This window comes from Triturus cristatus, chromosome 3_1 (assembly GCF_964204655.1).
Source record: "Triturus cristatus chromosome 3_1, aTriCri1.1, whole genome shotgun sequence".
NCBI classification, from domain to species: Eukaryota; Metazoa; Chordata; class Amphibia; order Caudata; family Salamandridae; genus Triturus; species Triturus cristatus.
The window spans coordinates 1,084,705,950-1,084,850,128 of record NC_140583.1 but is presented as its reverse complement, the minus strand read 5'-3'; the positions used below and the strand labels follow the sequence as shown (position 1 = coordinate 1,084,850,128).

Below are 144,179 nucleotides of genomic sequence, written 5' to 3'. Positions count from 1 at the left end.
CACTATCAATGGACGACGGGCCGAGGCCCTCCGTGACACCGGAGCCAGTGTCACCGCTGTCCGCTGCCACCTGGTGACCCCCGAACAGATCCTGCCCAATGTACTATGCCCCGTCCGGACGGCCGACAACAGCGAAAGCATGTGCCAGATGGCCCAGGTCCCCTTCGAATGGGGAGGAGTGACGGGCATACTAAAGGTGACTGTCCGCGACGACGCCCCGGTGGACTGCCTCCTGGGGAACGACCTAGAGAGTTCTCCCTGGGCTCAGGTGGAGCAGCGAGAGCACCTCCAAATGTTGGGGCTACCCGAATGGGCCTGCGCCACTACCCAGTCCATGGCCACCCAGGCCCCACGCTCGCCCATAGCATCCGACCCCACCAGGCCCGAGGGGCCCGCGCAACCACCCGGCTCCAGCGAGGGAGAAGCGGACGCTGATACCGGACCCACCGAACCCTCCCCAGACGAAATCGCCTCTCTCGAAGCGCTCCCAGCGCTTGCCCAATGGCGCCACGACGGGGGTCCCACCCGAGAGCAGTTCCAGCAGGAACAGAAGACCTGCCCCTCCCTCGAAGGGGTCCGACAGCAGGCGTCCTCACAGGCCAACGGTGACCAGACCGGAACGCACTGGGTCTATTGGGCAGAGGGCCTGCTGTACAGCGAACAGAAGATTGCGGAACTGGGGGCCAGTCGCGTGCTGGTGGTCCCCCTCCGATTCCGGGAGTTCCTCCTTAACCTAGCGCATGATGTGCCCCTCGCTGGGCACCTGGGGCAGAACAAAACCTACAGCCGCCTGGTGACCCACTTCTACTGGCCCCGGATGCGGAGAGACATGGACAACCACTGCCGGTCCTGCCAGACCTGCCAAGCCAGCGGGAAGGCGGGGGGGCGGGTCAAACCCCCCTCCAGCCCTTTCCAACGGTCAACACCCCGTTCGAACGGGTCGGGATAGACATTGTAGGACCCCTGGACCCCCGGACCGCCCTGGATCACCGCTTCATCCTGGTCCTCGTGGACCACGCAACCAGGTACCCCGAGGCTATCCCGCTTCGGACTGTGACGGCCCCCGTGGTGGGCCGGGCCCTAATGGGGATCTTCTTGAGAGTGGGATTCCCCCGAGAAGTGGTGAGCGACCGGGGTACGAACTTCATCTCTAAATACATGCGGTCCCTGTGGCAGCAGTGCGGGGTCAAGTACAAATTCACCACCCCATACCACCCTAAGGGGAACGGACTGGTCGAGCGGTTCAACAGGACCTTAAAGGGAATGATCCAGGGCCTGGAAGAGCCCCTAAGGCGGAGATGGGATGTCCTGCTGCCGTGCCTCCTGTTTGCCTATCGGGAGGTCCCGCAGAAGTCCCTGGGGTTCAGCCCTTTCGAACTGTTGTATGGGCATCCGGTCCGCGGACCCCTCAGCCTGGTCAAGGAGGGCTGGGAGACGAAGCCCCAAGATGCCCCTCCCGACGTCTACCGATACCTCCTGACCCTACGAAACCAGACCCGCAGGTTACGAGCCCTGGCCGAAGCCAACCTCGAGGCCAGCCAGGAGGACATGAAGCGATGGTATGATCGGAACGCCTCTACCATTGAGTTTGAGCCTGGCCAGCAAGTCTGGGTCATGGCACCGGTTGACCCCTGCGCCCTCCAGGACAAATGGACTGGGCCCTTCAAGGTGGTGGAGAAGAAGAGCCCCGTCACCTACCTAATCGACCTAGAGTCCCCCCGGAACCCCCTCCGGGTCCTACATGCTAACCGGCTCAAACCCCACTTTGCCCGGACCGAACTGAGCCTGCTACTGGCAACCGACGATGGGGGCGAAGACGACTCCGAGCCCCTACCCGACCTCCTGCGGATCAGCGACCACGATGGGTCCATCGAAGGCGTCCAACTCGCCTCCTCCCTGACCCCGGAACAGCGCCACGACTGTCAGCAGCTGTTGCAGCCCTTTGCAGCCCTCTTCTCCCTCACTCCGGGGGTGACCCCATGGTGCGTCCACGACGTCGACACTGGGGACAGTCCCCTCGTGCGACACCGAGCCTACAGGGTACCCGACCGGGTGCGGGCCTGCATCCAGGGCGAGGTGGCAAAGATGCTGGCCCTCGGGGTCATCGAGCCCTCCGACAGCCCGTGGGCCAGTCCCGTTGTCCTGGTACCGAAGGCCGCCGCCCCAGGCAATCCCCCGGAGCTACGATTTTGTGTGGACTACCGGGGTCTGAATGCTGTTACCAAGACCGATGCCCATCCCCTTCCCCGGGCCGACGAGCTCATCGACCGTTTAGGAGCAGCCTGCTACCTGACTACTTTTGACCTCACCGCCGGGTACTGGCAGATCCAGCTCACCCCCGGCGCCCGAGAGAGATCCGCTTTCTCCACCCATGATGGACACTACCACTTTCGGGTGATGCCCTTCGGCATGAAGAACGCCCCGGCCACCTTCCAGAGACTGGTGAACAAGGTTCTGGCCGGGCTAGAGGCCTTCAGCGCGTCTTATTTGGATGACATTGCAGTGTACAGCAACCCCTGGGCTGAGTACCTGGGGCACCTCAAGGCAGTCCTGGCCGCCCTCCAAAGGGCCGGGCTCACGATCAAGGCCAGCAAGTGCCAGATAGGTCAAGGATCGGTGACCTATCTGGGCCATCAGGTGGGGAGCGGTCAGGTGGCTCCCCTCCAACCAAAAGTTGATGCCATCCAGGCCTGGGAACCCCCCACCACCCAGACAGCTGTCCGGGCCTTCCTGGGCCTCACCAGGTACTACCGGCGATTCATCAAAGACTATGGGAGCATTGTTGGCCCCCTCACAGAGCTCACGTCCAAGAAGCAGCCCAAGAAGGTGCACTGGACACCCCGCTGCCAGTCGGCCTTCGAGACTCTCAAGACGGCGATGTGCACTGCCCCCGTGCTACAGGCCCCTGACTACAGCAAGGAGTTCGTTGTGCAGACGGACGCCTCCGAATATGGAATTGGGGCCGTCCTGTCCCAGGCCGACGCGGAGGGACTCGACAGACCCGTGGCCTTCATCAGCCGATGGCTATTGCCCCGGGAACAGCGGTGGAGCACCATCGAGCGAGAGGCCTTCGCTGTCGTGTGGGCCCTCAAGAAGCTCCGGCCCTATCCCTTCGGCACCCACTTCCGGGTTCAAACCGACCACCGGCCCTTGCGGTGGTTAATGCAGATGAGAGGCGAGAACCCCAAGCTGCTGCGGTGGTCCATCTCGCTGCAAGGGATGGACTTTTCCGTCGAACACCGGCCCGGCAATGACCACGCCAACACCGACGGCCTATCCAGCTTCTTCCGCCTCGACGAGGAGAATCCCCAAGGAGATGGGTAACTCTCCCTGCCTTCAGCTGGGGGGGACGCTTGTTGGAGCTGGCCTCGTGGCGTGGTCCTGTTCCCCCTCGCCAAGCCGCACGAGGTCCCCTGCACCTCGGGGCTCCTCCATTTTGGATTGTACGTGACTCTGCGCGCCAGCCTACGTGACCCCGCTCAACCCGGCCTCGGCCCCGGTAAGCCCCGACATCCAGGCACCAACAACTGGCCAGGGGGTACCACGTGAACACTTCCCCACTCCCGGCGGAGGGCAGTATCGATGGGACCCCCAACCGTCCTCCCACACCTAGGTACGATCGCCCCACAGCTCTCCTGGGCCTGGCGCCTCTCCCGCTGGGCGTCTGGCCTCTCCCAGCCCGGCCTCTCCGCCCCCTCGGGCGCAAGGGTCCGGACATCAAAGGGCTCCAGACCTATATCTGGGGCGACCCCGCAACAGGACAGCAGTTGTATCCCGGAGTCGAGAGCCCTGCTGATTGAATCGCGGCCGACCCAACGGAGAAGAACTCTTGCTTGAGACTCTACCACGAGCCCTGCTGACTGCGTCGCGGCTCCACCTTATTGAGGTCACGAAGCCTCACTGAACATCGGAGCCCTGCTGACGCTGTCGCGGCCCAACCTCGCTGAAACCTCCCTCGGAGCCCTGCTGATGTCGTCGCGGCTCGAGCTGAACCAAGACACTGTAAGAGCCCTGCTGACCTGGTCGCGGCTCGAACTCAACGGACTGAACACCTGAGCCCTGCTGACGCCGTCGCGGCTCGACCCCTCCGAGATCCGGAGGCCCTCCAGCGTGGGGATAAGAACTGGGCCCCAGGTACCCTCGTACCAAGCTGCTGCTAAAGACTGTCCCGCTACCCCGTCCCTACCAAAGACTTTGAGACTCTGGTGGATCCCTCGATCCCCCCTTGTAAATATTGATAATCGTAACTTCATAAGGGCTGATAAAGAACTGCTCGTCTTGCTGAATCCCCTTGAGTCCTGTGTGGTGGTGTTACTGTGCTAGTACGTTATAGGAGAAGGACCTCCCCCCGGAGGCTTCTCAGCAGTGCTCGGCTACTTCGTGCCGTGTGGGGGCCCCTCTGGGTGGTCTCTCCGACCCCCCCGAGGCCCGCCTTCCAACAGTAGCCATTTGCGCTTTCTCGCGACAGTTCGCGCCTGCAGTAATGTCATTGGTCGCGCGATCACGTCTTTCTTCTCGCGATCATGTACCGCGAGAAGAGTGAAAAGAAGATGGGCGCGCCCGCGAGCAACCGCATGGGTAAGTTGGCGAGCCGCGACCACGCAGAAAATACCGCGAACGGGCGGGAAAAAAACTTCCGCATGTTCGCGATATTTCCACGTGTTTGCGGAGATTTTCAACATTTTCGCGATAATTTGCGAAAGTCACTTTCGCAAATTCCGCCCACCCCTATTGTTGACACGAAGTTGTAGCGTGAATGCAGACAGCTGACACGTGTTTCGTCATGTGGACGACTTTTTCAAGGCTCTAAATTGGACTGTACAGACACAGATATGGTCCATAGTGCGCTAGTTGTAATGCAAGGTTGAGATAACAAAGGAAAAGGTCCCAACATCAAACCTCAGCTCCTGAGTACAAGAGCGGCACTTATCAATACTTGAAATTGTTGCGCTTGTTGTAGTAGATGAGATTGCAAAATAATTTGCTCAATATAGCAATAAGCCTTTCAAGGTAATAGCGGGAAAGGTCTGGATAATTACAAGTAAAAGAAGCTTGTATATAAATAAAGCTGGCGTGCTCATTATGGTAAACGGAGCCTCATTCCAGAATGTATCTTTTCATCAGTATATCATACGTTATCCGGGCAAGGGTAACCCGTGCAGAAAACAGTATCCCGCTTCCAGGTGCAAAACACATGCAAAGCATTATACCATGAACACCTGCTGCCTCCATTCTATTATTCTTGTGCATTGTCTGTATACTTTTACAGTGAATAGCGTGTTTGATGTAAAGTTTAAATCGATTGGAACATGATTACGTGGAGTGGGATTATAGCGTCGCTTCAGGAATTCTGAGTAACAAGTTTGATGCAAAATTCCTGAAATTAAGTGAATTATGGGGCGTAGTTTCAATTTCACTCAGGCCTAGTCTTAATTTTGCCAAGTCATTTATAGTCACCCCATGTATCTTATGCTTTTATCGAATCAGCAGTCAGATTTCACCATCTTCGCTCAGCAACCGGTCCATGGGGCAGATTTATGAGCCCCTTGCGCCACTTTTGCGTCACTTTTCCCATGTTAAAAGTGACGCAAAAGTGGCGCAAGGGGCTCATAAATCTGCCCCCATGTGTTTAACCGTACCCCTCCACCAGTACAGACATGGTTTACCTTTACTACTAATGGTGTCTTATGGAGCGAGGAAAGGTAGTCTGTGCTCATCTCCTGCTCTGCTGCAAAAGTGTGCAAACAATGGGGCAGATTTATGAGCCCCTTGCGCCACTTTTGCGTCACTTTTAACATGGGAAAAGTGACGCAAAAGTGGCGCAAGGGGCTCATAAATCTGCCCCAATGTCTTTTTGTAGCTCTCTTCTTCCTTATAAGACTGCTCTCCAAAAGGTCATCTTCCTTACATCTGTGGTTACAACACCCACACCAGAGAAGTGGAAAGTTTTCTTTCTATATCCTATGAATTTGTACAGTGTCATAAAGATGGAAGTCTCTAGATAGAAAATATGCTGATTAGGCACACACTATTAGCATTAGCAATTAATCGATTAGTCTCAGTTTCTAGGCCATATGACTACTGCATACATCCAATATGAAATACAGTCCTGTGTTCATGCAATCAAGTCTTTCTTGTAAGCAACGTGTATTATTAACATGTCAAGTCCCTGTCACACATGACATACCCTCCTTGTGCGCCGATCATCATGAGTGACAATCAATTGCCCCAGTCTTGTATTGAGAATAGAAACTTTGACAATCATAATGTTGCTACTAATAGAGCAATATAACAGGGAAGTATGATGTTACTCTTATAGGATTGGCTGTACAGCAAAAAGGTGCCCATGGGCAAACAGCTCACACAGCTCGGTGCCTCAGAGTAATATTCTCAATATTGTCTTGGTACAGAGCTGCATCACTGGAGCCCTTTCTATGGAAAACAATTCTCAGTTCAGAAACGCTCAGACGCACAATAGTCTTTTATTTAATGCTTTGTGTTCATGGATTGTCTTTAACCCTTTCTTCATTGTGTCTGTCGATTTACACTCTCAGCATGCTCTTTGGTTTACCGAGCGCATTCATTTCTACAGCAGTAGCAGTAGCACTAGGACAAGTGTGATTCCACCCATTATAAGTGTTGGGGCCAACCTAGAAAAAAGACTTCATATTAGGTATCCTAGTGTTTGTAAAGCTGATCCTAAGCATTCCATATTTTAAATGTGTACTAAGCCTCTCCTGTTTGGAGCATGAAATATAGATGTAATGCGTTAAAAAAAAGCCACAGTGCTTGTTACAGCTTTGTTATCTGTTTTGACCGTAGTGCAACCCTCACTGAGTAATATTTGTTTGCTGATTCTAGTGTGATATCCCGTTTCAATAATAATGAAACTATGCTAGCTAATTTGTCAAATCTCACATACAAGTGTTTGATAATATCTGGCCAATGACGCGCAGCAATTGCTCCTTGCGATATTGGATATCATTTGTAACCTCAGCCTTCTAACATTTCACTTACAGTCACTGTATAACTATAGACTGTTTGGTAAGAACAGAGGGGCCAGTTTAATCATAGTGTTGCATCACCCTTGCGCCACGCAAGGGGGCGCAAAGTCGGCGCAAGATTGAAGTCAGAGTTAAAAAGCAGCAGAAGTCCACTTTGCGTGGCCCTGTATGCCTTGCATTACTGTGCCCCAGGGAGGCGTTCCATGGGTGGGGCGTGGGTGTTCCCATGCATTAACCTATGGATTTTGGTGCAGTCTCTGATTTACCATTAGTGGTAGACCTGGGAATATATCAAAATGCTATGCCTTCCCAAGGGAGGCGTAACAAGGAGAACTATCTTTATTTCTCCATGGTTTTTTTCCTCTTTCGTCATGTGCTGCATTCTGCAGCACATATAGAAAGAAAGAAATGCCTCTGTGGATTGTTTTTGTGTTGGACCCTTATACTCATTATGGGAATAGTGCTCAAACCCACAGCAAAGTCTTACTGGTCAACTTGTATGATATGGGCAACACCCAGCTTTGCATAAGTCATGACCAGAGATTGTTCTTGGATTCTGCAGCATACGATGCATTTCGATTATAGTTCTGCAGTCTTGCTCTAGGACTTTCCAGACCATGATAGGTTGCTCATAATTTGGCCTGTCTTGGAACATTTGCCTTTCAGTTTCCCAGAGATTTTAACTCCTGGGTAGAATATTGCGGTCCACAAGTTTTTGATGCCGAACAAAGGGTGGCCTCTGCTTAGCCAGTACATGCTAATAAAAGGAGCTTGTTACGACCTCAAGCTGTACATGTTGTGAGAGACCTCCACGGGTTATGTATACAGCTTCAGAGTATGTATTGGAAAGGACTGCAGTATAAAGCCTTCAGGTTGCCATTCCCTGTTAGGGAATAGTGAGAAGACAGCATGGGCGGTTGCACAATCACTCCTTCCTAAAGGTAATAACCTTCATGTTGACATCTTTTATACAAGCGTCCAGCTGTTCAGCAAGCTGTACAACGCGGGAACTGTGGCTTGCAGTACAATTGATTGTCACCACAAAGGATTCCCTCAGGAAGTTGTTTGTAAGAAACTCCTAAAAGGCCAGAGCAGTGGATTGTGCTGCAACAAGCAGCTCACTGTGAAATTCTCAGACTGCCAGCAAGTATATGTGATCGCCACAATTCACGATGAGAGCACTTCTCCGGTTACTGTTTGGGGTCAGTCATCAAACGTACACAAACCCAGCTGTATACTTATTTGCATCAAGTACATGGATGAAGTGGAGAAAATGACTAGCTTCTTCAACCGTATAATGTGAGTCGTAAAACTCTCACATTGTACAAAAAGTTGACTTTCGGCCTGATCTAGTTGGCAACATACAATGCATGTTTTCTGTTGTCAGACTAACATGGGAAGACTGGTTTCCTTCCTTGACTTTCAGTTGGCCATTATCAATAGTCTTTGTGCTGGAGAAGCTGAAGCATATACTATATCTGTTCTGGAGGACATTGCAAGGCCGCAGAATTAGCACTTTGCAGGCTGCATTACAGCAACAGAAACAAGCATTTTCAATGCAATAGGTCTCTCATTTATGAGAGTTTGATCTATTGGAACTGTAAATGACAATGCCTTTTATTTATGTTTTTTTTTACACAGATTAATAAAGGGCATTGTCATTTACAATGCCAATAGCTTGAACTCTCTCAGAGACCTATTGCATTGGAAATGCATTAGGAGAGAGCATGTCATGTCTTTTCCTGCTGGCAATAGCAGGCAGGACAAGGCTCTTTGAGAAAATAGTGCTCAGAGGCTGTAATTAAAGCCTACTGTGCAACAACACACATAACAGGCGATGTCTTCATGGGAGGTTACAAAATGGGAAAAGGTGGTACTAAGGAGGGAATACTAATCTTATTGACTAATGAAAAGCCAAACTTTACAATGGACAGTGACACAAGCCAATGAAACAAGAAATACCCCAACTGGGCAGTGATTGGCTGGCACATAGGCTATCGACTGTCTGTCAAACGCCTTAACTGGCCGATTAGATGATATGCTGATTGGCTAATTAGATGGCAGACAGACTAGCAGGTTGGCTGGCAGACTGAATGGCCACCTGCCTGCTTGAATGACTGCCTAGCTAATTGACTTGCTAACTGACAAACTGAATGCCTGGCAGGATACTGGGATGGCTGACTGACTGTCTTACTGATAGACCGACTGGCAGTCTGACTAGCTGTCAATCTGGCTGGTTATCTGGGAAGTTGGCTGACACCCAGAATTACTGCATCTCAATATATCAGACTGACAGGCTGACTGACAGATTGTCTAGATATCTCTCTAGCTGGAAAGTCTGGTGTAAATGCAAGAAGCTCAGTCACGTCAGAGTTGCTCTCACCTTGTCCAAGAGCACACCAGTCTCTGCCAAAGCAAAGCCAGGTAGAATAAACAGAGAGGAGGCGGTCTCAAAGTCGTAGACACCCACTTCCGGAACGAACCAGAGCTATCCTCGCGAGATCAGCTTAACCACCTAAAATTCAGGAAAGACCTCTATTTAGATGAGAGGATGTAGCCTAACGGCTAGAGCGGGCAACCTCGAAGCTGAGAAACCGAGTTCCAGTCACGGCAGGGACGCTCAACATCTTGTGATTTTGTACAAATCAGTTAATCACCCCGTGCCCAACAAAAATGAATGTGTCCATTTGTAACGTAACTGGTGCTCATGTAAATGGCCTGATACCTTGAATCGAGTTCGCGCTGTATAAAACTCGCAAAAAAAACAATGCCTTTAGCCCACCGGTGACTGATCAAGAATACGCTCCTTCCCGGTGCATAGCTCGCCCCCCTCACGAGGACATCTCCAAGTTTCCACAGCTCGGAAAAAATGTCAGCAGGGCCCCCGTCCAGTGCTTAATTTGTAAAATATTAAGTGCCAGGGCTCTGACCAGAAGGCCAATGCAGCTTGCACCACCCATCGCCCCTGTCATCACTGCCAAAACAACTACTAACCCTCTCTCTTGCATGTAAATGCGACAGTAAAGATTATTCCAGATCCCCAAAGGTAAAGGAATGGCTGGGGGAGGCAGGTATTAGTCATTTTTTAATGCATATTGTTTCTCTAAACAGCTGATATACTGCTCCTTTCTAAATTACATGAGCAGCGCCACCTTGTGGCAGACTGCCCTAAGTGTGGTGTTGACAATTAGGTACCGGTGCCGAGCACCGGAAACCAATTAAGTGTCGGTGCTCAGCACCCGAAAGCTCCAGCTCAAATTAAGCACTGCCCCTGTCACCAGAGCTTGGAATTAACCGAGTCGCACACGGAGTCCACCTCATAGCGCTCCGAATAAGCTGCAGCGCTATACGAAACTCCTAAAAATAATAATGACACCTAGAAATAGTGACTCTGGGGCAAAACACATCATGAGGGTGACGCTGTTTAACTTAAATGTGTCTGAAACCTCTCAATTTCTCCACATAGAACAAGACAAAAAACGTGCGTGAAAAGCACTTCCATATGAAGTGTTTGTTTACTTTTATGGGTGTTATTTCAGACGTTGCGCTTTGTTCCGCTCACCTGCTTGTAAACGGTGGGTCTCAGTCACAGGAACACAACCCTGTGGTCAGTGTGCCAACTGCAGAGAGGTGTTTTTGCCCTACAGTTGCAGAAAGCTGGATCACGAGCACAGTTTGGCTTCAGAGAACGCACTGCACATCCAAAGCTGCTTAGCACCACATTTTGCACTCAGGATCTCGGGGTGCGTCTTGTGTGAATAGCTTTTGTGTTTTTTTTTAATTGACAAACCCATGGGTCTCACTGTCGAGAAATCAGCGGTGTGCGCGCTTTCCACTCCAGCATCACAAGTCCCGATACAGTGTTCAATTCACAGCAGCGCCCACAGGGTTCCTTCATATTTATACATTTGAGTTTTGTGTAGCGCGAACACGACCGGAAGGTATCAGAGCGCTTTACATGAGCACCAGTTGCATTACAGACAAACACCTTCATTTCTAGACATGGGAAGAATAAGTGATTTGCCCAGAATAACAGGATGCGTGAGCCTCCCACCAGACTCGAACCTGGTTCCCCAGCTTCAAGGTCGGCGGCTCTGGTAGTTGAGCCACACGCCCCCCTTTCACCTCCATGAATTATATAATATAAAATGTTGTTATTGTTCGTTCTCTGCATAATGCGGTTTCTTCGGTGTGTGATTATCTCTGTGAACCTTACCTGTTGTACGTGAATCAGAGCAGTGAAGGATTTGAAGACTAACAACTGTCATTGACAACGCCTAGAAACGAAAAGGTGCCGCATGATGACGCTATATGCAAAGCTAGTGTGATGTGTCCCTGCACATGTCGAGTCTCGGGAACCAATATAGCGGCATATTATCAAGACAGGCGATAAAATTATCGCCGCTTTAGGGGCAGAAAACTGCCGCTAAAACGGCGATAATGGGCTTGATAATATGCTCTATGGAATTCCAATTGAAGCCCATGTTCACATTTAACAGGGGCTTCAATTGGAATTCCATAGAGCATATTATCAAGCCCATTATCGCCGTTTTAGCGGCAGTTTTCTGCCGCTAAAGCGGCGATAATTTTATCGCCTGGCTTGATAATATGCCCCATAGTGTGCGGTAGTGCACCTAAGAACTGGAAGACACCCCTCTCCCCAATCTCACCCAACCCGCAGTGTTATCTTGCCCGGGGGCTCGGGGGGGTGGTGTACAGTGGCGTAATGCAAAATGTTTATGCCACTATTGCAGAACGCGGTGAGGAGCCACGGGTCACCCATAGTTCACATATATGATCCCGTGAAATACTGGGATCTCCTGCAGGGCAGGGGCTGCAGAGGCCTGCGTTACACCGGTGTTCCTGTAGGGTGTGCCTGCCGCAGCATCGTTATTCGCACCCCTCCGCAACCCTCGCAGTGCAGAAAACTCAAGACTTTTTAAACATGAACTACTGTGTATCAAACAAAAGAAATTAACAACCAGTAGCGGTTCGTGGAGTGAGTTCGGTGGGGCAGTGAGGCGGGGCGGGGGAGGGGCAGGGTGGGGAAATGTAAACACCGGAATATGGATGAACGGAGGTAAGTACACATTTAAATAAATAAAACGAATTTCGTTGCGCGCGCTGCATTGCATTTTGCCATAATCCAGGACTGTGTTTCTTCCTAAATTAAATTTGAGTCACTGTATTTTTACTGACTCCAGTAAATAGGTACACTTTGGTCATACTTGTGGTCTGCTTGCCAACTTCATCATTCATCAAAATGTGGTATATCTTACATCTGCATATTAAAACTGCAGTTTAGTCAATGCACCGCACATAGCCATGGCTGCTACAGCTGCCACGTTTTATGGTGTGCTCTATCTGCCAAACCCTAAGGTCTTTAGTCTTTCTGGAGGTGCTGTTTAGGGAACTGCAGAGGGTCTGTCCAACATGTTCACCGTAGTTTAATGTAGATGTGCTCACACTGTCTGAGAGAAGGATTACTAGACATCCAAGTACACTGCCACCTCACTACAACACAGTAGAAGAAGTTATATTTAGAGCAATGTGTGGGCTAAAGGTGCATAAAAGACAATTATTCCTTAATATAAGAAGACTAACACTGGGAGGAGTTAGAAATGATTTACCTGGCTCCTGAACAGTATTAGTTAGGACTGCAACATGAAGAGAGAGTCAGTGCTCAGCTTACGCTCGTTGTCATAGAGATCTCATCTACGTAGAAGGCATAAGGTCAAGGTAGAATTGAAAACACCACAAAATTCCCGGTCCTGAGAAGCTAAAGCAAATTGTATGAAACATAAGATGTAAAGGAGAATTCCCTTATTAGGATGACAACCTGGCACGCCTTGAATAAAGGAAACTGCATCTATCAACAAGCTTTATTTGCCTTTAAATGAAGCCAAAACCTCAAAGATCAGCTAGTACATACGAGACCCCTCCCCTTTCCACCTTGACCTCTAGACAGGAGACACTGTGGAACCTACCTTTTGTCAGGGGCCTTTTCCCATGAGGGGTGTGTGAGGTCTGTACATATATGAAACATACCACACACTCTAGGACTTGGCAGCCCATGGGAACTTTGACAGCACATGAAATCCAACAGTGACAAACTGATTTGCTTTACCACCTGTCGATGAGGTCTTTGGTATGTGAGACTGTTGACCCTTAAGATCAGGGTACACATCTGTTAGACCTGGCATCTTTTTCTGTGATTTCCCTTGTATTTTTGCCTCTGAGCTCCTGTTTTTGATTACGTGTTACATTTTGATTTTGCTGGCTTTTGTACTCTGGGCACTTTACCTCTCCTGACCAGTGCTGGAGTGCAAGTGCTCCCTGCCTAAAATGTAATACTATTTGGTTTCTCCATGATTGCCAAATTTGATTTACTAGTATGTCCCTAGTACAGTGCACACTGTTGTGTCCAAGGCCTGTAAAATCAAAGGCCACTAGTGGGCCTGCAGCACTGATTGTGCCACCCACATGAGTAATCCTGCAAACATGTCTCAGACCTGCCACAGCAGTGTCTGTGTGCGCAGTTTTAAACTGCCATTCTGACTTAGCAAGTGCACCCACTTGCCAGGCCCAACCCTTCCTTTTTATTACTTGCAAGGCACCCCTATAATAGGCCCAAGGTAGCTCCATGGGCTGGGTGAAGGGTATGTAAAAGGCAGGACATGTACTATGTGTTTTACATGTCCTGGTAGGAAAATACTGCTCATTTTGTTTTTCGCTAAAGCAAGGCCTATCACTCCCACAGATTATAATTGGAGCTACCTTGTAACATCTTACAAGTGTTTCTGCCAATAGGGAGCGGATAGAAATTTGGAGTTTGGTGTCTCTGGACTAACAATTTAAAAACACATCTTTTAGTGAAGTTGGTTTTTAAATTGCCGGTCTGAAAATTCCACTTTTAGAAAGTTGGCATTTTCTTATTTTAACTAACCCTGGGCGTTACACTACGCTTCGCCCACGTAGTGTACGTAGCGCTGCCTGCTTCGCAGTTTTCGAAGTAGGCGACGCAGGCAAGCGCTATGCACACGCCAGGGCAAAGCGTAGCTGCCTGCCGCCCGCCACCCGCCTCCCGCCCGCCCTCCTTTTAAATCATATCTTGCATGTTAAATAATTAAAAGTAAAGAGACTTACCTGAAGCGCGGCGTCTCCGGGGCTCCCTCTTCCTCGTTTTCAACTTCTTGCGAGAAATGCGCATGCACGGGCGTCCGCGCATGCGCATTTGTCACAAGAAGTTGGAAACGAGGAAGAGGGAGCCCCGGAGACGCCGCGCTTCAGGTAAGTCTCTTTACTTTTAATTATTTAACATGCAGGGTATTATTTAAAAGGTGGGTGGGCGGGAGGCGGGTGGTGCGTAGTGGGGCTACGCGGTGCGCGAGTGTGCGTAGATTTGGGCACACTACGCGCTCCTTCACGTAGCCCCACTACGCCCACCCTTAATTTTAACTATTCGGTGCCTCTGAATACTCGTCTGGATCAGGATGACAGTTGGGATGTTTGTGCATTCACTCTAGACAGTCACACAAAAGAAGCTGAGGTGTGCTCTGCATATCCTGATGGCCCATCACTCAGCTGACACGGACACCTGAAAATGGATGTGTCTGTCCTCACACAAGCAGTCTCCACCCCCCTTTAGTGTATCTGGTGCCAGGGCACGGAAAGGCAGGGTCTTGTGCACTACAAAGACTTTCCTTTGAAGTTTGCCTACTTGAAAGGGTGAAAGGGGTATAAGTACTGGAACTCTGACACCATATACTCAGAATACTTCTGGGTTGAGGACATTCTGCCAGGAAGAAGAGCTGGAAAGATGTCAGGAAGGACTGCCACATTGCTGTATGATTTGCTGTCTTGGCCTGCTGCTTGCTGCTTTTGGCCTGGGAGTGAGAGAACTGGAATTTGCTTTCTACAGTCTGCTTTCCAAGCTTCTCCGAGGGCTTGAGTTGAGCTTGCAGTCGTAAGGCCATCAAAGACTTCACCTGCAGCTCCTGGGCTCTTCTGCTGGGAGTACTAACTTGCCAAGTGGTGCCAAATCCAGTTCCTGGGCCCTTAGGAGTAAGTTTGCTGTGATAACAAAGAAGAAACCAGTACATCAACTTCGAGTGTGACTTAGAAGCCAGTGCCGCTCTTTGACACCACGCCACTGCCTGCACTGGAGCCTTGGTCCGTGCTGAGTGCAACGACTGCCACGTAAAACGCCTGCACCGATGCCACAGCAGTGCCTCTGAAGTCCCACCACAGCTTGAGTCCTGAGTGCTGTGCCACCTACATCCATGACACCCAACTCCACCGCAGCACCTGTGGCCTCGTGATATGACACTGACACCAAGAAGTCAACCTCTCACAGCTTGACCTTCTGAATACATCGACTCCACCTCACCATAAGGAGCCACTGCCTCACCGCCAACGTCGCATCACCTCCCCTGCAACAGTAAGGAGCTGATGCATCACCTCCCCTGCCTCGCAGTAAGAACGGACACATCACCTCCCCTTTAGCAGTAAGGAACCGATGCTGCACCAGCTTTAGCAACGCCTCACCTCTCCAGCACTGTTTCTTTTTTGTAACTGAAGTCCATGTGATTCAACAGCTGGCCCACACTCCCTCGTGGTCAGTGCTGAACTGTTGATTTGACTCCTTCAAGTACCCCGTATGGCCAGAGCTTTTGTGTTTCTTAACGTTTTAGTTGCATTTAATGTTGAGGAATTCGTATAATTGATTCGTTAATGCTGTATTTTTGTAGTGTTGGTCTTGTTTTACTCAGATAAATATGAGATACTTTCTAAACTGGTGTGGAGTACGTTTGTGGTGTTTTCACTGTGTTACTATGTGTGGGTGTGCAAATAATTTACACATTGCCTCTGAGGTAAGCCTGGCTGCTCTTGCCAAGCTACCAAGCATGGCTTTTCTGAGTGTGTAACTTCTTTACCCTGACTAGAGTGAGGGTCCCTGCTTGGGGAGTATGCAAGCCACTACCAACCAAAGACCCTATTTTGTACAATAGTGATCAGTGGTGAGGATACGACTCACATTCGTACATTATATACATTAATTGGCGTACACTACTTCCATATCGCAGACCATTACACCCCAGCATACTGTTTTTTTTTCTCTTTCTGTGTTTGCAACTTTTGAGTTTTCACAATCACGTCCCAGTCTGGTGAGTCATCAGCTGTAGATGCATATTTGGTACTTGAGCAGGAGATGTTGGAGTCCTATACAGTGTCTCAGCTCAAAAGGTTATGCAAGGAGCTCAAATGCCTTTTTAAAGGCCTCACTAGAAAGGAGGAGCTACAAAAGGTCCTGAGGGCCTGTTTGGCAACCAGGGAGGCTGGTGAGCCCACAGAGGATGGGAATGATAATGTAGATGTGGAGGAACAGAGCCTGCATGGTGATTTTGTGAATCAGAATCTGCTGAGGGGAGAGCACCATCCAGGGCTAGCAGCAGTGTTTCCTCTAATGGTATGCCTCCAGAAGAGCTGGAGGACAGTGGCAAAGAATGGAAGTTCAGGTTGGAACTTTCCAAACTCAAAAGGGAGCAGAGAAGGATAAACTGGCAGCTGAAAAGCAAAAAATGATTGTAGCTCAAGAGCTCAGCTAGAAGGAGCTATATTTGAAGGCCAAGTCCAGCACAGATGCTGGCAGGAATTATTTGGTGCATTCAGAGAGAAAGGTACAAATACCAAAGAACTTTGTGAAGGACTATGTGGTGGGAGATGATATTGATCAGTGGTTTAAGGGCTATGAAGTAGCTTTAAGGATGCACAGGGTCCCTGAAAGGGAATGGAGAAAGCCAGATGAGGTACCCACAAAGGAAGCCCTGGTTAGTAGGTATGGTCTCACACAAGAGAATTAAAGGGTAAAGTTTAGGGACAGTACTAAACTTTGCTCTCAAACTTAGTTTGAGTATGTTGATTTCTATTGCAGAGCAATAGATGGTTGGGTGAAGGCCAGTGAGGTAACAGACTATCAGGGGCTGTACAATTTGATTGCATGCTAGAACTTATCTAGTCGTTGTTTTCTAGAGCTGCCCCAGGAATGTTGCTCAGGAGGCGGACCGCTGCCTCAGCACCATGGTCCAAAAGAAGCTGTATGTGGGATATAATGGGGGGACCCAAACTAGTCCACAGACCTGGGTAATGTTCGGCATAGGAAACAATGGTCCTAGACTATTTTCCTTAGGAAGGTATTCATTAAGTCACAATCCTGTGACTTGCGGAGTGTAGTGCTCATCACCGGGACTGCACCGTGAAGGCCTATTGAGATGCCTTGCTCTACCAGTGTGCTGATTTATTCAACACTACTGCCCTGAACTCTACAGATTGATTTCTCCACATCTATTCTATTCACCGCTGATATTATGCGGACTGCCACCTCAGGGGCTGTAATCCTGACTCCACCCTTGACACAGGTTGTTCCCCCTCCCCCTCTCGCCATCCTGAGGAAGACCCGCCTGCAGAGGATCAAAACCACCCTCTATGCGCCAGGGTCGAAACGTCGACACTTTCCCCTAGTGGGCCTGTACCCTACTTCACCCCATCCCTGCCTTTTTACAGATGATTATACTCTGTACAACAGCAAGAAAAAGAAAATTCTTCAAAATTCAATGAGAGACAGGCCCCATTGTAAGACTGGTGCTATTGTAAACCACGACCAGTCTACTAAGGACATTACTATATGTAATTGATTGTTTAAATTACTCTCTGATTTCCCTCCCTATATATCTATTCTACTCTCACGAACACACTTTCTTTTTTCACACTCCCCCTGGAGCAACCCTCTTTTCTGTTATGAAGCATTCTCTACAGTGATCTGTTATAATAACTGTGAAATTAAACAATCACTATTGGAGATATTTATGGTGCTTGTGTGTCTTTTTGAGGATATACTTAATTAAATTGGAAATTTGTAGGATCCATTTACGATGTAATTTGATTTCTATATGTACCATGTTTACAGATTTTGACCTAATGAATACCTTCCTAAGGAAAATAGTCTAGGACCATTGTTTCCTATATCGTATGTGGGAGACTCAGCCAAAGGTGAGCAGGGTCTCCAACAGAAGAAAGAGGTGGGGGACAAGGAGAAAAATAAGGAGTTCTCTAAATGGAGGGCCTACAAATAGTTCCCAGGAAAGCCTGGAGGGAAGGGATCCCTGAAGTGTTTTGACTGTAGCCAGGAAGAACACTTTAGAGGGTTTCCCAAGTGTTCCAAGCGGGCACAGTCCCCCACCAGTGGACAATCACAGGGAATGGCCAGTGTAGCCTTTGGGGAGTAGTTGGTCCCAGTTAGTGGTGGGGAGCCAGCTGAGATGACCCTAATCTCCCTGGGTGAGGGTGAGGTGTTCCAAAGAAACCTCATGCCAGATAACACTAAGATAACACTAAGAAGTACAGGCAGAGGGTGACGGTTAGAAATGGGATTTTTGGTCGGCTAGGGCATGTGCCAAAGTCAGACAGAAACCACCACTCTAGTCAGGAAGGGAGTTACACTCCTAAAATAACCCCTGGTCACCCCCTTGGTAGCTTGGCACGAGCAGTCAGGCTTATCTTAGAGGCAGTGTGTAAAGCATTTGCACATGACCAACAGTAATACAGTGCAAGCACTACAAAAGGACACCACACCAGTTTAGAAAAATATCCAATATTTTTATATACTTAAGACAAGACCAAAAATGATAAAAATCCACAATACAGTACTTAAAAATCTTCAGTTATCAAAATATGCTTGAAAAACAGTTCCTTGATGTCAATAACTCCATCCGGGGCTTACGTGGCGTAGTTAACAAATCCAAACAGTACTGGCTGACGGCAGCGTTGCATGCCATTTGCGGTGTTGGGTAGACCCGCAAACAGTACCTTTAAGAAATGCAGGGCGTCGTCAAGTGCTGCGGTGTGAAGTGCAGCGGTGCGGCGTGCCATGCCCTCAGTTCGCGGTGCGAGCAGCGGTTCGGTGGTGGCATCCGATGGCGTTGGCGGTGAGAGCAGGGTCGCGGTGCGAAGTGAATGTGCTGCTCATCACGGTGCTGGCAGGTCGCGGTGCAAGCAGCGGCATTGTTGTTGCTGAAGCGCTGTGGTCGGCTGAGGAACTGAAGTAGATGGCGCCAGCGTCGGTAGGCCGAGGCTGAGGTGCGGGATGAGGGTGGTGCGTTGTATAACTTTACAAGTGGTGCCCTTGAACCACGGTGCAAGCAGCAGAGTAGATTTGGGCATGAGGGCGTAGTCGTCGGGGAAACCAAGGCGGCGGCGTGAAGCGAGGCGTTGCGGAGTGCGGTGGCCACAGGTCGCGGTGCGAGCAGCGGCTTGGTGACGGCGTCAGCAGGCGGCGTCGGTTAGACCAGGGTCGCAGTGCAGCATTGCGGCGGTGCCCTCTGCGGTACCTTCAGGACACAGTGTCGACAGTGGCATCGTAGACGTCGTCGAGTTGGTTTTCTTCTGTTGCAGCACAAAACACACAGTCCCCAGTGCTGAGGGCAGAGGAGCTTGAAGTCTTTGCTGTTCCTGAGACTTTGTGAACAGGGGGCAAGCTCTACCTCAAGCCCTTGGAGAAACTCACAAAGTAGATTGCAGAAAGTTCAGCCCAGTCCTTTCACTGCCCAAGGCAGAAGCAGCCACTGTAGGCCAACACAGCAAAGCACGCAACAAAGTGGTAGGACCTTCTCACAGCTTCTCCGGCTCTTCTTCTTGGTAGTCTTCTTCGTCAAAAGAGTTCTAAAGTTCAGGGGTCTGGGCCCTGGTATTTATGTCCCAAAATCCTTCGATCTTCTAGGCAGAGAGTGTCTGTGCCCAGCCAGAACCAGTTCTGCCTTCTCTAGTGTGACTTCCTGGCAGGAGGTGGAGACGGCATTGTCAGAGGTAACCAGGCCCTTTGAGGTGCAAGGAAATCTCCTCCCCCTTCCCTATTTGCAGCCAAGGTCTATTCAGCCCTTTCCTGACCCACCTAGACTATCTGGAGCCACTCCTGCTCAACAGTCTTCTGTCATCCAAAACCCAGACAGTCAGTCCACATTCCAGCAGAGGCGCACGGGATGGCTGAGCAAGAAAATACCTACTTTCTAAAAGTGGTATTTTCAAACACAGAATGTAAAAATCACCTTCACTAAAAGATGCATCTTTAGATTCTGAGTTCCGGCATACTAAACTTGATTTTCCTACCTAGTTCCCCGGGCCAGTTATGTTTATAAGATGTTATAAACAAACTTCCCATTTTGTCCTATGGAATAGGTAGCCTTGCCATAGTGAAAAACGAAATGGCCCGTAGTTCGCTACCAGGACACGCCACAGACACCAGGGCATGTTCTACCTTTCACATACACTGCATCCGGCCCAAGTGCGCAGAAACATTAAGCCAGCAAAAACAGAGTCAAAACTGGGAGGTCAGAAAGCAAAAATGCAGGAGAAACACGCCAAAAGATGCCAAGTCTAACAGTGACCATCAATGGGAGGTAGATGGAGGCTTTGAGAGACAAATGAGCCAGTATGACACCTGTCCGCTGTCATCTGGTATCGGAAGAGCAGGTAGTCCCTAATGTGGTCCAACAGGTTGTTGCAATAGACAACAGTGAGCAACAATGCGTGGTGGATCATTTTCCCTTTGAGTGGGGGGGTCTCAGGTTGCTTGCAGATAGCTGTGAGTGCATTTATGCCTGTTGATTGTCTGCTGGGCTACGACCTGGAGCATACCTCCTGTAAGGAGGTGGAGCTCAGGTCACACTTGGTGATGTTGTGATTGCCAGAATGGGTGTGCCTGACCACATGGTCCATGGCAGCCAGAGGTGGTGATCAGAAGGACCTGAAGCCTGAAATAGTGGCACAGGTGCCTGCCAGCAAGAGAAGGGGCTAGGGGCATAGGAAACCCACTCATGAAATCCCCACAGTCAGGGAGGAGCTGGAACCTGAGGGTGACACCCGTGAACCTACAGGGGAAGATGTGGCTGAGCTGGGGCACCTGCTTGAGTTTACCCATTGGCAGCAGGAAGGAGGCCCCACCAGGGAGGAATTCTGCACCCTGCAGAAAGTGTGCCCCACTCTTGTGGGTCTTCGTAAAAAGGATGAGGATCAGGCAGCTGGTAATGCCTCAGGATATCACCTGATATATTGGTAGAATTATATCTTGTACAGTGAGGGTAGGGTTGCTGAGCCTGGGGCAGCCTGTGTGCTGGTGGTACCCCAGTGTTTCAGAGCCTTTCTACTGACTTTGGCTCAAGATGTGCCTCTGGCAGATCATTTGAGGCAGGACAAGACATTTGATAGGCTTGTCTCCTACTTTCATTAGCTCCAAATGAGGAAGGCCTCAGATGAGTTCTGTAGGTCCTGGCCTACCTGCCAGGCAAGTGGCAAATCTGGGGGGATATGCAGGGCTCCCCTCCAGCCGTTTCCTATTTGAGCACCACTTTTGAGTGGGTGGACATTGTGGGGCCTTTGGATCCCAAGACAGCCATGGGTAACAGGTTCATCCTCGTCTTGGTGGACCATGCCACGTGGTACCCGGAAGCTATCCCTCTGGGGATGATGACTTCACCCACCGTGGCCAAGGCACTGATGGGGATCTTTACCAGTGTGGGTTTCCCCAAGAAGGTGCTATATGACCGGAGTACCATCTTCTTGTCTCTGTACATGAAGGCCCTGAGGAAGGTATGTGGTGTTACCCACAAGTTCACCACTCCTTGCTACCCCCAGAACAATGGGCTGGTTGAAAGGTTCAACCAGACCCTGAAATGCAGGACTATGGGTCTCTTAGAACCCATGAGGTATAAGTGGGATGTCCTCTTGCCATGCCTTATGTTAGCTTACAGAGAGGTCCTGCAGAAGAGGGTTGGGTTAAGCCCTTTTGAACTTTTATACGGTCACCCTGTGAGAGGACATCTCAGTTAGGTAGAGGAGCGCAAGCGTAATGCCACCTTCCTGGTGGACTTGCAGACTCCTAGGAATCCTTTCAGGGTCCTACATGTGAACCACCTCAAAACACATTTTGAGAGGTCTGAGTTGACCATGCACTTGGTCACGGATGACGGGATGGAAGATGGGAGTGTACCTCTCCCTGAACTTCCAACAGTCCTTGGTCCAGCCCAGTGGTTTTGGTCCACAAGGCTGCCCCACCCGGTGTCACACCTGAACTATGGTTCTGTGTTGACTACTGTGAGCTCATTGCCATCACTACGACTGACGCACACTCCATCCCCCAAGCTGATGAGCTCATTGATCGGCTTGGAGCTGCCAAGTTCTTCAGCAAGTTTGATCTAAAATCTGGCTACTAGCAGATTTCCTTGACTGAGGGGGCAGAAGAGAGGTCAGTGTTCTCCACGCTAGAAGTGCACTACCAGTTTTGTGTCATGCCTTTTGGGTTGAAGAACGCCCCTGACACCTTCCAGAGGTTGGTCAACCAGGTCCTGGCTGGGTTGGAGAACTTCAGTTTCACCTTCCTTGATAATATTGCAGTCTTCAGGTCCAGTTGGGAGAACTATTTGTACCATCTTCAGGAGGTGTTGAACGCCCTGCAGAGTGCAGGCCTCACTATCAAGACCAGTAGGGCCTGTGGTGTACTTGGGACACCAGGTAGGGAGCGGCAAAGGTGCAGCCCCTATAGCCAAAGACTGACACCTTTCTGGCTTGGGCGCCCTCCAAGAGACAGCCGGAGGTGAGACCCTTTTTAGGCCTCAGCGGATACTACTGGACATTTGTGAAGGGGTATGGCACCATTGTTGCCATCTTGACAGAGCTGACTTCCAAGAAGAAGCTGCATCAAGTGATCAGGACGAAGGCGTGCCAGACTGCTTTTGACACCCTGAAGGAGGCAATGCACACTGAGCCAGTGCTCCTAGCTCCTGATTTCTCAAAGGAATTTATGGTGCAGACTGACACCTCATGGACATGGCCCTCCTAAACATTCGCTGGACCCACTAGTTCTAGGAGAAGTACACTTGTATAAATGAATACCAAATGAAGCGTGGCACCAGACGAAGCATGACACACCTGCATGGTACACCTATATTGATCAAAAGGAGCTGTTATTTGCAAGTCAACAAAGGGGTTTACACACTCATGTGTTGTGCCATCCTCGATGCAGTTCATTATAGCAGATACAGTTCAATGTACTCAATATTAATTTACATTGAAGCTCTCACTTCAATTATTTAAAAATTCAAATACATGCTCAACACACAAAATCTCCTGACAAATGTTCCAGGTTTGCTGTCTTTGATCAAAAAAGTGTATACCTTCAAATGGTTCGGTACAACGCAGGTAACTACTTTGCATGCCTTTGCCCCGCATTTTTTTCACACGCATGTTTTTACCGCGAATATGCATTTGCAACGCATGCCAATACCACGCATTGTTTTTAGATTTAAAATCAATGTATTTGTGGGGGGAGACCCCCCCACCCTCCCAACTTACCTTAAATGCGTGGTATTGGCATGAGTTGTAAATGCATATTTGCGGTAAAAATATGTGTGCAAAAAAATGCGTGGTAAAGGCACAACGAGGTAAAAACCTCATTGTAAAGGCTGTTTCCCCTTCAAATAGGCAGCAGCCCTATGTAGGCAGCACACATGCTGCTTAAATATTACTGCAATAAAATACAAAATGAACCGTGTAGCATCCTAGCGGCTCAGACACCCGTTTTACTTCACTTCTGCCTATGTGGATTTCGCCAGGGCCAGACTGGCCGTAGCGGGCACGGGGCTTTTTCCCGGTGGGCCAGAAGGGTGGGGGCCAATTTTGTTACTGGGGGCCGGTTTTGCAGCAGTGCTGCAATATCGTCCCCCTGTATCAAAAGCAGCAGCGGTGCTTCTCGCCAGCACCCCCCCCCCCCCGGATTTCCCTGTCTGTTGCTGGCTGTGATGAAGGTCCAGAAGCCGAGGTGCACCCTTTTAGCATTCAGCCTGTCAGCTCACCAGAGTTCCTGCTCTCTAAATCACCGCACATATTTGTGCCTTTATTTGTATCTGGGGCCTGGCAGATTCATGCTGCTGGGAGGACAGGAATGGCCGAGCTCTATCATTTCCAACTGACGGTTCTATCATGCAGCTATGATTCATAGTCCACTTGCAAATTACAGGGTGGGAAAGACAGTCAAGGTTTAGTGTGGAGCGAGGTTTCCATTAAAATGGCGATGGTCAACCAGAAAATGCTCGCTAGAAAGGAGGGGTTTGTCATTCAACAGTGGTGCTTCACTCAGATATTTCAGGAAAACGAACGGATTAATAAAAACAAGATATTATCAGTTCATAGGCAGGCGTAGAGATCTTGGGACTGCTGTTTTCTTTTCATGCTTTCTCCCACGCGACTCTTAGTAATTAAGCAGTGGGATTATTAAATGCCGGTTTGAAAGCTCTCTCCCACCACCACTCGCTTCACTGGATATTTAAAGTCCTAATGCCTCGGGACTGTAATTAAGATGTGAATGTTGCAGTGAAGGATTCATGAGTTTTCCAAAAGTCTTTAATTAAAAATGCAATGACAAATATTAAAAAGAATGCCATTCACACTCTGAACGGGATGACTCATTAAAACAGGGTTCCATTAAAATGGTTGTACATTATTGATTAATTTGATTAAAAATACATTCTATAAAGCGATTCAAGATGGTACTATATATGTCCCTATTTAGAGTTTAGCAGAGGTGAAACCTTGGCCAAAAAGGGGGATTTCCGGAAGCCGTTTTAATAAGGCAAACAGATTAACATAAGGCCGATCATCTCTAAAGTTTAATTTAAATCCGCGTCATCATAATACGATAGTGACAATAATCAATAGTTTGCTCTTCACAACTATACATTTTTGAAAAATATTGAATCATAGTGCCCAGACTTTCAGCAATAGAACAAGGGCCCTCTATGAAAACTGGGTTTATGACTAGAAAAAAAGATCTATCAGTAAATCAAGGTGACGTCAACAAAATCTGGGTATATCATTGAAAGAAAGTTCCATTAGTGGAACTGTGATCCATTATCAGAACTGGAGCATTAGAATAGGGATCCTTATAAGGTGCAGCTTGCTTTCAAAGAGTGGGGGCTGAGGAGAATTTACCCGGGGGGTGTCCAATCTATGTCCCGTAAGGATGGATTTATAACACATTTTCAGTATTTGCGCATACGCTAAATTTACATGCAATGAATGTGAATGGAATTCATGTACACTTAGCGGTTATACTGTCAATCTTGCATGGACATGGCCCTTCTGGACATTCGCTGGACACACTAGTTCTAGAAGAAGTACACTTGTATAAATGACTGCTATAAGTCTTGTTCTAATACGTTTAACTTGAGACAGTCAAGATTTCAGATTATGATAAACATATTTTCCTGCACTTATATAGCACGAGCTACCCACATGGGCAGCGGAGCGCTTCAAAGATAATTAGAGTTACAGTACAATAAATGAAGGAACTGGAGTAAAAAGGGAGGAATGCATTATGAGTCATTGGACTGAGGTGGAACAGAGACTGTCCAGAAGGTGACAAGGTATTTACAGATCCGTTCTGAATAGGTTGGTTTTCAGATTTCTTCTGAAGTGGAGAAGGTTGTTGTTAATCCTCAGGACTTGAGTCAGGTTGTTCCAGAGTCTCAGCACCAAACATGAGAAGGCCTGGTCCAGGGTCTTGGACTTTCTTATATTCCAAATTTTCTGAATCAAATGTGATTGGGGTCTGGTACTTCTCTTCCCTCCAGGGATCTTGACAGGTGTGGCCCTTGCAGGTAAGAGTGGTGGGGCTGGGAGGGTGTAGCAGGGGAGAATTCGGCAGTCATATGTCGACTCCCCCCCACCCCACTACTCTTACCTGCACGGGCTATGCCTGGATATCGAGTTTGAAAATCAGATTGGTGGACAGACATAGGAGTACTGTATGGCTTAGTAGGTGATGCGCCCACTTTTGAAGTAAATTCTAGCATTTATGGTCGACCTGTGGAGGACTTTCTGGATGGGGTGATGTGACTGGATTGCTTTGTGTCTATAAAGAGATGAGCGGTATGTTTATTATTGGCCTGAGAGAGGCAAGATTAGTCTTGGGGAGGCCAACCAGTAAAACGTTGCCACAGTCGAGGTGTGATGGCACTAGGACTTGTATCTCAGTCCTAAAATGTTGAGGTTGAATCAAGGGTTTTGATTGTCTTAAGGAGACGGAGCTGTAGTGAAGTCATTTTCATTAGATTGGAGATGTGTGTTTAACGTGGATATGTTATGGTTCATGATGACTACTTCAAAAACAAGTTGAATTGATGCAAAAGTAATACTGTTGTAGCAAGCAGTGATTAGAGGAGTTTACATAGCTGCAAGTCTAGGCAAACTGACTGCATAACATAGAAAAAACAAATGACACTTAAAAAAATATCTTGAAAGCTGAAAGGATAGAGAATTCATAACTAACACTAACAAAGAAGTACTCGGCTAGGAAATGAGGGAAACTAAATTGAGAAGTAAAAAAGAGATTGGAGAAAGAAGAACACAGAAGACAGTCAAAAGAGCCGAATATGAGTGGATGGCTACCAATCATACCCTAGGTAACACTAACTAGTATGAAGATATCTGTCACTCGCATGTGAAAACCCTCTATTGAATTGATGATAAAATGAGCATATTTCTTCAGAATACAACTGTATCATTAAAGAACAAACAACTTTATAATTCTATTATTACAAAGCCAATTAATGTGCCCTGCCTAGGACCACCTAATGAGTAAACTACAGGACTGAATTGTATGTCTTGGAAGTTTTAACATTGTGTTCCAACACTGTCCAAACGAGACCTACCTTACTCAAGCTCTCATACAAGCTGCCTCCTCAATCTAAATTGTTAATGGGAAAACAGAGTCCTCTTTTATATTTTCTGTTACACAGAGACTAAATGTTGGTAATATTCCATCTTGCATATATTTTAACAGGGTGCACTTTATTCATTATACAAATTCTCTTGGCAATGTTCTGAACATTTAAGAAATCCAGCCAACATCATTTGTTTAGATCAGTGGTTCTTAACCTGTGATCCGGGACCCCTAGTGGCCCGCGGCTACTTTGAAAATTAAATAATAATAACAGATTATTAAAGTTGTCTAAATAAGGAAGCAAGATGTAAAAATGAACATTTTTAAACATTCTGTAAATGTTATGGAATTTGAAGCTAGAGGTTAAAAAATAAGTTAGTATCCTTATCTTGATTCGTGGGAGCAGTACAAGTGCATCAAATAGTATGTAATCCATCATTTGTCTATTTCTTTTATGAATGCTTATTTCTGTGTTTTTAGTGTACAACTTTGTGATTCAAATCATCAAAAAAGCCTGGGCAGGCCGCCAGCTTCCAATAATTAAGGGAACCTGGATTTCATAAAGGATTCAGTGGGGATCCCTGTGTTCCAGTAATGGTTAAGTGGGAGTCCACAGAATCCAAAAGGTTAAGAACTACTGGTTTAGATCAAGTGACCGCACCACTACATCACACATGGACACAGCAAGTTAAACATTGGAAATTGTACAATGGTATTTTGCAGAACTCGACTTTACTGTGCTGAAAGAATTACTAAGAAGAATGTGCATGTATTCTGTTGCCAGATTTGTAGCTGCATTTGGAGGAAAGAATATTTTGTGTTGCTGTTAATCTTATCAACTGTGCCAGGGTGAGCTATCACGCATTACTAATGAATGCTTAGTGTTTCTCTGTATGCACTGTCTGAAAATTCCAACTGCTTGTGAATGGAATATCTGCCCATGCTTAGTGATGAGCTGTTAGACATGTGGTAGCCAAGGTTGGCTTAAGATGTAGTTTCGGCTGGAATAAAGCACTTGACTCTCAGAGAATCTCACCCCAACAATGTTTATTGAATCACGTTTTCGCAGTCTGCTGGAGAAGCATGGGCAGGCCGTTGACATTTATTTTTGGACAGGAAGGTCCACTGCAGAAAAATTGCTGCGATCCTGACAGATGCAGAAGGCTAACTAAATGGAGGGATATTCCCCTAAGTTTCCAACTCCTGCTCATAGACCCAACCTGGTTGTGTTAATAAGTGTTATGCATGTAGCCCTAGTTACTGATTGAGAGCAATACAGATGTCATGAACCACCTACCTAGATACCAGATGATTCCAATGGGGCAACAACGCCAGTTCCAAATCCTCCAGAGACTTGCCCTCGGTTTACAGGAGGAGATACTGCTCCAGTGGCAAATCCCAGGGGGAAGGGGGCTGAGATAAAGAGCGTGTAGAGTCAAGGATGATGTGGCTCGTCTACTCAACAACAACACTGCAGAAGGCATTCACACCAGTCTAATGAATGGTACCGGTAGATATGGTACCTATGAACAAACAAATAGTAAGGCTTTAGTCTAGTATTAACTTTATCTCCTAAGGTATCACCTCAGAAAAGCTTTTCAAATCTCAACCGGACTTTAGTTTTGTTGTTGTTTTGTTTTCACTTAGATTGTCCGTAGAGGTTACTTTATCAACATTTTCGAAACTGTAGTGAGTATGATTTCAGCATCATAACCAACAAGCAAATTTGGACAGGGTTAGCTTCACCAAAATCCTCTCTGGCAGAGCCCTGCCAACAGAATGTACAGGTTGAACAAAAACACTGGCGTCCTTCCGTAAAGAGTTAAAAACTTTCCTCTTCAAAAATTAGGTCCCCTCCTGGATTTCTCCCCCTGTCCCTCAGAGCTCTATTCCCTCTACTCAGCGCTTGGACGTCCTTGGGCAGCAGCCGCGCTATACAAAACCCCTTCACTTCACTTCACTTTTCAAGACGATGGTGTGACCGAGCTCAGCGCGTAGTAAAATCAAGTCTGTTAATGCATTTCTCCTTTTCTTCCTCTTCTTTTTTCCATCCAGATGCGAGACTAATGCAGAACGTTCTTTGCGGTGAGATCGAAGTGGGAGGATCAGAGAGCTGGCAAGACAGAGTCCTGGATGCTGGGAAACAGATAAGTGGCAGGCAAAGAGGCTTAGCGAAGGGAGCAGTTTGGACAGTTTTTAAATAAGACTGTTTAAGAACATTCATAAAGATCACATTACAATTGTTTGTAACAAGGAACGGATGCAGATAATTAACTTGACGAGGCCGCCTTCTAGAAGGTTCTTGAGCACATTCACAAAGGTCGCGTTCTCAATTGCTTATAGCAAGGAACAGGTACAAATGATTAATTTGATGAGGCTGCCTTTTAGAAGGTGTTTTAGAATGTTCACAAAGTTCGCATTCTAATTTCTTATAGCAAGGAACTGGGGAATATTTTGAAGATACGCTGTCTTCCAGAAGGTTCACAATGAGGTCATCTATGCTGGCTGCTTAATGCTTATCCTGGTGGATTTTCTTGATGTTTCCATGGTGTCTGAACCATGACCTTGCAAATGCATGGTAAAACCTTTGTAAAAGTTTTCTAGGGCCAGATGTATGACCATCCAATTTGCGACTCGCAAATTGCGTTGCATTTACGACTCACAAATTGAGATGTATAACAGTGTCTCAGACACTAATGCGATTCCTAGTTGGGTCGCAAATTGCATGTCTCATGAATATTAATGAGGCAGGCGCAATGTGCGACCCCATTAGGAATGGCTAGCACTCCCAGGGATGGTGGCCTCCTGGGGTCAGCAGACCACCATGTCTGGGACTGCTTTTAAATAAAGCAGTCTTTTTTTTTTTTTTCAATACAGCCCGTTTTCTTAAAAGTAAAACAGGATGCATTTAAAAAAGACAAATGAAACTTTTCAGTTTAATTGTTTAAGGGCACGCAGTGGTCCCTGGGACCACTGCCTGCTCATAAACCTATTTTCTCACATACTCACAAAGGGGAAGGGGACCCCTTCACTTTTGCGAGTGGTTTACTACCTACTTGAAGTAGGTGGTAAACTGCAAGTGTTTTGCGGCTGCAAATGCGGTCGCAAAACAATCATACATGGCATGGTGACTCGCTTTTGGGAAGGGCCGCCCCTTCCTAATAGCGGGAGGCGCAAATGCTATTTTCTGAGTCAGTGACTCGCAAAATAGCATTTGTACATGCCATTACCCTTTTGTGCGGTCGCAAACGGGAGGATCTCCCATTTGCGGCTGCAGAAAAGGGTCATACATTTGGCCCCAAGCCTTTTCAAACAAACAGGAGAACACCAGCTGCAGCTAGCTATTACCAACAGCATGTAATATGGTTAAAAGTCATCAAGACGTTTGTTCATTCATAAGTGTTAGGGGGAATGATATGAGTCATGCCAGTATATTGTGATTGCCAAGAGAGGTGAGCTTTAGAAGGAATTCTGACAATAGGCAAAGGCTGGTGTACGGAGGGTATAGAGTAATGGATAAATAGACGTAGTCAGGTTAATTATAAGGAAAAAAGTGCTTACCAAGGTTTCCCTATCCCTTCGCCATAGATTGAGTTGAGATTTCAGACTAAAAGAGCAGTTGGCTCTCTTTCAGGTATGTGAGAGTCTAAGAGAAGGTGTATGAATGAGTCTGCTCAAGTGACAAGGAAAATCAGGTCTGCGTGTTGGACAGAAGTAATAAGTAGGCAGGATTGGAATCCTTCTTACCAAGGGTAACTCATAGTCAAAAGAAAATAGGTGAACTCTAACAGGTCTTACCCTTAGAAGGTGCACATGTGAGTGTGGAACAGAAAGTTGTGACACTGAAAAATTCTCTGGGTGTGACATTGGGGTGTATGAGTGGTAGCTCCCTCATTAAAAGCCTTGGATAAGGCTAACAGTAAGGTGAGTTAGATAAGACACAGCCGCTTCCCCTGAAAGGAACAGCTGCTTTGCAAAGGTTGGAATGCATTCACGTTTGTGGTTGAAAGAATAACATGAGCTCACGAAAAGAGATACATATCGGCAATTTCCTGGAAATTGTTCTTTGGAATTAAACTGTTCTAATTATTCGCGGAAGTGTTTGAATGGGTGAAAGAAACTGCCCTGATCTGTGAAGGTATGGGCACTTAATGACTGGGAACAGCAAGTAATGGACAAAGCGAATTAGAGTAAGTTAAGAGGACAGGTGTGTAAGGTGTTGAATGGTATGAGAAAAGAGGCATTGCAGAAGCAAAAGGAATATTTGAAAGAGAATGTTGCAAGAGACTGGGCTGTACCCTGGCCTTATGGTTCCTTCAGCCCTGTTGTGACGAAGGATGAAGAAGAATACCTTGTGGAAGATGTGTTGAATGTTTGCCCACCTTTCCCGTATGCATCCAGGAAGCAACTAGAAACGTTACTGGAGAAGGGGAAACCCTGGAGTTTTAAATTTAACAGCAATAGAAAGGCTGGCATTGGATTGTCTGAGCGGAAACTAATTGCTCATACTGATATTAAAAGCAAGTCATCAAACAAGGGGAGCGAACTATCAAGTTGTTAGAGTGGCAGGTGAGAAGGGTCTGGATTTGCAAAATAAAAAAATGTGTCTGTCACACAATCTGATTTCACTAAGGACTTTTCAAAAGAAGTGGGAAGCTCCTGAGATGAGATACATGGAAGTAGAAAGAACAGTGAAACTATCTAAATTGCAGTGGGTAGATTTGAATTCATTGTTTTCGATTGTGTTACGAATGGTTCTGTGAAACGCTTGTAATGTGGCAGTGAGATGGCCGGAGGTGGAGCCTACATGGGTAACTCCAAAATATGAACCTTCGCTGATGGATACGTAAAAGAAGGTAATGAGGGACTTGAAGGAAAAGGTACCGCCGCAATGTGGAACTTGGGACAATATTATGCAGACCATGCAAGCCAGTCAGTCAAATAATCTGTATTCGGTTTTCTTGCAACCATTACAGAATGCAACCAAGATTTTAAAACATTTAAAATAAAATACAGGCAAAATATGATAGAGTTCATGACAATAGAAATTCATAATCAGCAATGTAACAGTGAGAAACTAAATTGATATTTCATCAAATAGCAGCATATCACCAGTTAACAAATTAACAGAGATAAAAATTATCGGACAACGACCATAGGTCAACATACAAACAACATATATTGATCTTTAAAACAACACTGTGTCCATAAAAACCATAATATTCAAAAACAGTTAATTAAAAATCAGATTAGAATTCAAAAGTTTTTTTCTCAACCAAATTCCGTAAACAGACAGCTGTGGAAATATACCTGGAGACCATTAGGCATGTGTATTCATTGTTTAAAAGCTGGAGGTGGTATAGGGCCGGTCGACACTTCCTGATATTTAAAAATCTTATTAGGGGGATAATAAAATCCTGCCTCAATTTAGTATAAAGTTGACAAAAAAACAGGAAAAGCAGCGTGTTCTGGATTGAGATAGAGTCACACGGGCATGGATCCAGGATAGCATCCCAGTATTGCGAGGATAAGAAACCAAGAAATGCACAATGCTAAACCTAAATCTAATAAGATCAAACATTTTTGCATGACAAAAATAAAAGGAGATATAGGGCTCAACACTTAGGGAGTGTACTGAATGCAATATTCCAAAACTCTCTTTTTCCTATCTCCAGGTGCTCACTAGTCGACTTTAAAAAAGATAAAAGGACCTTTTTCAACAGAATTTTTGGGATCTTGACAATTTGTTCTGGGTTATAAAAACAATCCACCAGCCCTTCTGTCTCCAACTGCCTTTTTATGTAATTAATCCATGGTATCTTCTGCATATGGTTGAGTCTAAAACAATCCAATAAAATTGCACAGTTAAGGGCCGGCTCATCTATTACCCATACTGACTGCCATAATAAAATTGGCGCAATTTGTATACAATGGGTTAAGGGAGTCAAGCCAAGTTCATTATGACAGAAGATAATGGGTAGACTACTTGGAACTGTTAATAGATGTCTAAGGAAATTATTCTCAACTACCTGAAGATGTGCCAGAATTCAAAAGCCCACACTCCAACCCCATTCAAGGGTACAAAACACGAACAAGCCTTATAGATGTTAATTATTGGGTCAATGGGTCTGAATCCTAGTTTCTCTGTGAACCTAAACAGTGCCTCCAAATATTGGTCAAAAGTATAAAACTACTAACCCTTGTTTCAACTAAATGATGCCAAGTACTTTTCAGATCTAATGGGATTCCAAGATGTGAAAAAGTTTAAACATAGGACATCCTTTCATTATTATTAAAACATGATTTTAAAAGGGGGGAGATTTGCCTGCCACCATAGTGTAAGACTGGGCCATATTTATCTTTAGACCCAAATCAGACAAAAAATCATTGAATCTAGTGGCAAGCTTTTGCAGGCCCACACTGGTTCTAGACATTAATACACAATCGTCGGCATAGAGTAATGCCGGAATATATCTAGTGCCTATCTTGGGAACATCAACATGCCCTTTATTAATATAGCTTTCTAAATCATTGATATAAAAACAAAATAAAAAAGGGGCAATCACGCTCCCTTGACGAACCCCACAATTAATTTTAATGGGAGCAGTGAGTTCCCCGTCCACCCCATACCTTACCCTCCCAGTCACATCCTGGTGCATCTGGGCTAGAAAATGAACTAAGAATGTATCAATGCGCAGGTCCAGCATTTTGTTTTACATAGTTTCCCTCTCTCCACCCAATCAAATGCCAATGTAAGATCCATGAAACCAAGATAGAGGGAAACGTTCTTGGCTATTGTGTACTTGCTTATGACCAGATGGAAGTTGAGACAATCAATCAATCAATCACTGCATTTGTAAAGCGCGCTAAACACCCGAGAGGGTCTCAAGGCGCTGGAGAGGGGGGGGGGTGCTACTGGTCGAAGAGCCAGGTCTTGAGGGGTCTTCTGAAGGCCAGCAGGTCCTGGGTCTGTCGTAGGATGGTGGGGAGAGTGTTCCAGGTCTTGGCGGCGAGGTAGGAGAAGGATCTGCCGGCGGCTGTACTTTTTCGGATGCGGGGGACTGTGGCGAGGGCGAGGTTGGCTGAGCGGAGGTTTCGGGTGGGGGTGTGGAAGCTGATTCGGTTGTTGAGGTAGGTGGGTCCGGTATTGTGCAGTGCTTTGTGTGAGTGGATGAGGAGCTTGAAGGTGATCCTTTTGTTGACGGGTAGCCAGTGCAGGCCTCTCAGGTGGAGTGTGATGTGGCTGCAGCGGGGGATGTCGAGGATGAGTCGGGCCGAGGCGTTCTGGATGCGTTGGAGTCGTCTCAGGAGCTTGTTTGTAGTTCCTGAGTAGAGGGCGTTCCCGTAGTCGAGTCTGTTGGTGATGAGGGCCTGGGTGACGGTTTTTCTTGTGTCGAGGGGGATCCATTTGAAGATCCTATGCAGCATACGGAGGGTGTTGAAGCAGGACGCGGAGACGGCGTTGACTTGCCTGGTCATGGAGAAGGTGGAGTCGAGGATGACCCCCAGGTTGCGTGCGTGGTCCGTGGGTTCCGGTGCTGTGCCTAGTGACGTGGGCCACCAAGAGTCGTCCCAGGCTGATGGGGTTGGTCCGAGAATGAGGACCTCCGTTTTGTCTGAGTTCAGCTTCAGTCTGCTGTCCTTCATCCAGTCGGCTACGGCCTTCATTTCTCTGTGGAGGTTAGCTTTGGCGGTGTGGGGATCTTCGGTGAGGGATATGATCAGCTGGGTGTCGTCGGTGTAGGAGATATTGAACAGCGTTGGGCTGAGGGAGGATCCCTGTGGGACGCCGCAGATGATCTCGGTGGTTTTGGAGCGGAAGGGTGGGAGGCGGACGCTCTGGGTTCTGCCGGAGAGCAAGGATGTGGTCCAGGCCAGGGCCTTCTCTTGGATACCGGCGTCATGGAGGCGTGCTGATAGGGTGCGGTGGCAGACCGTGTCAAAGGCTGCTGAAAGGTCCAGAAGGATGAGGGCGGCTGTTTCTCCTTTGTCCATCAGGGTCAGGATGTCGTCAATGGCGGCGATGAGGGCGGTCTCGGTGCTGTGGTTGCTGCGAAAACCGGATTGGGAAGGGTCCAGGATGTTGTTGACTTAGAGGCAGCGGGTCAGCTGTTTGTTGACAATCTTCTCGGTCACTTTTGCCGGGAAAGGGAGCAGGGAGATGGGCCGGAAGTTCTTGAGGTCCTTGGGGTCCGCCTTGGGCTTCTTTAGAAGGGCGTTGATCTCGGCGTGCTTCCAGCTTTCTGGGAAGGTTGCTGTCTCGAAGGAACAGTTGATTGTTTTCCGGAGGTGGGGCGCGATGGTTGTGCTGGCATTGTTGAAGACGTGGTGAGGACAGGGGTCCAATGGGGATCCGGAGTGGATGGAGTTCATGGTTTTGATGGTGTCTTCGTCGCTGACGCTGGACCAGACGGTCAGGCGACTGGTGCGAGTGGTAGTCGCACGGGTGGTAGACTCGGTGGTGGGTGCGGGGGGTCGGAGTTGAAGCTGTCGTGGATGTCGGTGATCTTGTGGTGGAAGAAGGTGGCCAGGGAGTCGCACAGGTCTTGAGATGGCGGGATGTCGTTGGTGTTGGAGCTGGGGTTGGAGAGTTCTTTCACAATGCTGAAGAGCTCTTTGGTGTTGTGTGCGTTGTTGTCTAGGCGGTCCTTGAAGGCAGTCTTCTTGGCGGTCCTGATGAGTTGGTGGTGTCTGCGGGTGGCGCTCTTGAGGGCTGTGTGGTTGTCTGGTGTTCGGTCGTGGAGCCATTTCTTTTCCAGCTTCCGACAGGTGTGCTTGGAGATCCGGAGGTCCTCGGTGAACCAGGCGGCTTTCTTGTTGGTGTGGTTGGTTGTAGAGGTCTTGAGAGGGGCGAGGGTGTTGGCGCAGTCGTTGATCCACTGTGTGAGGTTGGTCGCGGTGGTGTCTGGGTCGGTGGGTGGTCTTCGGGTGAGGGCAGTAATCAGTTGGTCCTCGGTGACCTTGCCCCAGCAGCGGCGTGGTAGCTGTTGGTTGCGGTGATGTGTGGTGGGTTTTCTGAAGGTGAAGTGGACGCATCTGTGGTCGGTCCAGTGTGGTTCGGTGGTGTGGTTGGTGTGAGACGTGGGGGCTTGCGGAGAAGATGGGGTCGAGCGTGTGTCCAGCGGCGTGAGTAGGTGTCGTTACGAGCTGTTTGAGTCTGAGGTTGGCGAGGTTGTCAATCAGGGCGGTGGAGTTGGTGTTGTTGTTGTTCTCGAGGTGGAAGTTTAGGTCCCCGAGGAGAATGTAGTCCGTGGAAGCGAGGGCGTGGGTGCTGATGAGGTCGGCGATGGTGTCACTGAACTGTGGGCGGGGTCCGGGAGGTCTGTAGATGAGAGTTCCTCTGAGGGTGGTGTTGGGGTCGGTGTGGATCTGGAAGTGCATGTGCTCGGCGGTGGTGAGGGTGTCGTCGGTGTTCATTGAGATTTTGATGGAGTCTTTGTGGATGATGGCGATTCCTCCTCCCACTCTGTTGGTGCGGTCTCTGTGGAAGATCTTGTAGCCCTGTGGGATGGCTATGGCGATGTCTGGTGCTGAGGTGGCGCACAGCCAGGTCTCCGTCAGGAAGGCGACGTCGGGGCGGTGGAGTCTAGGAGGTCCCAGAGTTTGATGGCGTGCTTGCGAGCGGAGCGGGTGTTGAGGAGAATGCAGCAGAGGTGGTTGGATTCTCTGGCTGGTGGTGTGGAGGGTTGGATGGTGGTGAATCTGCAGTTCCGGCAGGTGAAGGGCCCTTGGGTGCGCTTCGGGGTGGCCCGGTAGCAGGGGTGGTCTCGTTCGGTGTTGAGTGCGTGGAGGGTGCTTGCGTCGTAGTGCAGTCTGGCGTTGCGGGGGGTGCAGGGTCCAGGGGTTCTGGCGCTGGGTGTGGTCCAGGCGTGGACGGGCGCAGACGGGCTTGCCTTAGGCACGCCTTTGGTGCGCCAGCAGCTCACCCGCTGCGCGCGGCCGCTGCGCGGCCGCTTCGCGGCCTCCATATGAGGGCAGAGGGAGGGAGGAGCAGCTGGGAGGTGGGAGCAGGGCGGCCAATGGGAGTGAAGGGGGCGGGGCTGCAGAGGGTCAGCGGCGGGGGAAAACCGGGGAGGAAAACAGTGGGAAAAAGACGGCGGGAGAGGGACAACAGAGCACAGGGGTACAGAAAGCAAAAACACTGGGGCACGGAATGAAAAAAACAAAGTGGCACGGAATGCCAAGCGCAGGGGTACAGAAAAGAAAAGGGAGAGAACAGTCAGGCGGCAAAAGTGGCAACGGAGTTTCAACCCACAGGGGGCTGCGTGGCGGATGGGGGGGGCGACCTGCCTGGTGACAGGGTCAGAGGTCGCTCTCTACCACCGCTTCGCGCCCTCCATATGAGGGCAGAGGGAGGGAGGAGCAGCTGGGAGGTGGGAGCGGGGCAGCCAATGGGAGTGAAGGGGGCGGGGCCGCAGGGGCTCAGCGGCGGGGGAAAACCGGGGAGGAAAACGGCGGGAAAAAGATGGCGGGAGAGGGACAACAGAGCACAGGGGTACAGAAAGCAAAAACACTGGGGCACGGAATGAAAAAAACAAAGTGGCACGGAATGCCAAGCGCAGGGGTACAGAAAAGAAAAGAGAGCGAACAGTCAGGCGGCAAAAGAGGCAACGGAGGTTCAACCCACAGGGGGCTGCGTGGCGGATGGGGGAGCGACTTGCTTGGTGACAGGGTCGGAGGTCGCTCTCTACCACCGCTTCGCGGCCTCCATATGAGGGCAGAGGGAGGGAGGAGCAGCTGGGGGTGGGAGCGGGGCGGCCAATGGGAGTGAAGGGGCGGGGCCGCAGGGGGTCAGCGGCGGGGGAAAACCGGGGAGGAAAACGGTGGGAAAAGACGGCAGGAGAGGGACAACAGAGCACAGGGGTACAGAAAGCAAAAACACTGGGGCACGGAATGAAAAAACAAAGTGGCACGGAATGCCAAGCGCAGGGGTACAGAAAAGAAAAGGGAGCGAACAGTCAGGCGGCAAAGTGGCAACGGAGGTTCAACCCACAGGGGGCTGCATGGCGGATGGGGGGAGCGACCTGCCTGGTGACACTGTTCAACAGTTCCCAGTCCCCTCCTGATGCTATATTGTATATCTGAGAACTTCCCACTTTCAGTTACCCAAGTCTCCAGTCGATCTAAAATGACCCTGCCCTTCAGTTTGCATGTACAATCAATTAATAACATTGGGCAATAGCACCTTGGATCTGATCTGTCCCCTTTTTAAACAAGCATTGGCATAGCCAATAGGTCTCGCCTTTGGGACCTTATAAGTGTTTAGCCATGCAACAGTTGCATAACTAAATACTTATAAGGTCCCAAAAGCGAGACCTATTGGCTATGCCAAGCGGCAGTGATCGTGATCAAACATCAAAGCGGCCGTGAAAGTGGAAGTAATCGCAGCCAAGCGCGGTGCGCGCGCCCGCGCACATGCACTGTAGCTCTAGGCTGGCCTGGTAGAACTTTTTGGAGCCCTCTCAATAAGTCTCGCCAGACCAGCGAATGCGCTTGGTCAGGCGAGACCTAAAAATGGGTACTATAATCACAGTGGCACAAGACTTTGGAAGGCCCTGATAAGCTATGCAGCTTAAAATATTGGTCAGCAGTGGGAGCCAAAGGACAGGATTGGCCAGAAAACATTCAGCAGGGACGCCATCTGGGCCAGATGCCTTGTTCTTTATAGTCTGATTTAAGGCATTTTCAACTTCATCAAACGGTGGGCGCGCCAGCTCTAAGGTTTTCCTACCAATTTTCATGTCTCTATGATTTGAGATGGAACTGTGCCCACTGTTATTGCTATGTAGGCTAGAAAAGTGTTGTACCCAAGCATCGGTCATAATTGAGGCATCAATCCTACTATTATGGGAGCTTTGGAAAAAAGTTGAGATGACAGTTTTCTGAAAAAGTCTAAGGTGCAAGTCAAAGATGAGAGTATACCTGTATATTATGAGAGATTAGTACAGGCGTACAAAAAGTATAGTGGGATAGAAGATGCTACCCAGCGTAAGATACAGTCCCTAATGTCAGGCACTACAACCCAATATTAGTAGGTACAACAGACTGCTAGGAAAATTGAAAAAATGTTAGCATGTGTGCACTATTGTAGTGCATGTCATGATTGAAAATGTTGGACCTGGCCCTTTCTGCAGGGTGACCCCCAACGTTTTTCCTTCCTCCTATCCTTTTTGCTTAATTTGCTTTTGTTGGCTTTACTACTCTGGGCACTATACCACTGCTAACCAGTGCTAAAGTTCATGTGCACTCTACTTAAAACATTGTAACATTGGCTTGTTCACAATTGGCATATTTAATTTAGTTATGTCACTGTCAAAGTGCACTACATGTGTCCTGGGCCTATAAATTAAATGCTAATAGTAGGCCTGCAGCACTCATTGTGCCACCCACAATAGAGCTTTAAACATGCTGCGGGCCTGCCATTGTAGAGCTTGTGTGTGCAGTTTTAAACTGCCATGTCGACCTGACAAGTTAACCCTCTTGCCAGGCCTAAAGCATCCTTTTTAATAAAATAAGGCACCCCTAAGGGAGGCTTAGGCAGCACTAAGGGCAGGGTGCAGTGCATTTAAAAAGTTGGACGTGTAGTTTAAAGTTTACATGTCCAGGTAGTGAATAACTCTTAAATTCATGTTTCACTACTGCAGGCCCTATCCCTCTCGTAGGCTAACATTGGGATTACCTAACTATATATTGTTAGTGTATGTCCGAATTGGGAAAATATAGATATTTTGAGTTGGGTGTCTCTGGACTTACAATCCAAAATCACAATTGATGGTTAAGTTGGATTTAAGTTGCACGTCTGAAAATGCTGCTTTAAAAAGTTGGCATTTACTTACTTTAACTATTCTGTGCCTTCTGTCTGTCTCTGAATACATGTCTGGGTTGGGTGACGGATGGGTCTTATGAATTCCTTCTAGACAGTCACACACAATAGGAGCTTAGGTGTGACTTGATGTGCCTTAATTGGATATGAATGCACAGATGGGGGGGTGAAGCTAAGCACAGCCCCACTTGCGGCTGAATAGGCAGCATCTGAATAAGCTGTGCCCTGTCTCCACGCAATAGGCCTAATAGTAACAACCATGTATTGTCCCTCCAGCCAGCTTGGAACAAGGGGAGGGGAGGAAGGCGATTCCCTGCACTTTAAAGCCACGGTCTAGAAGCTTCTCCCACCTTCCAGAACCAGGGCACCAAAGTATAAATACTGGACCTCAGACACCACCACTTCAGTACACCATTGGACCTGTTTACACTCTGCCAGGAAGAAGGACTGTTGTGCTGCTGAAAGGGCTGTACCCTAATAATCATCAAAGGGACAGGGTGGACAAGTGCAAAAACCAAAAGGATATCTAAACCCCCCGCTTGGTTATGAGTGATTTAAGGGGACACCCCTTATTTAACGAGAAGGATCATGCGAGATATGCACAATACAAGGTGTTATGAACAGCCTATAATAAAACAATCGATATTGGATGTATAAAATTGATTCAGTAAGGTGTGGAAATGTATGGTATAATACCAATCTGTTGCTGCTATATTAATGAATCTATTGTAAATGTTAGATACTCTTCATGTCCACAGAATGTTTTTTTAATACAATGTATTTTAATACAATCTTTATTGTTCCTTTCCTCCCAGGACCTGGGTCAGGCACTGTTAATGGCATTTTTTTGTACGGGGGGGTTCTTCGATCCTCCTACTGGAGAGCAGAGTAATTCACTTGGGCCAGTAAGTGGGGGGAGGTCTGGAATCTGATTATAAACTGAGCTACAGAAATATGGCAATTCTTTTTCAGACCCAGCAGGTCACTATCAAGCATTATGGCCCCTGTCTGGCAAGCCAATTTATTTGCTTTACTAAAAATCCATGTACATCAGGAAGAAAAGAATTAATAATTGAAAAAGGGTTGCAGACACAATTAAGTGGGAGTGGGCACTAGAGGAAGGGTGGCATTACCAAATCCCTTATTGATAAAGAAGGCAACGCTGATCCATAGACCCACCTACTTGGGAAGAGATGCAATGATAGATAGCTTTCTGAAGATATGGTCAAATGAAAAGTTCCTGAAAGTTGCTCAAGATTATTATTCACAATGTTTAGTTTGTCAACAGAATAACATAGGGATGCAAACTAGGGTTATATTGATTTATTCTTCTATAGAGTTTGGAACTTTCTTGGGCTGCAACTTGATTTCGTCAAACTACTCCCCTATGTTCTGGTGGTGGTGTGCATGGTTTCAAAATGGATGAATGCCTATCCAACAGGCAGATGTGGTGCATTGACTGTGGTAAAACTGTTGCTCAAAGAAATGATCCCATGATATATATGTAGAAACTGGTCAGGGTGTGCATTTAAAAAATAGATATTACAACTGACATGTGAGGCTGTGAGCCTCACCTAGAGACTACACTGTACCTTGTATGCTCAAACTTTGGGCCTAGTAGAGAGTCAGAATGGACTGATTATGAATAAATTGCCTAAAGTAAGTGCATCTATTTGGCCTGATTCTCTTTCCCTGGTGATGATGAGCATACTCTTCACTCCAAATGGAAAGACTTGACTGACCCTTTGAGATTATCATGGGCAGGTCAATGAGAATGCCTGAGATTCCTGCTGCTTGATTGATTTTGATGTCTGATGGCATGGTCTTGGATTATTGCAAATAACTATCTGATATGACGCGGTCTATGTCTTGCCAGGTCCAGCAAGCTGCCCACATCCCTTTACCATGTGCCACAGTTTGTAGCCAAAGAACTGGGTCCTCAGGAGGATACAAGCATGAAATAAAATGTCTGCAAACCAGGTGGGAAAGGCTGTATCAAGTACTTCTGGTCACAAACAGTGTTGTAAAATGTGAATGGTTGCCTGCCTGGCTCCACACGTTGCACACAATGAAGGTAATAGCACCGCAGAAGAGTGACAGAGACACATTCCCACCAACAAGACCGTCCTGGTCTATTTAATGGGGTCGTTATCAATTAAGGGAAGCTGAGGTAGGCAGCAGAGTCACCTGGAGTCAAAGGAGAATAATGTTGCACCCTGACTAAAGGAACGAAGATGAAAGACAAATATTGTCAAAAAGTTCTAATCATATGGCAAGCTTCATTTGCTAGTTGCACGATAGGGCTGGTTTTGGCCCTGATGATCCAAGTGATTTATCCAACAGGACATGGTAGGTCCTCCACCCCAGCGATCATCTGCAGAAAAGGAGACTGAGAAAAGAGAGATGTGCACCACCAAAATGAATATCAAACATTTTGAATTGTTTGATGTGTACTCATATGCCTGTGTCATTGGTGAAAGGGGTTACATATCCACAGAGGCCTCTTGCTTACTCTTAAGTCTTGCACCATTTATCTTTCCGTATGGACTTACCGGCAAGCAGTGTTCACTCTGTATGTGCTATCTGAAACTTTCAATTGCTTGAAGAGGTCATATCTGCCTATGCTTAGTGATAAACTGTTAGATATGCAGTAGTTTAGGCTGGCTTAAGATGTCCTTTTAGCTGGAATAAACTGCATAGCTCTGAAAGATTCGCCCATCTAGGAGTGTTTATTGAATTACACTTTCACAATGCCAGTCTGTGTGCATGGGAAAAAGAGAGAGAGGAGAAGAAGAGGAGGAGAATGAAATAAAAAGGAGGAAGAACAGACACACTTCTCCTATTGACCTATGAAAGAGTCCTTGTCAAGTAACCAGTTATGAAGTGCTTTGTAACTTTAAAATCTTGCATTGACACCAAAATGGCAGTAAAAGATGTTTCTAGGTTCTTGGTTTGCTTCATTTTTTTTGCAACCTATACTTTCCAACGCATGGTAACTTGGCCCCACGTTGAACACTTGACACCCCTGCAATAAATAAAACAAAAACATCAGATACCGACAATGCATTGACTATTTTGACTCTCACTCCACTCCCCGTAGTTCCAAACATGGATCATATGTTATTTGTATACCCAATGCAGATCCTAGACAGTCATAAATCTTTGACCATGTCTGCTTAAACCAGGGCTATCCTACATGTGCATCTAAGTTCCAGTCTTGCCCTCACATCTAGTACATATATGCATCACTTCCTAGGATATTTTGCTTATTCATTCTGGGGTGCAATACATATGAATTGAAAAGTAGTGAATATGAGACTATCTAAATTAATTTGGAGATGATGCATCCTAAATTTAGATTATCTTCATCATCTTTGATTAGTTGAAGATTCAACTCCTCCTACCATATATTTTTCACCTTCGAATAATCAGGCAGAGTGGCGGATGCATGCATAAGATTATAGACCCTTGAAATGAACCCTCATTGCTTAAGACATTGAAATATCTCATCACATACACTTTAAACCTGCTTTTCCTAAATGCAGAGAAATACATATGAATTTACACATATTAACAAATCCCAACAAACTATGTTCTACCTTTCATGGAGTTTATTAAAGGGGATACATCTTGCTGCATCCACTAAATGCCCCAACTCTTCCAACCCCTCAACATGCCATTCCAACGCCTTCTTGACCCAATATTCAGGGAGTGCTTGGTCGCCCATAGGGGCACATATCCGGCTTCTGCAAGCCTTTTCAGTTTATTCATCCATTTAGAACATTCACATTAACGAGGCTGTGGGGTCTTAAATTTCACCTTTTTAAAACAAACTGGACTTTGAAATATGCAGGCAAGAACTGTTATGCCATGATTCTGCGTCATGTTTAACATACTCCAACAAAAATGGGTTTCAGGGTTGTGGAATCGCTGCACGTCAGAGAAAAAAACTAAATAATGGCCAAGTTATTTAATTTATTTTCAGGCAAGATTCAGGTTCCTTCACTATTGATTAAACCATGACAGACAACTACAGTTTTCTTCAGGCAATCTGCAGAGGCTTTCCGTAACAGATAAAAGCAATTGTGATGTATCAGCAGTCAGTTTCACATCGTTTTCTCTGCTTTAATTTACAATTCAAAAATGTTTGTCGGACATTTTACAATGGACTTTAAAAAAAGAAAGTATGCATAGCAATGTATCAGCTGAATGGGAAGCCTCTGTTAGAGGGTAGGGATGGGGAACTGAGGAGGAATAAGAAGTGGGGAAGAGAACAAGGTAAACATGCACTCCGATCAAGTGCTGAAACACTTCTCTAATGACAACAGTGGAAGAAAACAATTCATCCAATCAGAAACTCAGTAAGAATAAAAGCTCTAGGCACGGGACAAACAAACACAGGAATAGGGAAGAAAGCCGTCAAATAGGAAGCAGGAAACTGAGACAAGAAAGCAATCCAAAATAAGGACGAGAGGGGGCATATTATCAAGCCAGGCGATAAAATTATCGCCGCTTTAGCGGCAGAAAACTGCCGCTAAAACGGCGATGATGGGCTTGATAATATGCTCTATGGAATTCCAATTGAAGCCCATGTTAAATGTGAAGGACGTCTAACATGGGCTTCAATTGGAATTCCATAGAGCATATTATCAAGCCCATTATCGCCGTTTTAGCGGCAGTTTTCTGGCGCTAAAGCGGCGATAATTTTATTGCCTGGCTTGATAATATGCCCCAGAGTGACCCAAAACCCACTCTATGAATTATTGTATTGTGTAGTAGCTAAAAAGTCTTTGACAAAAGATACCACAACAAGTCTGTGAATGAGACCTATAAAGGCTTATTGCATGAGCTTGGGGAGATCTGGAGGAACAGAAAATATAAATAACAGGAGACGACCATTCTAAGAGGTGCACTTTCATTGGGCCTCACTTGGGGGCATATCAACAACAACCGGCGATAATTATCGCTAAGCGCACTTAGCGCTAGGATAATTATCGCCGGCTAGCGTTGATTTTTATCGCTGAGATAGCGTGCTATTAGCAATAGCGATAAAAATCCTCACGCTAAGTGGCTAACGTGAGATTATCTCTGGAAACCCAGCGATAATCTCTCGTTAGCTTGTTGATAGGGACAGACAAACTTAGCCATGATATCCTCCTTCCATAGGATATCATGGCTAAGTCAGAAAAATACCAGACGTAAAAAAAGCAGCGTTAACCGCGGTTAGCGCTGCTTTTTGTGTCTCTAACAGGGTTAGCGATATTCTTGATAATAGGAGAAATGTCACTTAGCGGCATTTCTCCTATTATTTTACTCTGGAACGCCCCCTTTGCATCTCATTAGAGATGCAAGGGAAAGCGTAGAGTAAAAGGGTGCTAACATGCAAATTTGCATGTTAGCACCCTGTTGTTGATAGGGTGCTAGTTTTATCTCTACTTTTTTGGCTTTTAAAGCCAAAAAAGCAGAGATAAAGCCCTTGTTGATATGCCCCCAAGCACGCACAGTTGCTTTTAGCAGCTCTGGCACTTACAACTCTCACGAGCCGCGCAAAGCTGATTTTGAAAGACCTCAGGCTTATAACTCAAAACCTCAAGGGGTGCGCAGAGCTGGTTCTGTTAGCATTACTGGGCTTGTTGGGACTTCCGGCAGGGCCGGTGAAACGAGAATCTTGGGGATTTGCGTGCCCTTGCGCGTGCATAATAAATGGTGAAATTGAGGTCACAGAAAACCTTCTGGGGATGATTTACGAAAAAAAAAACATTTGCAAGCGTTTGCTGATACAGAGCGAAACACATACAATTCTGTGCCACCAAAGAGTATAAGAGAACAATGAGAAGGCAATCCATCCGCAACTCTGAATCAATTTGTTGCACAAAATGGCTGTCGTCAATTATGAACATTTTATTGTTTGCAAACAAGTAGCAAATTATAAATCAAGCTAAAATGTAAAACATGGCGATTCTTTAGACAATACGTTTGGGAAATTTAGCCACCAGCTATAGGTTTCTTTAGCTCCTTCCACTATTAGTTCACTCCATCCCAAAGGACTGTTGTTCAGGGCAGCACACAGGGATGGAGGTGCACGTGATACATTTACATATTGTTGAAGAAAATGAGGAAGGATCTGATGAATCATGCTCATATTCTACTAAAAAGCAGATGCAGTTCATGCTGGCACTACAGTTGAGCAGCTAACACCGCGATGAATATACATGAACTATGAAACCAAACCGCCGCAGACAGCTTTTGCACCAGTAGGTTGCCTGAGTGCTCGGGCTCAATAGACTTGGATCATTTTTACATAGAAGTTTTAAATGAGAAACAATAACATGCAAAGAGCCAGCCCTTGCTCCAATCGCTCCGTCAGGCATAAATACATTTGCCGCTCTCGCGAATTGGTGAATACAAAATGAGGCAGAAGTCCCTTTTCACAGGCCAGTCCCTGGGTGGCTTGATCAAAGCAGGGACTTGCCTGTGAACACACATCTATGCACCTCCCCAGCTCATCTGAATCAGCCACAACTTAGCTCCCTCAGGCTGGTTGTGATTTGTGTGTTAGGTTGGGGATGGGTATTGATGCGTGTAGGCAGGGGGTCAGAGGTAGATGGGAGGCCAATTTAGGGGGATGATATGAACCTTTCTTCAGACAGCTCTTTTTGCCCCTCTGAAAATTGGTGCCGTGGACCTGTTCCCAGCTCGCCCATTCCACAACTTGCCCTTCTAACGTGGCAAGAATTTAGGTCTCGTCCATGCGGGTACTGGAGTACAGTCCAGAACTTCCCCTACCTCCACTACCTGTCCAGAATTATGTACATAAACAGTCCAGTGTCAACCTGATCCCAAAGGAAAACATGCAAAACTTTGGGGCATATTTACTTACAGTGGCTTAATGCTGCCTTGTAAATAAGGCCCCCTTTCACGCTATGGTTAGCGTGAAAGGGGAGGGCAATGGGTGTAGCAGTGGGCATTCCACTGCAACACCCATTGATTTTGACGCTGCCCCCTTTTTACAAGGGTGGTATAAATAGTAGGCAGCGCCAAAATGAAGACCAGAGAAAACCTGGTCTTAAACATGCGAAATGGGTAGAAATGCTTTATTTCTCCTTGTATTTGCTGTTTCCATGTGTGCTGCGTTGTGCAGCACGCATAGAAACAGCAAATTGCCATTGATGTTTATGTGCAGGAAAGTGTCCCTTTCTGCACATAAACAATCCCCCACAAAAATGACATTTTGCAACTTCTATGTGTGCTGCATTAAGCAGCACAGATAAAAGTTACAAAAAGCCATTTAGAGATTGTTTATGTGCAGTCAGGGAGACCTTCCTGCACATAAACAATCTTCCCCTCAACACAGACACCCTTGCACTATGGAGCAAGGGGGCCAGCGTTGGCGCTAGGCTGCTAAGTTTGGCACCAACATAGGGCTGCACCATATTGTTGTAAATCTTGTGCAGCCCTGCGTTTCGGAAGTGGCGGAGTGCGCCGCACTCCGTCACTTCATTGTGACTGTGCCTCTTTGTGTTTGTAATGTGGCGAATATTCACAGTTTACACCTCTTCAACATTTTCCCTTTGCAGTCAGTGTTTTGGGGGAAAGGAGATGCTCCAGACTTTGTAAGCCCATCATAAATATGTTTACAAATTATAAATGTGTTATACATTTATAAGTGCATAAGTTATAAATCATTTTTGTAAATTTGTTATTTTGTAAAAAATACTAAAATGGCAGGCATCTGAGATGGACAGCAGCGGGAGGGTACATTTGGACCTGGGAAGCAGGAGTCAGTGCGAGGTCTGATATTTAGCAGGTAGCAAAGCTGGGCTACAACCAGAGGCCAAACAAAATAACGGTTCATGAAACAAAGGAGAGAATTAAACCTTTGGATGATTTTAAAAGGTGTGTTTAGAATGAAAGTACTAGTGCATGTTCTAATGCATAAGTGGATATATCTTTGGCACAAGCTTTCAACACGTGTGAGTCTATTCCTCTTCCACATTACCTATATGAACCACTTTAGAAAGAAAATAAAAACCGAGGGCCTTATTTATGACACGGTTTGTTTCGCTTTTGGACCGCACAACGTGGTGCAAGAGCGACGCAAACCTTAAGTCAGATTTTTGAAGACACGGAAAGCCACTTTTTTGTGGCTTCAAAAATCTGGAGTAATGCAATGCAGTGCATATCGCTGTGTTGCGTTACTCTGCCATGGGAAGGTGTTCCATGGGTGTTGTGTGGGTATTCCCGAGCAACACCCATGGACTTTGATACATCTCCAGATTTACAAAAACGTGTAAATCTGAGATGCCTCAAAATCGTACTCCTTTCCAGGGGAGGCTTAAAGAGGGGAAAGGTCTCTATTTATCCTCATTCCTTCCTCTTTCTAAGAGTGTTGCATCCTGCAGCACACATAGAAAAATAAATATGCCTCCCATGATTGTTGTTATGCAGGAAGGTGTGCCTTCTTCACAAAAACTATCATGCATGCAATTCAGTCACCCCTGCCCCATGGTGCAACGGTGCTAGGCATCTCATTGTGCACCAGCGCATGGGAAAGGATAGTAATGTGCCATTTTCCATTAAATATGAGCCCCAGATGTTTTAGGCAACTGAAATATGTAAAGTTCCAGTTCATTTTGCGCTGCCTATTGCGTTTATAGTCTTCCTTTCTGTAGTTCCCAAGAATCCTCATGAGCTTCTGTGTGTTCAACATATATAAGCTGCATCCATTTGGTGGGATAGAACAGGAAGCAGTATCTAGATTTAGATTGGAAGGTGCGTGTGGGTGAGAAGTCATAAATGCATCATCTGCCGGGGAGCTCCACGGTATCAGATGATGGCTATAAAAGAGAACATTTTGTAAGTGGGTACATGCTATATAATCCTTAAATAGACTATTAAGAAATATTGCCCAGTTCCCATTAGCTTTGTTGTCGCTATAAAGGATTGCTCAAAGTACTTTCTGTTGCATTTGTATTATCTTTAGAAGAATATAGAATTTTAATAGTAGAATTTGAAACATTGAGGATATTCAGGCTCAGTTTGATATGGTGGGGGAGTCAGTCGCTATCTTTTGGGGAAGCTCATGCGTACTGATTCTTCTTGCTCTGCTGTGAAATCAATATTTCTCTGTATCCACATGTTTGAGACTTATTTTAGTCCTGGCCCTTTGAAATACCTCTGTAAAAAAAATTGTTGTCCAGAGATTTTCATTTTTGATTTGTGTTTTTGGATCATTAGAGAAGTAATTAAGCTTGGGCAGACATTACTAATCCGGGCCGAATTAATCTGGATGGCATTTTTAAAAATAGCAGATATATTGCAGTGATAATGTATTATTTCAAGAACCATGAGATCTATATACTTCATTTTAGTGTCAAAACATAGGCTTTTAAGGGGCAAGTAGTATTATAGAGACAGAAAATAGCTCCTCAAAGCAATCCTTTTTTCAATATGGTGGCTCTAAAATGATGTGTTTTAGCCATAATATTGGTAATTTATTTTAATATTGTTTTTGCTTCAGGTTTTTCGTTGATTCAAATTCATAAACATGAGCACAGCAGGTGGTAGCAGAGGATCTTTACCTCCTGACAGAGATTTGCTGACAACTAAATCTGTGGACTCCTTTAACAAAGGCAAATGTGTCGCGCCAAACTACTCTGAAAGACAAGCTAACAACCACTGCGGCCAGACAGATTTGAGATGATGCAGAAATACGGCAAGATGATGTTCACAAAAGATTGAAACTGATGGGTGAAGAGGATCAAATATTTTATCATTGTAACAAAAAGTGCTAAAAGTCGTATACAATGAAAAAAAGCCTGGAAAACATTCCTCAAAAATATGCAGAAACCATTGAATCACAACAAGAATACATTGCCTATCCACTTAGAAGATCTATGGCTACACCTTGTCCACATCCAAAAGCTTGTCAGAAAGCAGACGATCTTCAATGTGTTATCTGTGGTTTAGCCAGAATAAAAATCAAAGCAAATGATGAAAGAACAAAGTACAGAGTATGTGAGTCTCAAAGGGCAAACATATTTTTATTTGCAGCTAGTTTCTTCCAATCTTCCGTTTTCAGCAGAGTAGCTGATCTAAATAGCAAGGTGAATGCATTTGCAGTGTATTTGTATGCCCACCCAAACTGCATGCATTCATACATTAAAAATATGAATTTGCAATGGGCTCCCTGCAGCAACGTAACCACCAGCCTTCAGTTAAGTTTGCACTTTTAAAACAAATCAAATGAAGGTTTAAAACCACACTTAAGCACTGATTATGGTTTCACACTCAGTGAGATCAGTGAAATAATGGTCAACATTGATGAAGCTGTATTGATCCATAATAATGAAATTAAGATTTTTTCTGGTGAGAATGTACAATGACAGAATTAATTTTTGTCAGTCTAACAAAAAATAATTAACCACCTATGGTGTTTTTAGCTGATTTGACTCCTGAAGTTCTTGCTGCCAAAATGAGATCACAGGATGCAGTAAAATAAGCAGGAACCATTTAAACAAATGTCCTGAAAGATTTCGATTTTGCACTAAATGACACATTCTGTGATGCCCCAGCGCTCCACAAATCATGGGAGTCAACAAGAATGCCTAATACCTGAAACATTTTTTACATTATTGTTTAATATCATCAAAGCATAACTGTTACAATCTAAAGTTCTTGAGTTCAGAATAGAAGCTGACAACATTGATGATGGCTTTGAAGATATAAGCAAAGAAGTAATAAATAATCCCATGGACGGACAGGCTTATGCTGTGCAAATTTACTGTCTTTTCCAAATCATGTTTTATTAATTACATCACTGCAAAAAGAAAACTCCTCTATACATGATGACTGCCCACACAATACATGACAAGTGCAAAAGTAGAGAGCTAATCACTTCAGTGAATAGGATTGGTGTATCAACATGTTAGAATGACATAGTATGGAGCAGGTACTTGTTAGCAGCTCATGCTGTAAAAACACGTGAATCTGACAGCACACAACTTCCAAGTCACTTTACCAGGAAAGGATTCTCAATTGCTGCTCTTGATTTTAAAGACAGTTCTTCTTTGTCTGGAACATCCAGCACACATGATACTGCCATGGTGCTTTTTCAAGACTGTACCAATTAAGTAACTGCTGGAAAACAAGCTGTGTCAGCTGTAGGCATAAACAAACAAAGCTGCAAACTCATAACCCAACTGCCTTGCCAACGTATGCAAAATCACTACAAGCTATCAAGAAGTCCCAGTCTACCAGAAAGTGGCTGAGGACATACATATTTTTCTACCTGATGCTGAGGTATGCAAAGCTGCTTTAATGAATGTATCATATCGCTTATTTAGTGTGTACTAAAGGATGAAGAAAAGTCAGTTCCTCTGTGGGCAGGAATTCATGCTCTGACATCTTTGGAAGCAAAACCGTCCAATCAGTATAGAGCGGAACTCATTATGTTAGTTTGTTACAAGGTATGCTCATCATATCTGAGATGATATAAACATTGCGTTGGAATGCTTTTTTTCTTGATTAAGAATGACATATTAGGTTTTGCATATCTTATCTCAGAAGTGAACGAGGTACAGGGTGCACTTCATTCAAAAGGCATAATGCAAAGCCAGGCAATGTTCAATACATTCAGTTCGAAATCAGAAAACCTGGAAACAAGTTTGTGGAGTTTGTCAAAGAATGTGCAGAAAAATCTGAACTTTGCAAGTACTGGGAAAATGTTTAACACATGATAGCTCTATTGAAAAACTTGGTACATGCTGATCGGACAGTTGATTGGGAGCTTCATATGAAGACTGTGGAAACACTGATTACTGTGTTATGCAAATTTGATTGAATAAACTATCTGAGGTATGAGTGCTGGTATTTGGAAAGAGTGAAGAAGCTAGAGGTGGAAAATCATACCTCTACAGAAAATTAATTCAAAGACATTTTGTGTTGATAGACAGAGAGGGACGGTTCAATGCTGTGGCTCCAGATATGAAACTGGAACAGAAGATCCAGAGATCACAGAAAGGCTACATGCGAATTGCTGGTCAGACACATAAAAGTGAATATGTTACTCAATGGCAGCTAGTTTACCCCATGAGATCCTTTCTATTTGTAATTTTTTCAGAGATGAAAAATTCAAAATTAATGGGCCATCGTGAACTTGTGGGAAACACATCGACAGCCTTCTTCATTTCAAGCAGCAAGAAAACCCCTTTGAGAGGACTGAGCCTGTGCGACTGTACAACTTTGTGACAAACTATATGTGGATAACAATGTAAAGTCATGTGTACTAGATGTCCTTGAACATGGATCAAAACTATATGCAGAAATGAAGAAGGAGAGATTTGTATTGAAAGAGGAAAAGCTGGCTGACATAATCACTAAAGCTAAACTTGCATGCTTTAATTGCCATAGTAAGAATTTCGTCCAACCAGCCACTACAGACCAGGTTAAAAAAACAACTTTTGCAAGCACTTAGAGGGATGGATGTAGCAAAAGAAAGGGGTGAATTTATCAAGGATATTCTGTCGCATGATCTTCTTCCAACAATTGCATTATTTGATGGAGATGCTGCAAACAAACTAGTGAAGCACAAATTCGCACAATGGCTAAAAAAAACCTTCACCTGAAGAATTTCAATTTGAAAAGTTTTCCACATTGAAAATTGCTGTTGTTGTGGGCTATATTTCACAGTTGCGAATGGTAAAGATTTCATCCATGCAAAACTTCGGAGAGGTCATTCAGACTGCTCTACAGATTTGAAAGTCAGTGTGCACCTTGCAAGAACTGGACATTTTCTTTGACAGTTATCTTGAACTATCTGTCACAGAAAGTTAGAGAATCAGACACATTTCTACAAGTGGTACAATTGAACTTGCCTGCATCAAAAGTTCAACTCCTATTCCTTTGCAACTTGATAAATTCTGGTTATCAACATTGAACAAGATGAACTTAGATATGTTAACTCACCAAAACATTGCAGATGCTTCAGTGAACACTGAATGTCAAATTGTTACAAGTGGAATGATTGTCAATGAGGAGCTGGTTTCTGTAGGGATATATTAAAAAGGTGTGGGCGATTTTGTTAAAGAACTTAATAGCAAATTGGAGGAAGCTGACCTTCGTGTTGTGCCACATGTTGAGTGGGCTTTCCGAAATGGTTCAAATCGAGTCCTTGTACTGTTAAATCACACCGATGTTATTTTTGTGCTACATAGATTTGTTGCAATGTTCATAAATCAAGGATTGTCAGAATTATGTGCATGTTTTGGAACAGACGAGAAAAGACACTGAATCCTGCTTCATATTATGTACAAGAAACTTGACCCAGAGATGCTCAGTGTTCTTCTCAAGGCACATATTCTTACCGGTGATGACACTATGAGTAAAACTGGAACAAAGCTTGGACCTTTGGCTGCTGAACCTGTGAAGTTTCTAAAAGAATTTTCTGAGACAGAAGATTAATCTAACTTTAAAGACGTAGAAAAATACCTTGTACTTGTGTGGAAAATGAGTTCTGACTGCACACATTTGATGATCTTCGGTACAGTGAGTTCAAAAGATCTGTCCCACTAAGTGACCATCCACCCATGTCATATTCTGTACATGGACACATTAAAAGAGCATTCTACTTGATCAGAAGGGGAAACAGCGGTTACAACGCTGTTGTTACCATATAGGGAGGTAACAACGCGGTTGTTACAATGTTGTTACCACGTTTCTACGACTTGCGCTAGGTGGCTTGCAACACCAGGGAATGTGTTGGATTTTAAATCCAACACATTCCCTGCTGTTGCGCTAACTGGAGTAGGAATAGTAATTTATACAATTCCTAAGTCCAGCGCGCCATCTAGCGCAAGTCGTAGAAACAACTTGCGATGTAAAGCCATGCGTGGTAACAACGCGGCCGTTATAACGACCGCGTTGTTACCTACCGCGTGGTAACACCGCGTGTTGTATCATCATACATTCGATCAGAAGATGTGTAAATGTTTTGGATCATATAAATGTAGAGAAAGGGGATCTATGATGTTACAACGCATGCTGTTACAACGCATGCTGTTACAATGAAAGTTTTACAACGCGAGTGCCTTGACAACGCAGGACATTACAACGCAAGTCTTTACATCGACTTGCACTAGATGGCGTGCTAACATTAAAAAAGTGTAATTTACTATTCCAACTCCAGTCCGCGTAACAGTACGGAAGGTGTTGGGATAGTAAACTACACTATTTTTAATGTTAGCACACCATCTAATGCACGTCGATGTAAAGACTTGCGTTGTAATGTCCTGCGTTGTCAATGCACTCGCGTTGTAACAGTTTCGTTGTAATGGTAGTGCGTTGTAAAAGTTGCGTTGTAAAGGTTGTTCCCCGAGAAAGGTCCATGTGAATTTGGTTGGGACGATATTGATGGGGTGCTAAAACCTACAAAATTTCTTAAGCCTCTACCCACAGAACGTACGCATACATGTACTTGCAAAACCTGTGATACAAAAAGATGTCCCTGTCGATATGCTCTTCTCAAATGTTCAACATTCTGCAAATGTACCACAAGCGATTGCCGAAAAAATATATAAAATGAACTTTGAAAATATGTCTAAAATAGGCCTGGGCTAAATTTCCGTTCCGCTTGCGGAAATTGCGATAATTTGACATTTTCGCGTTCCGCGGAGAGCGCGAAAATGTCAAAATTTCCGCATTTCGCAGCTTAGCGATAATTTGTTTCTTGCTCGCGCTGTAAAATAATACATTCTCGCGCGCGCGCGATCGCCTTACCTGAATCCCCGCGTTCGCCGACAAGTTTTCCCGATCCGGTCGCGTTCTCCACGAGATGTTGGATTGTTGGTAGCCATTTGCGCTGTCTCGCGACAGTTCGCGCCCGCAGTAATGTCATTGGTCGCGCGATCACTTCTTTCTTCTCGCGATCATGCACCGCGAGAAGAGTGAAAACAAGATGGACGCCCCCGCGAGCAACCACATGAGTAAGTTGGCGAGTTGCGGCCACGCAGAAAATACCGCGAACGGGCGGGAAAAAAACGTCCGCATCTTCGCGATATTTCCGCGTGTTTGCAGAGATTTTGAACATTTTCGCGATAATTTGCGAAAGTCACTTTCGCAAATTCCGCCCACCCCTAGTCTAAAACAGGAATGATTAACATATTTTTTCATATTCAGATCATGAACATTGTTTAGTGTATACATGAAAGAATTAAAAACCATTATTATTTGTTTCATTTCTATAGCTTTCTCTTCTTCCTCTATTATAGCTGCAATTTTGGAAAATGGCAGAAAGGTTGCTCTCAAGAGTTATTGTCTGTTTCTTTAAAACTACTTGACCCCCAAAACCTATGTTTTGACACCAAAATTAAGTATATAGGCCTCATGGTTTCTGAAATATTACATCATCACTGCAATACATCTGCCATTTTTAAAAATGTGGTCCAGAAAAATCAGTCTGGATCAGCAATGTCTACCCTTGCTAAATTACTTCTCTAATGATCCAACAATACAAATCAGAAATGAAAATCTGTAGACAACAATTTTTTTTACTGAGGGATATTATGGGGCTGGGATTATTTGTGGTGATACCAGGTATATTGTCAGTAATTCCTGATTGTTACCAACCTTGCTGAGGAATCTCAGAAGGAGCACTCACCCATGTGCAACATCATGTCCTCAGTTTGCCATGCATGGAGACATTAATAAACAACAGTAGTACTCTTCAGTGTAATGCTTCCATTCACATGGTACATATTTACTCTTGGGATGGAGGTGCAGGTGTGGCCATGTCAGTAAGGATTTCTTGCTTTGATACACTAGGCTGTTTTGGAAACAGCACCATAACATGTAGAGATACTGAAATGCACTGCGCAACCCAGGAGAATTGGAGCGCATTGTAACAGTGTTGCTTTGCACATGTGTGATGTATGTACCTCATGAGTGCCATTTTGTAGTATCAATTACCCAAGCAACACTCAGCCCATGTAATAACAAAAATAGATAAAAACCTGCAATATCTGATCAGCATGTTTCTCCAATCGCACTGCATACGTCAAGGAAACTATGAGCCTCATTTATAGGGTTTTGGCGTAGGGCAGGAATACACCATATTTATCCAGTATGGTGCATTTGTGTCCTTTACCTCTGCTTGGCGCCATTTAAGCAGCCTAGCGCCAATGCAGGCACCCATGCACCATGGTGCAAGTTTTCCTGTGTTGTAGTCAGGAATATTTTTGGCCAGAAAGGGGCACCTTCCTGCAGAAAAACAATCCTAAGAGGCGGTTCCTTCTTCTATGTGTGCTGCAGAATGTCACACCCATGGAAAGAGGAAAAAAAACGAGGAGAAAGAAAGGTATTTCTCTTTGTTACACCTGCCCTTGGGAGGTGTAAGATTTTGATGCATTCCAGGTTTACAAGTCCCTGTAAATCTGGGATTGTGTCAAAACCCATGGGAGTTGCATGGGAGCAACCACCGCAACACCCATGGAATGTCTCCCTTGTACAGAGTAAGGCAACGCAGTGATTTGCACGGCACTGCCTTACTCAAAATATATGAGGTCACTCAAAGCCACGCAGTGTAGCTTTGCGTGGCTTCAGAAATCTGACTCAGCGCCTTGCGTGACGTAAGTCCCACTTTGCGTGGTGGGCTCTCATAAATATGCCCCTATGTTTGCTACCACTGAATGAACTTTAGCAGCAACTTGGCAACAATAAATAAACTATTGTTAGAGGTTCAAGAAGGTTTAGACTTTTCTATTAAGAGATTCATTACTAGCTAGGTGTAAATTCATTATATGTGCCTATTATGCAGGTAGCTACTCACTTGAATTCAAAGAGTATCATTTTTAACAACAGTGAGTTAACGTTTGGCCTAAGTGACTAGCACATTTATTTAGTTTTGTTCATTGCTTAGACAACGGTGGATGATTTTCTTATTTTAATTCTTTTTTTTCAATCTGGAAGACGATTGGTACAAATGTGACCATTAAGTTTTCGTCATTGCAGTGGCTACTGAACTGGTAAATCCAAGCTTCATGACAGATGAACTTCCCATAGGAAGAGTGGAGAGACTAAGGGGCATATTTACAAGGAGGCGATAATAAATTATCGACGCTTTAGCGGCCGTTTTCGGCCGAGATGCGGCGATAATTTTATCGCCTAATTCGCAAGGTCACGCTAACGCGTGAAACCTTGCTTTAGCGTGGGGATTCCTAACGCCCAGCTTTGCATCTCTAATGAGATGCAAAGTGGGCGTTCCTGACCTGACATGATAGGAGAAATGTCGCTAAGTGAACAGTAGCGATAACTCCTGTTATCGCTACTTTCCGTACGCCTGCTTCAGGACTGACTTAGCCATGATATCCTATGGAAGGTGGATATCATGGCTAAGTTTGTGAGTCCCTATCAACAAGCTAACGTGAGATTATCGCTGGGTTTCTCAGCGATAAAAATCCACGCTACCCGGCGATAATTATCCCAGCGCTAAGTGCGCTTAGTGATAATTATCGTCGGTTGTTGTTGATATGCCCCTAAAAGATGATAGTAGGGAGATAATTGTACCAAAACGAAAATTTGCACTTTTGAGACGGAACTTGACGGTGGTATGCAGGAAGCTATTGAAAGAGCTACCCATTCTGAATAGAGACATAGATGTCGAGAATGGTTTAGATCTAGAGATGTGTTTGTTGATGAGTATCAAACACTCAAGTGAGCACTAGAAGAGCATTAATAAGGCTACGGTTAATGTTGTGGTGGGTAAAGATAGACTGTTTTCAAGTGGCTACTTACCTGGAGAAAGCATTTAACAGCATGTCAATGTTTTGTGCATGTTACCGGCAGCACGTGAGTTGAAGCATCTCTACAAGAAGATAAAAAGAAATTAGTTGATAAATAGAACCAACAATCCAAGGATCGAGGAAAAGTTATTGACTATTAAGGAACCTTGCTTAGACAAATCTGTTTACATCACAAAATGAATGGAAAATACATCAAATTATGAAAGAGAATTCAATAGTAAAGACGTGTTCTGAAGAAGTTGCGAAAGTCTGTGAGCTAGTGCTTTGAACCCAGCTCTGGGACCGTGCCTTTCATAAAAGTAAGGATGAGGACATCTGTATGATCACAACATTGAAAGTTTCCATTGTGCAGCATGTAACTTTTGGCTAAGTCCCACGGTTGTCTGGCTGTAAAGGTCCCATGTTAGAAATGCAAGAAAGTAAAACATTTTCATAGGTCTGGAAGGGTGATCTCAGCAAGGTAAAAAGTGTCATCAGTGTGGAGGTGCACTGAAAGGAGAGATGAGGAATTGTTTGTATTGATTAAAGGAGAAAATGGAGTGGTGCACAATGTGCAGGAATCATACAAAGACCCCTAGTAAAGTTAGTGAAGAGGGAATGGAAGTTGGGAAATGGGAGGATTCATGTTCACCGTATGCCCCGACGTTAACCTGTCTTTGTTATCAGAAAAAGCAATGACTGGATAGAAAAGTTTTGAGTGTTGTATGTTGTGTTGCTGAGTTCGTAGTCACCTACTATAAGTAAGCCTTGAACTGCTCTACTTCGCCGCCCCGAGAGTCAGGTGCTGAAAAGGGGCACTTGGTTCCCAGTTGGGGGTCCACACTAGGAGAGCCAAAGTGGCAAAAGACCCCAGTTGTTTCAATTGGGACCCCATTTCCTCTGTCTGTACTGGAACTATCTGACCCAAATTCCTTATAATGGATAACATAGATTTGGTGGTTATTATCAGTGCCTTCTATTTTGGCTGCTAAGAAAATGAAAGCTCTATACGTACTCCAGCAATGACGCATAATAATGGTCCAATGTTATAAAATTATGTTTAGAATGGAAGGAGCTCTATAATCTTCCCTTGTTTAAGCAATTTGAAATCCACTCTCTACCAATAATAAAATATAAAACCAATTTATTGTAAAGAACAGCCACCTCTTTACAATTAATGACTTTAATTTAATTTAATTTAATTGTGGGTTTATATAGCGCTAGAATCGACTCCCGGAGGAGTATCTCCGCGCTTCGACCGCTGGGGAACCCGTCCTGGCTCACCCTGAGAGATGGTCCCTAATGGGTATCTCTAAGGTGCGACCAAGCATCCCCGGCGGTCTGGGGGGGCCATTGTGAAGATGAGGCAAGCTAATGCCCAGAGTTGCCGAGTGTGGTCCCTGACTGGAGTAGGCACCGAGGCGAGAATTATCGAGCCCGCTGACCCTGGTCCACGACCCTGCCGCGTCGGGAATCGAACCCTGGTCCCGGGCCATCCTCTGCTTACGGGTCTGCCGCCTCTAACCAGTGAGCCACACCTCTCCACTTTGGCAGCATAAATTGATAGAACTCATCCTAGTAGGGCAATGTGTAATGGATATAAGATGTGCTGATATTCATGAGAACTGACAACTTGCTGGGGCCACTTATACTTCCTGCCCAGGATCTGTGCTGCAGGGGAAAGCACTCTCAGGCAGCCTGCCGGAACTTGTTGGAGCCAAAGCCATAGACGCTGCGGGACCGCGACTGCTGGGGACCACGAGTCCCCAAATCCTTTGCTGAGCCTACACCTGGCATCAATTACGCTAGATAAGTGTGAGTGAGCCCAGCTGCGCAGAACGTGTGTGGGTCGTGTTTGGGAAAAGCCCAGGCCAAGGGCAGGCGCATCCTGTGCCTGTCAGCGACCGGAGGCGGCAGGGCAGAGCCACTCCGTTGGCTCGTCTCTCTTAATCTTGAATAGATCCTTTCAGTAAGTTTCCCCCTCTGGGTACAGCCAGCTCAAATCCCGTGCTCAAATGTGTTTGAGCACGGGATAGGTTTGTACTGCTAGCTCCCCTGGCAAAGGATTTTGAAGTCCAGTCTTTAGCAGGGAACCACAATAAATCTGCCCATAATAGAAATCAACACCCTCCTCATAGCCCCCCAAATTCTTGCCATCTACGCGAGTCTCTGGGATTAGCTAGCATGACACAATGTAACTTGAGTAGCCTAGTAGTGTCGGAACTTTACCAAAGATTAGATGCCTTAACAAAAGAGATTGTCAATCTAAAAAGACTGATAGGGAATTTAACAACTCGAGGTAGTGATGTAGAGGTTACTTAAGAAAGTCAAGCTCAAGGGTGTAGCATTATGCAAACTGAAAATCATCAGGCAACAGTTCCTACCAGTCAGGGGAGGCAGCAACATCCACCAATAGGTAGAGAGATATTTGATAATACGATTCGTACACAAGTTCAACATAATGTGAGCAGAGGGACAAGGGAGAGTACATGCAGTATAGAAACAAGACTTCTGAGTGATCCAAAGCCGCAAATCCAGGGGGTGGAAACTGTTTGAAATAGAGACCGTAGGATGTCACTCTGCAGCCATTTTTCAGGTAGTCCTTATGGCTGTGCAAGTATAAAGAGAAAACAGGTTTCAATATCTGAGGGGAGAGTCGCTAAACACTCATGCGCATTTGAACCACAGGTACTCAGATCTGAAACAAACTGGTTATGTGAATAATTTTCAGTGTACCTCTGGGGATTTTGCAGTGTTCATGACCGATGTCCCTAGATTAAAGCCAATAGATAGGGAAGACGAAGACTCACTTAAAATTAAGGCGATCCACTGGATTAGACATAATTGCCAGCGTTTGCCAATTGTATGATCCAATATTAATAGGACCAAACGCATGATGAGTAAAGATAGAACTTTTGACACCATACTCCTTACTTTCAGAGTTAAGAGTCTAGTCGATGGTTTCATCACACTGGAGTTAAGAACTGGCCCATTCTCAAACTCCCAGATAAGATTTGAGTTGAATAGGCCCACAAGTTGAGTAGAACAAAAGCAAACAACTCTAATAAAGTCAACTGTTTACCCTAGCCATAGACATGCACATAATGATCGAGAATCTGTTGAGTGACTAGCAAGGCTTTAGTTGTTGTAAATGGAAAGCCATCGCATAATGTCCCGTATTTTATGCCTAGTGTCTTTGAAAATACAATCTCAGAATTTTTTAACCAAGTGCAGCAGAACGAGAGGACAGTGGATTGACCCACTGTCCTGCTGAAACAGAGCATATTGAAGTCAAGTTATCAGCCAGTACATTTAATGAGCCGCGACCACCAATTAAATCTATAATTTTTGGGAAAATAGCAGGGTTAAAGCAGAAACTAATGGACCTTGAGTGGCAAGAATAAATAACCTGTTCGATTTCGTCTTGCTCCAGAATTCTTGGCTACTGCAGACACCATGCAAACTAGGCTGTAGATCATTCAGTGTAAACGCAGAACCCTCAGTGAGAGGGAGGCCATTATGGGGCCTGGTTATATGGGTAAAAATCTCTTTAAATGCAATTATAGAGATACTTGAAATCCGCTCACCTAATATTATTTGTGTAACGATAAAAATTCAAAATAGAAGTGAAATATATTTGCTTAATGTTTACATTAGACCAAGGATTGCTAGTATGGAGTCATGTGTGGTAGAATTTTTAGATAACATCCTTCGCTCTATGTGCCCTAAAACTTTAGATATTATTGGTGGTGACCCAAACTGTAAATATGAGCCAATAGTTGGTTTGGAATATCTTCAAGAGGAAGAGGATATGGCAAGAGGTATTCCCTAACTAGATGCAGGGACCTCTGTCCCATGTGCAGCAGCTGCTCTGCAACTTCTTCATTTTGCATCTGAACACAGGTTGCAAGCTTGCAATGGTAGGATGCCATCAGATAGTCCAATTACATTCACATTCAAATAAGATGCAGCGAAAACGAAAATTTATTACATAATGGTTAGTGTTACAATATGGAATAGTGTAGTTGATTTTAAAGTAGACCAAGGAGAAGTCAGTTATCATCTTCCATTTTGTTTAGAGGTGTCAGGGACTCTTCTTGAGGCCCCGGAACAGGATAAAGCTAGAAATTCGCTTCAGCCTATCATTGGTAATAATCGTAGGTCGGTTAAGTGGCCACTCATTGTGAATAAGCCAGAAATTAAGATAGAGATATATAATGTATTTTTTAGTGTTTTGTATCCGTTTTTAGACAGTCCACCTCATGATATTCCTATCACACAATTACACTGTTCTTTAGCGGAGAAAATTAATCCGTTTTTGATAAAGAACCTTCTGAACCAATCAACAAAAGGCATCTCTAAGCGCCCTCTCAAGTATCCTTGGTATTCTAAAGATTGCCATGTGGCAAAGAATCAGTTGCTAGCTGCTCTGAAGACAAGTAATATTGAGCCCGTAAGAGAGCCTAGGGCAGATTACAAAAAACACAAGACCAAGCTGAAAAGGACTACGATAAGGCAAATTGGAGTGATTTAATACTTGCAGCGAAAAATAAAGATAGCGCTGCCTTGAGGAAAATAATGGCCCATGGCAGCAAAACTGGCAACACTAGCTTGGAGTATCATCTAGATCCAGGCACTTGGTGTAGACATTTTACCAATGTTTATTCTGATACTAATGAATATCTGCAAACTACACAAGGCCCAGGTTGTCTTGAAACAAATATGACTATAACTCCCCCTATTTTATCTTTGAAGAGAACAAGGTAATGATAGATTCAATTAAACTAGAGAAAGATGCAGTTCCTGATAAAATACATGGGGAACTTTTGAGACACAATACGGCAGTATGGGTACCATATGTAAATCTGGTTTGTAATGTAGTGGCCTCAGGAGCTCCAGTAACAGAAACGTGGGGAAGAGCTGAAAGTTTACCAATCTATAAAATGAGCCATCGGCAAGAACCTGCCAATTATAGACCCATCAGTTTAATTGACACCCTGCAAAAAGTCTATGCCAAACAAGTTCTAAACAAGCTTACCAATTATATAGTCGAAAATAACATTCTTTCACCGTCTCAATCAGGATTCAGAACAAGAACAAGTACAATTGATCAGATTTTTTGGCTTCTGTGCATCGCATGGAAATATACTGAACTGAGTGGTGGTCATCTGTTTGTAGCATTTATTGATCTAAAAGAAGCTTTTGATCTTGTCCCAAGGAGTCATCTGTTGGACTCAATGAAAAACCAAAGAGTACCAGATGAGCTCTTGGTGCAGATTACGAGATTTCTATCAAGACAATTATGCCAGGGTTAGATGAGGCCCCGAAGGTGAACTCACGGATCTGATACTTATTAAAAAGTGAGTGAGCCAGGGATGCATGTTGGCACCTACACTTTTCTCATTATATGTTAATGATGTTGTGCAAAATCTACAACAGTGCAAACATGACTCTCCAAAACTTGTACGGGGTCACAATACCTGCGTTAATATTTGCAGACGATACCATTTTGCTATTACAGGCTCCAAAGGGGCTACAAAGTCTATTAGACAGCTTTAACAATTACTGGACTATAAAGTGCCTTGAAATCAAATCTAATAAATCAAAGTATATGGCCATAAGACCGCACAAGTCCTTCAGGAAAAACATCAATGTCGATAAGCAACATCTGGAATGTGTGTCAATATTTAGCTGTTTTGTCGATTTATTGCAGAATTTAATGGCTGTCGTAAAAAAACCTCCAGCCACTAAATCGAAGGCAGTAACACCAGTCCTAGAGGTCTACAAATATAGGGCCCAAACAGCAGCACTTTATGGGACGGAACTGTGGGGGTAAGGAGCAACCTAGTTGTACTCACTATAGATGAAAACAAATTTGTAAGGATGCTGCTTCGTCTGCCCAGAAGTATGCAGATGATAGCAGTGTATTATAACGTTGGTATTAAAAGGATAGAACACCTAGCTAGATTGAGATCTTTATTACTGTGGGTTCGCTTATGGCTCATATAGGAACTTATGTACTATAAAGAAGGACTGAGAGAAATTTTGGATCTTGAGGGTCATGTTACTTCTTCTTGGTTTCGTCGCATCAAAACCTGGTTTAATAAACTAGGATTGAGCTGATATTGGGATGCTCCCAATTTATTAACAGTCAATTCGAGAGGATTTTGAAATAAACTTTTTGGGAATATGTACTAAATAGTGTTCATTGTAACTCTAGATTGGGTAGACTCACGAACAATCTTTTAGGTGTTAAACCATTTCCTTGTTTTCAACAGTATCTGGATTTGGTCCAACCCCAGCATGCAAAATCATTCTATATTACGTTTCATCTGTGTATCCTTCAGATTAAATAGAACACGGCTCGATGGTCCCATTGTTGAGAGGGAGATTTATTGTACACTATGCACTTTAAACATTGATGAAAATCTTGCACGTGTTATTTGTTTGCCCATTTTACGCCTCTCCGAGAAGGAAGTGGATTAAACCAATGTGCTGCAGTATGGGGACTAGGAAATGTTTAAAAGCACTAAGAATTTTAACATCAGACACGTCGCAGCTTATAGTTTTCGGTCTTAGTAGTTAGCTCTTTGCCGTGAATTTGTCACGTAAGTACAAAGGTCTGAAATTTCAATGTGTAGATTACATGTGATTTATTTTATCTGACACATTTTATCTTTTAATTTAATTTATGTAATCCTGTTCTACTAATTTACGACAAGCTGCAAATTTGCTGGATCAACATTCGAAATTGTATTGTATTTTATTGTATATAACTTTATATATATGTGCTTTTTATGATTTTTAACCGAAATAAAAGTGAATTACTACTTTAATAAATATAAGAAATGAAGTAGGTAAAGCATACCATGTCAGAGGTATAGCCACATTGTTTGCACCTAGGAAATAACACTTTGTCAAAAAGGACAATCTCGTGTCTAGGCAATTCTCATAAACACCTGGGCACTCTATTGATTCTGCACAAAACATAAGCATAAACAATTGTACTTGTGTAATGTGGAGCATTGTTAACCCCGACTTTGTCCTCCAAAGATTGGGCAAGTCACCTTTCTCAACCAATGGGTTTAATGCATTATCACACAACCCAATCATATGATTTTACTAACACTCACAAAGTCTGACTCGCTGTATTATTAATGCATTTCAAATATGTCGAAATTATGATGCTTATGTGAGTTCATTAACATGGACCACCTCTGATTATTTGTAGAGTGCTGGTGTTTAAATGCCTGCCTTGCCCATTCAAAAAAGGATCGAAAAATAAATGAGACCTTTGCATAACAATCATTTTATTTTTACACGTTTCAGAGGTCATTACTGTGGACCCCTTCTAGATGCTACATAGATTGATGTTAGTGGGAGAGTAGGGTGTTCAAAAAAGAGTCTGGAGCCACTCATGCGGGTATTATAGGCCACATGAACATGGCATTTTGTGGTGTCAAATGCTCCAATTCGGCATTCGCAACAGCAGAAGTTCTTTTTGCAATGCACAAAATCCACCTGGCAATTCAATAACAGGCTGCAGTATCACGAAATGGATTTAGAAACGCAAAACAATTTGCTGTTTAGGGGCCTCCTTTTAATTTTAGGATTGCCAGATGTATCAATGTTTTGCAACCAAATGCGGTTACAAAACATTGAAATTGTACCCATTCCTACCATGGGTTGGTAAGTTATTCATAAAAGGTAAGCAGTCCCCTTAGTACCTCTTCCTCTTTGTGAATGTAAAAAAGTTTGATGAGGAATATGCAGTGATCCTGGGAGTTTTCAAACCTTTCTTCAAAATGCTGCACCATATCAATTAAGGAAAACGGGCTGCATAAAAAAAAAACTTAAAAAGTGATCACAGACATGGTAGTCTACTGATCCCTGCAGCCCACCATCACTGTGATTGCCACCAACTTTAGTGAGTCGCAGTTGGCGACCCCGTGAATATTGATGTGGTAGATCAAATTAGAACCCACTGCGTTTGGAATTTTGTGAACCAACCTATGTATACATCTTGGTTCGCAAAACTTCACACTGGTCGTAAAAATACTGGTCTGTATTTGCATTCAGGGTTTTGTGACATTGTTTCAAGCATTTGTCCTTATGCTCTTTATTTAAGTTTGGATAGCTCCTGTTAGGGCTCCGGCCTCCATCTAATTGTGATTAACTGCGAGGCTTCACCCAGCAGATAGACATCAATATTTCATATCTTCACCAAATATTCAACATCAGCCTACATAGACACAGACAACAGGTCACTTACATTACCCCCTTTCCTCATACACAGGACAACTAGATGTGCTACAGCTTCATTCTCTTTCTTTACACACAGGATAACATGACATACCACTACATCATCCTCTTTCCTTAATCACATGACCATACATGCCAACAGATCTGGGGCGGTTCCTCCGTTATGGTAGAGGAGTGTCATCTCCCCTGCTGAAAGCCAGCAGAGGCAAACAACAACAAAAATGATAATAAAACATTTTTACTATCATTTTATTTTTAGCCCTGCAGGCTGCGAGCCGAGGGAGGAGTGTGGCCTCCCATAATGATGCTGCAGCACCAGGGAGGAAAGGGGAGTGGCGGGCACTGCCAAGTGCGCATGCCGGTTTGGCCGGCCTTTTGTGTGTTTCCCTTTCCCCCACTCCACCTCTTCGCAACACGAGTGGCCGCTACTGCAACCGACCCGATTCAGGCAGGATGCTCCTGACATTACTTTAGCTGTCTCTCACCCGAAATAGCCTCTGCTTCAATAGAAATCAATAGGGAAAATGTATTCCTCCAATTATTTTTTCAAAATCTCCCTCTTTCCTGTTCTGAAATGTTGTCATGTAGGCAGGACAGATCACCTCAAATAAACACACAAGAATCATTCAGAAACAATACACACTTGCACCTCTTCTCAATCTTTTACAGACAACCCACACATGCCCCAAAGTACAATTCTGAATCCTGACTCTCAACAGTGAATCACTCAAGCCAAATCCTTGAACATCGGCGATGTCCCCAGTGAGCCCAATGATTTACATTAACACTTTAATGCTGGCTAGGTACAAGGCCGGACTGGCGGTAGCGGGCACCGGGCAATCCCCCGGTGCGCCGCATGGGTGGGGGCCGGTTTTGGGCCCCTGGGGGGCCGCTTTCGTTACAGGGCCGTTTTTGTAGCATAGCTGCATAATCGGCCCTGTATCAAAATCGGCCGAAAGCCGACCCTGGCAAAGAGCTCGGCCGCACCCCCAAGGGGCAGGGGGGGGGGGGGGATCGAGAACTTTGCCAGGGCCGGTTTTGGTTACCAGTCCGGCCCTGGCTAGGTAAACACTGTGCACTATGGATTCCCATGAAAAGAAAGCAAACCCCATCTGCATTAACCCACCACATCCAATAACCACTAAAGGCATGCACCTTTCCCCATGCTGACTGCTCGAAAATCATAACTTGAGGGCAAAGCATGACAACATCTACTTATTTTGAAGAAAAACAGAACCATTATGAAAATGTCTGCAAAGTCACCTTTCCCAAACTGCACACTTCCTCCACCCAGTCTCACAACTGCTCAAAGTCCTCTTTCTTTTTTCTATTTTCGAATCTTTTTATGCTGATAAGCTTTTCTTCGTTTATCTCAGTTATTAGACTACTAAGGTATTCAGAATGGAGAGACCACACAAGAAACAGTGGCTCGGTCGTAGAAAATACCACAAGGCAAGTTATTTCTTTATCCCAAGGAAAAAATATTGCACCGAGACAGCCCTTCTCCAATGGTTCATAACAAAAAGCACAGATGTCAGGAAACTTTAAAGGAATCAGGCAACCCCTTTAACCCCTGCGAGAGTTCTCATGGGTCTCCCGCCACATGCCACTGCACGCGATGCAGGTGAAACATGCCCCTCAAGTCCTGAACAATAACTGGGGTTATAGATGGGTTTTGCAAACTCAAAGCACGCAATGCAGGTATTAAAATGGTATAATATGCACTGCTACAGTGTGCCAACATGAAACAGGCGGACAAGCACCCATTCACTGACATAGCTGGTGCCATTGTCTCAAAAGAGAGCCCAACAGCTCGTCATATTTCCTCACCAATGCCGCATGTTCTGGCAATTTCAGTAGGTTGACCAACCACCTGTAAATTTCATGGACCGTCCGTGATTTGGATCTCACGCCCGTTGTCCGTGATGTTCCCTTTTACAGATGCCTTTTGTCCGTAATTTTGGGCATTGCAGGGAGCAGCTCTGTTCCCCTGCAAGAAGTCTCAGCTCCCTGATGGGGCCGCATCACACTCCTATGTGCTCAAGAGCAGCCCAAACCCCGTCCATTGTCAATCTGTATGCGGCTGATTGTCACATACAGAATGAGAATGGGCCAGTCTGGGCTGTTACAGCATGTGGTGGCCTCCTCCAGTCTTGGTCTAGGGCACGGCATTCTGTCAGATGGAAGAAATGTACAAAAACGACCATGCTGTTACATGAGAATCCAGTCCTTGTAAAGAAGGCGGTGAAACAAGTTAAAAAGAAGAGATTATAGTTCTTTCACAGTCTCATCATTTTAGAACTGATGCATTTTCAATATTATATTTAGCGAAGACATGGTTGCTGCTTTTTTAGGTCAAGCATTTGAGACCTCTTGTATATACTTTAGTATATACTTTTGTATATATACTTTAGTGTAGACTTTAGTATATACTTATATGTGTATGTACTTTGTTGGCTCTGGAGATCGGCCCTAGGACTTGTCTGCTTCCGCTTAGGGACTTTTTTTTTCTGTTCAACTGCCTCTATTTAACTGTCTTGATAGAAAATGACCAGCAGAGGTCAGTAAAATACCAGAATTGCTTTCTGCTGAGAGACTTTCTTTTTTTAATTTTTACTGGCAAACTGCCTCTATTTAACTTTCTTGATAGAAAATGACCAGCAGTGGTTAGTAAAATACCAGAATGACTTTAGCATTCTCTAGATTCCAGTCCATAGAAATTGTCCTCCACGAGCACCCATAGACAATAATATTTTTTTCAAATCTTGTATTTTCTGTGATATGACCACCAAAGGACCTGCTTTTATATTAAAAACAGAGCTTTGGACTATACCATTTCCCGCTGAAAGGCAACATTTCTCTTCATGTGTTCTCATACCCGGCGTGTCACGCAGTTTGGTACTTAATTTCCCTCCTTGTTCAAGAACAGTAGATGTTTCAGCACCCAGGCTAATGTGCTGCATAGCTAAATACATATAAGGTCCCAAAGGCGAGACCGAATGCATTGCAAATGCTTGGTATTTTATGCAACTAACAACCATTGACAATGCCAATAGTTCTGGCTTGTTGTAGGTTAACATTACTTGTTGTATTATGTATCTAGATGCAATGACAGAAGCAGCAAATACCATTCGGGCAGCACACTATGCTAAGCACAGATTTTTAGCTTAAGTGTTTTTAAGCCACACCCTTAATTACATCGAACACCCCCTTTGGCGAGACACCCAAGTTTTTTCATCCCACTTAAAGGTCTGGAAACAACACCATGTCACAGACACCTCATGTCCTGGCACTGTGCATCATGCATGACTTCCATTTTTTCAATTTTGCCTATGGGCAGCGGCATAGTGAACCATCCCCCACCCTTGCTTTAGGAACTACAGCGAGGGTGGAGTTCTTGATGGGTCTCCTCTGTCTGACACTATGCAGACAAAGGCTCGGCTCATAATTAATGTGAAAAGGTGAGTAAGTGAAGGGATAAGTGGATGGCTGGATGGATTAGTTAAAGGGTGAATGGATGAATGAAGGAGTGAATGAATGGATAATGAGAGAATGGATGGATGGATGAGTGAGTGGAAGGATGGATGAGGGAAAAGGTAAATGAGTGGAAGGGTAGATGGATAGGTATAAGGATGGATAGATGAGTGAAAAGATGGATTAATGGGTGAGAGGGTGGATGACGGGCGAGTGAATGGGTGGATGGATGAGTGAAATGATGGATAGATTGATGAATTGATAAGTGAAAGGGTGATTGGACGGGTGAGTGAAAGGGTGGATGTAAGGATGGATGAGTGAGTGGAAGGGAGGGTAGATGGACACAAGGATGGATACAAGAGTGGACGGATGAAAGAAAGGCTAGATGGATGAGTGAAATGATGGATGAGTGAAAAGATGGATGAGTGATAGGGTCAATGGATGGATTTATGAATGGATGAGTAGATGGGTGGGTGGAAGGATGGATGGCTAAAAGAAAGGGGATGGAGAGCGAAAGGGAGGATGGATGGATGGATGACTGAAAGGGTGAATGGTTGGAAGGATGAGTGACAGGGTGGACGGATGAGTAAGTGAAAGGACGGCTGGATGGGTGAAAGGATATATAGCTGGATGGATGGATGGATGAATTAATGGATGGATGGGTGTAAGAGTGTATGGATGAGTGTATGGATGGATAGGGTGAAAGGGTGAAAGGGTGGATGGATGGATGAGTGAAAGGGTGGGTGTAGGGATGGATGAGTGAAATGATGGATGGAAGGATACATGATGGATAGGTTTGCAAATAGTTACATTTGTTTAGATATGGATGGACACACCGATGGAAGGACAGACTGAATGGTGAAAGACTGAATGATGGACGAAAGAATGAATACACCTTGTAGCCCCCATTATCTTAAGTGACAATTTCTAAACATTGACTTTCACATTTAAATAAGTCATTGTCTCTATATAATATGTATGTGATGTAACGCACGCCAACACCCTGCCCTACATACTAGGGATGGGTAGCACTATAAAGGAAATTAAATACACATGAGAGAGGGTCTATGTGAAGATGAGAGGCACTATTGGAGGGTGGTAGCAAGGCCGGACTGGCCGGACAAGGCAGAGGGCGTTTCCCAGGGAGGCTGGAAAGGTGGGGTTGGTTTTGTAACTAGGAGCTGGCACTGCAACGTTCATTTTATATCCAGAAGGTTTCAGGCAACAATAAAAGCAGCCTCAATTATTTTCAGGTGTGGTTCACCAGTGTCTGGTGACTAATGTACCTGCTGGAGCGAGATGGGAGTTTTGAATCATCTATGGTACACAGAAGGTTAATTTGCATGTTGCAAAGAATCTGTACCATGCATTTCAAAGAATAGTATTTTACTTTTGTCACTGGGATTCTTTTGTTACTGTGCATTTCATACGTTACATACGTAATCTATGACAGTGAGCTATGAACTGCCATCAAAGAGCTGCATGCAAGCTACATGGTACAGGTTACAAAGTTATGTTTTCTTCCCAGTCTTTCATTATACTGATGTTGCCAAAAATGGTTCGGGTAGGAATACATTCATATCATTAAAGTGAACCCTAACCATGGTGTTATGTTCTGAATCCTGAGTTTGTGCTTCTTCAGACTAAGCACTCTTTAAAAATACCTACCAGTATAGGTGACATGTGCATCCTACACATTGTAGTACCCTTTGCCTTATGTAACATGTTATATACTCGGATTTAAACACATATGATTCATTGTCTCTGTATGTGTGTGTGATGTAAAGTGCTCAATCAATCAATCAATCATGGAACTTATATCGCGCACTACTCACCCGTAAGGGTCTCAAGGCGCTTGGGGAAGGGGGTCTGCTACTGCTCGAACAGCCAGGTCTTGAGCTGTTTCCTGAAGGCCAGGTGGTCCTGGGTCATCCGCAGGTGGACGGGTAGGGAGTTCCAAGTCTTAGCTGCCAGGTAGGAGAATGACCTTCCTCCAGCGGTGGCTCTCTGGATGCGAGGGACGACGGCGAGGGCGAGGTTAGCGGAACGTAGCCGGCGGGTGGGCGTGTAGAAGGTGAGGCGGCTGTTGAGGTACCCTGGGCCTAGGTCGTGGAGGGACTTGTGTGCGTGGGTGAGGAGTCTGAACGTGATCCTCTTGTTGACCGGGAGCCAGTGCAGGTCTCTCAGGTGGCACGAGATGTGGCTGCGTCGGGGGACGTCCAGGATGAGTCGGGCGGAGGCGTTCTGAATACGCTGAAGTCTTTTCTGAAGCTTGGCCGTAGTACCGGCGTAGAGGGTGTTTCCGTAGTCTAGTCTGCTGGTGACGAGAGCGTGGGTGACCGTCTTCCTGGTCTCGGTTGGGATCCATCGGAAGATCTTTCGGAGCATGCGGAGGTTGTGGAAGCAAGCTGAGGAGACGGCGTTGACTTGTCTGGTCATCGATAGGGAGGAGTCCAGTATGACGCCCAAGTTGCGTGCGTGGTCCGTCGGTTCAGGTGCGGTGCCTAGTGCCGGGGGCCACCAGGAGTCGTCCCATGCGGAGGGTGATGGTCCCAGGATGAGGACTTCTGTCTTGTCCGTGTTCAGTTTCAGGCGGCTGATGTTCATCCATTCAGCGACGTCTGTCATCCCTTCGTGCAGGCTGGCTTTGGCGGTGTCGGGGTCTCTGGTGAGGGAGAGAATTAGCTGGGTGTCATCGGCGTAGGAAATGATGTTGAGGTTGTGTTGGCGTGCGATGGCAGCGAGGGGTTTCATGTAGATGTTGAAGAGAGTGGGGCTGAGCGACGATCCTTGCGGGACGCCGCAGATGACTTCGGTGGCCTCGGAGCGGAACGGAGGGAGGCGTACTCTCTGTGTTCTGCCGGAGAGGTATGAGATGATCCATTCCAGAGCCTTCCCTTGGATGCCGGTGTCGTTGAGGCGTTGGACTAGTGTGCGGTGGCAGACAGTGTCAAATGCTGCGGAGAGGTCTAGGAGGATGAGTGCCGCTGTTTCGCCGTTGTCGAGCAGGGCTCGGATGTCATCGGTGGCTGCGATGAGGGCGGTCTCGGTGCTGTGGTTGGCTCTGAATCCGGACTGTGATGGGTCGAGGGATCCGTTCGTCTCGAGGAAGGCTGCCAGTTGCTTGTTGACGACCTTCTCGATGACTTTGGCGGGGAAAGGAAGGAGCGAGATGGGGCGGAAGTTATTGAGGTCGGTCGGGTCCGCTGTTGGTTTCTTCAGCAGAGCGCTGAGTTCGGCGTGCTTCCAGCTCTCCGGGAAAGTTGCTGTGTTGAAGGAGGTGTTGATGATGTCTCGGAGGTGGGGTGCGATGGTAGAGGCTGCCTTGTTGAAAACATGATGGGGGCACGGGTCGGTCGGAGATCCGGAGTGGATGGTGTTCATCATGCGTGACGTGTCTTCGGGGGTCACCTCGGTCCATGTCTGGAGGGTGGCGGCGGGGTGCGAAGGTACGACCGATGGGTGCGGGGGTGAAATGTCGAAGCTGTTGTGGATGTTGGCGATCTTGCGGTGGAAGTACGAGGCGAGGGAGTCGCAGAGGTCCTGTGAGGGAGTGATGTCGTTGTTGCCGGTGCTGGGGTTGGAGAACTCCTTGACGATGTTGAAGAGCTCCTTGCTGTCATGGGCGTTCTTGTCCAGTCGTTCCCGCAGAGATTTCTTCTTGGTGGTGCGGATGAGCTGGTGATGTCTGCGAGTGGCGAGTTTCAGTGCTGTTCTGTTGTCGGCGGTCTTGTTGAGGAGCCAGGCCTTCTCGAGGGTGCGGCAGGCCTTCTTGGAGTCCTTAAGTTCGTCGGTGAACCAGGGGGCCTTCTTGCTTCTGGGCCTGGTGAGGGGGTTCTTCAGTGGCGCGAGGTCGTCGGCACAGGAGGTCAGCCACTGCGTGAGGTCGAGGGCAGCTGTGTTAGGGTCCGTGGTCCTGACAGGTGGGCTCTGGCTGAGGGAGGTGGCGAGCTGGTCGGCGGTGATCTTGCTCCAGTTTCTGTGGGGAGCCTGCTTCGGGTGATAGTGGACCGTGTTCTTTCTGAAGCTGAAATGAACGCAGCTGTGGTCGGTCCAGAGAAGTCCGGTGGAGTGGCTGAAGGTGACGTGCTTGCTGGACGAGAAGAGTGGGTCGAGCGTGTGGCCGGCGAAGTGGGTGGGGGTGTTGACCAGTTGCTGAATTCCGAGGTTGGCGAGGTTATCCAGCAGGGCGGTGGTGTTGCGGTCATTGTTGCTCTCCAGGTGGAAGTTGAGGTCCCCGAGGAGGATGTAGTCGGCGGAGGGGAGGGCGTGAGGGCTGATGAAGTCGGCGATGTCTTCGCAGAACTGTGCGCGTGGTCCCGGGGGTCTGTAGATGAGGGTGCCTCTGAGGGTAGTCTTGGGGTCGGTGTGGATCTGGAAGTGCAGGTATTCGGCGGCGTTGAATACGTCGATGGAGTCAGTCGAGATGCGAATGGTGCTCTTGTGTACGATGGCGATGCCTCCTCCGGTCTGGTTGACGCGATCCTTCCTGATGATCTTGTAGCCGTCCGGGATGGCAATGGCGATGTCGGGGGCTGAAGAGTCGTTCATCCAGGTTTCCGTGAGGAAGGCGACGTCTGGAGATGCAGTGTCGAGGAGGTTCCAGAGTTCCACGGCGTGTCTGTGGACGGAGCGGGTGTTGAGCAGGATGCACTTGAGGTGGTTGCTGTTGTCCGTCTTGGTGGGCGTGGTGCTTGTTTGGAGGCAAGAGAAGTTGCAGGATCGGCAGGCGAAGGGTCCATGGGTGCGTCGCGGGGACGCTCGGTAGCAACCGGGGGCTCGGGCGGTTTTGAGTGCGATGAGCGTAGCGAAGTCGTAGGTCCTGCGGGGGGGCTGGCGGGCGCGGGGACCAGGGGGTCTGGCGCTGGGCACGGTCCAGGCGCGGATGGGCGCAGACGGGCTTACCTTTGGCGCACCTTCGGCGCTCAGTCGGCGCTCCCGCTGCGCGCGTCCGCTGCGCGCGTCCGCTGCGCGGTCGCTGAGGGGGCGTCATAAATAAGGAGCCGGGAGGGAGGGTCAGCGGGAGGCGGGAGCGGGGTGGCCAATGGGCAGGGAGGGGGGGCGGGACTGAAGGAGGAGGCGGGAGTGGGAGTGTGCGCCTGGGGCAGCGGCGCCGAGAAAACGGCGGGAAAATCGGCGGGAAGCGACGGAGCCCAAGGAGTGACCAGGTAAGTGGCGGTGGTCAGCGGGCGTGGGGAGTGAAGGTAGCGGCGTGGGTGGCGACCAGGAAGCAGCAGGCGGTACCTGGGAGGCGGCGGAGGCGAGATGCAGGCAGCGGCGTCAGGTAGGTGGTGAGGAGCGGCAAACAGGCGTCAGGCAGCGGAGGCAGGTAGGTAGCAGCAGTGGGAGGGAGCGTCCGTCTGTGCAGGCACAGGGGGTCGCACTGACCAGCCCGCGGGGTCCCTTTAAATAAGGAGCCGGGAGGGAGGGTCAGCGGGAGGCGGGAGCGGGGTGGCCAATGGGCAGGGAGGGGGGGCGGGACTGAAGGAGGAGGCGGGAGTGGGAGTGTGCGCCTGGGGCAGCGGCGCCGAGAAAACGGCGGAAAAATCGGCGGGAAGCGACGGAGCCCAAGGAGTGACCAGGTAAGTGGCGGTGGTCAGCGGGCGTGGGGAGTGAAGGTAGCGGCGTGGGTGGCGACCAGGAAGCAGCAGGCGGTACCTGGGAGGCGGCGGAGGCGAGATGCAGGCAGCGGCGTCAGGTGGGTGGTGAGGAGCGGCAAACAGGCGTCAGGCAGCGGAGGCAGGTAGGAGGCAGCAGTGGGAGGGAGCGTCCGTCTGTGCAGGCACAGGGGGTCGCTCAGACATCTTATACTGGTACGAGAAGGACTATAAAACAAATGAATACATGTGAGAGAGGGGCTGTGGAGAGATGAGAGGCACTGTTGGTGATAGTGAGGGAATTATTGAAGAGCCCCATCAAAGAATGTTGTATCCTGGTGCACAGTAAAGTCCTTATTTACAATGCTTTAGACGCTAATATAATTGATATATAATGACAAATGGGTTGTAGGATGCACCATGTTTTCCCAAATTTTCTTAGGGATGGGAAAACAAAGGTTGTAAGCTGTCAGTTTGCTTGTAACACACAACAACTTTTAAATATCTGTAAATAAACTGTGCAAATGTTACAAAACATATCATCAGTTACAAAACCACAAATGGACCACTTGTTTGTAATTCAAATGTGTGCTGCAACCAGAGTTTTAATAGCATAAAAACAATGAAGACACTTTACTTGGTGATGTTCAAATGATACATATTAGCTGAAACCACATTTCCACACATTAGTATTTGTGTACTATATAGATATATCAGTAAAACTGCATGATGACATTTTACTTGCATTTCAATTGAAAATGTTCTGTATGTAATATACAGTGCCTCCTCTGCCCTACAATAATGCCTCAACAGCGTATACAGTTTCTAGTCTGTAGCACACTTCTGTACATCAAAGAGAAGCTGCAGTTTAAAGCTCACAGAAATGAAACGGCCCAATCAGTATACTATTCCCAATATACAGCTAAAATAAGGAGGGCTGATATACGGCGAGCCAGGGCATGATATAGAAATGTCAATCGAACCGCTCTGACCCACAATAATACCATTACACTCAGCAGTCTGCAGCCAATTATAGCTCATGCAGTCTGGTTAATAACTCCTTTTTGCTGCGTAATGCACTTACCCTCTTACAAGACCTCCTCGCTACGGGTCTTATCCATCATTAAGTACTATACCAGCCCCTATACCCGTCATCACCAGCTGAACAGAAATGGAATGCTTGAAGTGATCTGACACATAAAGCTGGTCCCTCAGAGAACTGCACACTAGTCCAGCACTGCAGGTCCCAATTAGCTGCATCCTATGTGTGCTGCTTTACATCTCACAATGTCTATTCGAACAGATCTACCCAACCATTTCTCTCACCAAACGTGCCTACTCAGGACCATGAATTATCAACAAAACATCAGTCCGGACATCCAAGAGCAGTAATCATATACATAGATTATCATCATATGAAATACCACAAAAAGACCTGCACAGTTGCTCAAAGCTGTGCGCATACTGAACAACCATGAAGTGCACCATTGTCTCAACCTAATATAAACTTATTTTGACTTGTACTTAACAGGTTGGCTATTTATGTACTTATATACAATTAGGTGACCTCCTCTGATTTGTCGGTAAAATGCACCTTTTGTCCTGAAGTTTTGTCCTGAATTTTGACCTCCTGTCCTGAATTTTTGTCCTGTATTTGCACACTTTGTCCTAAATTTTTACACTCACCATCCTGAATTTGCACCCATGCCAGTTGGTCACCCTAAGTTTTGCTGATTAATATTCTCCTGGTTCTAACTTATTGGGTCAAGGCCAAACTTCCTCCGACACTAACCAACAAAAAGAATTCATTTTTGTCCAGAGTCCTCTATCCAATGACCAGAACATAGCTGTCCCCTGACCAAGCCTATGTTTCCTTAAATGGGGCACAGCTCCTTCAGCATATGGCCATCCTCACTATCCCTCTCTCTGCCCAGCCTCCTAACCGAGCTGCTCCTGCCCGTTATGCCCATCAGTCAGGGCTAACACTTCTTACTGATGGACTTGAGGGTGGGGGCCCAAGACCAACTTTCAGTGGTCATGTGACCTCTCTCCCTTTCTAGACAGAACTCTTCCTATGCCAAGAATAACTCCCATCTGCCGCCAGAGTTCTGCTGCATCTCTATGCAATTCCTTGTTAACATCTCATCACCAAAATGTTGTAGTTGGGGGGCAAGGTTTTAATGCAAGTGTCTGGAGGCACTTAGAGAGGAAGTATATTCTTTAATTCATATTACGCACTTAGGTTACTGCCTTAGCCTGACAGCTCCTGTTAGCAGGACTAGTGCGATCTTAAGGATTTTGGAGTCCCTGGGCAATAAATATTTTCAGGGCCTCTGTTCAGAACAACTTTGAATTTCATTACCCATTTTCTGATAATTGGAGGCAAGGATGTAGCCTTACGGCTAGAGCGGTCGACCTCAAAGCTGGGGAACCGGGTTCGAGTCTCGGCAACGAAGCTCAACATACTGTGATTCTGGGCAAATCACTCAATCTCCCCGTGCCTAACAAAAATAAATGTGCCCTTCTGTAACGAAACGGGTGCTCATGTAAAGCGCTCTGATATCAGATATCTTCGGCTCTAGTTCGCGCTACTTAAAAAAAAAAAGAATTCAAGTCCCATGATGTTAAACACTATTGAACTATATGTCAAAGGGCCAGATACAGAAATAGACATGAACAAGATATATACAAAAAAACACGTTCACAAAGGTCCCTTGGAAGGTGGGGGCCATGGGCAATTGCCCACTTTGCCCATGCCTTAAAACATCTCTATTTAGGAATTCATCCTCTTCTTCTGTAATTAATTTCCAACCCTTACCCAGGACACGGAGTCCAATATTCCGTGCACCATCACATTCTCACAACACTCACACTCATTGATCTGCAGCACACTCACCTCATGCCTAAACAGACGCAAGAGGCAAAGACACAAAAGCCACTGCAGGTGCCCAAGACTCCTCTCTCAATCCCTTGGAAATAATGTGTTATTAGACCCTCCAATTGGTTCACGCAGTAAGCTGCTTAACACAGAATTGTGTAGTCAGTTTATTTAACTGCGGGAAAGAGCTGTGCCTGTAGCACAAACTGTTCTGAGAAGAGATTGTGCCTTCCAGATAAACTTCCGGATCAACTCTTCTGTATGATGGAGTGTATGAAGTTAACAGCAGGACTGTCTGCCTTCTAAACATTTATATAATGTGACAGTGTAAAATAAACAGTAGAAAATATTTGTCTCTTACTTCTTGGGTTTTCATCTGCGGTCTCTGAATTCTTCTTCCTTCTCCCTGTCTAACTCCTTTATATTATTGAGATATATTTTCCATAACTCTTTAAACTGTTTAATGATAAGCAATCAATTTCTCCAAACTAGAAAATTAAAATAGACACTGTGAGTTACATTAAAGATACATCCTTATCAATTAAAAGCAAATAATAGCACATAACTGACCGGCGTCTGAATGTGGAGCCAGGTTCATTTGTTTTTTACGGAGTTGAATATAGCACGAACTGGACCAGCTATCAGAGCGCTTTACATATCACCAGTTGCCTTACATAAGGACACATTCATTTTTGTTAGGCACAGGGAGTTTAAGTGATTTGCCCAGAATCACAGGATGTTCAGCGTCATTGCCGAGACTCGAACCCGGTTCCCCAGATTCGAGGTTGACCGCCATACAGTTAGGCCAACTCATCTCTGTACTGGGTGACTCACTGAGACTCACTGAGACCACATTAATGCACAGATATCTATACAAATAAGCAGTGCTACAAATTGAAAAAATTTACTATGGGGACTCATAAAATCGAGGCACAGTGTGTTAGAGAAAAAGGGCGGAGTCACGGGCGGCAGAGTAATGTTAAGCAGAGCCTGACAGTTAATACATATATTTATTTAAAAAACACTTGCAGCACATGTTCTTGCTTACGTCATTGTTCAAAGAGAAGCTGTGTTTTAAAATATGCTGAGGTTAAGGCAACTGCTTTAGAGATCTTTGTGTGTCCAACATTTTCAAGGGATAATCGTAACAGTAAGAACATTTTGGTGGTTAAAGCACTTCCTGGAGAGATTTGTGTTTTGGCTAGTCGCAGTTCTTACTATACAGAACCATAGAGCACAGAAATCCTGTTGTTACTTGCAATTCATAAGTTGTTAACTTTCTAATATAGCATAGTGGGCTACGAACCAGCATCCTGGAGCTGCATAAAAATTGCAAAGCATGGGTATAGAAACGTATTGATCCCGACTCACAAAGGTAAACGGAGACGAAAGTCTAGCTTTACGGCTTTCAGTTTTCACAAAGGGCATTTACGAGTAGTAAAGTTCGACTTTTGTCTCAGTTTAACTTAAGTTTTAGTCTTACGTTTAACTCAGATTAGACTGCTCACGACAGAAGACACCTTAAAGATCATGAAGACCATGAAGAGCACCCACTCCGGAGCACCCTCAGACCCGTGTCCCCCCACATCTTCCACAGAGCCACCACAGCCATCGCACCTGAACTACGCCGGACAATCAACTGCTCCCTCGAGGTGTCCACATTCCTCAATGACTGGAAACACTCCAAAGTCATCCCCCTCCTGAAAAAATCCTCCGCAGACCCGACGGACCTCAAGAAATCAAGGCCCATCTCACTGCTTCCATTCACAGGCAAGGTCATTGAAAAGGCCGTCAACACCAAGCTAGCAAACTTCATCAAGGCCAAAAACATCTTGGACATCTCCCAATCTGAATTCTCCAGCAACAACAGCACCAAGACTGCCCTACTTGACGCCACAGATGACATCGTGCCTTCTTTGACCAGTGCCAAACAGCAGCCTTCATCCTCCTGGACCTCTCAGCTGCCTTTAACACCGTCTCCCACTGCACACTATACAGCAGACTCCAGGACGCCAGCATCTGAGGAAAGGCCATCAACTGGATACACTCATTTCTCACAGCAAATCTCAGCGAGTCTGACTCCCGCCCTACCACTCAGAACCAACAAAGTCCAGATGCGGAGTACCCCATGGATCCTCCCTCAGCCCCATACTATTCAACATCTACATGGCTCCCCTCGTAACCATTGTCAGAAACCATGGGCTGAACTTTATCTTCTACGCCGACGACACCCAGCTCATCCTCTCCCTCACCAAGGAACCCAACATCACCAGGCACAACGTCCAAGAAGGGATGAAAGCTGTTGCCACCTAGATGAAGGACAGCTGACTGAAAATCAACTCAGAGAAAGAAGAAGTCCTCATCCTTGGCTCCACCCCCTCAGCATGGGACAACACCTGGTGGACACCCACCCTTGGAAACCCCCCAACCCAACAGACCATGCATGAAACCTTGACCTCATACTGGACTCATCACTTACTATGACCCGCCAGATCAACGCCGTATCCTCTGACTGCTTCAACACCCTCTGCATACTCTGTAAAACGATCAGATGGATCCCCTCCGAATCCAGAAAAATTATCACACATGCCCTCATCTCTAGCAGACTGGACTACAGCAATGCTCTCTAAGCCGGAATCAACAAAAAACTCCTTCACCAGCTCAAGAATGTCAAGAAAGCTGCAGAAAGACTGATCCTAGACATCCCCTGCCACAACCACATCACCCAATGCCTACACGATCTCCACTGGCTCCCCATCAAAAAAAGAATAACCTTAAAAGCTCCTTACGCATGTATACAAAGTCCTCCAAAACATTGGACCAGCATACCTAAACAACCGCCTCTCCGTCCACGCACCCACGAGAAACCTCCGATCAGCCCACCTCTCTCTGGCCACCATACATCTACAACATCAGAACGGGTGGAAAGTCCTTCTTCTATCTCGCTGTCAAGACCTGTAACGACCTGCCCCTCCTCCTCCAGCAAAGCCCTACACTGCTCCACTGCTCCAGGTCAGTAAAGACCTCAAGACCTGGCTCTTCAGATGATCCCAGCACCCTACGGAGCCACACCCCACACCTAGAGACCCTCACAGGTGAGTAGCTGCACTATACAAACCCCTGATTAATTGATTGATTGACTTTTGGTCTCAGTTACAATTAAGACCAAATCTTAACTTAAACTAAGACAAAAGTCTAACTTTACTACTCGTATATGCCCTTTGTGAGTACCGAAAGTCGTTAAGTTAGACTTTCATCTCAGTTTACCTTTGTGAATCCGGCCCATTGTATTTTTTCTCAATCTTTCCTTAGTCTAAAGTTGCAAAAAATGGAAAAAAGGTTCATTTACATAGTAATAAAGTTTTATTAGCGGGGACATCCCCAACCTCTACATTATGTTTTAAATAAATCCTGACTGTGTTTTTACCCCCAACATGCACTCTTATAATGCCTGTCACTATGAATGATGTGTGACTCCCACACCTTGTAACCCACATTGATTATGTAAATTCCCTGTACATTAATTTAACACTTTTATGATTCATTGCATAATACAAGTGTAATGAAAAGGTCTCCTTCACCCTACATAGGGATAAGTGAATCAGTAAATGATTAAAAAAAAAAAAAATGAGTTAGTGCTGTTTAAATTGTTATTTTTGTAACTGTTAGAAATGGTGGTCTCTAGTTGGCAGAGGTAGGTACCTTTCTCCAAGTAGGAACCCTTCTTCCTAGTCAGTATAAGGAAGTTACACTCCTAAAATAACCCCCTGCTCACCCCCTTGGTAGTTTAGCACGAGCAGTCAGGCTTATCTCAGAGGCAGTGTGTAAAGCATTTGCACATAGCCAACAGTAATACAGTAAAAACACTACAAAAGGACATCTCACCAGTTTAGAAAAACATCCAATATTTTTATATATCCAAAACAAGACCAAAACTATAGGAATCCAAAATACAGTACTTAAAAATATATACTTTGCAAGATCTATTTAAAAAATGCAGAAATATCTCAAAACCACAGTTCCTACGAATCGGCAGCTCCGTCAGGGGCTACCGTGATTTTGGAAACAGCTGATTCTAACAGTTCCAGCCATCCGCATCTGTACGGGCCAGCGAAAGCGTGGACAGACTCGTGAACAGTGCCTTTCTCGTTGCGGCAGGCACGTTAATGCGAACGGGTCGTGGCAACCGTCACGGTTGCGTTGCAAAATGGAAGCAGTGCAGGGTGCTGTGCCGCCACGATGCGGTGCAGGTAGTGGCTCTGTGACGATTCTCCAGATGGCATCGGTGAGATCAAGGCTTATGTGCAGGGCCAGGCGGTGCTTGATGCAGTGCTGAAAGGTTGCAGTGCAAGCGACAGAGCCAGTTAGTGGGAGCTGGCATCGGTTGGCTCAGACGGCCCTGTGGGACAAGGCAGTGCATTGTGAAACTTACGAGTGGTGCCCCCAGCCATTGGTGGGAACAGGATGACAAAGGTCACAGTGCAGCAGCGGCTTGGTGGCGGCAGTCGCCGGTGGTGGTGAGACCAGGGTTGCGGTGTGAGATGCAGATGGTGCCCTCTGGGGTACTATCAGGACACAGAGCCAGTGACGGAGTTGGTGACGGAGTCGGTTGCTTTTCCCTTCTCTGTGGCAACTGAAACAGCAGTTCCAGAGGCGGTACCCAGCAGTTGGTGAAGTCTTTTCAGTTCCTGAGACTTCAGAACAGGAGGCAAGCTCTACTTCAAGCCCTTGGAGATACTCAGCACAGGTAAAGAAAGTTCAGTCCAGTCCTTTCACTGCCCAAGGCAGAAGAAGCAACTGAAGGCCAACCGAACAAAGAAAAAACACAGCAAAGGGGCAGTACTCCTCCTGGCAACTCTTCCAGCTCTTCTTCTTGGCAGGATCCTTGATTCCAGTGAGTTCTAAAGTTTATGGGCCCAAATATTTATACTCAAAATTCCTTTGTTCTCTCAGGCCTAGAGTGTCTGTGCTCAGACCAAACCAGTTTGGTCCTCTCTGGCCCAGCTTCCCGTAAGGAGGTGGAGACAGCATTGTCTAAAGCAGACCAGGCCCATTCAGGTGCAAGGAAATCTCTTCCCACGACTCGAAATGCAGCCCAGGTCTATTCAGCTCAGCCCTGACTCATCAAGGAAAGGCAGAACACACCTTGACCACCAAGTGGCTGTTTGAAATGAATGCACATCCCAACCCCTGTCACTCTAAAACCAGACAGTCAACCCACAGACCCAGCGGAGGCACACAGAATGGCTAAGCAAGAAAATACCTACTTTCTAAAAGTGGCATTTTCAAACACAGAACATAGAAATAATCGTTTACTAAAAGATGCATTTTTACATTCTGAGTCTAGGCATACTAAACGTCATGTCCCTATCATGTGCCAATCGAAAGTTATGCTTATAAGATGCTATAAGGAAAACTTCCATTCTACCTTAGGGGACAGATAGCTTTTCCATAGAGAAAAACGAAAGGCACTGTAATTCACTACCAGGGCATGTTACACACACCAGTATATGTTCTACCTTTACCATACACAGCACCCTGTCCACAGGGGTTCCTTGGGCCTACCTTAGGGGTGACATATGTAAGAAAAGGGAAGATTAGGGCCTGGCAAGTGGGTGCACTTGCCAGATCGACATGCAAGTTACAAACTGCGCGCATACCCTGCAGTGGCAAGTCTGAGTTACCTTTTCAGGGCTACTTCTGTGGGTGGCACAATCAGTGCTGCAGGCCCACTAGTAGCATCCGATTTACAGGCCCTGGCCCTCTCAGTGCACTGTACTAGGGTCTTAATAGTAAATCAAATATGCCAATCATGGAAACACCAATCCATAACACAATTTACAACAGGACCACTTGCACTTTAACACTGAATAGCAGTGAGAAAGTGCACAGAGAAACTAAACCAGTCAATACCAGGAGGTCAGAAAGCAAAAAGGCAGGGGAAACACACCAAAAGATGCCAAGTCTAACAGTAACTATTCATGCAGAGAGCTACATCTGACATTACTACAGCACAAGCATATCTCTTACATACAGAGCTTGAACAAAGTCAAAAGCCTGCCTTTACATCATAGTTTCTTTTAAGTATCTCTGACGGGATAACAAGCTGTGGCCTTTGTTTGTCTCCATTGACATCTAGGTGTTGGGCTTTAGAGAGTTCCCAGCCAGGATGATGCTCCTACAAAAGGAGTGCTCACAGTCATTTAAAACAGGCCCTCGTTTCGGGCCTGGCTGGAAGTGAAGCATCAAAGGCCCTTCATGCCTGCAGGTTTCTGCTCCAACAGGAAAGGAGACATCATGCAGCCACTGTTCAATGTGTTGCGGTATCGGCAAAGTGCACCAGGACAGATTTAGCATATTCCACTTGGGTCAGTTAGATCAGGCCCAATAAATGCTTCTAGACCTGGTGGAGGTCGGCGGTTCTCCACACCTTGCAGCACCGTGACATATACTAAAAGCAGAATATACAATATTTGTTTTATTTCTCCTGAGTGGCGCCGTGTATTTTCCCCCAATCATACCACTGTTTAGTACATGTTTGCTTCTAGACCTGGCTGGATCCCCTCATTTTCTGTAGTGCATATGGGAATACAATGGTGTTTGAAAAAGGACGCCAAGGAAACATTCCGGATGAGTTCACAAACTTGGAGCAGCACATGTCAGCACAGTATATGGGAGAGGATGTGGCGCTACCAGGTCCAAGTCTCGGCGTCGACTCAGCATCCTGTGATACTGGGCAAATCACTTAGTCACCCCATGCCCATTTTGCCACTGGATTCAAGCAAGCCTGGCTGAAGACGGCTGAAATGCCAGAAACCGGTCCTAGGAAGCTTGTTTCCGGTCCAGGGAAGGCATGGCTTGGCAGTTCCGGCTGGACTGTTTCCATGAGGCACAGGGTCAGACTGATTTGCATATGGCCATGTCTGAACTGGGGTGGCAGAGTGGGCTAAAGAACGGTGATGGATCAAACCCGGATCTGTTGACTGGGTGTGAGTGTTTGATTGGTTCTGATGCTCCGTCCATCACCACCCCCTTTTGTACCGCTTTGTTCACCATAAGTTGGCAGGGTATGCTCAGACGTGAGTCCCTTGCTCACTTTGCCACTGGATTCAAGCAAGCCTGGCTGAAGACGGCTGAAATGCCAGAAACCGGTCCTAGGAAGCTTGTTTCCGGTCCAGGGAAGGCATGGCTTGGCAGCTCCGGCTGGACTGTTCCCATGAGGCACAGGGTCAGACTGATTTGCATATGGCCATGTCTGAACTGGGGTGGCAGAGTGGGCTAAAGAACGGTGATGGATCAAACCCGGATCTGTTGACTGGGTGTGAGTGTTTGATTGGTTCTGAGGAAATATGAATTTTGTGATCAGTTATGTCCCCTATCGTAGACCCCAACGGCTCTATGTGCATGCTATACGTACATGTATGTTCCCTCCAATTCCAGTTTTGAAGACGCAAATATATGTGCGTCCACCGTCAACATGTCCTCTTTCAGATCCGCCAAGAATGGGTCAGATATTCCATTCCTAAGTATGAAAGGCCCCCGACTTTATATGGTTCACTTTCCACATTTTAAAGATTCAGGCGAGTAGGCCCTGAATTCTGTCATCAAGCCTTTTCCTGCCTTCTGCCTCTGAAAGCTCCAGTCTGAGCCTGCATCTGCATCCATGAACTTTGTCCTACTCCCTACGCGGCTAACGGTGCCTGATCCAGCCTGTTGCCTGCCAAAAAACTGTATTTCACCTTCAAGATTATCTACTCCGCTCCTCATCCGATGCATTCCTGTCTAGCAGTTTAGGTAAACATTCCTCCAGCTACCGTGCAAAGGGCCAGGCCTCGCTGTCCTCATGCAAGTAATTCATAGGCCCCGTTACCATGGAATATTCCTACCCCCTCGCATCTCATGTAGACACTTAGACGCCTGTACACGCACTAACAGGCAGTATAGAATAGATTCTATCCTAGAGACCTTTCCTTTTGGATAACACAGTTCTTTAAACATAGGATATTAGATATGATTTGGGATTAGGTTGACATGACCCCCAGACTTCTGTCTCCACATGTAGAGCTAAATGTCAAGTCCCCTTCACCCTCTAGTTGCACGTCAATCACACGTCATGCGGCTGCGCGCGCATCTCTGCCAAATATTTCTGCTGACATTGCAGGATTCTTTTATGGATCCACCCATCATGTATAATGACGTTTATTAAATTACGCCCATATGACCGCCTCTATTAGTTACGTATGCACAGTTTATCTGTATTATCAGCTGTTACGCCTCTTGCATCTGTTTCACTGTAAATGCATTTTCCTATAAAACCGATTATCTGTCAATAATGTATGCCCTTCCTTCCTGAACTTTCGTGGTGATGGAATAGAAGCCTGCAATTCGAATTGCATTCCTTTGTATAGGAATAAAGCCTTTTTAAACCTCTAATACCACGGATTCTGCCTCTTATATTTACTGAGTTATTCTTACTAGACTTTACCGCATAAAAAATAGTACCGGTAATGAAATATTTACCACATAAATTGGCGCCCGAACAGGGACACTTTCTCATCTCACGCGCCGGAGGTGCGTTGCAGGCCCGGTCTCCTGCCACAGCTGAACGGACAAAAACGCGTACCTGCAGGATTTCCTGTATCTCCCTCCGGCCAAGCGGGGGCGACTGAGGCTGCGATCAACACCCAGACGAGGCGGTGAGAAGTGCGAAGTATCCCGACCAGAGCCTAGCTGAGAGAGCAAGATCCGAGGTATACAGAGGCCCACCAGGTTCCGAAGTTCCGAGTCCAATCAAGTCGAGTCCAGTCCGGTCCAGTTTCAGTTCCGTTCCGAGGCCTTCCGTTCCGAGCTACCCGGTGAGTACCATTACCGGGGAGGCATTTAACGTGCACATAGTCTGTGCCGGTCAAGACGGGTTTGGGTACACAAATCCGGTCTGCACTGTTTCAGCAGTGTATCTGTACTGTTTAGCAGTATATATAGTATGTCTTGCATATAAATAAGTATTATCTAGTGTCAGTATTATGTCAGTAACTAGTTTTCTATTAGTTATCATCGTTCGTTAAAACTGTTAAGTGTTAAAATGTTTTAATACGTTCTATATATTGTGGTGTGAATGACTGTTCATTATTGTGCTTATTGTATAAAGTGTGTTCTAAAAATAAGGTCTAAAAATGCCGCTCTTTTCGAAACTAAGACAGATCAAAACCAGAAAAGGGGTACTCGAAGAAGCTGTTCCCATTCCACCTAGGGACACTCCAGGATACTTTATGTATCATAAGCATGGCCTAGATGCCGTATTATTTCTTGATTTATGGGTGGACTACACCAAAGAATTACCAGAGAGTCAGAGATGGCCCGCAGCGGGGACCTGGGATGCAGATTGCATCATGAGATTAGAAGAAGAATTATGGAAAAAGAAAGCCAGACAGTCACAGAAAGATGCCATTGAATTATGGCGTAAAGAATCATATAGACGTACAGAAAAAGCACTCAGACAGGAAGAGAAAGGTAGAGAGAATTCAAATAAAACCCGAGAAAATCTATTACTTGAGGAAGGTACCCGAGTAAACTCAGAACAAGTAGATAGACAAAGAAACACTCTTATGAATGGTATGTATCCTCTTCTGGCCGAACGGTTACCTAAGGCTATCCCGGAAATACCAAAAGACTTAACTTCTCCATTACTCCCGATAAAAGCACATCCCAAAACACATCCCAAAACAGCAAAGGACGTTTTCCTTTCCTCCTATTTAGATGACGTAGCTCCCGAGTATGCTAATGCCATGCCACCCACACCGCTTGCCGATGGTGTTCAACACCAAGAGCATCCGTCTGTATCTCCGCAACTACAAACTCCTACACAAATTCCCACAGGTCCGTCCGTTTCTACAGTCTTTCCCGCATCCACAATCTCTATCCTACGTCCAACGAATCCTTTCGTGCCTAGCGCCTCAGATGGTGCTACAGGAGGTACGACAGACATGTTTGCCACCCCGCCGAGAAATAAACAGACCCTTAGAGATTTAGCACTCCAACGTACACCCCAATTAGCGACATCCGACATGTTTAAAGAACAGCTTGTGGATTGTAGATACGATCCAGTGCCAGGTAGACAGGACAAATTGCTCATATCATCACTACGTATACGACGAGCTACATTATATTTAATGACGATACCAGGAATGGTTGAACACCTAGACAATATATATCGCTTTGTCCAAACAGGGCGAGGTTCAGAAAGTATTAACGAAGCTATGGAATACCAGAAAGTGGATGTACAAAGACAACTACTACGTTTTTTCATAAATTGTGTAATTAGGAATCAAGACAGGCCCGGGGCAGATCATGATACCATGCAAAAACTTGTCAAATGGGGTCAGAACATATCAGAAGAGAAACATGATAGACAGGCGTGTATAATCGCCATGTGTCGAAAAATCCGCAAGGAAGTAGAACGAATACATAAAGAAAGACGAGAAACAGACAGAGTAGAATCAGAAGAAGAGGAGGAGCAAGATTCAGAACAATTGGAGACGATAGCTTATGTAGGTAGAGGAAGACCCCATAATAATACTAGAGGCTTTAATGATCAGATACGTCCAATACGTCCAGAATATAATAGACATTTTCCAAATCCTATGTTAAATACAAAATCCCCCGAGCACCTATTCCAAGCCGCTGATAAATTACTCCGAGATCGAAGGGGGTACCATATGCTCGATTCCATGGACGAACAAGAATTAGCTAGGTCAGCAGTACAATGGGCTGACAGTCCCAGCGACTACAATGATGATGTACTTGCACACACGTTTCTGAATCTTGACCCATACGAACAGCGTTTAGCTAGTATATACATGATTCAACACCTCCTTATATTGTATAAAAGCCAACACTCCGATCCAGGACCCTTACCTGACATATTGACGGAACTACTCACGAATATATGGAGAGGGTCAGGTACTGATTTGATTAAAGAGATTCTAGAATTCCGAAACCAATATTTAACTTTCGTATGCCCAGAACACGTTCCAGTTCCCATCATAGGAAGAAAAATGTATCACATAGATAGACAGAACCCGTTACGCGAAGTACACCCAATCAGAGGTGACAGTAATAACTTTACACGCGTGTTTGTGTACACGCCTATAACTAAACTGGAATTATTAGAAATGAAGAAAGTAGTACCCAGCCATGACAAGGATCCAGCAGGTTTCCACCGTGAAATAAAGGACATGTTACTCATGGGAGAGTATACCTACCCCGACATTATGAAAATATTAAAAGTCCTATTACCCGCTGGTGTTTATGAGAAACTTAAAGAAAAGGAATGGGAGGTGGGAGACCAAAAGATAGATTGGACAGCATTAGAAAACGAAGAAAGGGCCCGAGCTGCAGGAGCAGGACTTGGGGAAAAGACTACAGCACTAGCAGGACTACTAGTGCAGGTACTGCCACGTTTATTAACTACGAAAAAGGAAGACTGGGGTGCAATATCAGCCTGTAAACAAAAGCCAGATGAAGACACTAGTGATTTCTATTCCCGATTTGAAAAATGTTTTGGTATAAATAGTGGCATAAAAGCCAGTAGTGAGTCATATCCACATCTGTTTGTGACAAAATTAGTTGAAAATTCTCTGCCTCAAGTCAAGAATAGAGTATTGAAATTCGAAAGTACCTGGCAAGGTAATACCCCATCACAGATGTTACAGATGTTACAATATCACCACAATAGAATTAGAGAAGAACAAGAACACGAACAAAGACGTATGAAAGATACAAAAATGAAAATGCTTGTTGCTCAGTCAGTCCCAGCTGATGGTCATCAAAAGGGTGATTCCGCAGGTCCTACGAAAGGGACATGCAACTATTGTAAACAACCAGGTCATTATATACACGATTGTCCAGTCCTGAAACATAATATTGCTACAGGTAGAACCCAGGAGAGACCACGTCCACCTAGACAGGATCAGAATCAACAACAAATCCCTCAGCATGCACAACCTAGGTTAGCTCCGCAACAACTAGCTCCGCAACAGGGAGCTCCACAACAGACCGTAGCACCACCACAAGCGCAGCCTATTGCTGCAACACAAGCAACAACACAACAGATGTATCAGTATGCACAAGCAGATTATCCCGATTATCAGCGATATACATGAAATAGCCTAGAGAGGGAAGTTGGCTTACCCCTTATTGAGGTTCCTGTAGACCAAGAGGGACCTTATGTACATAGTGAACTATTAGGGGAAGACAGAAAGTTTTTACTTGATACAGGGGCAAGCAGAACGACTATACGACGCAGTGAAGTTCCAGGGGCACCCCTCTCAGGCTCACAGAATATTTCCCTTGGATTCTCAGGAAAACCCATAATTAATGACGTAACACAACCTCTTCCACTCACGATTGGTCCATTGACACGTACTACAGATTTATTGCTTACCAAATCCTGTCCAGAAAACTTGTTAGGTATAAAAACATTGAAAGCCCTAGGAGCCATAATATGTTGTTCTCCGGAAGGAGTACGACTATTTCTACGTGACTTCAAAGGTCACTACGTGTCCAGAGACATGGATCACCGACTGCAGAATTTACCTACACATTTATGGGCACAAGGCCCCACTGATGTTGGTTGCATGAATATTACACCATATCGTGTCACACTAAAAACAGGAGTAATACTACCACGAATGCGACAATACAAGTTACCACCAGATGCTGTTGTGGCTTTGCTGCAAATCATTGACGAACTCATTGCACAAGGAGTGGTTGTTGAAACCGACTCCAATATATGTAATTCCCCGATAATTCCGATTCTTAAAAGAACGGATCCAAAAGCACCACCAGTATATCGATTGGTTATTGATCTGCGCGAATTAAATAAATGTATTGTACCACAATACCCTGTGGTCCCAGATATCTCTTCATTACTAACAGCCATTGACTCGGAAGCAAAGTTCTTCACTGTAATTGATCTCAAGAATGCTTTCTTTAGCGTCCCAATAGATCCGGAAAGTCAATATCTGTTCGGATTCAGTTTAAATGGACGAAGCTTTAAATTCACACGCGCACCTCAAGGATTTACAGAAAGCCCTAGCATCTATAGCCAAGCACTGAAACGAGAACTTGACAGTATCCACATGCCAGTTAACACTGCCTTGCTTCAATATGTCGATGATCTGCTGATCACCGCCCGAAGCGAACCTGAATGTGAAAAAGCGTCACTGACGGTTTTAAAATTTCTGGCCGACAAGGGGCACAAGGTGTCCCCTTCTAAGCTGCAATTCTGTGTCCAGCGAGTTGTTTACCTTGGGCACTCGCTGTCCAAGGAGGGAAGGCAGCTTACACCCGACCGTATCCAGTTAATCGCTAACATGCCACCACCCAAGACACAAAAAGAGGTGCGGGCTTTTATAGGCCTCACTTCATACTGTAGGCAGTGGATCCCTCAATATGCATTTCTAGCAAAACCACTCATCCAGTTAACAACACAGGAGGCAGCCACATCGACTGTCCTCCCTTGGACTCAAGAACATACACACGCCTTTGAAAGCTTAAAGAAAGCTTTATGCCAAGCACCTGTTTTAGCAACACCATGTTACAGTAAACGGTTTACACTCTTTGTTACAGAACGCGAAGGTACTGCCTTGTCAGTACTCACTCAGGAACAAGCAGGATCACACAAACCATGTGCTTATTTCTCTAGTACATTAGATCCAGTAGCTCAGGCTCTTCCTGCGTGCCTGAAATCGGTGGCAGCAACAGCTTTAGCTATCAGACAAAGCGATGCCATAGTGTTAGGACACCAATTGACAGTACAAGTACCACACGCAGTAGAGGTTCTCTTGAACCGCACACAAACACAACACTTGACTATAGCGAGACTCACTGGTTACGAACTGACATTGTTTCAGCCACATATAGAAATCAGACGTTGTAATACGTTAAACCCTGCCACACTGTTACCAGTGGGCGGAACAGATCCATTGGCACATGATTGTGTCGAAGTCATTACTATCACGACGAAACCCAGACAAGACTTGACAGATATCCCTTTGTCAGATCCAGACTTGACATTGTATGTAGATGGGTCATGTATGAGAACAAGTACAGGAGAGTTAGTGGCCGCTTACGCAGTCACAACAGACACTGAAGTCATTGAAACAAATTGTATTAACACTTTGTCAGCTCAAGCAGCAGAGCTCATCGCTCTGACACAAGCCTGTATTCAAGCCAAGAATAAGAAAGTCAACATATACACAGATTCACGTTATGCATTCGGAGTCGTCCATGACTTCGGCGTACTGTGGCGAGAGAGAGGTTATTTAACTTCTCACGGTGCCCACATCCAACACGGACCCCTCATTCAAGCCCTATTAGACGCGATTCATCTACCTACTGCAATATCGATTATGAAATGCAAAGCCCACACAAAAGTTACCGATATCATTTCTCAGGGTAATGACCTAGCTGACAGAACAGCTAAACAGACTGCTCAGAATCAGACTCACACAACTGACATGACAAAGACAATAGTTCCGACACCAACACATTGCATGACAGTTAAGGATCCCGCCCTTGATGTAATTGACATACAGACACATGCTACACCAGAAGAAATAAAGAAATGGACTGAATTAGGAGGGATCCAAACGGATCAAGGATGGATGACGAAGGAAAAATCTATATGGTTTCTTCCCGACTCCATGGTTCAAGTCATCATTAATACAATACATAGTCCAGCGCACCTAGGAGAGAAAGCTATGCTAGACAGCATTCAACATATTTGGTTCAACAAACACTTGCGAGCAGCAGCTAAACAAAAAGTTCGTACCTGTATGATATGTTGTCAGTTTAATCCAGGTAAAAGCATCCCCGTAGAGCAGGGTGGATTTCAACCTCCCGATCATGCTTTTGAAGTCCTCCAGATGGATTATATCCAGATGGAACGATGTCGAGGATTCAAATATGTTCTCGTAGTTGTCTGTGCTCTTTCCCGTTGGACAGAAGCCTACCCGGTTTCAGATTACACCGCCCCGACTACTGCCAAACAGTTAGTTCGAGAATTCTTCCCACGGTACGGTTTACCACGTGTTGTCTACTCAGATAACGGCCAGCCGTTCTCATCCGAACTAATGAAACACGTTTCCCTTTTGTTAGGCTACCAATGGAAATTCCACTGTGTCCGACATCCCGAGGCAGCAGGTCTCGTGGAACGTCATAATCAAACCCTGAAAATTAGATTGTCCAAAATATGTAGGGAAAAAGGTGTCGATTGGATAGTAGCCTTACCAGTTGCGCTCTTTTACATGAGAATGGTAGCACATTCTCGAACAGGGCTATCCCCGTACGAGGTGATCTTCGGTAGACCACCAAATATGTGGGGGACGCCTGTACCTCGCAAAATCACTGATGTTGACTGTAATATGCTGACAGATTACCTAGCTTCCTTGATGTCTGCACTACAATCTTGTCGTTCACAGGTAGCCGCAGCTTTTCCCGATAATACTGAGGTGAAGCCCCATGACGTGGTTCCTGGTGACCTGGTTCTGGTCCGGAATTTCGACCGGAAGACCCAACTGGAGCCTAGGTGGAAGTCGCCGAAGCTAGTTCTACTAACTACAAGGACAGCCGTGAAGATTGAGGGTCGTAAAGGGTGGTTGCACTCGAGTCATATCAAGAAATTTTATGGACTACCATCCAGTGTGAATACTCAACCTTGTATTCCCTCACAGACAGACTCAAAGCTCCCCTTGGTTGAGCAGTCAAAACCAGAACTTTACAAACTAAAATTGAGGTCTAGCAAGTCAGACAATTTGATTGTTTAAGTCCTCTCCAAGGTGAATCGGTTGAATTTGTCTCTGACATGTATCCTCTAGACCGGAATAGAGAAAGAAATCAGCAGATGCAGCTTAAAAAGCATGCGTATTGTAAATCACTTCGTAGTCACTGCACAGTAACACTATTAATTTTGTTTTTTCTAAGTCTTCTGATCATTATTTTCAGCATACTATTGCATATGTATTACCCTATTCTTAAGCGTGCTTACAATGTAACTACAGAACATTCTTTTAGGGAATTACCTTCGCATGAGTTGTCCTATAGATTTGCGCTGCGCAACAACACATTCATTAGTATGTTACATCATTCCCATCAGACCAGCAATGCCACAAATTGTTGGATATGTGGTCGACTCCCTCCCTATCAAAACTATAAGGGAGTTTTGCCCCTCTTTCCATATCCGTTCACACACAATGGCTCCTGTGGAGCATGGTTTAGTTTGATTAATTCCTTAGATTCAAATTCCGCAGTTTATCAAGACAACTGGGTATGGGGAAACCTGAACCTAGTTTTGCTTAAAGTCTGCTACCCTAACAAGGAGGGACTCCCCAAAAGAACAGGAACTGATCTAGAAAATGAAGTATATGGATTAGGTAATTTTACACTTAACCTCATGATCCTGAACGTTGAATCTGAAACTACACCAATCTTGCCCGCCATGTCAGTATTCCCAGTAAAAGGGGAATTATGTGTAAAAAAGAATGGTTCCATACACATGGGCCATAGTAAATGCAACACTGTAATAAAATTCAGGGATCAAGGCAAGTCTACATTTAGAGCTTCCCATCATTCCTACTTCATATGTGGCCAGAACGCATATATATGTCTACCTTTAGATTGGGATGGTACCTGTTACATAGCATTCCTTCTACCACCTGTTTTCCTAGCTCCTCCTGATTATCATAGAAATACCCATTTAGTACACAATAGACAACAGAGAGATCTCCCAATTGTCGATTACACTGAAACAGCATGGGAAAAATACACAGATTTCAATAAAGGGTTCTTTCCCTATATAGGTACAGTCACTAATAGTAAGCTGATACGTAGATTAACCAGAACCCTTGAAGCAGTAGTGAACGAGACTATTTCCGCCTTAGGCAATTTAACAGAAGAGCAGTCTGCTATGCGGATTGTTGTGCTTCAAAATCGTCTTGTTCTTGACGTCATCCTGGCCGATAGGGGCGGAGCTTGTAGGGTCATCGGATCAAGTTGCTGCATTTTCATACCAGAAAATTCGCCATCAGTATATAAAGCCATAACCCGCCTTCATAAGATTATAAGCCAGATACACCAGAGTCCAGGCACCTGGACTTGGTCCGGTTGGTTCTGGGGCGTGTTGTCAGCCTGGGGATGGAGAATCCTATCCTTCCTAGGTATTGGCTTTCTCATACTATTCAGTTGCTGCTTATGTCTACAATGTGGGCCAGCGATTTGTGGTCTGTGTGCCACATCGTGTATCCCACATCCACGTTTTCGTTCAAGATCCCGGAAGAAGAAAGAAGAACAAATGATGCTATATGAACAGATCGATGGATTGATGAAGATCGATATCTCCTGAGGATCCGTAGGGGACAAGGAGGGAATGAGGAAATATGAATTTTGTGATCAGTTATGTCCCCTATCGTAGACCCCAACGGCTCTATGTGCATGCTATACGTACATGTATGTTCCCTCCAATTCCAGTTTTGAAGACGCAAATATATGTGCGTCCACCGTCAACATGTCCTCTTTCAGATCCGCCAAGAATGGGTCAGATATTCCATTCCTAAGTATGAAAGGCCCCCGACTTTATATGGTTCACTTTCCACATTTTACAGATTCAGGCGAGTAGGCCCTGAATTCTGTCATCAAGCCTTTTCCTGCCTTCTGCCTCTGAAAGCTCCAGTCTGAGCCTGCATCTGCATCCATGAACTTTGTCCTACTCCCTACGCGGCTAACGGTGCCTGATCCAGCCTGTTGCCTGCCAAAAAACTGTATTTCACCTTCAAGATTATCTACTCCGCTCCTCATCCGATGCATTCCTGTCTAGCAGTTTAGGTAAACATTCCTCCAGCTACCGTGCAAAGGGCCAGGCCTCGCTGTCCTCATGCAAGTAATTCATAGGCCCCGTTACCATGGAATATTCCTACCCCCTCGCATCTCATGTAGACACTTAGACGCCTGTACACGCACTAACAGGCAGTATAGAATAGATTCTATCCTAGAGACCTTTCCTTTTGGATAACACAGTTCTTTAAACATAGGATATTAGATATGATTTGGGATTAGGTTGACATGACCCCCAGACTTCTGTCTCCACATGTAGAGCTAAATGTCAAGTCCCCTTCACCCTCTAGTTGCACGTCAATCACACGTCATGCGGCTGCGCGCGCATCTCTGCCAAATATTTCTGCTGACATTGCAGGATTCTTTTATGGATCCACCCATCATGTATAATGACGTTTATTAAATTACGCCCATATGACCGCCTCTATTAGTTACGTATGCACAGTTTATCTGTATTATCAGCTGTTACGCCTCTTGCATCTGTTTCACTGTAAATGCATTTTCCTATAAAACCGATTATCTGTCAATAATGTATGCCCTTCCTTCCTGAACTTTCGTGGTGATGGAATAGAAGCCTGCAATTCGAATTGCATTCCTTTGTATAGGAATAAAGCCTTTTTAAACCTCTAATACCACGGATTCTGCCTCTTATATTTACTGAGTTATTCTTACTAGACTTTACCGCATAAAAAATAGTACCGGTAATGAAATATTTACCACAGTTCTGATGCTCCGTCCATCACCACCCCCTTTTGTACCGCAAAAAATAATAATAACAATGAATGTGACCCTGCGTAAATATGCCTAGCCAGTATATGTTTATTTATTTATTTGCATCAAGGTTTTGTAAAGCAACTTAGGGCACCTTCCCAATATATCACGAGTAGGGTCAGACTGGCCTACAGGTTAGGCCACTAAAATTATGCAGCAAGGGAGCACAGCATTTTGCAGTAGGATTCACTAAATTATGCAGGAAGAAAAGACAAATTATGCAGCAAAATGCTGCACTTTTTTTTAGCTTTACTCCTGTCATTTTTACACATTATAATACTGTCTGGAAAAATATTTCATCTAATAGGTACCGTTTAACAACCAAATGCAGAAATAACCAACTGAAAGATGACCCAGTTAACCTTTGGGAATGACCCTCCACTCTGGGCGAATATATGGTGCCACATTGATGGTAACATTTAATCCGTTTGAGCTAGAAGAATTTTCTTAAAATCTGCAGATTATGGAACAGATGATAGATTATGTGGCAAATGTGTGAAATCCATAATTATGCAAAAAAAAAAAGCAGCGGTTCTAGAATCTCAAAATTCCAGTGACCCTGTGTGTTATCTGACATTGTCAGCTGATCCGAAGGGTCAGTGTGTGGAAAGGTTTTGTTAGTTTGTGGGTCGGTTGTTCAGTTTGGTGGCCCCAGATTTTGCTGTTCGTTTCCCTGAAATTATGACAAACTTTGCTGCAGCAGACACAAACGCATGCAGCCTTCAATCCTTTGCAAAACAACTATACAGCGTGCCTTTACGCTTGAAAACTGCCATGTTTTGGAAATGTGAGCCACTATTATTGGGGCCACCATTATGTTTGTGTCTGGGCCTATTTGCTGTCCCAGTCTGACCCCTTTCACGAATTACAAGTGTGAGAGCATGAAAATGTCAGTCAAACATGGAATATCGCCAGGGTTTTCTCTCATGGCCTAAATGGTATTTCTCGTAAAACGCGCAGTTGCCATACATAGGGCCCACACGTCTAGGAAAGTGAGTTTTCACGTGAAAATTGAGATTTCCATGCTACTTTAAACATATTAAAAGGAAACAATGGCACCCATCTTCAATGTCAGTTTCAAAGTCGTGAGTGAAGCCACAGAAAGCCTGGGGGAAATTGAGCTTACTTTTCTCAGTGCCTCCAGTCACTTGGAAGACTGCGAGGAAACACGATGCCAGCACATAAACATAGGAGGGGCAGGAACCTTCATGAATTAAGGATAGCTTGATAATTGAAATCTATAAGAGACTTCACATGTATAATAACTTTATACACTCCTAGAACAGACCCACTATTAGATTTAAGAGAGTATGTAAATAGGTATTGGGCAGTGGGAGGGCTCAGTGAGTGAAATTTTGGGGTCACGTTAAAAAAGCTTAGATTTTCCTTGTGAAGTGCCAAAATATCTTCCAAAAACCATGCCCCACTCAAACTACCCGTAGTTTGTTTTGAGGGCTGCTCCAGCGTGCAGATCAGGACTACTATGATTCATTTTTAAGAAAGTGTCAAGTGTGAGTCAATTACAAGGAAAAGCTAAACAAAGTGTGCACTTGGTTGCAAAATGCCTGCTAGTTCTCTGTGTGACAGTTTTTTTAGTCTTTGTGGTAAACACTTAGAAATGTATGCATTTATAAACAAAATATTTGCAAGGTAACAGCGCAACAAAGATCAATGGTACTCACTAGAAGCTACGCAAGGAAAACACTTGTGTAGAAAATACACTTAGGTTTACAATACCAACTAACATTTCCAAGAAAAAAACTACACGAAAGTGTAGGAAGTGCTTTATTTGGGCCAGTGATGGCTGGTAGGGGCTTATTTTTGGGGACTGGCACTTCTTTTTCTGCATCAGATTACGGCATAGAGCAAGAGAGAAAAACACACAAATTGGCAAGATGGAGTAAGAAAAAGACAGAAAAATCATCACAAACGGCAAAATATCTACAATTCAGATCACAGATGTTCGAATTTGGGGAAAAAGCTGGAAGGGTTTTAGCCAAGCGGTTGCATGAGAAAGGATTGGCTAATCATATTCTAAAGATTAAGGACTCCCAAGGCTGTATAAAAGATACGCCGGAGGGGGTGATGGAGGTCTTTAGGCAGTTTTATTGTCGTTTGTATACACAGGAAGAGGGTTTATCCAACATGGAGGGAGAAATAGGAGATTTCTTACAGGATCTCACCACCACTCATATCTCCGTTCAGCAAAATGAAATTCTTTCAGCTCCTATAGAATGGGAGGAGGTTGAGTTGGCAATTAAGTCCCTAGCCAGTGGAAAAGCTGCAGGTCCGGACTCCATCCCTCTCGAGTTTTATAAGTTGTTCTGTTCAGAAATACAAGCAGAGATGCTGACTGTTCTTAGAGGTGCACAGGGAGGACATATACCAGATTCTTGGCGCAAAACAACTATCATTCTCATTAAAAAAAAAGATAAACCTGAATTAGATCCCGCATCATTTCGTCCAATATCATTAATAAACGTGGATAGTAAAATCTACTCAAAAATCTTAGCTACTAGATTAGCAGCTGTGATCTCTCCTTTAGTGTCTTTACGACAGCATGGCTTTATCCCAGGTAGAGACACAGCCGACCATGTTCAGCGGGTAATAGCTCTTTTAGACTGGGCTCAAACGACCCATTATCCCCTCGGTGTGATCCTGTTGGACGCCGAGAAGGCGTTTGACAGGGTCACCTGGGGGTTCTTGTGGGCAGTTTTGCGCTGGAAGGGGTTCAGTTTGGAATTTCTCCACTCACTCCAGTCGCTTTATAAATCTCCAGAAGCGACCCTCTCGATTTCAGGATTGCGCTCAAGCTCCTTTTGTATTGGAAGGGGCACTCGTCAAGGTTGCCCTTGTTCGCCCCTGTTATTTGCTTTGTATATAGATCCGCTTCTAAGTAAAATAGAGAAATGTACAGAAATACCTCCGGTCAGGATTCCTTCAGCAGAGTATAAGGCATTAGCTTATGCTGACGATATTGTAGTATTGACTAGTAGCGTGGCACTGGCATTTCCAGCTATTAAGAGTCTCACAGTACAGTTTGGACATTTGTCTGGTTACAAACTTAATGTCACCAAAACCCAGGTGATCCAGTCAGCATCTATGGGTCCGTCCGACGCTCCGGTGGTGCAGACCGCGGGATACTTAGGGGTTAAAATAATGGCTGCAGTAGAAAATATTCCAGACTTGAATATCCTGCCGGTAATTAAAGCAACCAACTCTCTATTGACAAGGATAGACAATCTCCATCTGTCTCTGTATGGTCGGGGAAACGTATTGAAAATGTTGGTTTTACCAAAGTTTCTGTACCTTTTCAGGACCATTCCATTGGAATTTTCTCATGCAAGCCTAACTCAAGCTGAAAGGTGCTGCAATAGATTTCTTTGGAGTTACCATCGCCCTCGTAGAGCAGCTAAATGGATGTACCTTTCGAGGGGGAGGGGAGGATGGGCAATACCTAATTTAATGCTGTACTATTGGTCAGCTTATATCCAACATTTAGCCGTTCCGCTCTTTGGGGATAGGGCTTGGGTACCACAATGCTGTAGGCCTTCTATTTTTGAAATAGGCTTGGGAGAAGAAGTTAAGGGAATATTAGTTCGGGTACTGGAACCCAGTTATTACAAAAAGACTAAGTTTAAGGTAATAATAGCAATGTTCTCGCTTTGGCGTAAGATCCGCCGTCAATATCAGATTCTTAAAATTAATAATTATACTCCCCTTGCCGCGGCAGGACTGTTACCTCCTATTTTTCAAGATTTAACTCTATTTAGGTGGATGTCGCAGGGGGTAAGGACTATAGGAGATCTTGGAACCGAGGGAGTATTGGCTTTGTTTGAGTTTTTGAGGGAGAAATTTAGTTTGAATCCACACGACTTCTTTAAGTACTTACAGATTCGTAGTTTTGTAGAGAAAGCAAAGGGGCAGGATCTTGGTTTTTTAAAAAAAAAACCACTCATGGAATTGATATTAAAACGCTCCAGAATAGGTATGCTGTATCAATGTCTACTCTCCAGCTTTCCAGATGATATACTCTTACAGAATGCTAAATGGGAAACAAAATTAGGTAAAACAGACTTAGATATTTCTCAGGCTTTAGAATTGTCAAATAATGTTTTTATGTCAGGAAGCTTACGGTCTCAAAGTTATATGGCACTGTTTGACCTGTACTACACCCCGGCTAAAATTGCTAAATGGGGAGGCACAGGAGGTCATCAGTGCTCGAGATGTGGTCTGGCAGCCGCTAATGATTTACACATGTTTTTTTCCTGTCCCAAATTGCATATATTTTTTCACGACATAGAAGTTTTTTTAAACTCTAAACTCAATATTTCAGTTGTTTTTTCGGCAGAATTTGTTATATTCGGTTGTGAGAGTGGCTGTCAGAAGCAGAGAACTCGGGATGAGACTGCTTTCTTGTTTATAGTTATGTCTGTGGTGAGACTGTCGATAACTTCGGAGTGGATAAGTCCTGATGCCCCTACTTTCTTAAATTGGAGAGCAAGGATTTTGGCTTTATATTATTTAGAATCAGCTATTTTTTCAAGATGGGGTAAAAGAAGGCGCGAGAAGGCGCAACGTATCTGGGACCCTTTGGAAAAATGGATTAAGGAGTAGTTAAAAGTAAGGGAGAGAGAGAAAAAAAAAAGGGGAAGGAAGAGAGGGGGAAGGGAAAGAGGGGGGAAAAGGGGATAAAGGAGAGAAAGGGAAAATGGAAAGGTGGAAAAGGAAGGAAAAGAAAGAAAGAAAAAAAAAAAAAAAAAAAAAATGGATCAGCTAAACATGAACTTACTTATTATAGTATGTCCTATACCTCTGTCCCCTTTTTGCCTTCTCTTTTTGATTATTATTTTTTTTTTTTTTTTTTCTCCTTGGTAGCTGTAGCTGTATTTGAAGCCAATGGTGTGCGAATGTCCTATGCATTGTAAAGAGCGTTTGCTCTTGGTTTTTCTTTTTCTTATTCAGTGTTGTTTGTTCCAAGCTTCTTAATAAAAAAAAAATTAAAAAAAAAAAAGGAAGCATACCACAGGATATATTGGGGTCACCTGTGTGGGAGTACATAGCTGTGTGTTTCCTCGCTCTATTTTTTCTTTGCAAGGTTTAAACAATTTTATCATCTACCATCTAACACTGAACTTCACTCTCATAGCAGTGTGGTTCTATTGTGGGGAATTGTTTTGCCCACTTAAACAGAAGTATATGAATTTAAACTGATGTATATGAGAGCTGGGGAAACATCTATTGGCCTTAATCATCAGTGTATGTCCAAAATACAGGAACAAAAAATATGAGGAACCTTTTTTTAATTTGTATATTTTTCTGAATATCCACAATGAACATATGTGAGATATATTGCTTTTGTTGGTCAATCTGGGGTACAGCACTATTTTACTCTTTAGTGGTTAAACGAACCCACTCCAACTGAAATGCCTGGTGGTGGCCACGTCAGATTTTGTAATATTCTAAAAATTAAACCTTGTTATTTTTGCACTAGATTAGAAAAAACACTGTGGAAATAAAATTAAGATTCCAAAAAAAAAAAAAAAACAAAGGGCGAAAGCAGGAGCCTGCAAGGGTGATCTACCAGGGAAGGGAGTGTCTGGTAGTGGATTAAAGGCACGAGGCTGAATTCAATCTACCAGCCGTGGCATTTGGCGCACCAATATTAGTTGCATGGTCCGCAGCTTCTGAGCAGAGCTTTGGGCACCATCACTCAGTCTATTAAAAATGTAGGGGCTTATTTATGAGGCCTTGCGACACTTTCCACCGCCGTTGTGTCACTTTTTGTGACCCACCGGCGGCGTAACAAATGTGCCATGTTGTGCCCTATTTATAAAGTGAGGCTTCTAGGCAGATACGTCACTTTTTAAACCCTTGCGCCACATTATACCTGTACCAGGTGTTAACTGCAATAGTCACCTTGTATAACAACACATGGGTAAGGGTTAAGCTAGGCAATGGTGGCAGTATTTCCTCAAAGATTCTGACATATCAAGGTTTAAAGCAAGGCTGCGTGTTGGCCCCAAGCCTCTTTAACCTTTTTCTCTCGGACGTTAGTAAAGTTTTGGTTACAGCAGAATGTCATCCGCCGAGACTGGTCAACAATCCAATCAACTTTTTACAATACGCGGATGACATAGTAGTACTGAGCAAATCACCAATCGGTCTACAAAGAGCAATCAACAAATTAGCGGAATATTTAAAACAGGAAAAGCTGGAACTAAACAAAGGAAAAACGAAGGTTGTCCGACTAGTGGAATCAAGTAAACTCAACTTTAAATGGATGGCAAATGGTGAAACGGTAGAAGAACAACCTTCATATAAATATCTGGGTACTTTAATAGAGCAAGGACTGAAACATAAAGAGCAAAAAGCAGTAATAAAAGCAAAAGCTCAGTTATTAATCTTTGCATATCGGCTACTGAAATCCAAACTGGACTGTCCCAACCACAATCATTTATTGAAGGTCATGGCCGCGCAAATTTTGCCCACCTTGTCCTACAGACTGGTCACTTGGCAAGGCAAGGAGGCTGATTTATTAAACGCAATGCAGACCGAGATTTATAAAGCCGTTTTTAATCTGCCAAAATCTTCCTCTCCATCACAGATACGGCTAGAATTTGGCCTGCAAAATCAAATCTTCCGGAGCATGAGCGGCTTTGTGAAGCTTTGTAATAAATTTCGTTCCGCAAATCAGCAATCCCTGGACCATCTATGCTGGGAAGAAATTAAGCATCAGGCGGACAACAAAATCCTGAGTGCCTGGGGAAAGCATTTGCAAAATTGCTTGATAGAACTCGACATAGAATCATCATGGGAATTAAGGATGGATAAAGCTGGGCTAAGTAGCTTAACCAACAAGGCAGCCAAAATGAAATCCTTATTGGAAGATCAAAATTCATTGGACAAACGTAGGCATGGGTGGACAGTTATTGCATCTTACAAATCATTAATACCACAAGCATACCTATCTTCCCATTTCAGCGGGTTCCTAAAGAAATTTTACATGGACTATCGGATGGGTGATCACCTGTCAAAAGACCTTCTCCCCTCCTGGAAACAGAGCTACCAAACAGAAAAATGCCGTTTATGCGGCTACAAATCCAAATCCCTAGCTCATATCTTTTGTGTATGCCCAGCTGTATTAGATTTGAGACAACGGTATTTAAAACAAATTTTTAATGTCCTAAAAATTCGCACTTGTAGACAAGCAGTTACAAGTTGGCTGGTAGGATCCTCCATAATCCTGGCATGCAGGGGAACCAAATTTATGGGGGCAGTAAGGACTCGCTTGAAGCAGCAAGAGCAGGAAGATCGTAACATTGGAACCCTCAAGAAAAAGCAATAAAGAAAATAAACTGTGGAAATAGACAACTTAGATTTTATAGAGACAAATTGTCCCATGCTTGAATCAAATTTTTACAATTGCATCTAATAAGTTTTATGGGCCTTGGAGACAATGACTAGATGTTTAATGGTAGTCAACTTTTAATTTTTTTTTATTTATACATGTGGGTTTTGTAATAATTTTAACAAATTATACAATAAACTTAAACTGAAACTGGTATTTAGGATGGGCAATACCCCGCAAAAAGTCTCCTAGAAGTGGCGCATTGAAATCTATAAGATTTCAGTGCTCCACTTCTAGGACGCTACTGCGTCAATATCTTACGCCTGCCTCACAGCAGGCGTAAGACTGATGCAGGCCCAATCACAAGATTTTATTAGGAGCTCCATGATGCACGTAAAAACCTGGATGGATAAGAACCAACTAAAACTTAATTCTGAAAAAACTGAGGTAATCATTCCAAGCAATAAACTTACTTATTGGACACCTCCTACTGGCCCCCTGAGTTAGGTGCGACTCCAATTCCCAAACCAGTGATAAAGAGTTTGGGTCTTCACATCGAATTGGCGCAGTTACTTCTGCCTGCTTTGTCCAACTCCGTAAACTGCGTAAGATCAGATGTTTCTTTAGTAAAGAGGCCAGTATTCAAATTGTCATTACCCTTATTTTATCTAAAATTGATTATGGAAATGCCCTCTATTTTGGCATTCCATTGTATCTGAGACACCGCCTTCAGTTGATTCAGAACCAAGCAGCTAGAATCATCCATCTTAAGGACAGAAGGTGTCACAACATCACCCCGCTGCTTAAAGATCTCCACTGGCTTCCAGTGGAGCAGCGTGTGATGTTTAAAATTGGCTGGATTCTCTTTAAAGCCATTCAAGAAACCGGCCCAAGTTTCATTTTTTCATGCATCAATAAGCACCTGCCTCAGCGTAATCTGAGATCGAAGCATCTGAACCTTTTGACGGTGCCCAGAATTAGACGGAAACATATTGGAGGGACCTGGTTCTCCTATCTGGGCCTGAAGTTTTGGGATTCACTGCCTATTCCCATTAGGCTTGAGGCTGACTACATGCAGTTCAGGAAACTTTTAAAAACCTGGCTGTTTACCCTGGCCTACAACTGGCTGATCCTTTACCTGTCTGTCTCTGTTCTTTTCTGCTCAGACTCCTCAGCGCCATGAGACCTGTAGGTGAACGTAAGCTTATATAAATTCCCATGTAACATAACTCATCCTGTCGAAAGGAGGGCGCAGTGAAAACTTTTGCATCGCTGTTTTCGCACAGCGATGTTTTCAGAAATGAGGCCCTAAGCACCTAGGGGCTCATTTGCGAGATTGTGATGCATTGAAGCACAGCAAGTCACCTTGCTGCACTGCTATGTGTGACAGGGAAAGGGCAGGAATGTGCCGTATGCAAGCCACTACATAGCATTCCTGTACTTCCCCTTGGACGGCTCACTTTTGGCAGCCTAGTACGAATGCAAGCACCCTTCCTGCAATAGTGTAAGGGTGCCTGTGTTGCATGAGGAATTGTTTTTGTGCAGGAAGGGGCACCTTCCGGCACAAAACCAATCCTGGGAGGCATATTACTCTTTCTATGTGTGCTCCAAAGAGGAAGACATGGGGAGAAATAGAGATATTTGTCCTCGTTTGTAAGATTTTGGTGCATCCCCAGGTTTACAAGTTCTTGAAAATCTGGGGATGCGCCAAAATCCATGGGAGTTGCGCGGAAACACCCATGAAAGGCCCATTGAATGCCTTCCCAGAGCAGAGTAATGCCACACCGTGATTTTCATTGCGTTACTCCTGCTTTTTTAAGCCACTCAGATGCACGTAAAGTGGCTTCGCGTGGCTTCAAAATTCTGACTTAGAGGTTTGCGTTACTCATGTACCACATTGCATGGTGCAAGCATGACACAGCCCGCTCATAAATAAGCCCCCAGGTGTAGGTGTGAGAAAAGCAGCTACGGTAGGTATCATTCATTGGAATTTGACTTTACTTTTCTTCAAATGTCTTAGCACTCCATTGCACATTTAGCAAGATAGATGGCTGCCTTCGCAGAAACTATTTTCCTGTTTAATTTGGTGCTCGTTATTAAATGCAGCTGTACACCATAGGTTCGACATTGATGTTCTTCTAAATCTTTTGCAATTCTAGTCCTTTCTTACCTGCCAACTTCTAAAATTGATAGCCATGCTTACACTTCGAGTGCAACCAGAAATTTGTCATAAACTTTGGCTGCGCTCCCTTCATGAAGTCTCTTTCGTTTTATATCCACATTGGACTTTGCTTTGTTATTACTGCTTTCTAGTCTAGTGCATTACGTTTGCTGAATGATTCACTTTGAAAAGACAAGAGAGATATCATCCACCCTTGTAATGTGAGTTTGCAGCGCATTTTATTTAGTACGCTCGCAACTTGCAAGTCGCTGCCCCCTACTGGAAACAACTCACCAGGTGAGAAACAACTTTGAGTATGGTTTAACCAAGGCATAGCCCTTTATCTTTATTCACACAGCTTCAGGGAGAAAAGAGAACCGTAGTCAAGTGGACACCATAGTTATGAGAATGCATGACATAAGATCAGCAAAGAAGTCTTGAAGATTGTACAAGCAATGCAGCAATTGTTCATAGTGCTAGAAGACCCCTATTCCTTATCCATATCCCATGTCCTGAACCAAGGGCATCCCGGGGAATATTGGTGAGCATCTCTTAGTGGCAACTTACCTTCCGTCGCTCGGAGGGATGGGCGATACCCACAGTTCCATGCCAATACATACACAAGGGCACTGCATAGCGCTCCATCCCTGAACATGACACCGGGAAAAAAAAAAAGTTCCACCTCAGGCATCCCAGATTAGGGCAGAAAGGTCCAAGACAATCAGCAGGTCAGTATCCCCCCGCTTGCCCATTGCCCATACTAATCAAAACCCATCCAAGGGGTCAGTTCAGTAAACCAGGCATCTCAACCAAAATTTCACTTTTCTGCTGCTAGAAATTCTGTCACAGGGCGAAGGGGTCACTGACTAACTTGCACTCCATCCTAGCCATTGGAGCGCTTCAGAAATGCCCAAAAATATTCTGTGAATGCAGAATGAAACCTTTTTTTGGCTGACAGAATACAAATGCCCCATCATTGTGGAGCAGCCCTCTATCCTCACGACACCACTCTATGGGTGCTTCAAGTTATACCTGATTTCCATCTGACATCAGGTAAATAATTTAAATTAAGCATCCTGGCAGATTATTTCCTTTTTTCCTACACTTCTTGTCTGATCCCTGTCTTCCTCTCTCCTCGTGACTTCCTTTTTTGTACAGCACGAACACAGCGGTAACCGGGTTCTGAAGTTCACCCTGACTTACTATGGGTCGAAACGCCGTTGACTTCCCAGTGCAACTTTTGGCACTACTCTGTGGTTCACAAAATGTTAAAATTCTCTGTAACTCCTGTAAATAATTATTTATGAACCTCAAGTACTTTGTAAATATTTCCACCATTGTTCACCCTGTGCCACTCATCCCTGTGTCACTTGTCACTTCCGCAGTCCACCCTGTGTGTTACGAGCACTTATGTGCACTAAGTGTTTTCAGGTTACACCCACATTCAGTATAAACAGTTCTGATACTACTGTTTTTCTACACTTTGTTTGAATACACAGTGCCTCTGGCACATCCTTTAATCTCGGAGTCTCCCTTCTTCTTTTTGCAAATATATGTGCATGTGTATTTAATAGCCTTATTAAGTATCACCTGTTGAGACATTGTTCTTGTTACATCAAGTTATACCACTGCACAAATATTTACCATTGTTTTTTTGCTCCCTGGTTGATTGCACCTGAAGGTGTAGGTCATAATGCACCCCTAGTGTGCCCATCAGACCTCCCCTGAAGCCATGCCCATAAATTGCCAAATAGATTTAAACATAAACTCAGTATCATGGGATTCACCTTTGCACTGAGTGATCTCACGCCTTGTGGTATGCCCACTGGGCCATACTGGCTCAGATATGACTGCAAATCTATCCCTTGTTTGTTCCAGGGGTTGGATTATCATTTTAATGCATTGCCTCCCCACCTGGTAGACCTACCTGATGATCATATTCCCGTACGCCCTTCTATGAACCTTTAGGCCCCAAAGGAAAGCCACTGAGCATACAGGGAAACTTGGTTCTACCAATTATCCCAGAGGTACACTGTTGGTTATAGCTCACCTTCCTGCTACGTCTTCACACACTTCTCCTTAGCTCGGTCCCCTCACTTCTAGTAAATACATGTCGGCTAATATGCTTGATGGAAACCTCCCATTACCATTACTCTGTCTTGGTATTACCTTAAAGTCATTACGTAGAATTAACACACGCAAGCAGGGTGACCACAAAAAAGTAGTGCCAAAAACTGCCTCACTATTACATCATTTTTAGAGCACCCAATAGGAATGATTCTATGCAGGTAATCCAGACCCGGAAACCCAATTAAGCCCTCTGGTATCGCTTGACAGCCCCTGCTCCAACATTACTGATCAGCAAGCACCAACCTTAGCTGGGGTGAGATGGTGATATGGTAACCCAACCCTTTCCATTAGTGTAAATTCGAATTTGAACCATTATCAGGACTGGGTAGCCTGCCCCACAATGCAGGCTGCCTCTCTTAATCACCCCCGGAGCTGATGAATCATGCCAGAAACCGGTCCTAGGAAGATTGTTTCCGGTCCAGGCAAGGCATGGCTTGGCAGTTCGGGCTGGACTGTTCCCATGAGGCACAGGGTCAGACTGATTTGCATATGGCCATGTCTGAACTGGGGTGGCAGAGTGGGCTAAAGAACGGTGATGGATTAAACCCAGATCAGTTGACTGGGGGTGAGTGCTTGCAATGTTCAACACTCCGTCCATCATTTCCTTTGGTTTTTGCTTTGTTCGCCATAAGTTGGCAGGGTATGCTCAGACGTGAGTCCCTTGCTCACTTTGCCACTGGATTCAAGCAAGCCTGGCTGAAGACGGCTGAAATGCCAGAAACCGGTCCTAGGAAGCTTGTTTCCGGTCCAGGGAAGGCATGGCTTGGCAGTTCGGGCTGGACTGTTCCCATGAGGCACAGGGTCAGACTGATTTGCATATGGCCATGTCTGAACTGGGGTGGCAGAGTGGGCTAAAGAACGGTGATGGATCAAACCCAGATCTGTTGACTGGGCGTGAGTGTTTGATTGGTTCTGATGCTCCGTCCATCACGGATCAAACCCAGATCTGTTGACTGGGCGTGAGTGTTTGATTGGTTCTGATGCTCCGTCCATCACCACCCCCTTTTGTACCGCTATGAACAGTCCTATACTCGCTGCATTCACCATAACTTAGGAAGCCTCACTACTTGACGTGAACCTGGTAGAGGCTGTTCTTTATGTGGGAAATGGTTATTTGCCCTTACACAGTCAATACTCCTAGTTAGGGATCCCTCAGGGCTATCAAAAAAAAATGACTGACTCCTCTATAGGACAATGCATGTTGCATCAATACTCACCGCCGGTGATGAAGCCTGTAAATTGCACCTCCCTACTGCCTACACTACAAAAGACCCTTAAGAGGCTGGCCATTTATAAAATGGAATCATACTCTGACACACCTTGTGATCATGTTCAAGACTTGGTGGCTTAGCTGAGGCCTTTCTAAATCCTACATTGCGTCCTCTATGCCACGTCGCACTTTAAGCTGGACTGCAGATTCCCACTCTGTCTCTTAAGCATATTATTTCTCGACACACCTACATGCTCAAATCATTAAGTATGGAATGGTTGCATCTGCATTATCTGGGACAAAACTTGCAGAAAACGTTTGAACCATCCCTGATGACTAACCAGACTCCTGAACCAGCTTAAAAGAATTTACTGATCAGCTAATAATACCTGATACCCTTCTATAAACATGCCTGTTGGTAACAGCCCTGTACCTCGCGAACAGGCTCACTTACAGATAATGCAGATAATATGGGTCACTAAAATCTGCGATACAACAAACATGGGGAACGAGAAATAGAAAGCCACTGATAGACAGAGGAAGATTCAGAGCCATAATACTGTTGTACTGAACAATCCAGGACAAGGCAAAAGGGACTCTACCAAATCTGCAGGAAAAATGAGTGGATGACACCGGAACACCCATAGATAATAAAAAATGGGATGCATACTAATGCACTCCCAGAGAGTTTCCAGAAATGTAAGCTTTAAGCTATTTCTCCTCAACTATTTGCATATGATATTCATCACACCTTAAAGAATCAGTATATTCCGCCCAGGGACCAGCTATAAGTCGCAGCTGCATACAGGGAAATGCAGATATTTATCATGTGGATTGGAGTTGCAAGAAATTGAAAGGTTATTGGGAGGGGCTAATGCTGCCGATTATAGAAGCCTTGGTAGACAGCTTGATTGAACACCAGTGGTTTACTTCCGGGGCTTATGCCCTCTACTCAAGAAACAACAAGGTCATCTGATGATTCGCCAGTCTGGCCGTCGTGTTAGCCAATTGCATACATCAGTGTTCAGGAAACAAATGAAGGGGGCCAGCCAACCAAATGAAGAGGGAAAGGATTGTGTGGCAGATTGTGATACAACGTTGCTACAAATGGAAGCAAAAAAAGAGAGATCAAGAAAATCCGACTTTGGGGTAGAGAGTTGTTTGCCTTTGATGTGGAGCAAAATACATCTTTCTTTGTAGGGATGCATTATAATCACACGTGTAGACTGCAGACTAAGTGTTAGAATCTTGTGACGTGGTAACATGAATGTGATATGTTTAGGACAAAATGTAGAATATGTGAGGAAATAATAATGGAAAATGACTGTAACTAGCAGAGAATATAACTGAAACATGTGGTGTGCCTTAGGCAACGATTCCATTATTGAATGTGCTTATTAATTGTGCCATTTTATATGTAGGTGAAATTATTAACTGTACACGATTCAATTTCTATATAACTTCATAAAATTCATGTTCCATTTCTCTTATGTTTGCTGAATTTTGTAGGCCTGAAATACATTTTCACTGGAAGCTCTCGCATTAGATTAAATAGTTGAATTTCATGTACACGTTGGATTCTGTTCTGTCTCACGTTTATGTTGGAGGGGGAAAAACACATTCTTGTTAGCTAGAATAATGTCTTTGTTTTAGGAGTAAGGCAAGCAGAGAAGGGGATACATTGAACATTGCTACTGATATGGAGAACTGTTGCACTTTCTCACCGGAGAGAGCCTGGGAATCAAGGTCATCCCACCAGCGCTTCGGAGCATCGCTGTATAGTGGAAAGGTACCTATGAGGATGTGGTATGACCAGATGGCGTGAAGGATCCTGTGAAGTCACCTGTGCCGTTGAGGGAAAGAGCCCTTTCATGTGTTGTCTGCCGAGAGAGAGAGAGAGAGAGAGAGAGAGAGAGAGAGAGCGCATCTTAGAACAAGCTCTGTCTTAGTAGCTTCATGCTACTTGACCCAGCTGATGTGAGGAGACTTCTGAGGAGGACTCCACACTCTGACACCTTAACTGATCCTGCCCCGCAAAATGCCTTAATAGGGATGTGACATTAGTGCTAGTGCAGGGACAGATTAATGCTTTATTCCCAAAAACCTTTGATACAGGGGATCCTGGACATTTGTTCCTTAATCTTTTATATCCTGAGTCTTGAACTAATTATTTTGTGCATGTAGCACTGCCCAAATTCCATTCATAGATTTGGTTTTGCATTAGTCCCAATGTATTTTTACACCCTCATCTTGAGGTGTTGGCATGTTTAGTTATTTTTGGCGTTGTAATGAACCAACTAACCCCATTTGGTAGTCTGTGATTCTTAAGAGCCCTAGCGAATCATAAATTGAACTGATTGATCCGCTAATGATTTCTCCCACCCCCCCACATTTTCATGCTGAGGAAAAGTACCGTCGACTCAAGGTTCTAGAGCAGATCTAGAATGTGGATACGCAGCTCCTGCACCTTCATTAGAAAAAAATGCAGCCAATAGGCAACCAGATGAAAGCAAAGTAAGAGGAGTGTAGCATGCGGCATTATAACAAAAATCTCATGAACTAACTGATAATGTAGTACGACTCAGATGTAAACCCCCAGTAGTTTTCTTTGCCTGCGATGACCACAAGCTTCCAGTGGAAGACACACATAGAATGTCTGAGTTTGAAGTAAATTAATAATGAAATCAAAATACTTTGATGTAAACTATGCGATTAGGCATTCTGACATTTCAAGAAACAGTGTGATGGTTGATGCATGTAATCTTTGCTCTCTTGCTGACATGCATACAGTTGATATATTTACTTGAGGAACTAGCGAACAAGTTGAAAATGCAACAAAACACTTTATTTATGAGCATTTTCTCTAAGGCTGCAACATTGTGACTCCCAGAGAAAGAACCATAACACATGATTAGGCGGGCGCTTGTTAAATGGGCTTATTTACATGGATCTATACTACTATCTGTGTACGATCTTTTTCAGTTTTTAATCAAGTAGAGAGGCAGTATAATAAAATTTCCGGCTGACCTAACAAAGTAGTAATGTTAAATACAAAGATTAGGAGGCACTTTATTGCCCCAGATGTCTAGCAAATCAGCTTAAATCTGTGCATATCGTGAGCCTGTGCTGAGAACTGATGCTTATATCAATAATAAGAGGAGGGGAAGCAGCTGCTGTTGCTCAGATATGTCACTGCACATTAAGCTTAAAAGGTGTTAGTCAATAACTTACAGAGGCGGGCTGAAAAGTAGGCATGATTAGAGTACGTCTACAGTAAAGCGCATGTCAGTCAGGCAGGCATAGGACTGATTCTAACTTGAAATACAGGGTTCCCTGTTTATAGGATGAAATTTCCCATAACAAGGAAAATATGAACTATAGAAAACATCTAGGCAAGGTTCTAGTACTGTGTATGCGGGCAAAAAGACCTAGAACATGAATAATACAATTGCATGCATTGATTAGAAACACAGGCAATTCAACAGAACCTTATAATTTTTTATGTATCACGTCAAGTCAAGAGCAACTTTGATGGACTAGAACCTGCGAACCCCCGCCCCCCCGCACCCCCCAGTGCCTTGAGACCCTTACGGGTGAGTTGTAGTTAACAAACACCTGATTGGTTTATTCGATCGCTGTATCATACAATCATAAAAGCACATAAAAACAATCAATTTGTTACACAGGATAGCAATAAAAGAGCGTATTATATATGAATCATTATAAAATTCAAAATGAATAACAATATGCCCGTATGTCTTTACAATGCTTTTCCTGTGGCTAGATACTTTTTTTAGGAACATTCCTGTCCTCCACACTCTATGTACATTATCAAGAAGCTGTAATACAATGAGGGCCGGGTGTCATTGTCTAATCCCCAGAGATTTTAAAACTGGAATAATTCAAGCTTTTCTGTATTCACTATAGAATCTACAAAATAGGACTACATGTATAGTGGATTGGTCTGAGTCACAAGGACAAAATTGCAATTCTCAAGCTCAGTCCTTCATTTTTGGGAAGTTTACTAGTCTGTGGAAGATCCCAAACCTAAATCTAGTCAATAAGAACCTATCATGGCCACCAGGTACAAATGTTAAATATGGTTGAATATTAAAAGTAGTTAAAATCAGTTGGTTATACTGGACACTCGGCTTTATAATTTCAGCCGACGTTCTTAACGTGTCCAGTAACAGGAGACCCTCTTTTTTTAGATCCTTTCTAGTACGGTCTGCATTGTAGTCGGGTCAGTAAAATATTCTATGTGACCTGTCACGCATACATTTCAGACATACCTTACCCAAGGTATCTTTAGAACCCAGTCCAATTTCAAGCTGTCCATTAAAATATCCCTATTTAATTGTGTCTCTGTTTTTGTCCATATCCTGTGCCATAATAAAATAGGCTCCATTTTGATAAGATCAGAAATATATGGTAAGCCCAACTCGGCATGACACACATATGAAGATGTACTACTCGAAACAGACAGAATATATCTCTGGAAGGTATTTTTCACCATTTGTAACAGATACGTGTCAACAAAACCCCATACGCCTGCCCCATACATAGCTGTGGAGACACTTTTCACTTTTTAAATCTGAATAAGCTCTACTGGCGGTCTCCTGCCCAACTTTCTCAAAAAGTTAGCAAGTGCGGCAGTAGTCCTTAAAAATGCTAGTTTTTTTTACTAGTGCAGCTTGGATGCACGAGTCATTTTGATCAAAGAGTATTCCAAGATATGAAAATCTCTTTGTGGTCTCTATCTTCTGTCCTTCCGCAAACATATCCCTTCACCTCCAACTACCCGGGCCACACCTCATTATAAAGGTCTATGAGGTGTTCACCCTGAGACCAAGATTACTCATAAAATTAGAAAAACTATCCAGCACCCTCTGCAGACCTACTTGAGTTTGTGACATTAAAACATGTCGTCAGCATAAAGAAGGGCTGGTACTGGACGTCCGGCTATTTGGAGGAAAGCTTGATTATCTTTAGTCAACGCCTCCACCAAGCCAATAATGTAAAGATTAAAAAGAAAGGGGCTAGGACACATCCCTGCCTAACCCCCCTCCTTATTGGAAATGGGGCAGTGCAATCACCACTCAGGCCAAATCGAACTTGCGCCTTCGCATCGCTATGTAAGCGCTTAAGAAAATTGATAATTTGGACGTCTACCCCCATCTCTTTGAGGATCTCCCTAAGCTTACCATGTATCACAGAATCAAAAGCTGCGGTGATATCCACAAAAGCTAAAAACAACCTGCCCTCCTTCACCCCTGTGTATTTCCCGACAAAGATAGCTAAATTTAAGCTCTCACGGAATCCACATTGAATATCAGATACAACTTTGTTATCTTCTGCTCATACGTGTAGCCGTTCTAAAATTATTTGACCAACTACTTTGGTCAGGGAGTCCAATAATGAAATGAGCCTATAGCATCCAGGGTCCTGGCGGTTCCCCTTTTTGAAGATTGGCACAAAAGTTGATTCAACCCAAGTTGTCAAAAAAGGGGCAAAACAACTAGCAGTGATTACCTGGGTGATAATGTGACCCCATAGAGTCATATTTGACTTGAACAAGTCTACAAGGACCCCATCCAGCCCTGGGGTCTTACCGCCCAGGCTTGCAGAGATAGCCCTATTGACTTCCTCCAGTGTAAACTGGAGATCGGAGTATTGGGTCAAAGAGTCCAGGGAGATTTCCCCTTGATTGTTATTTGCTTGCAAGTCAGGGTTACCCTCACCATTATATACTCTTGTAAAGTGCTCAATCCATTGGTCCTCAGTTATAGTAATTTCAATTGTTGGACCACCTCCAGAAGTCAAAAAGGGTGCTTTTACAGCTTTCCAAAAAGGCAAGCTATCTCCCATTAAAGAGGACTTGTGTAGAGATTCCCATGCATCATTTCTCGGGGCATTTTTTCTTACCTTGAGCGCTAACCTGTACTCCCCTCTTGCCTGTCTCACATCGTTCGGATGTCTAGTAATCTTATATGGTGCGTGTTTTATTTTGGTATAAGCTTGTGTACAGTTTGAATCAAACCATCCCTGTGATTTTCCTTTTTTCCAGTTCTGAACAAATAATACCTCCCTTATAGCACCTGATATAGATTGAATGGAAGACAGAATACTGTTTGGGGCAGCTGTTTCACTCAGTCATGTCTCAAAGGCCAGTTTGCATTTACCTACCACTTGTTTGGCGATCACTAAAGAGTCAACCATTGACCAGCACAGGGTATAGCCATTTGTCTTATCAAGTATGATATTTGCTAAAGCCTGGTCACTTTCCTTATTGGCAATAAGACTTACTTATTGGCATTAATGCAGAGAGGCACAATGGAAAATGATCGCTCAATGAGTTGTTATCTATAGAAAAAGAGCAAAGTCTGCATGTGTGGCTCATAGACAGTAGTATATAATCTATGGTAGTGCATTAAAGGTGTTGCTCAGGGAAGCAGGTGTAGCACATAACTTGTTTGCAAAACCCAAGTCGAGGCCAAAAAACATTTCATTATACAGCTCTACCAGTATAGTGTGTCACAAATGTGCATTACTGGTCCCTTCCTCATTTGTAAAACCACATCATTTTCCATCATCATTTGGACACAAGGCACAGTTAAAGTCCCCTCCCACAATTGACATCGTATCTTTAGTGTTGCCGTTGCATAAAGTTTTCAAATCATTGCCCAGTTTTTTCACCACAAACCCCACTTTAACGGGAGGAATGTTGTTATAAAAATTTGTCACTGCAAAGCAATGTTTACTATCGACATGGATTTTGATCAATTGATAATATATTTCCTCTATATACAACTCAATCTATTTTATTTTCAACCTGTTCGATATATAAGTACAGAGCCCTCCCTTTGCCCTTCCACTTAATCCCTCAATTGCCGGGGTATAAAATGTTTTAAACCCATTGATTTGCATTATTTCCTTAGCCCACGTTTCCTGGAGACATAATACATCATGATTTAATAAGAAGTCACTCCAAATAGGATTAGTCAATTTGGAGCGTAATCCCGCAATGTTCCATGAACAAAGTTACAGAGAGCTTCATCCCTCTTGCCAAGTGGGCTAGTTAAATCTACTGTATTAAATATTGGACCATAATTATTGGGGGATACCTGGTCTACTGTATTAGATTCTGTACCATCATTATAGGGAAATACCTGATCTAGGATTGTGTCTTCAGTAGATTTAGGATACAAGTCCTGGGTCAAGTTACTGGTGCCCATGTAATCTTCCCCCTGCTCATCGAGAACTTGAAATGACAAATGGATACATATATCACAATTTCCAAAGCTTTATTCGACAGTTTTGTCATAAAAGCAAGTACACACATATTTTTAAGACAATAAATATTCTGAATTCTAAAACATTTAAAAACAGATTAAACATGATAGCTGCCGAATACATTGCACATAAAAATAGCAAGGAAACTTTCCCTTTCCCTTTTTTGATAAAAGCCCCTATTCAATCAAAATTATCCTGATCCAATTACGACAAGAAGAAACTTGGCAGAATTACTAGGGCCAAAATAATCAATAATCTAAGGCAACACCCTTAGTCTAATGGACCAAGCCCAGCCTAGGAACTTAGCCATGGCTATTGCTATAGGCTGCGATGGATCCGTAGTAAGTATTCTTAAGGCCTCTTCATGTTTCCTAAAGCCCAGAATCTTGCAGATAGGTATGACCCACTTAGCACGAGGTTTTTTGTATAGTGGACAAAAAAAAGGTAAATGGCTAATTGTTTCATCTTTATCAGAACATTTTGGGCAAGCTTTCATGTTAACCCCAACCCAATTACCATTAAATGATCTAACTGGTAGGGTACCGATCCTCAATTGAAAGTATAGCTTCCTGTCGAAAGGTTTCTCAATGAAGTCCCAGTAGTCTTCTAGGGCAGGCTTTGGTTTCAGTTCAAGAAACCGACCAGACAGATCTTGTAATGCACCCTTAGCTCACATTGATGCCATTGTCATATCCCAATACATCTCTTTTAATACCTTCTTAGAGGGAAAAGAAGCATTATGGGGGTCCTCCCAATGGTCTCTCAAGCCTAGATTCACCAACAGTGACCTTATTTCCCCCAACCATTTAATCCTATGTTAATGATCTGAGTCCATCACATCTTTTAAACCTACATCTATATCTATATGAGCCTGATTGTGAAGAGGTTTGTTTTTATGTGCTTTATCACATCGAAGCCCATTTAGATCATACTTGTAGTTTGGAAGAGAGGCTCCTGGGTAAGTCATTCAGTCTATATCTTCCAATGAGTTGAAAATTTCATAATGGTTGCTGAGTGGGACTGCACATCTAGGCTGTCCATTCCCTAGCAGTGTATTCCCCTCAGGATTATACCATGGATCTCTAGGGGGTTGATAGAAATACCCCAATGGCAGAATATTTATACCATTTCCCATGATAGACCAGTTACCAGCCCTATCCAAGATGAGCTGCACCAGACTTGGGGACCTAAAGGTTAGGACCACACAATCACCGGGTAATTACTTAATTGATTTGCCAACCCATCATATTCTTTGTGCCATTTTGAACTCAGAGAAAAGCAAGTTGGTCATACTGGTCCTTAAGCTCAATAAGTGCAACGACTTATTCCGCAATGTTGACCAATGTTCAAAAATGTTGGGCAGTAAAGGAGGGATGTTTTCCAGCACTACCGTGTAGGTAGTTACATCTGGTGGTAGATGCAGGTTCGAATTTAGGTTGGTAGGGTCAGTGAGGTCTCCCTGATTAGTTCTCTGAAGATTTTGTGTATTTGTGATTCTCATCCCATCCCCTAATGTAGTACTCCCCGTAACAATTGAAGGTCCAACTAAAGGTTTTGCGACCTGTGTACAATTAGCGATTGGGCCTTCTAGACGAGGCTGGGGCTGGGACTGGAGCTTTGAGTGGACTGATGAAGAGGGTGTTGTTCTTTGCTGTGAGGGGTCAGTCCGTACTAAGTTTTTAGCTATGCTGGTGTGTGTGTTAGGGCAGTGCTCTTGTACATTATCCGAATTGCTTACGGGCTAACAAGACACTTTTTCCGTCCCCATCCCATCCCCATCCCCCTATTAGGCAACATATCACTGCTTCTGCATGGGCATCTATCCAAATGGGCTGCGGAAATACTAGTGACGGGCCCCTCCAGCTTAGTGAGTCTAGCCTCAATTTGAGACAATTTCTGTGACAGTGGGTCCAGTAGAACTGTTACCATTGTCTCTAAGGTTTTCTCTGACTTTTACAGAACTCCTTCTCATTTGACCCGGAGTTAGCCCATTTGTCGCAGTGGTCGTTGACATTATATTAGGCCCCTGACTACATTCTTTGTCATTGATTTTAGTTTTACGTCTTGTTGCCTTTGGTGATTGTTGTTTTTGTTTCTGTGGTCCCCGACCCTTCCTCTTCTTAGACGGTGGTTCGCGGCCATTGCCTTGACTTATTTTAGCCTTCTGACCCCTTGTGGTTACATTAGGCCTACTTAGTCTGTTTACTCGCTCAGAAGATGTAGTGGAATCAAGGTCTAAGCCTGAAGGATGTGTCTGATTAATCTGAGTGGTGGTATCTTCAGCATTAATGTGCAAAACGGGCCCTACAGATGCAATACAATTCGGCGGAAGCTGTGGGTCTAACGACAGTCTATTCTCGGTGAGCTCAATCTTGTGCATGAGTGCTGATTCTGCCCTAAAAAAAGCATCAAGTTTCCCCACAATCCCAAGCCCCGCTCCAGACTCATTATACTGGTTCCAGGTGATAATGGCAGTATCAATAATTAACAGAGTACCTTCCACAGCAGGTAAGGGATAAATCGTCCCAAAGTCAAGATGTCAATAATATGGTCCAGCCCTGGCCTTCTCTTAAGCGCCTCCTGGCGCGTTCCTCTCCGTTGGCGGAATGCGTGCATGCATGCCGTTAAGCACCCTGGGTGTGTAGTCCCGACCTCTGTACTCCGGTCTCTGCGCAGGTCTCTGGGCAGGACAGGGCAGGGAAAAGGTGGGCAAAGGCAGGGAGATGATAGCAGCAGCGTTATGGGCTCCTGAGTCAACTGGGTTGGTAGGTAGGTGGGTGATCCTTGAAAATATAATCCTTGATTTCCTTGACAGCCCTTAAAGTCTCTTGAAGACGTTAGATCCAGTGTGGTCCGTAAATGTACCTGCTCCTCCTGTCAGGCACGGCTCCGTTTCTCTCTCCTGCTCCTTCTCCTTTCTCCGCCTCCGCCTTCAGCCCCCTTTGTTAAACTGTTTGGGTATTCTCTGTGGGGGTCAGGATTCAGCGAGGTGTAGGTGGGATATAGCGTCCCGGGGGCCTCCCAAACAAGGAGGGCAAAACCGTAGAGCAAGGGGGAGAGGCAACAAACTGAGTGCTTCGGCGTTTTACATAAAAAGACTTGCTCGCGCGCTAAGGACCCTTTATCTTGCGGCTAATGGCTATCCTGCCACCGAATCCCTATGAGACCATCACGGCACCTTAAATATCTTGTCAGAGGTAAGCTGTCAGTATTGCGCCGTACAGCGGGTTTTACCAATGCCATTAAGGCCATGTTAGGGCTTCCGGTTTCACCAGCAATTACTACGACTTATTGACATTTTCCCCTGTGTACTTTGCTACCATAAGAGAAAAATGCTCCTTTGGTCATTTATTCTCGCAGGAGCAGTACCCATTTTTTAAAATACATACCGTACTATCTGTTTGACTCTCTAGCTTTCATTTATGAACTATTAGGTCCTGTCCATGTTGACCTACTCGCTTACAAGATGAATAGCGTTTTAAGACAGAATTTAGATAATTTAACCAATCCTTCCATATCTAATTCATGTTTGACCGTTTATTAGTCACTCTATTCACCGATAGCACAATATAAATTAGTCAAAAACTAGAGATTGTTCATTATACAAATGCCTAATCTAAATCACCTTGAGTACCCATTCAATTTCGTGCTTCTTTTTTATATTTCATTATTCCAATCTTTTCTTGTCTTTCTTATAGGTTATATTGACCCTGTAAAAAAAATTTACTACATGAAACAAGTTCGCCATTCTAGCGACTGCAAATAGTTATCGACAAAAATAGATCTTGCATCCTAAGAGGTACTTTTCATCTGTGAATTACATCAATACTAAAGGGGACGTGTTCATCGCAGCCTGTTAGACAAATAAATATGTACCACCTCCCTTTCCCTTTTTTCCTCAGATCTAACAGATTGAACTTATCCAACCAGCCTCATCTATGAAGTACTCTGTAGTACCAACCTACATGTCGCTGCAGTGATGGCCACATATACATAATACCTTTTAGGTATACCTTATAACCTTCAAAGATACCATTTGATTTCGATGTATTAATGTAGCTACACCAACCTTACTTTCTCTTATCTGTTTGCTTAACTAGATGCTTTTATCCCTTGAAGACATCATTAGTCTCCAATCCTTCAGGAGCTCCCTTTTTGAGCACAGGTATATAGACTTAATAACTGCCTATATCTTATCACATCTGAGGACTCAAACATGTCTACTATTTCTCCATGGGAATTTTGGTATTTACTTCATCACTCTCTATTCCCGTCTTTCCTATTCACGAATCGACTTTCACGTGTATTCACTCTTTTCTTCACCATTTCTATTTTTTCCCCCCCTTATTTACAGAAGTTCGTTTAACACTGAATATCACTTATTGATAGCAGAATTCCATCATACGCACTGTAATTCTCTATGAAGACATACCATAAATTAATTATACAAATATGTGTCGGTCATGTTAAAACACTACAATTGACAACAATGATAAATGTATTACATGAGAATAAATTGTTAAATTATTGTTTAAATACCCCTTTTTTTCGAATACAGGAACTGTGACTTTGTCCTGACGAAGGCGTCACTCACGCCGAAACGCGCGTCAATTATAATTTAGTCACTTTGTAATAGTGTTCATTTTCTTATGTATAACACAATTTTTATGATTGTCATGATTTTAACTTAGATATCTGTAGAATACTTTGTTGTTCACATACAGTTTCCCATGAATGATTTTAACTGAGAAAATAAATACATACGTATTTTCATGTTCATTGTTGTCTTCAGTTTTCTCCTTTTGACCTTGTGGCACACATTCAGCTTTATCAGTGATGATTGCCTAGGTTGTTATTTGTCAAATATATTTACCCTGTCCTAGGAATTGGAACTAACAGGGGGTCCTTGTTGTACTCGCATAACAAACTGAGTGCAGCCTCCCGATTTGCCCGACCCGCAGGCTGCACCGGCCTAATGCTGACCGCCTCTGTGAGTTTTCGGGGGTGCCGCAGACTCTACCCTTTACTGCCACCGCTGCCCTCTTGCTGCAGCTACCGCCGGGCAGAAATCCCCTGAAGCTTCACTGGGGGTGGAGAGGGTCACTGGTGTGAATCGTGAGCAGCGAGGCTCTCCCACGCTCACCCGCGAGTGCAAATGCTGTACCTGTGCTGTGCTGATCCTCCTGCGTGCTCCTCCTCTTGCTCTGACAATCAATAGTTTTTTATGTATCAAAAATATTTTTCATCTGGAACAAATATGTTTCTAGTATTTTGTTTGAATTTGTCGCAGTATACACTGAAAAGGATACAAGACAAACACAAAATCTAGATGTTTATGCCTGCGATTTTTAGGATAAAATATTTTGTCTAAGGTCTAGATCTAGAAGAAAAATAACGATCAAAGAGATGTGACCCACATCAGAATGCTAAAAAAGTGCATAAAAATAAGACACCCAAAAAGCGAGATTATGCATGCATGTATAGCATACATGCATGCATAATCTTGCTTTTTGGGTATCTTATTTTTATTCACTTTTTGCAACTTATGTTGTCTTGTATGCTTTTCAGTGTATACTGCGACGGATCCCTGGCGAAGGCTTTGGACAAAATGAGCGTAGTGTGTCAACAAACCGCCAGCTTCTTCACATCGTCGAGCTATCCGTATTGTACTTCATAAACAATCAGGAATTAGGTTTCACTAATCAATATGATATATATGTTTGTTTTAAAAAAACAGTTTTTTGTTGTTGTCCTTTTTGTATGAATAAACCACTTTTGTAACCTTTCATGAATTTACTGACAATTTGGACAACTGGAAAAAAAACTTTAAAAACAAAATTCAAACAAAATACTAGAAACATATTTATTCCACATGATACATAAAAAAATTATAATAAATAATTTGATGATATCAGGTTCTGTTGAATTGCCTGTTTTTCTAATTAATACATGCAATTGCATGATTCTAGATCTTTTTGCCCGCATACACAGTACTAGAACCTTGCCCAGGTGTTTTCTATAGGTCATAGGACTGATTCTACCCAGTCCTACTACACCAAATGATGGGGCTCCCCTGAAGAATGTGATGAGGGACCCAGAGTCTCTCATAACCCACAGTTATTCATTGACTTGGTTGGACACCCCACTGCGCCTCATGGTTTGCAGGGGTTATGCCCCTTCTCTACCTGCCTTTGGGAGAAATGGCATGTGGTCTCCATTATATCCCTGAATTTCCTAATAGGTTATTATGTGATGTAATCTCGTATGTATATAACAACAATTTCAAATTTCTACTGCACACATCTCATGGTGCTCAAAAGCAGCCAACAGGGCAGAGAAACGGTCTACATACATCAAAACTAAAGTTACCAAAAAAGTAAAAGAAAACAACCAATCCTGTTGCAAGGAGGGTAAGGTGAGAATGAGTTAGTGATTTGAGGCGAATGAGGAGATACACAAAAATGCACACAAGTGCACACAAATGGGGCTATTCCTCATGGTCATTTACACTTATGGGTAATTTACACATGTAAGTTTAGTCTTGCACTTGGAGGTAACTACTATACCTGGCAATTCACCATTTACAAGATTGAAGTTACTGAAACTTGAAACTGCAGATGGAACCAAATTTAAGAATGGAAGTTACTATGTCCAAAAAGGAGCAGTAGAGGGCCAGCACTACACATGGGCAACACCCTCCAGTAGAAAATAATCAAGGCAGGGACTTAAAATAGAGCACTATGAGAAACATTGTTAAACTGAAATAATGTGTATATACATATAAAGCAAGTCGGTTATACTGGTCCTTACGCTCAATAAGTACAATGACTTATTCCGCAATGTTGACCAATGTTAAAAAATGTTGGGCAGTAAAGGAGGGATGTTTTCCAGCACTACCGTGTAGGGAGTTACATCTGGTGGTAGATGCAGGTTCGAATTTAGGTTGGTGAGGTCAGTGAGGTTAGTGAGGTCTCCCTGATTAGTTCTCCGAAGATTTTGTGTATTTGTGAATCTCATCTCATCCCCTAATGAGTACTCCTGTAACAATTGAAGGTCCATCTAAAGGTTTTGCGACCTGGGTACAGGTAGCGATTGGGCCTTCTAGACGAGGCTGGGTCTGGAGCCTTGACTGGACTGATGAAGAGGGTGTTGCTCTTGGGTGTGAGGGGCCAGTCCGTACTAAATGTAGCTCAAAATAAAAAATGATGAAGCACTTTAATCTTATTTTTTAATAAATATTCATGAGTTTAAATATATTAAACACATGAAAATATTCCGCAGTTGAAATGAAAATTAAATCTTACCTAAACCTAAACAAACAAAACAAGCATTAGAAATGCAATAGGTCTCGCATTTGTTCGAGTTGGAGCGATTGGTATTGTAAATGTCAACGTTTTTACCTATGCAACAGATATGCCCTCCTCACCTTAATAAAATAAAGAACTCAGTTGGTTATGTTTTTATGTACTATTAACATAGCTATAAAAAAATTAAAAAAATGTCCTTTCCATAATAAAACACTAGCCAATCCTGATTGGCAGTATAAAGTAATGAAAATGTCTTCCTGGCATAAAACGCAGCCCATAACAAACTTGACATATTACAACATATGTTGTTTTGTTTCACTTATTGAATATATTTTCGTTGTTGTTAATACTAGAATACTTGTATCCAATGTATATAGTGCTGATATGCCAAGACATCAGCTTCAAAGCACGTACATAGAACAAGTAGCAATAAATACAAAGTAGACAAGGGTAAAACAAAGGAGGACAGCAGAGTATAACAACACGTTCAGGTGTGTAACGGCCCCATTTTGTTTGTATTGTTGTGTTTTCAGCTCCTCGATGTTTCATATGTTTAATAGTAGTTAATGTAACAGATATTGTTCTCAGTAAAGCGCTCTCACCCACCGCCTGGGCTTTTTATGTGCTACAAGAAAAGTGTCAATAAACATAGATGCACACAAAGACTCACACAAAAGTGCAGGCACAGATTCACAGAAACATGTATACACACACAAATGCATACACAGACATGCCCACATTCAGGAACACAGCCAGCTACAGCCTCATACACAGATACATGCAGACACACAAGCAAGCATACACACACACTCATGCACACAAATTTGCAGGCACCAGCACATACATACAAATAGACACACATGCACATAGACATACACTTAAGCAAGCAAGCACATACATATACAACATTACCAAGGGGAAATACATCGACACACACACAAATGCACACATACAAGCACATACACACACTCCTACATACCTGTGCACACTCAGACACACATGTGCAGGCATGCAAGCACACACACAATTATCGTGTCATCAGGTTTGTTGGGACATGATATGACACCAGACTAACTGTTGTGTTTGAATTTTCAGGGGAGCTCTGCGGCTAGCTTTAATTTTTAAAGCAAAACAGATCAGTTTCAGGGAGTAAGTGGCCTTTTCTTGTACTGTTCAGGGTCTGTGGAAGATTAGTTGAAGACAGCAGCCTTGCAGCCTTGTTGCTGCCAGCAGGCCTGGATTCTACTGGCTCTGGCTTTGCCATCTTGCTCAAGCATGGACATACATATGCGCACACTCACTCACATACATACGCATGCACCCACGCAGTTCTACATAGTAACCTACAGATGCACACTCACACACACACACACACACCAAAGCCCAATCACACACGCATGTAAACATGCAAGCACACATACAGACACACACAGACAAGCATGCACATACATATACGCACATACGAACACATAAGCACAAACATGCTCATCAACTGACAACATTCACGTGCATACAGAGGCTCAGACATGTATGTTGGTTTTTATGGCATCTTTCTTTTGCCTAAACCGGTTTTCCTGAACGTTGTAGGTGAGATTAACGTTTATTCTTTATAGGTGATGTTTTATCCTGATGCTAAATAAGTCTTGTCTAGTAATCTGGCCAGGCCGCCTGTGAAGAGTTGAAATTGATGACAGCGTCTGTAAAAGCGATCACTAATTACTGGATTAATGGACGGGTGGGAGGACTGACATATGGAGATCTTGAACACTGGAGATGGGCATGGTGTGGACGCTGGTCTGCTTCCCACAATACAACAAGAGTAATCAAAAATAAATCATTGTTTAGTCTTATCTGAACTGGGAAAGGGGGGGGGCATCTTATTAACCCAGGTGGAGGCCTTGGGAATATGGCAGGCTAACATTATTACATGCTCACTGAGGTGAGTGGGATGTGTGGAGGGCATACAGGTTATAGAACCAGGCACCTGTCAAAAGGTGGTTGAAAGCAAGGTGGGTACCCAGTGCAGTAGTTACACAGGTTATCAGTTTGGACGAATTTGGTCATTTGAGGACTGACCTGGCATAGTAAAACCAAGGGTGGGAGTTAGCACGTTTTAGTTATTATCGGTGATGGCGTTCAGTGTCTCATTTAAACCCCGCTTCCCAGTGAAGTTTCAAAACATTGGAGCACTTGCACGAAGGAGGGTTTTATTTACATTTGTTCGGTTTGACAAAGACACATTTTCACACCTATGATGAGATACTGGCTGGGACTCTTCCCCGAGGGGAACTCACCAACCTCTTCTGGAAGAGAACGGACACATGTCAGCAAAAGAAGATGCTCATATGAAGGACAAAATGGGAACGGTCTCAATTCGCTGGCCAAAATACACGCAAGATGCAGCTCTATTAGAAATTCCCATCTAGATGTATGCCTCCAAGAAACGCACCGCATAAGGAAGGACCAGAACAGGATGAAACCTTATTACAAATTTACAATATTGCCTATTACTTATCCAGTGCATATACTCAGTAATGGGCCAATGGAGCTATTGTCGTCACTGCAGATTTCCATTTGATGTGGGACATATCCCAAGAATTTGGGGGTGGGGGTATGCGAGAGGAACTCCATCCTTTAGGAAAGACAATACTCTTTTGCACATCCACCGCATGTATTCCCTCAGATTTACATTTAGAAAGTAACCCTCTAATGTATTCACTCTAAGTGTGAAGATGGGTACACTGGGTTTTTCGAAAACAAACACACACACACAAACAAACAAGCGGCCGTGTGGCCACGAAAGTTAAAGTGATCGCGATCAAAGCGGCCGCTAAAGGAAAGTAATCTCGGTAAAGTGTGGCGCGCGCGCCCGCCCACATGCACTGTCTCTCTAGGCTGGCCTGGTAGTACTTTTTGGAGCCCTCTCAATAAGTCTCGCCAGATCAGCGCATACGCTGGGTCAGGCGAGACCTAAAAACGGGATTGGTGGTTCATGTTTGACGGAGGTCGGCTCTGTATCCTGGCACGCCTCTCGTTCAGGTGCACCGCGGTCATGCCGGCAAATGGTGGTGAAAGTGCATGGACTGCACAACGTGGTGCCCCCCCAACCGTGAGCAATTGCGGTTTTGGGGAGAGAGAAGCAGATTGCTACTGTTCGAGTGTGCCTTCGGTGAGGCAAAACCACCAGTGACCCTGCATGTGCAAAGGAAGGATGGCACAAACGGCTGGCGTTCTGCCAGTACATTATCGGATGCACGAGCCAGTCACTGGACAAGGCTTGCGAGTTGATCTATCGTGACTTTTAAAAGCAGGTTCTTTTGCACATTTTGAATATCGGAAAACATGAAGAGAGAGGAAATTTCTTATTTATGGAACTTTCCCAGTCCTCTCTCTATGCTGATTTCAACAAGCCAATGAAAGCCTTCCAACCAGCACGTAAGAACTCCCGCAAAATTTTATTTGAACTTTCGAAGCTTCAGGCGCGGTGCGTCCATTGGGGCGTTGGGGCGTAGCCCCCCCGCCCGCAGCTCCCTCGGCATCTTTGAACTTAAGTAATCAGTTTCCTTAAGTTCAAAGATGCCGAGGGAGAAGAACTGACAATCATGTCAGTCAGCATGACGTCGGACCTCCCACCCCCTTCAGAGTCTGAAGGGGGTGGGCAGTCCCGCTTCATGTTAACTGACATGATTGTCAGACCAGAGGCAACAGGCACCAGCACAAGTGCGCATGAGTGGGGACGGAGGGCGAGTGTTCGCACCGTGACCACTCATGCGCACTAGTGTTTTCTCTGACTGGCGCATGCCCATTAGGAGAGCGAGGGTTGAGCAAAAGCTCAAACCTCGGTCTCCTAATGGGCAGACGGGCGAGTAGTAACTGTGCCCTAAGCCAATCCTGGCGCTGCTGGCAGCGCCAGGATTGGCTGACAGGGGTTGCCAGTCCACTCCAGTCAGTGCCATTCGTGAAGGCGCGAAGGGGAGCAGAGGTGGCGCGGACTGGCTGTGAGGTAAGTTTTCCGTTTTTTTATATTTAATTCCCTGGTCCCCAGCCTGCGCGACAGCCACCACAGGCTGGGGGTGACTGTGTGCCTGAGTGCGGTTGTGCCCGCTGTGGGCGGCTGGCGTTCTTGGACACCAGCCAGGGCCCAAGTAATAAAAGTGGAGGCGGCGAGGCTCGGCTGCAGTCAGTGTCCACCCTGTGATGCCCGATGTTATGCCGCTGCCCGCGTCCCACGCAGGGGGACATCAGCAGGGCAGCCTTCTAGTGGCCGCCCGTCGGAGCCTCCCCCCTTGCTCCGCCTCGCGTGAGGCCGCACCTCGGGGAGGGGAGGCCCCCAATGGGATTGTCCGGGGGAGGCGTGCCACTAGGGTGGGCGAGGCTAGCCCCCCCTTTTTAGGCGCCTCACCCCCTCTGATCTTCCTCTGCTTCCGGCGCGCTCCTCCTGGCCACGCGCATTCGCCCCTCCTGTCCACGTCCCACCACGCGGTTTCGCTCGGGTCCCCTACGACGTCGTGCGATTCCTACAACAACGAACAACGGTGAGACTTGCAAACCGCCTCCCACCCCGGCCCTGTCCCTGGGCATGACCAGGTTGACGGGGCCCTGTGGCTCGGATGGCCACGGGTGGGGGGGGCGCAAGTGGGGTCCCGCGCCTCGGAGGGGCGCTGCGGCGGGGTTGTAGGCCATTATCGTGGTGCGATTCGAGCGCTGCCAGGCCGCAGGGCGGCCAAGAATGAGGGATGCGCCGTTTGTTTAGGGGGGGACATCGGCCGGCCGCGTGGGGTTGCTGGAATCGCTTGCCGGGTGTCTTGGGACACCCCCCCCATCGCATTTCCCGGCTTGAAAAGTGCGGATGCGATCCCAGACCCGCCCATGGGGAGGGTGACTCCGTAGCGGTATCCGTCAATGGGGAAGTGTCATAAGTCTTCATCCGCTCCTCCCCGGCACCGTGCTACTGTGCAATGTCTCCGGTCACAGCAATTCCCCCGCTTACAAAAAACAGGTTATGTACGAACCTGCAATGAGTAATACAGCTGGCGGTACTAGGCGCTATACACACGCATCTGTTGTAATCAGAGAGTCATTCATACTCACAAGAGGGACTGCACCGAGCGGTTGGTCTGCAGGGTCTCGGCCATCAGGCGCACCCGCTCCAGGCTGCCCACCACCCCCAGGTTGAGGTTGAGCTGGGCCAGGGAGTGGGACTCGGCCAGGCCCCGGCAGACGCGCCCGAAGTCCCGGTCGGAGAGGCGGCAGCCGCGCAGTGAGAGCAGGCGCACCGCGTTCTCCCGGAGGCTCTCCACCACGTCCTTCACCTCGGCGCTGGACAGGCTCTCCCCGGAGATCTGGATGGAGCCGGGCAGCATCTTCAGGGGGGTTCGGGCGCCTGCGGCGGGGATCCGGGTGCAGCCCGCGGGTCACAGGCTCGACTGCTGGGAAGCTAGCCCAGTGGGGTTATGTACCTGGGGCGGCGACCCGAGATCACGGGGTCCAGTTCTACGATGATGCTAGTCCCGTGGGGTAATAGTGAAAATCAAAGTGACAGGCAGTTCAAATTCCAATATGAAAGGCCGGTGGGTTAATGCACCTGCCACTGGGAGGTCCGAGTGCAATTTGAAGGTTTTAGCTTTGAGTGCAGTGAGGGAGTTCAGAAGCGTCAGTGCAAACCAAGAGTGCCAGCTGCAGAAATGCGTGCACCATTTGCGGGCCCAGTGCTAGCAAGGTAGTTCGGCAGGTTTGGGGCTTGCAGTAACGATAAGTCTGCAACCTACAGCTCACAGGCTTCCACTACTGTCAGATCGCACAGCTGTTCGCCGCAGAGGTCTGGATGCCACACGTAAATCCATTCCAGTCCTGGTAAGATAGCAGAGTGGGGTCCACGCCCACATAAAGCGCCAATGCGGACAGACCGCGTCCCCGCTTTCCCAGACCTGACCACCAGGCTTCGGGATAGGTTGCAATTCACGGCGCAGGACGTAGAATCACCATGCGGGTAGCGCGGGCATCTACCACCACCCCGTATCTTGTTTGGATGAAACATTTTGATGTGGAGAGATGTGATTCCTTTTCACGTGTTCTCCTTCAAGCTTCTTTCTTTTGTTCGATTTCCTCTTAGCAGCCGCAGCTGCAGGAAGTCACGCGTTAGTGCTCGTTGCTGTGTGTCATGGTCCCATCTGCTTCGCGCCATTTTAAAGCTTCCTATACATACCACTTAGTAACTTCACCCAATAACTTTCCCGTCTTTCGTTTAATGCTGTGAGCTGAACATAAAAGTAGTAATAGTTTTGTCTTCTCTGTGGCAGATAGCTATTTACAAGTTAACAGTTTTGATTTATATTTGGTGGCAGTGGCTGGGCTTCGTGGCAGCGGCGCGTTGGATTGTGGACGGCGTAGTTAGTGCGGTGGTGCGGAACGGGATCCCCAGTTGAGGTGTCTGGGGCCGGGGGAGCTTGTGGCGCTGCCGGTGGTTGGCGCGGGGAGGCGTGTGTACTTTACCCCGCTAGGGGGGTGCCGATCTGCCAGTTTGTTCAGGATCGTGTGCCCCTTTTGTTCCCTCGGGTCAGGGGGCGCCTGCCCGCACAGCTAGAACTAAAACACACATAAGGGATCACGTGTCAGTACTAAAAGAATACTAGTAGGATGATAATCCATATAAAATGAAGAAAGAGGAGACACAATACCGAGTGAAGCGCACACTGGCAGATCATGGAGTATTGGGATTACCGTCTTCTTGCCGTCGACGCTGACTTTGAGGGCGCAGTTGACTTCGCCATAATGCAGGAGTTACAAGCACACCTATCAGTCGTCTCCCCGGCCGTTTTATTGGGGGCGGGAGGGTTGTGCTTGGTGAGCGGAGTTGGCCTAACGGCTAGAGCGGCCAACCTCGAACCTGTCACCGGGTTCGAGTCTCGGGAATGACGCTGAGCATCCTGTGATTCTGCAAATCACCCTATCTACCCCTGCCGAACAGGGGCTGGCATTTGCAATGCAATAGGTCTCGCTTTTCCCCGGAGCCGGCGGCAAATCGGCGCTTGGAGGCCCTGACGGGTGATTGTTCGCGCTTTACAGGTGTGGATTCTTGTTTGTGCGTGGCGCCGCTACACGAGGGCAGTTTGCCTCGTTTGTTGAGTTGAAGCCTACTAAGGCAGGTGTCTTAGAAATACTTACAATTATGCACTCATATCATGAAACTTCCTATATTGATAAAATATGAGTAGTTAAATTGTAATGCATTGACCTTCATGTAAACCACTTATTATGTTTAGAATAAATAAAATCACACAAACACCAAAGTACCAGACTGACCCAAATAATAATACAAACATAAGCAACCATTTGCAAAGCCGATATGCCTGGCTTGCATTCATTTTGTACCCTAACTACAAAACGTAGAAGGCAAAAAAATAAAAATAAATAAATAAATAAAAAAATAAAAATAAAGCAATAACGATTAATCACTCGATTTGATGCATCTATGAGGAAAACAAAAGTGTGATGATATATTGTACTTTAGAGATTTTAAGTAGTCCCTGATACTTTCAATGAAAGCATTCACTTGGAGGCGGAATAATCCACCAAGCAGCCGGTAACATGATGTGAGTAACGCTGCTCTGGGGAACCCACATTCTACCCCATTTCGATTTTAAAGCATTTGTAGCTATAATGTTTTAAGAAAAATGCCCTGTCAAGCCAGATATCAAAAGGGTAAGAACCTGGGTAGGTCAAAGAACATATTGGCCTTGAGCATAAAGTATAATAAATCTACCCAATTTTCTTCCATGTGAAGCTCTTAAAATATATTTTCTCGTGTTTGGAACTAGGGGACATATTTACTTTCTAACTTTCAAAAACTGTCACAACTCCTACAACAAATGCTGCTTCTCAAATAAGTTCACTTACTCAAGATGTGTTTTAAACACAAGTGGCGCTTGGAAAACCCATAATATCTAATCATATATAAGCTTGTTTTCATTACGTAGGCAATGCAATCAAAACACCTCTGGTGTGATGCCTCAAGACAACTGTAGATTTACAAAAGAAGAGAGAAGTCTCAGCGCCTTATCAATATGCAGTGATTCTGGGAAAATCACTTAATCTCCCCGTGCCTAATAAGAAGAGAGTGTGTCCCTGGTGTAGCGTTATTTGGTGCGCAGGTAAAGCGCGCAAACACTGATACCTTTCTGGTCGTGCAGCACTACCATAAACTGAAAATTTAACTTGAAGGCTGTTTTATTCCTGAAAGCCGTGAACCAGATGCCTCCATCACTATTCACACTATCGCCCCCAAGCTTTCCTTCGATTCCTGGCTTCATGTTGAACATGCATGGCTTTGATATTTCTAACGTACCCTTTGCCAGCCACTCGCGATTTTAATAAGGAAGTAGGCCTGGCTGATGGTGAATAAGATAGTCACATGAGATCAAATATTGGTTAAATGTTGGGATTCGGAATACTGATTTATTATTGTGAGTTCCACGCTTAGGTCAAGAGATGCTGCTGCCTTTCATCTTTAGCCTTGCTATTCGGAAACAGCTGGTGTAATGTTTTCTTCAACTCACAGTCATAGTGGCAGCCTAGTCTATACAAGAAAACCAGCAGCCTGAGCTGTTTTGAGACAAGCGGAAGGCCTGGGTTTGTGTGTCATACATACCTTCCGTAAAGTTATTCTCACGAAGTGACGAAGTTATGTGTCCAGAGTGGGGCAACAGGATAAGGGAGGGTATATATATATATATATATATATATATATATATATATATATATATATGCTCAAAATTACCGATACTTGAAAGTAAAGGATGACGACGCCGTGTCTTGCATAAATTCAAAATTTAATGCTCAGCTGTTGGACGCGTTTCGCCTGTCCCGCAGGCTTGTTCACCAACCATTAACAATAAAGTTTGCCACCATTTTAAGACACTCGCTGCGTGTCACGTGCACAAGAACTACAAATGCAGTGTATTCAACAACAGACTAGTAGTTTTACCACATAAACATAAATTCGTGTTTAACATTATCATAGCTTGATTATTCAAGAATATTTGTTAACCCAAGAATTAAACTAAATATCTGAAGAGGAACTAGCATGCTAATGCAGGAGGACAAATTACGCGCTATCATTTAATATGAACCTCGTAATGATCGATAGTGTTAATGTCAAATGCTTATTGCATTCTCACTGCGTAACCTTGCCGTTTTCTTTAGTCTCATTATCTACAATATTTTTGTTGTTAATCAAGACTGGTGTATTGCCCAAGTGGGCCAAAATTGCCAAATTGTTGAATATGCTTGCAAATATTACAGTTTATAACAGTGCTCCCAAAATAAAAATAAAAACTTAAAAAATGATAATATAGGAAATGGTTAAAAACGGAGGGGAAATGGGCCTGCATTTGTACATTTATCCTAAGTGGGTATACAAGTCTTCCTCAATATTGAGTCCTGTCGGGGTCTTACAATTCAATTTGATTATATAAGAAGATTCAAGCCTTCTCAATTGTTTTTCCTTGTTACCCCCTCTTTTGCTGCTCTTAACCGCATCAATTACAAAGTATGACAAGCCTGCTATACTTTTGTTATGAAAGCGTTCAAAATGCCGTGCCACAGGGTACGATTTATCTCCATTTTTAATTGCTCTCAAATGCTGTAAAACACGTTTGTGCACAGGCAAGATGGTGCTGCCCACGTACCTCAGGCCACAAGGGCACTGAAGTACATAGACAGCAAAATCTGTCTTGCACGTGTAATGTCCTTTGATTTTGAATACTTTGTTAGCGAAGCCTGATGTATACCTGGAGGTGTTCGTACCATGAATACAGGCTTTACATTTCGTACATTTCACAAAACCTTCTTTCTTTGTGAGCCACATGGTGGCTGCTGTCTTGGTGGGCGGAGTTTTCAAAACATTGCTCACTAACATTTGTTTAAAACTCTTTGCTTTTCTGAATGTTATTTGTGGTTGTTTCTTTACTAGTTTACTTAACGTAGGTTCACTGGAAATCAAGTGCCAATGTTTGGTCAGGATGCTTCTTATTTTTTTAAGTTGGATATTGTAAGTCGTTATCATCCTGCACTCATTTTTGTTCTTATCAACATTCTCCATTTTTTTCTTTGTATTACTTTTGTTGAAAAGAATGTCTTCCCTTGTCCTTCTCTTTGCTTTCATTATAGCCGCCCTAATGCATTCCTCAGAATATCCTCTTGCCATGAAGCGCGACTGCAGTATTGAAAGTTCTTTATCACAGCTCTCTTGGTTACTGCAATTGCGCATAGTTCTTAAGGCATTTGAGAGCAATTAAAAATGGAGATAAATCGTACCCTGTGGCACGGCATTTTGAACGCTTTCATAACAAAAGTATAGCAGGCTTGTCATACTTTGTAATTGATGCGGTTAAGAGCAGCAAAAGAGGGGGTAACAAGGAAAAACAATTGAGAAGGCTTGAATCTTCTTATATAATCAAATTGAATTGTAAGACCCCGACAGGACTCAATATTGAGGAAGACCTGTATACCCACTTAGGATAAATGTACAAATGCAGGCCCATTTCCCCTCCGTTTTTAACCATTTCCTATATTATCATTTTTTAAGTTTTTATTTTTATTTTGGGAGCACTGTTATAAACTGTAATATTTGCAAGCATATTCAACAATTTGGCAATTTTGGCCCACTTGGGCAATACACCAGTCTTGATTAACAACAAAAATATTGTAGATAATGAGACTAAAGAAAACGGCAAGGTTACGCAGTGAGAATGCAATAAGCATTTGACATTAACACTATCGATCATTACGAGGTTCATATTAAATGATAGCGCGTAATTTGTCCTCCTGCATTAGCATGCTAGTTCCTCTTCAGATATTTAGTTTAATTCTTGGGTTAACAAATATTCTTGAATAATCAAGCTATGATAATGTTAAACACGAATTTATGTTTATGTGGTAAAACTACTAGTCTGTTGTTGAATACACTGCATTTGTAGTTCTTGTGCACGTGACACGCAGCGAGTGTCTTAAAATGGTGGCAAACTTTATTGTTAATGGTTGGTGAACAAGCCTGCGGGACAGGCGAAACGCATCCAACAGCTGAGCATTAAATTTTGAATTTATGCAAGACACGGCGTCGTCATCCTTTACTTTCAAGTATCGGTAATTTTGAGCATTTCATACGGATCGAGCCCGGATGATCCGGACGGACGACGCGCCCTTTGTTCAGGTGGTGCGGTGATTGTAACCGAGCAAGAAAAGTTGGATATATATATATATATATATATATATATATATGTTATCTTGGTAGCAGGAGTACAAATGACAAAGGTATAGCCTAAATCCCAGTCTCAACCATAATGCAATGGCCAGCTTGTAGAAAGGTGTAACACGGAAATTGATCTACCAATGCTATTATTGTGAATTCCACACTAGAGTTAAGAGATGCTGCTGTCTTTCATCTTTGCATTCGAAAACAGCTGGTGTAATGTTTCTTTCAAATCACAGTCACAGTGGCAGCTTAGTCCATACAGACAAGTCAGTAGCCTGAGCTGTTTTGAGACAAGCTGAAGGCCGGGGTCTGTGTGTCTTACATAACATCTTGAAGGTATTTATTAGTACCAGTTCCACGCTTAAGCCAAGAGATGCTGCTGCCTTTCCTATTTAGCCTTGCTAGTCGAAAACAGCTGGTGTAAGGTTTTCTGCAACTCAGTCATAGTGGCAGCTTAGTCTATACAGGACAGTCAGCAGCCTGAGCTGTTTTGTGACATGCGGAAGGCCTGGGTTTGTGTGTCGAACTAAACATCTTTAAGTTTATTCTCCCTGTTCCACAGGGAGGCAAGGGAAGGCCCAGAGTGACATGGGCTACAGACCTTTTGAAGTTCGTTTATTTATTGTATGACGGTGACAGAGGCTGTCACAGTAGTTTGATAGGCACCAGGGCCAGATGACATTAAAGGGCATTGTGTGCTGGAAACTGAGGAGCGGGTCCATTTTAGTAAGCGCAAGGAGGTGTAAATATTTTGTGTCACTCACAGATGCCCTGTGTTGGGTGGATGATATCTGAGAGCTGTACTCCTTCGAAAAGGACATTGCCTAATAGTCAAGCCAATGGCACATCAAGTGGTTATGGTGAAAATCTCGAAAGTAATTTGGTTTTGGAATAAAAAAAAAAAAAACAAAAAAAAAAAAACATACCAATACTGCTCTCTTTATCCATTCTATGATATGAATGTGGCGACGTGAAGGGTTCACCTTGGCCACGTCACGACCCCATGATTAAACTACATGTGGTGTTCCCCAGGGATCCTGTAAATGGAAACACTTTGGGGGTACTATGTTTTTCACACTAGGTCCCAGATATTTGAACCTCCAGAGATTAGGTCCTGCACAGACACCATGACCTCCCGCACACTCCTAAACATTGCTAGTCAGACAGGTAAATGAGTAACATACCACCCTAACCGGTTTCAGAGTAGCGCCAGGAAAGCAATCTGATACGTGTGCCCTACAAATTTAGTATACCATGACATAACAAATGTGGGATTGGATTTCATAATCTTTCAGGGGAGGAACATAATGTGTCTGTGCCCTACTGAGAGATTCGAAAACAGAGCTGTTGGAGCCACACAGGATGTTCCACAAGGTGACATACTGTTGAAATAAACAATTATAAAAAAGAAATTAATGTTGAAATTATTTCAACTGAAGTCAACAAGTTTAACGATATTTTGGACTAATAGTTCTGGTAAAAGGTGAAATTGCAGTGCAAGTTGTTTCAGTCAATAACATTAACTAGCAACATCATATAACGAACATTACACGAAACGGTAAATATTTTCAGTGCCTGTTAAAAAGACATTTGCACATCTGTTCCCGATTGTTGTGGTTAGCATTAGGTTTTGAATTTTATAACTGATTGGACTTTGCCAAAAAATTGGTGCAAATTACATGTCGTCTTCAGGAAAGAAGCTTGAATTTTAAGGAATTAAAAGTAGGAATGAACCGAAATATTTCAAGAATATTTATCTTAGTTTGATTTTATATGACCAATTAAAGAACAAGGCTAGAATAAGACTCCATCATCTAAGTTAATGTAACTTCACTTGCAAGAATAATTAATGAAACCTGTATTATTTGGTGGTTAAGATGATCCCCAGAAGGCTGGGTCATTATTGGCAGTGGGGAGGCCAATCCAGGGAGATGTTGCTGAGATTGGTCATTGAAAGTAAACAATAGGATAATAATACGACGTGAGAGAAAGAAAATGTAAGGTTAATAGCCAAAAAGGTAATACGGCAGTTAGCAGTTAACCTGTTAAATTGAAGTGTATTAGCTTGCTGTAGGGAGGCGAGATTGTCTCAACGAATCCCTTGCCAAAAATGCTGTCACTAGCTAAGTTTGTGGCATTAACCATTCAGAGACAGTGACTTGAAGCAGGCAGGGACAGTGAGCGTATGTTTCCTGTGTGCTGGGTGAGAGTACAAAAACAGAGGCTGTTGCCCCCATACCGTCTGATGTTCACAGCTTTTAGTGCCGATCCCATCATTAGACACCCGTGATGTCAGCTTGTGTGGAGAAACGTAGGGAAGGCAGTTAACTCACACGTTACCTCCATCCTGCTTTACTGGGGCTTAGCTGTTGGAAACACACTTCCGAGCCAGAATGACCCTAGTTGGCCCAATTGAAAATCACAATAGGATTTCATGCCATATACGCCAAAGCTAGCTCGTAGGGGCAGGGCACCTATAACAGCAAAGGGAGGAAGGGGGGGGCTCTGGCAGCGACGGAAGCCTCCCCAGAGCTGTGGCGGAGTTACAGGGCGATCTGGAGGCAGAAGGGTACAGTAAGGGTACCTCTGCGACAGGCGGTACAGTAAGGGTACCCCTGTCCGGCACAGTAAGGGTGCCCGAGCCAAGGTCCGGGAGCCAAAGGAGGTTCTGCGAAGACCGCGACGGCGCCCCGTTAGTCCTTCGGGCGGTTGGGGGGCCTGAACCAACCGGGGGTGTGCCACAACACGCTCCGCCCCCGTCAAAAGGGGCGGGAGTATGCGACAGATCACGTGATCCAAAGGATGATCTGAAAATATGTGCTGCACTGCAGGGCATCGACCCACCGTGCATGCTGGCTCGCCAGGCGGGCGGAGCAGCGAGGGGCTGCTTGCCCTGGATCGCCCGTAAGATAACCCACTTATCGTCATACTTATGTTGTATGAAATAAACCTGCAGCAGTTCTTCACCCACAATGAAAGTGTCAGTGTAATCTATGGGTGACGTCTGTGCATGTGTGTTGAGTGGAGCGGATGACGGTGTGGTCACTATGCCGCTGCCCGCGTCCCACGCAGGGGGACATCAGCAGGGCAGCCTTCTAGTGGCCGCCCGTCGGAGCCTCCCCCCTTGCTCCGCCTCGCGTGAGGCCGCACCTCGGGGAGGGGAGGCCCCCAATGGGATTGTCCGGGGGAGGCACGCCACTAGGGTGGGCAAGGCTAGCCCCCCCTTTTTAGACGCCTCACCCCCTCTGATCTTCCTCTGCTTCCGGCGCGCTCCTCCTGGCCACGCGCATTCCCACCCTTTCCGCTTACCCTGCGCAGCGGAGGTAGCGCGCTATTGGAATGTTTTAATGTTTTTTCTTGCATTGCAGGCGGAGTTACAGGGCGATCTGGAGGCAGAAGGGTACAGTAAGGGTACCTCTGCGACAGGCGGTACAGTAAGGGTACCCCTGTCCGGCACAGTAAGGGTGCCCGAGCCAATGTCCGGGAGCCAAAGGAGGTTCTGCGAAGACCGCGACGGTGCCCCGTTAGTCCTTCGGGCGGTTGGGGGGCCTGAACCAACCGGGGGTGTGCCACAACACGCTCCGCCCCTGTCAAAAGGGGCGGGAGTATGCGACAGATCACGTGATCCAAAGGATGATCTGAAAATATGTGCTGCACTGCAGGGCATCGACCCACCGTGCGTGCTGGCTCGCCAGGCGGGCGGAGCAGCGAGGGGCTGCTTGCCCTGGATCGCCCGTAAGATAAACCACTTATCGTCATACTTATGTTGTATGAAATAAACCTGCAGCAGTTCTTCACCCACAATGAAAGTGTCAGTGTAATCTATGGGTGACGTCTGTGCATGTGTGTTGAGTGGAGCGGATGACGGTGTGGTCACTATGCCATTTGTAGCCATCTTGTGCTTTCTATTTGGCGCCATGTGCAATTCCGGATGGTAACATGACTTTTCTTGCCAGGAACAAAATATATGTTGTAAAAGAAAACAGCAGAGTTTACTGCGCTTCCGGGTCAGATAATCTGGAGTGTTAAATTCTGCTTCTTTCTTCCCAATCCCAGCTGTAAAGTTCTCAATGAATGTGTTCACTCGTTATGTAATTGCTCAGCTTAGGGACTCTGAATTCATTGCTAAACAAATGATGATTGACAGGTGAATGCTGAAAAACTTTCCACCAGCAGCAAGATCCACATCTTGCTGAATGTTAATTGTTTCCAGGTGCCGGTGGTTATCTCAGCAAGCTCCAGGCCCGCAATTGCGCGCTGACTGATATCCATCTCCCCGCACCGTCCGGCAGGGCCTCACATGTCAGTGTGAGGGATTTAAGAGGAGAAGAAGACAGATGGAGAGGCGCAGGGAGAGGAGGATGGGAAATGGGTAGAAGAGGTGAAGAGGGCAGAAGAAGATCACAGGGCAGAAGGTGGGCAGAGCATAGACGGGGTGCATCAGAGTGTAGAAGAGGAGCATAAGGCGCAGAGGATCAGAGGGCTGAGGAGGTACGTAAAGCTGAGGAGGTACGTAAGACAGAGGATGCACGGAGGGTAGAAGAGGCACGGAAAGCAGAGGAGGCGCGGAGGGCCGAGGAAGCATGGAGGGTAGAAGAGGCATGTAAGGCAGAGGAGGCGCAGAGGGCAGAGGAGGCGCAGAGGAGACACGTAAGGCAGAGGTGGCACGGAGGGTAGAAGCGGCACGTAGAGCGGAGGAGGCTCGTTTAGTGCTGTAATATGGGGTATTTTGTAATGCATTTGCATATTTCAAGTCTACACCTTCAGAATTGCTTTATAAACATTCTTGCCCTCTCAAATTTGCTGTAAAATGCTCCATTTGCACACACTTTGCAAGTCCCTCTCCCCTCGAGTCCCTCCAATGATAGTCGGCTCGCTCGCTATCGACATAACACTTATCCTCAACTTTTACGCCCACCAATTTCAAATGTCACCAGCCGCCCCTGCTAAGCAACAATACTGGCACAGAAGAAGGCACCCGCCGAAACGCTTCTGCCAGTTGCTGCAATCTGATGACTCTTTTCCAATGTGCTTGCTGGTGGTAAATAAAGCCTCGCCTTGAGCAAACTTGCGCTGTGTCAGACCCGTTCTGTGACCCAGGGAACGGGATTGGGGGTTCATGTTTGACAGAGGTCTGCTCTGTATCCTGGCACGCCTCTTGTTCAGGTGCACCGCGGTCATGCTGGCAAATGGTGGTGAAAGTGCATGGACTGCACAATGTGTTGCCCCCCGACCGCGAGCAATTGCGGTATTGGGGAGAGAGAAGCAGATTGCTGCTGTTCGGGTGTGCCTCCGGTGAGGCAAACCACCAGTGACCCTGCATGTGCAAAGGAAGGATGGCAAAAACGGCTGGAGTTTTGCCAGTGCATTATCGGATGCACGAGCCAGTCACTGGACAAGGCTTGCGAGTTGAGCTATCGTGACTTTTAGCTGCAGGTTCTTTTGCACATTTTGAATATCCGAAAACATGAAGAGAGAGAAAAGTACTTACTAATGGAAATTTCCCAGTCCTCTCTCCATGCTGATTTCAACAAGCCAATGACAGCCTTCCAACCAGCATGTAAGAACTCCCGCAAAATTTTATTTGAACTTTCTAAGCAACAATACTGGCACAGAAGAAGGCACCCACCGAAATGCATCTGCCAGTTGCTGCAATCAGAAGACTCCTTCCCAATGTGCTTGCTGGTGGTAAATAAAGCCTCGCCTTGAGCAAACTCGCGCTGTGTCAGACTCGTTCTGTGACCCAGGGAACGGGATTGGTGGTTCATATATATTGTTTGTTTTGCCCCGGAAGCACTTCCTTCATGAGTGTGTAAATGTATGGCGGTGCCTCCGTCTCTGTTTACAGTTTAGTAAAAGGCCGAAGCCAAAACACGTCCTGTTTGCTTAACCCGGAAAAATTAAACACCTAGTTTTTCACCCTTAACGGAGTACGGTCTCTTCACTTGGTGACATATATATATATATATATATATATATAGAGAGAGAGAGAGAGAGAGCGAGAGAGAGAAAGATGCATTATTATTATTAAAGGTGACGTATAGAATTATTTAAAAGTAATTAATTGTATTTTAATCAGAATTTATGTTACATTGATCTTTAAATTAAAAAAAGGTTTATAGATATATTTTTAGATTTTTTTTATTTAATCACATTCATTATTACTTTTAAGTAGTTAGAATATTACATTTTAATTTAACATTATTTCCTACCTATAATATTTTTATGGTAAGGTGTTCTAGCACCAGCAGTAGTCCTTGTATGGTGCTGAACTTACATCAGCTTTGAGCAGGAGTACATTTACTGTTTTGGGCCCTTTTAGACTGTAGTAACTTTTGAAGTTCAGTTTGTGAATAGCAGTATGCTTTCTCTTTTTTGGGTGAGTACACATCCCCCTCAACCCCTTCTAAAACCTCCCTTAACACATCCTTACTCCCTGATAAATGCCTCCTGTTAAGCAGTTACTATGGTCCATTTTAAACCACTCCCCTTGTCCCTCTCTCAATTACTAATAAGGGCCCTATTTCGATGTCTGATTGACCTGAGTCAATCCGACATGGATTTGGTTCTGGGACGGCGATCCCATCCCAGCAATTAGGATGCGATTGAACACTGTTCAGTCACACTCCTATTCTTTACAATAAGAGCATGCATTCCAACTGGTGCCTGCCATGGGGTGCAGGGATCAACAGGGATGCACCGTAGTTGCCCCATCGGCCTCCAACCGCAGGCCCATGCACCCATGACGGTCCTGTTGGGGGCCCCCAAACCTGACTTCCCACAGCCTTTCTGTGTCGAAAAGGCCGGCACAGAAAGGCTGTCCGAATCTGACTTTGTAATCCCCCAGGCGGAAAGAGCCGACCTTGGTATTACTGGAGGCTTTCCGAATGGTAGACGGGCTCTGCAAACCTGTTGGAAGTCATTCAGAAATCCAGTTCGGATTCCTTTCCGATCAACTCCATCCGAATCCGAACAGCTGATTACGATGTCTCAGAAACAGCTCTGACCGAGAGTCAGAGCTGTTTTCTACAGCATCATAATCGGCCCCTAAGTAGTAAACTTACACGTGTGAGGATCTCCCCATAGAAGAGGTAAGAGAGGTAGAGGTGGAGGTGGAGATTTACACGTGTAGGTTTCTGAACAGCATTTTGTAGTACTTTAATAGTACTATTGTAGTATAAAGAAACATACCCCAAAATACCGTTTTGAATTGGGTTCACTATTCCTAATTCAAAAATATTGCTTCATTATGCCTGATACGGTGTAATTTATCAAAAAAACCTGCAACTTCTGAATTTGTGTTTGATGATACAAATATTGAGACTGAGGAACGAGCAAGACCACTGACCTGGTCAGTGTGACTTCTCTTCCCCCACATGGCTCCACCACTGACTGTCGCCCCCTGAGCTTCCTGTTGCAGTGTGTTCGAAGCCCTCCTACACCAGCTCCTGCCAACGCCTCATTCGTGCTGGTCCAGTGGAAGAGCACTCTGCTCTTCTACCATTCTGCTTCTACCTCTCTTCCCTTTTTTTCTCTGTTTTTCCTCCTGCCTCTTTTCCTCTCTGCCTTTTTTTCTCTCTTTCTCTGTCTTTTCATATTTTCAGGTTTTGCCTTTTGCCAAATATTTTCCCCTGCCGCTGCAGCCACCACAGCCCCTCCCCCTCTAATGTGTCTTTCCCTCCTGTCTGCTGATCCGCCCTTTCCCCGATCCCTACTTAATGGCGGCTGCTGGTGCACCGAAGGCGTGCCAAAGTCAAGACTGTCTGCGTCCATATGCGACCCGTACATGACCAGCACCAGGGACCCACTTCCTCCGACCCGCGTCCGCTATGACTCCAGCACCCTCCACCCTCTCAACCCCGGATGCAGCAACAACTCCAGATCCCGATGCCTAACAACACCCAAGGCCCTCTCTCCTGTCTACAGTGCCACTGCATCTTCAGCCACCTCCGTATCCCAGCAGCAGCCACCAGCCTTCCGGACTTCACCACCCACAAACCTCTCAACTGCATCCTCCTCAACGTACGCTCCCTACACAAGCACATCATAGAAATCTGGGATTTCCTCAACACCTTCTTGCCCGATGTCATTTTTCTCACAGAAACCTAGACCAACACTAACTGCATCCAGCATTGCCACCGCTATTCCCAACGGATACAAGATCCTGCACAAGGACCATCCCAGCCCCCCAGAAGGAGGAATCGCAATCCTTCACAAAAGCACCCTTTGCATGAAGACCACCACCCCGGATGACACAACGACTCTCATGTAGCATCTCCACCTCCAGATCCAGACTATCCATCAAACGACTCTCTGTGGAACCCTCATCTACAGGTCGCCCAGCCCCTGCACTCCCTGTACCAATGTCATCACCAACCACATCGCACCCCACGCCCTCGCCTCCACAGACTACATCCTACTTGCAGACCTAAACTTCCACCTTGACAACCATGATGACCCTAACATCGCCTCTCTCCTAGAGAGCCTTGCCAACAGAGGACTGAAGCAACTAGTCACTGCACCCACTCACACAGCATTACACACACTCAAACCAGTCTTTACAGAAGGAAACAGCGTCTCCTACAGCCACACCACAGAGCTCCTCTGGACAGATCACCACCGCATCCACTTCACCTTCAAAAACCCCAAACTACACAAGCACACCCACCGACTCCCCCATAGAAGTTGGAACAAAGTCACTGAAGACCAGCTCAACTCCACCCTCGTCAGCACCCCACAATAGACTGCATCAGACACTAGCATCACAGCACGCAACCTCCACCGCTGGATCACAAACTGTATCGACACACTCACCCCCCTCAAGAAACACATCATGAAAGCAAACTTGTTCACCACTGCACTCCAAGAATTCAGAAGGTCCTGTTGATGACTCGAAAAGACATGGAGAGACAACAAAACCCTGGAAATACACGCTGCCTACAGGGCAGCCACCACTACACACCACCATCTCATCAAATCCACAAGAAAGAAATCCCTCCAAGACAGAATCCCCACCAACGCTCACAATACCAAAGAACTCTTCTCCATCATCAAGGAGTTTGCCAAAACCTGCAGTGAAACAACAAACAGCCCTCCCTCGCAAGACCTCTGCGACAGACTAAGCACCTTCTTCCACCTTATGATTACGATGATCTACGAAAACTTCGAAGACCAAGACCTCCGCACCACTCCTGCCCTCCCCCAAGCAACACCCTCCATCAGACCTTGCCCACCTG

At 45.1% G+C, this 144,179-nt stretch overlaps 1 long non-coding RNA gene across 1 annotated transcript; it reads right to left on the bottom strand.

Annotated features, from left to right (window-relative positions):
- Positions 1-28,739: 28,739 nt before the first annotated feature.
- LOC146861564 (uncharacterized) lies at positions 28,740-140,674 on the bottom strand. Its single transcript, XR_014979275.1, has 3 exons — positions 140,573-140,674; positions 57,383-57,452; positions 28,740-28,908 (listed from the first exon to the last, which is right to left on the bottom strand). It is a non-coding gene; the product is annotated as an uncharacterized LOC146861564 (long non-coding RNA).
- Positions 140,675-144,179: the final 3,505 nt, after the last annotated feature.